Here is a 144,179-nt window from a genome sequence, read left to right as displayed (position 1 = left end):
CGTCGCTGGGTCCCCTCACCATGGACGTGGGCTGCAGGACACCTCCATCAAGGTCCTCCCTTATGCTAGGATGCGGAGCGAGTCCTTCCAGGTCACTTAGGGGATAAAAACAATTGGAGGTACTGATATTATAGTCAGGATAGCCTCTTCCATTGTTTAAAGGTCTAGGAATTTGGGAACCCCGCCCATGTCTTTCGTAGTGATCCTGCCTAAAGTCTTGATTAGGCTCATAATTACGATCAGGATATGACCCAAAATCAAAGGCCCGGGGGGTGGATGGGTAATCCGCATAGGCATTATATTGGTCGTGTGGTCTGTCCCCAAACTGTGGGGCCAACCAAGAACCACCATTGGTCTGACCACCCCCTCTGCCACGTCCCCCCTGATAGGGAACATTCATCCCTCGAGGCCGTCGTGAGAGGGCATGCGGATGATTAGATGTAGCCCTTTTCCCTCCACCACCCCGTCTCGCGGGAGATTGTTGGAAACCCTGTCTGGATCTCCCCTGGGGGCCAATATGGCCGCCAGGGTAATGTCTAACATTACCAGGTTGTGGTGGGGGAGGGGCAACATATGGCCCAGAGGGAGGTAATCCCCCTATGTGTGCCGGAACTGTCTCCATATTGATAGGATTGGTGGGGGCCTGCTCTGCTAGCAGCTTCTTCTGCCATTCAAACACCACAGCCCCTTGATAGTCCAACAAATCTCTATTGAACTTCTTTCTCTTTTTAACTCTCTGGTCCCTCTCTTCCTTCTCCAAAAGAGTCAGGAGAGAGAGGGATCTTTCCTTATATTCATTACTTTCCCTGAGTGGACTCATTTTATCCTTGATACTCTTAATCTCTTCATCCAATCTGGTAAGTTTAGCTTTCTTACGATCGATGAGAAATTTCAAAAAATCGATCCCCGCTTTATTAAAATAGCTGAACCAATCTTCAAGTTGGACATCACCCTTCTGTGGGCTAACCTCCCACCTGAGACTTCTTGGAACCATACCTCCCTTCATACCTCCATACCTCCCTTCACTAAAAAAAAATATATTGCCCAAATGTTTGATGAAATAAAAAAGATGATCGTAGGCCGAGTACATGGATACCAAACATGACATGCTTTAAAATTGCACACAAACGTGCAGTGGCGACAAACTAAATACATTTTTAAAAGCCTTTAAAAGCCTTTACAGGTTACCACTTTAGATTTACAGAGGAGGTCTACTGCTAAAATTACTGCCCTCGATCTGACCTTCGCGGTGATACCTCACATGCATGGGGCAATTGCTGTTTACATTTGACGCCAGACCGACGCTTGCGTTCGCCTTTGCGCGAGAGCAGGGGGGGACAGGGGTGCTTTTTTTTTTTTTTTTTTTTTTTTTTTTTTTTTTTTTTTTTTTTTTTTTCTTTATTAATTTTTTAATTTTTTTTCTTATTTTTAAACTGTTCCTTTCATTTTTTATTTTTTTTTAATCATTTTTATTGTTACCTCAGGGAATGTAAATATCCCCTATGATAGCAATAGGTAGTGACAGGTACTCTTTTTTTGAAAAAATTGGGGTCTATTAGACCCTAGATCTCTCCTCTGCCCTCAAAGCATCTGACCACACCAAGATCGGTGTGATAAAATGCTTTCCCAATTTCCCAATGGCGCTGTTTACATCCGGCGAAATCTAAGTCATGAAATGCTCGTAGCTTCCGGTTTCTTAGGCCATAGAGATGATTGGAGCCATTCTGGTCTCTGATCAGCTCTATGGTCAGCTGGCCGAATCACCGGCTGCATTCTCAGGTTCCCTGTTGGGCCAGGAGAGCCAGAGAAAAACATGGAAGACGGTGGGGGGGGGGAATCCCTCCCACTGTTTGTAAAAGCAGTCTAGAGGCTAATTAGCCGCTAGGATTGCTTTTACATGAAAGCCGACTGCTGGCTGAAAAGAATGATACCAAGATGATACCTAAACCTGCAGGCATCATTCTGGTATAACCACTCAAAGTCCAGCAACATACCAGTACGTCGCTGGTCCTTGTATTGTAAACTTTTTTTTCATGCAGCCTGTGGGCTGAACGAAAAAAAGATATTGATCGGTGGGTATGCCCACCATTAGAATACCTCCATTCATCCGCCCACTTCTAATGATGGGCATACATGCACCATTTATATATGCCGAAGCATGGTGGCATCCTCCCGCAAAAGGCAGGAGCAAATTGCTCCTCCACCCACTGCTGCCCCCACGCTTCGGCATATATGCTGAAGTATGTAACTGTGGTGGTGAAATCACCTCCGACAGCGCTGGAGTCACGGCTTTATATATCGTGGGAGCAAACGCTGTTGCTGTCAAGATAAATAAATCCGCTCTGCAGCTGAATGGCGTACCTGAAAACAAAGTGGTTAACAATAAAAAAACAAAGTATAAAACAATTGCATACTACCTATAAAGCAAACATGATAAAAACATAACAATAAAACATTGCAGTATAGAATGCAGAACAATAGAGAGAGAATAGAGAGAGAGAACAATAAAACGACAACTATTTTTGGTTTTTTATTTTATATTTTTTTTGTATTTTTATTTTTGTATTTTTTTTTTTATTATTTTTTTTTTTTTTTTTTAACACTTTTTTTAGTAACTTTTCTGTAACAGGTTTGGGTCTCTCAAAATGCGATGGCATCTTGGGAGACCCTGTGTTAGTGTGCCTAGTCTGTGCCGTGCTGAACCCTACGCTAATACTCCACTAGTGAATGGTAGCGTTCAAAACATTCACCAATGCATAGACCAGGATTGTCAGGACAGGAGGGACAACAATACCGGGTGTCACGCCTAAATCCGCGCTTGCTACAGACACGACATCTTTTTTGGGGGGCTCGTTGGGTAGGGGTACTCAGGATGGCATAAGGAAAATGCCTCCCATGCAGCCGGCTTACTGCATTTGGATTGGGAAGGTGAGGTGAAGCACCGTCTGGAAACAGAAGGGCTCTGACGATCTCTTCCTGGAATTTAAGGAAGGATCCAGTCCGTCCTGAAGCTCTGTATAGCACATGAGCATTCAGCAAAGCCAATTGAAATAAATAAACAGACACTTTTTTGTACCAGCGTCTGGCCTTACGGGCAACTAGGTACGGCGCCAACAACTGGTCGTTGAGGTCCACCCCTCCCATATTAAGGTTGTATTCGTGGACACAGAGGGGTTTCTCCACAACACCAGTCGCCGTAGTAATTTGGGTCGTCGTGTCTGCATGAAGGGAGGTAAGAACGAAAACATTCTTATTGTCCCTCCACTTCATAGCGTGCAAATTATTATACTGCAAGCAGGCTCTCTCCCCCAGCCTAAGACGGGACTCTACAAGCCGCTGGGGAAAGCCCCAGCGATTAGGTCGCACGGTGCCACATGCTCCAATCTGATGATCAAACAAGTGACTAAAAAGTGGCACGCTCGTATAATAATTGTCCACGTACAAGTGGTACCCCTTTCCGAATAAGGGTGACACCAAGTCCCACACTATCTTGCCAGCGCTTCCTATGTAGTCAGGGCAGTTGATCGGCTCTACGTGACTATCTTTGCCCTCGTAAACCATAAATCTACATGTATAGCCTGTGGCCCTGTCACAGAGCTTATACATCTTGACCCCGTATCTGGCAAGCTTGCTGGGAAGGTACTGTTTGAAGGACAAGCGGCCAGAAAACTTAATCAGGGACTCATCAATGCAGACAACTTGATGGGGGGTAAACAAGTCTGCAAAACGTTGGTTGAAGTGGTTTACGAGGGGCCGAATTTTGTAGAGCCGATCTTATGCAGGGTCTCCACGAGGACGACAGAGTTCATTGTCGTTGAAGTGCATGAACCGCAAAATCTGCTCGTATCGTGCCCTGGCCATGGAGGCAGAGAACACGGGCATATGGTGAATTGGGTCAGTGGACCAATATGACCGCAACTCACTCTTTTTGGTTATGCCCATGAGGAGGGAAAGGCCCAGAAAGATCTTAAATTCGGAGACCGTAATTGGTCTCCAATCTCTGGCAAGGGAGGACTGGGGAATAGTGGCGATGTGTTGACCAGCGTACAAATTGCTTTGGTCCACAATAGATCTATAGAGATCTTCGGTGAAAAACAGCGAATAAAAATCCAGTGGCGTAAAGTCAACTGTTTCCACCTGAATTCCGGGTTGGCCAGTGAAAGGGGGAAGTACGGGTGCTGCAGAAGTGGTGGGTTCCCAATTCAGATTGGCGAATGCAGCAGGAAGGGCACTATGGGCATGACGGGCCTGTGTTCGTCTTCTTCTTGGTGGCAGCGGGACACTACTTGTGCTTGCCACCTCGCCAGCTTGAACTGCACTTATGGGACTCGCCACGTCACCACGTGATACTGCAGTGCTGGATGTATGACCAGGGTGTACTAGGCCGCTGGTGCTTGCCAGTTCACCAGAAGGAGTAGCGGCACTAGTACTTCTCTGCTCCATACGAGAGCCCTGCGGTTCTTGCACTTCAAGGACAGAAGAAGAAGATTGGGGTCTGGTACGCCTGACCCTAGCAGGGACCACAACTCCGTCGTCAGAGCTATCTGTCATGGAGCCGCTGTCCTCTACAGGTTCGTATTCTGAGCCTGAACTTGACAGATGAGTGACTTCCTCTTCACTATCTGTCATACTCAGAAACGTGTAGGCCTCTTCACTAGTGTACCTTCGATTTGCCATTTTGGCCTCTAAATTTAGGGGTACACTAGTGAGACTCACAGGCAAAAAAGCTCCTGACTGCTAGCGATTGATTCAAAACGCTACCAAAAAACTGTTAGCGATCGCAGGGATCAGGCCTGACTCTGCGAACGCTGCAGTTATGTGTGCTTAGTGTTTTGTAAGTGTCAGTTATCGATCGATACTGCACTTGGGTGGGCTGGGCTGGGCCGAGGGGCAAAACGCAGGTGCTAGCAGGTATCTGGGCTGATCCCGCTAACACTGTGTTTCAGGGAACCCTAAACTGCTGGGGCGTATAGATCTGATCGGATCAGATATCGATCCGTTCAGATACTATAGCACTAAGGGAGGTGTATGCTGCGTGTGTGGGTTTTAGCGGTACTGGCGCTAACCTGACGCTGCCTGGGGCGACGCAGACCTTATCTGACCCTAAAAACTTAACTTATATCACCGCCGGGCAATTAGGGGGTTAAACCTTTATAAGGTAATAAACGGCGGGTGCCCTAAAACTATAATAAACTATAATAAACTGTAATAAACTACAAAAAACAAACTAGCTAACCAGCGTCACCCGTAACACTTATGCGGTGATCGCTGGTGAAAGGGTTAACTAGGGGGCAATCAAGGGGTTAAAACCTTTAGCAGGTAGTATATGGGGGTCCCTGTCGCTATAAAACACTGACAGCGAACCTATATACTTACCTCCCTAACTAGCGTCACCTGTGTCACTAATACAGCGATCAGAAAAACGATCGCTTAGCGACACTGGCGATGGGGGGTAATCAAGGGGTTAACTTTTATTAGGGGGGGTTAGGAGGGTACCCTAGACCTAAAGGGGGCTAACCTAACTGCCCTAACACTTGTAACTGACACAAACTGACACCAATGCAAAAAAAAAAAAACTGCTATTGGTGTCAGAGTGACAGGGGGTACAGGGGGGTGATTGGGGGGTGAAAAGTGTGCCTGCGTGTTCTACTGTAAGTGTAGTGTTGGTGCACTTACTTGGATGTCTTCTCTCCTCTGCGCCGGGACGAAAAGACCGGCTCGAGGAGGGATGACATCACTTCCTTTCCCTCTGTTTACATTACAGAGGGAAAGGAAGCGTTTTCATTCGCCGGGAGCGATCGGGAGGGGGTGGCCATCAATGGATGGCCTCCCCCTGACCTTTCATCGCCCGCGAACGAGAGCCGACCGCCTATGGCACCGGGGGGGGGGTCCGATCGGACCCCCCCACCCGCGGGAGGCAGATCACGTATGGGTACGTGATTTTGCCTGCCCGTGCCATTCTGCCGCCGTATATGTGCGTTAAGCGGTCGGCAAGTGGTTAAAGAGGCCACCGAGTAAACAGGAGATTCTCCTGTATTTAATCTGTTGGCGCTCGTCCCACCCCCCCCCTCCCTGTCCCCTTCGAGGCTGCAGATGGGCATGGGACAGGCTGCACTGATGGCACTGGTGAGGCTGCATTCATTGGCACTGACCCTTTTTTTGCTTCAGTTCATTAAAAAAAGTTTTTCCAGAAACCTCCCTCTTAAAGTGAAGGTGCGTGTTTATACGCCGATAAATACGGTATATCCAAATAACACGCCCGAGATCATCCTTGGACTCTTCACCACACAAAGCCACAGAGGCAAGAGAATTCTTGTTAGGCAGTGTATTTAGTTTTATATTTGCATTTATTTTTAATGGTTCAAAGAATGTCAGGCAAAATGGTCGGCCCTCGCGCATGTTCACTTCATCAAATCTGACCCTCTTTGAAAAAAGTTTGGACACCCCCGTCTTAGATTCTGGAGATCTGTCCCCGCTGTGAGTGTTCCAGGAATCTGTTCAATCCGGGAACCACTAAGGGCAAAGCTGCCCCTTGTAAACACAGAAGGCTTCTGTATTTACAAGTGACAGCGGGGAGTGGGAGCGGATGGTGAGAGCCGGAGGTGGCAGAATGGAGTTCCGGCTCCAAAACTGGATGTGAGGGCCACATGACGAGGCCTGGAGGGCTGCATCCGGCCCGCGGGCCTTGTGTTTGACATACGTGACATATCCAGCACCCAAAAATGGAACTTCCGCTTTAAGGGAGGTGACCCCCTGACATGCCACATTTGGCATGTCATTTTTTGGGGGGGCGGGAGCCGGTACCCTTTTTTTTCAGAGGGTCCCAGCTCCCACTTTCTCCTGGCGCACTGCGGCACCGGAAGGGAGATCACCTCTCCCCTCTCCCTCTCAGCAATCGTCTGGGACACGTTACAGGTGATGATTGCCTGGCCATTCATGGCGCGCGCATGTGCAGTGGGTGCCCGGCTGTGAAGGCACAGCCGGGCGCCCACAGTTACAATGCTGGCGCCGCAGAGAGGAGGTGGGGGCGAGCGGGGTTTTTGTGCGCCCTCATCGCTGGACCCTGGGACAGGTGTGTATATATATATATATATATATAAATTTTTTTTAACAGAACAAAATAGTCAGGCTGAGAGCTGTTCAGTCATTCACAGGAAACTTTGTAGCCTATGAATGAATACAGAGCTTCCCCTGATTGACTGGGGCAGGCCGATTTTATCACAAACCCCGCCTCTCAGAGGAAGCTTTTGTATTTATTCATAGAATACGAAGCTTTCCGTGATTGGCTGGGCAGAGCTTCGCCTATCTCTATTTTGAGTGACATGGGAAGTTGCTATATACAGTTAATACAGAGCAAGTGCACCTGTTAGTGCAGTAAATAGTTTGTTTTAGCCTAAAGGAACTATTTAAAGGGACATTAAATGTGGGGTTGGTGTTGATGCACATGTGCACTGACATATGTTGTGCTGTGGAAACCCATTTATTTTGAATAGACTTTTAATAAACCACAAAACATGAGAGCTTGCACTACTTTTAGGCAATGAAGCAGGAATACTTGTGTGTTGTAGTACAGGTGCGTTTGTTTTTTGCTATATATGCGCATTGAGGCTCCCTTTAGCATGAATAGCAAAGCACCAGTTTATTCATGAATCGCATGTTGCAGGATCAGGTGTTTGGATATGACTCTAGCCCAGGTATCTTTTATAAGATATACACACATGCAGATACTATGTAATATATGTGACCAAATGCAAAGGCATTTCTCTGCCAATCAGGGTTAGCCTGTTCTCTGTGCTAATGTGGTTTTTCTCCGGGTACTCCCATTGCCACCCGCATTCCAAAGACTTGCTGGCAGGTTAATGAACTCCAGTCTAGATTGGCCCCTAGTATGTATCTGAGATGGGGACTTGATTGAGGGCAGGGGCTGATGTGACTGTACAGTATACTCATAGTTGTCATCTCCTATAGCAGCCTTTTTCTATCAGGATGCCCAGACACCCGGGGGGGGGGGGGGGGGGGCTTGAGGTTTGCCCAAAATTGTATACAAGCCAGTGAGTGGAACAAGCCACATATTTTTATTGTGCGCCATTACAACCTTCTATCTGCTGGCGTCCTAATGATCAATGACCTCAGTTAATAAGGAGAATGACAGTTGCCTGTACAGTACTGGGGTCATGTTAGCTGAGTGATGGAGAGAAACTGAGGGAGAAGAGAAACATTGGAATACTAGTCAGTTTCAGTGTTCTAAAGTGTATTTGCTTTGATAGAATAAATCGCCTCTAACGCTGGGCATCCTACATGTGTGGTTGTTGCTGCGTTTATGTAAAACTATTAGCATAGTTTTTTACGTGTTAGAATGGGGTGCCTAGAGACTGTCCCCATAATTTTAAAGGGTGCTTTGACTGGAAAAAGGTTGAGTAACACTGATCTGTAGGAAGGGTGTTTAACCAGTTCTAGATCGCCCCCCGTGGATATATGTTGGTGCTTTGACGTTAAATACCATTGTTATGGCAGCAGATGGCTGCCATAACCCCGGTATTTTTCTCCACAGCGGGCAGTCCGCTGTAAGATAAAAGTGGTCTCCGCTGCAAATTCACCAGGAGATCACTTTTATGGGCAGCGGGAGAGGTGACTTTATTGTGCTCCTTTATTATTTTTTATTTTCCCCAAAAATTGCGTTTGTAAGACAATGGGACAAAGTATCGCAACAACCGCCATTTTATTCTCTAAGGTGTCTGAAAGAAAAAAAATGTGTTTGGGGGTTCTAAGTAATTTTCTAGCCAAAAAAAAAACTGATTTTAACTTGTAAACATCAAGTGTAAAAAATAGGCTTAGTCCTTAAAGCGGAGTTCCACCCAAAAATGGAACTTCCACTTTAAGGGAAGGTTCCCTCCTGACATGCCACATTTGGCAAAAAATTGGCTATTTGTGTGCAATAAAATTAAAGTGTATTTTTTGAAAATACAAATTGGGCTTTTCATATTTTTTTTTTTTTTTTTTGTTCTGTAGGGCCTCTGCTTAAAAAAATATCTATGTTTGGGGGTTCTAAAGTAATTTTATAGCAAAAAATTTTAGATTTTTATGTGCCAGTATTGGCCCGGTTAGCAAGTGGTTAATAGTCTATGAAAATTATCACCAATACCAAATAGTGACTGTCTTTAAAAAAAAAAAGAAAAAAAAAAAAACAACCTTGCCTCAGATGAAGCTGGCATGATGCAATGTGTAAGATCGGAGCTATATACTGTATATTTTGATTTGGGTAGGGGGTGGAGATATTACATATTTTATTTCTTGGTTTCGATGTGTGTTAATCACACCGGGACGGACACGACACCCAGTTCTGGTTTTGAATTGAGTTGGAATTTCTGCACAGGAATACAGGTGGCTTTTTACAACTGAAACTTAACAGTACTGATAGGTTTACTTTCAGATTTTATTCATTTCAGAAGTGAACTTGAAGAATGTGGTGATCAGTCTGTGGGGAAATTTAGGCTTTTTTTTTTTTTTAAACCTTTGTTTATTTAAAAGCTGGTTAAATAAAAAAAAAAATGGTAGTATGACATCTGAACGAGTGATGCTTGTCAACATTTATGGTTGAATTGAATAAAGAATTGCAGTTTGTGTGAACTGCATCGGCTCATCCATTTACTTGAATGTTATATAAAGCAGCAGTTTTGTAATGCGGGTAATAGAGCGTAGCGGCTGTGTGCGATGTGCTGATGACAGCATTTCATCATGAATAGCAGCAGGTGTGTCCCTGAGGATGTCTGGGCCTGCCATATCCCAGGCTGTGCTAATGTATCACCACCTTGTAACATTCCATAGATAAAACCTGCTAATACATTGTTGACGATCTCTGTAGTATACTCGTACATCTTCAGTTACCTATTAAGGTGAGCTCTCGAGGAATATAAAAAAAATGAATGCAGCTCTAAGTTTATTAATATAAATATATATATATAATATTGTTAAAGGGGTTGTAAACCTTCATGTTTTTTCACCGTAATGCATCCTATGCATTAAGGTAAAAACACCTGTCAGTGACTGAACCCTAACCTCCCCCACCTCTTTTACTTGCCTGAACCCTCGAACGGCGGGGACGTACTGTCTCTCTGCCTGGGGGTTCTCGGCTCTTGATTGGATAGATTGATAGCAGTGCAGCCATTGGCTCCAGTGATGCGAGCGCCGGGGGGGGGGGGGGGTGTGTGAGTCCTGTATTCGGCCTCGGGAGCGCTGCCGCAAGATAACCATCTGGGCAAGGTAGGCGCGTGTAAACGGACACAAATCTGTTTGTCTGCCGCTCCATAGAGGTGAATGGGGGGTACGATTGTCTGTTTTTCAGGGGGACCTGATCAAACTGATCATGTGAAAGGAGCATAAGCCCAACAGTGCTTGTGGTTTTCCTGCGGGTTAGCTGCACTTTGCTATAGTATTCTATTATATCATGCAGGTGTGGTGCACTTTCTGAAAGCTCACCAAACCGGCAGGTATTAACAGAAGTCTGTGACTCGGTGCAGGCAGATACCTGCAGATTAGTTTGAAAGCAACCCAGTGTAGCTAGTGTACCAGTGCAGAGATACAATCTGCCCATTACTGTTTGATTTTTAATAAAAAAAACTGACCTCAGTCTTTCTCAGGATTCCTGCAGGTATTGCTGGCGGCTGCTGCTGTCCCCTAGGCGGGTATGGCTGGTGGCGGCTGCTGCTGTCCCCTAGGCGGGTATGGCTGGTGGCGGCTGCTGCTGTCCCCTAGGCGGGTATGGCTGGTGGCGGCTGCTGCTGTCCCCTAGGCGGGTATGGCTGGTGGCGGCTGCTGCTGTCCCCTAGGCGGGTATGGCTGGTGGCGGCTGCTGCTGTCCCCTAGGCGGGTATGGCTGGTGGCGGCTGCTGCTGTCCCCTAGGCGGGTATGGCTGGTGGCGGCTGCTGCTGTCCCCTAGGCGGGTATGGCTGGTGGCGGCTGCTGCTGTCCCCTAGGCGGGTATGGCTGGCGGCTGCTGCTGTCCCCTAGGCGGGTATGGCTGGCGGCTGCTGCTGTCCCCTAGGCGGGTATGGCTGGCGGCTGCTGCTGTCCCCTAGGCGGGTATGGCTGGCGGCTGCTGCTGTCCCCTAGGCGGGTATGGCTGGCGGCTGCTGCTGTCCCCTAGGCGGGTATGGCGGCTGGCGGCTGCTGCTGTCCCCTAGGCGGGTATGGCGGCTGCTGCTGTCCCCTAGGCGGGTATGGCGGCTGGCGGCTGCTGCTGTCCCCTAGGCGGGTATGGCGGCTGCTGCTGTCCCCTAGGCGGGTATGGCGGCTGCTGCTGTCCCCTAGGCGGGTATGGCTGGCGGCTGCTGCTGTCCCCTAGGCGGGTATGGCTGGCGGCTGCTGCTGTCCCCTAGGCGGGTATGGCTGGCGGCTGCTGCTGTCCCCTAGGCGGGTATGGCTGGCGGCTGCTGCTGTCCCCTAGGCGGGTATGGCTGGCGGCTGCTGCTGTCCCCTAGGCGGGTATGGCTGGCGGCTGCTGCTGTCCCCTAGGCGGGTATGGCTGGCGGCTGCTGCTGTCCCCTAGGCGGGTATGGCTGGCGGCTGCTGCTGTCCCCTAGGCGGGTATGGCTGGCGGCTGCTGCTGTCCCCTAGGCGGGTATGGCTGGCGGCTGCTGCTGTCCCCTAGGCGGGTATGGCTGGCGGCTGCTGCTGTCCCCTAGGCGGGTATGGCTGGCGGCTGCTGCTGTCCCCTAGGCGGGTATGGCTGGCGGCTGCTGCTGTCCCCTAGGCGGGTATGGCTGGCGGCTGCTGCTGTCCCCTAGGCGGGTATGGCTGGCGGCTGCTGCTGTCCCCTAGGCGGGTATGGCTGGCGGCTGCTGCTGTCCCCTAGGCGGGTATGGCTGGCGGCTGCTGCTGTCCCCTAGGCGGGTATGGCTGGCGGCTGCTGCTGTCCCCTAGGCGGGTATGGCTGGCGGCTGCTGCTGTCCCCTAGGCGGGTATGGCTGGCGGCTGCTGCTGTCCCCTAGGCGGGTATGGCTGGCGGCTGCTGCTGTCCCCTAGGCGGGTATGGCTGGCGGCTGCTGCTGTCCCCTAGGCGGGTATGGCTGGCGGCTGCTGCTGTCCCCTAGGCGGGTATGGCTGGCGGCTGCTGCTGTCCCCTAGGCGGGTATGGCTGGCGGCTGCTGCTGTCCCCTAGGCGGGTATGGCCGGCGGCTGCTGCTGTCCCCTAGGCGGGTATGGCCGGCGGCTGCTGCTGTCCCCTAGGCGGGTATGGCCGGCGGCTGCTGCTGTCCCCTAGGCGGGTATGGCCGGCGGCTGCTGCTGTCCCCTAGGCGGGTATGGCCGGCGGCTGCTGCTGTCCCCTAGGCGGGTATGGCCGGCGGCTGTCAATTTTTACTGCTGTCTTGTGTCCCTGTTTGGTAACTTTACTCTCTCTCTATTTTGTTTGCCATTTTCATTGAAAGAGAAAAAGAAAATCCCATATTTTGGGTTGTCCCAAAAAAAGTAATGGAGGATAAATCTTTCAATGGGGTCACTAGTTCTGGTGACCTGGAGATCGCAAAGAAGTTCCCTTAAATTGCAGGGATTTCCTTTCACTTCCTGTTTGGCTATGGGACAGGAAGTGAAGGGAAATCTCTGCAGTGGGATACAGATAGTATAAAAAAAAAAAAAATCTGACTGGTTATAACCCTTCCTTGCTCTATCCAAAATGGGGAGTTTTGTCTGTAGTTCTACTTTGTCCAACAAGGTGACCCCTCTTGGATGTCTGACCCCTCCTCTCCTCCTGCACAATCGCAAAACTTTGTATTAACCACTTCAAGACCGCAATACACACACACACACACACACACACACACACTCATACTATGTTGCGGCTTTGAAGTGGTTTACCAGGATTATGGTTGAAGATATCAGCCATAACTCCAGTATCCTCCTCCTCCTTCTTTTTTTTTTTTTTTTTTTTTTCAGCCAGCGGCCGGCTTACTCATGAAAACGGTCTGAGCAGCTTTATGAATGCTTTTCGAATCACTGGTGTTTCTCGGGCTTGCCGGTTCGCCTGAGAAACAATCCGACGGTGCGGTGCGTAGATCCTCTTTGATCACCTCCATGGCCTTGGACCAAAGCAACATCACTTCCTGTCTAGACTGCAAGTTATTTATTTATTTTTTGATATTTTGCTTTCAAAGTTAAATAAGAGATTTGGGGTCTTTTTGCCCCCAGATATCTCCATAAAGAGGACCTCTCATCCTTATTTCTATTACAAGGGATGTTTACCGTACATTCCTTCTAATAGGAATAAAACTGATTAAAAAAATTTAAAGGGACAGTGTAAAAATGTAAAAAACAAAGGGAAAAAAAAAAAAAAGTAAAACGCCCTCTGTGCTTGTGCGTGGAACCGAACACATACATGCGATATGTAAACGGTGTTCGCACCACATATATGAGATATCGATGCAAACTTTAGAGCGAGAACAATATTTCTAGCACCAGACCTCCTCTAACTCTAAACAGGTAACCTGTAAAGGCGTTTAAAGCCTTGTCTATGGAGATTTTTAAATACCGTACTCTGTCACCATTCCACAAGTGTGTGCCATTTTAAAGCACGACATGTTGGGTATATTTACGCGGCGTAACATCTTCTTTCACATTTTACAAAATTGGGGTATATATTGTATTTTTTTGTTTCAATAAAGTGCGTATTTTTTCCAAAACAATTGCCTTTGCATAACTGCTGTGTGTATACTGTGCAACAATAACATTTGCAATGATCGCCATTTTATTCCCTAGGGTCTCTGCTAAAAAAAAAAAAAAAAAAAGTTTGTTTTTTTTTCTAGCAAAAAGTACTGTTTTAAACGTGTAACCAAAAAGTGCCAGAAAAGCCTGGTCAGCAAGTGGTTAAGTAAACTCATTCACAGAATACAGAGGAGGGGGTGGGGCTGGCAGAGCTGCATACAGATTCAAGAGATAAGGTGGGGTGCACCTTGTAGGGTTTACCTATGCCAGCAAAAGTGGCTGAATTTCTAGAGCTCAGCTTTAAAATGTACATTTCGCATGAATCGCATGTCGGTATGACTAAATCAGAATATTTGTGTTAAAGCCTTGTGGTGTGTTTTTTTTTTTTTTTCCCCCCAACTGCTTCCGGACCGCCCACCGCATATATACTGCAGCAGGGTGACCCGGCTGAGCAAAATCACGTACCTGTATGCTGTGACTGGACAGCGCAGGAGCCAATCGGCTGGTCCAGCGGCTGCGATGGCCGCCGATCGTGTGGAGGAAAGGCAGAACGGCGGTCTGGCTCCTCCCTGGTGCCCAAGCAGGCACACTCCCGACCCGCAGCTCTGTGTGTCCATTCACGCATGGAGCCGCAGCTTGGCCCCACCCCCTCTGTCTCCTGATTTGCTTACTCTGGTTGCTGCCAAATGCCAATCAGGAATGTGAGTCCCCGAGGGAGGCAAGGCTTTCGTGGACATCGCTTGATCGAGAGGGGGCTCAGGTAAGTATTGGGGGGTGGGGTGCTTTTTACCTTCATGTATAGAATGCATGGAGGTAAATAACCTTGTGCCTTTACAACCACTAAGTGACAAAAGTACATTCTTGCCATTAACTAGAAAACTGCTTCTGATATCCCACTTGTTAAAGTGATTGTAAAGTCTGTAAATGTTACACTTACCTGCACTGTGTAATGGTTTTGCACAGAGCAGCCAGGACCCTCCTACTTCTTGGGTTCATCTTCGGCTCTCCTGGCTGCTCCCTCCTCTCAAGTACCCCCACAGCAAGCAGCTTGCTATGGGGGCACCCGAGCCAAGTCACAGCACCTTGTGTCCATTCGGGCACGTAGCCCTGGTTCGGACCCGCCCCTCTCCTGATTGGCTAACTGACTTTGACAGCAGCAGGAGCCAATGGTGTCCCTGCTGTGTCCCAGCCAATCAGGAGGACAGTCCGGGATGGCCGAGGCACTCGTGGACATCGCTGGAGAGCGATGGGGCTCAGGTAAGTATTGGGGGGTGCTGGGGGGCCTGCTACACACAGAAGGCATTTTTATCTTCATGCATAGAATGCGTGAAGATTAAAAAAAACCTTCTGACTTTACAACTCCTTTAAGTTTGCACAGAGATCATTTGCTAATTTTGCTTAATTGTACTGATTGTCTTTTACAGAAGCGGTACAGCTTGGCTGTGGGCCCACCGAAGAAAGACCCAAAGGTGAAAGGGGTGCAGTCTGCTGCAGTCCGGGCGTTTCTGAGGCGGAAGGAAGAGGAGATACTCCAGAAAGGTACATGTGATTAGTCTGCCTACAAGGAAAATATTTATTCCCTTCTACTGTTGCTGGAGATCCAACTCTCTGCTTTGCGCCAAATAGAGACAGCTTTTAATATCATTTAAACTAAGTGTTCAAGCTAAAGGATTTCTAATCCATTGCATATTGCAGATATCATACACATACAAGGGCAGGGGAACTTTAGATGCAGAACATCCTTGTTTGTTTGGGTATGTGGGATTTGTGTTTTTTTTATTTATTTTTTGTTAAAGTGGTTGTAAACCCTTCATATCCCCAGTGACTGGCCTCAGGTGATGCACAGAGATGGAAAAAAAATCCTCCTACTTTAGTTTTACCTATTTATCTGCAGTCTTCTCTTCCCTACACCCCCTTCAAAAGGGCATAATCATGTTAAAATCTTTCTGCATCCTGTGAGGAGCAGAGAGGAGGGAGAGCTGCAGTTACACTGTGAAAGCTGATTGGAGGAAAGGCACACAGCAAACAGGAGCGACAGAAGGATTCAGAGCTGTGTTATGAATAGACCAGCTCCGTGCTGAGCTCTCCTCCCCTGTCACCAATTTATTTTGTGTCAAACCTTGTTAATGGGGGCTTCCAGATTCCGATAAGCCCGCAGACCCCACAACCACAGCCCAGGGTTGTGAGGAAGAGGCCCTTTTTCCCCATCAACATGGGGGACTAGGTGCTATGGGGTAGACCCTCCCCCGTGTTGAGGGCATGTGGTCTGGAATAGTTCGGGGGGGGGGCACTCACTCGTGTCATTGTCATTCCCCCCTTCCTGGCCTGCCGGGCTGCATGCTTGGGTAAGGATCTGGTGTGGATTTCGGGGGTGTCCCCCCTTAAAATCCATACCAGACCCAAAGGACCTGGTATGGATGGGGGGGGGGGAGAGGAGGAGGACCCCACGCAGTGTATTACGTTTTATTTGTCATCGCTGGCTTTTTTTTTTTTTGCGTTCAGTTGTCCGTGGGGAAGCCAGCTATTCTTCACACAGAATTTTAATCGGTCAATCATTTTTCGACCGATTCAAATGGGATTTGACTCGTTGGGCGTTCTTGAGCTTAACAGCTGAGCGATTTTTCAAGCTGAAAATTGCTCAGATGTTAACAGGGCCTTAGAGTTACAGAGGAGGTCGGGAGCTAGAATTATTGCTTTCACTCTGACGTTTGTGGCAATACCCCACTTGTGGTTTGATCGCTGTTTACATATGCATGCGGAGCGGGGGGTGCCTTACATTTTTTTTTTTTTTTTTGTTACACTGCCCCTTTTTAATACATATATATTTTTCCTAATCCACATTATTTCTATCGCAAGGGAATCGCTTGGGATAGTATGGGCTGTGACAGGCCCTCTTTATGGAGAGGTCTGGGGTCTATCAAAAAAAATATATGACCAAGATATCTCCCTACAGTACATCGCTTGACGGAAAGTGGATAATGATCTTGGCAGTTAATTAGTGTATTTATCTGAGTAGAACACGCACTTTTTTTTCCCCTTAAAATAGGGGGAAAATCGCAGGTGCGTGTTATACGCCGACAGCGTACCTTGGAGGGGAAGGAGGGGGACGAGTGCCGCTGGAAATCACTGAGCCGTCATCTCCTCTCCACTCGGCTCACACGTCACACACAGTCCCGTCTCTGCCCCTGGCATTGGACCAGTGTTCTGTCTATCACAGGAGCTGGTCCAATGCCAACGGTGGAGGCGGGACTGTGTATGTGACTGCCGACTGAGAGCCAAGTAAACAGATGTTGGCTCAGTGATTTCCTGCGAGGAGAGATGATGAGCTGTATTGATGGGCGCAGCTCAGGCTGCACTGACCCTGCAGATGGGCACTAATCAGGCTGCATTGTTGCTTACTGACCATTATTTTGCTTCAAAGTGGTTTATTTAAAAAAAAAAAAAAATTTTTCCTGAAACTTCCCTCTTAAATTGGGGTGCGTGTTATACGCCATTAAATACAGTACTTGAATTTTTGTTGGCTGTAATTGAAAACTTTTTTTTTTTTTTTCAGAACTGGAAGAACAGAGAAAGAAAGAGGAGCTTTTGGCTAAACGGAAAGAAATGAAACATGACAAGAAAGCCAGGGCCATGGCATCAAGGACAAAAGACAACTTTCATGGGTATAATGGCATTCCGATAGAAGACAAACCCAAAAAAAGCAAAAAGGACCTCGAGATGGACAACGATACAAACGACACCAACGTACAGGGTGAAAACGAGGAGTACCTGACAGAGGAAGAAATGTATGAATATTCTCAAAGTGAGTCCGAGCAAGAAGAGATTGAGGAGCCAGCGCCACCACCACCAAAAAAACAGAAACCCAACAACATCAAGAAACCTCCGTCAGCAGCCTTGAACTTTGCCGAATTGTTGAAACTTGCTGAGAAAAAACAGTTTGAGCCGGTGGAGCTGAAACCTGTGAAAAAAGATGAGGAAAGACCAAGGACGGCAGAAGAAATACGAGAACTTGAGTTTTTGCAACGGAAGAATCAAAAAGCCGAGAAGTCCATTGACAAACACTCAAAAACCCACGGACAGGTGGTGAAAGTTCATAAAAGCTCTTCAGATAAACATTCCTCTTCTAATGAACGTCATTCCGAGGACAAAAAATCAAAAAGCTCATCTCTTTCCAAAAGTGTTCCCCCTGAGAGAGTCAAAAGTGTGTCTAGTGAAGCAATTAAAAGGCATTTGGATGGGAGCCACAAATCTGAAAAGCCAATCTCCTCCAGTTCTCACAGTAAAATCTCTAAAGTTTCTTCCAATGGAAATGCCAAATCATCTTCTGGCAGGGATCATGCTGCTAGGCAGACTTCATCCTCATCCTCTTCATCCTCCTCTAAACGAGATGTAAGCATCAATGGAAAACTTCAGGGTAGCGTTCGACCAGATGGGTCAAATGTAAGTTCTGGGAAACCAACAGGGAATTCTAGTTCTAGCTCTGTAAGGCCTTCTAGTGCACCCAAGCCTTCTGGAAGTACTGTTTCTAGCACTGCTAGGCCATCTGGGTCTTCTGGCTCCACCAGGCCGTCTGGGACTTCTGGCTCCACCAGGCCGTCTGGGACTTCTGGCTCCACCAGGCCGTCTGGGACTTCTGGCTCCACCAGGCCGTCTGGGACTTCTGGCTCCACCAGGCCGTCTGGGACTTCTGGCTCCACCAGGCCGTCTGGGTCTTCTGGCTCCACCAGGCCGTCTGGGTCTTCTGGCTCCACCAGGCCGTCTGGGTCTTCTGGCTCCACCAGGCCGTCTGGGTCTTCTGGCTCCACCAGGCCGTCTGGGTCTTCTGGCTCCACCAGGCCGTCTGGGTCTTCTGGCTCCACCAGGCCGTCTGGGTCTTCTGGCTCCACCAGGCCGTCTGGGTCTTCTGGCTCCACCAGGCCGTCTGGGTCTTCTGGCTCCACCAGGCCCACTGGAGGATCAATTTCTTCATCAAACCAGCCACCGTCAAGTTCTAGTTCCTCCAAGTCTCACAGCAGCTCCGGTTCTGTTCGTCCTTCCAGTAGCTCAAGTTCAGTCAAGCCCACCAGCAATTCTGGGTCAGTTAAAAATCCTCTTAGCAGCTCTGGTGGATCACGCCCTAGCAGCGGAGGGCATTCAAGCAGCAGTTCGGGTCCAGCTCGTCCTTCTAGTGTTTCCGGATCTAGTAGACCAATCACTGGACCTCCCTCATCGAGTGCTAAACCTAAAGGTGTTCCTTCAGGAAAAGAACTGGTGCGCCCCAACGGTGGCCTACCTTTGAGTTCTCGACCTCCTGCTATTTCTGGCCCTGGAAGGCCAATGAATAATTCAGCAACAGGACTCGGGTCAAAGCCCAAATGCACTGTGGTGGCCGAAACCATTTCGTCCAAAAATTTTGTTCCTAAATCGAGCAATGGACCAGTAAATGGAATGAGACCTGGACCTCAAAATGGAATGAGACCTGGACCTCAAAATGGAATGAGACCTGGACCTCAAAATGCAATGAGACCTGGACCTCAAAATGGAATGAGACCCGGACTGCCACCTGGACAGAGACCTATGGCACGCCCTCCAGGTATTTAATGGTCGAATTTTAATGAGCTCTCATTTCTTAAGTACGTTTTTTAATGCAAGGTATAACATTTCTAAATGTAATTTAATAACCACCCGCATTGTACTGCAGACAAAGCACCGTACTGGTACATCGCTGCCTACTGGCTCCCGCCAATGATTCCCCGGCTGGGAAATGCTGATCGACCTGTGTGCATTCACTGCTAAAAGCTGTGTCGACATTCATTATTAGCACTGATTATTAGTGTCACTGGTGATGTCAGTGTCATATAGTCAGTCCCCCCCCCAGCGTCATTTAGTATGCGATTAACCACCGCACTATCGCAGTCCTATTATAAGTAATTGGTCACTGCCATTAGTAGTATAAAAGAATTCCAGTATATATACCATAGTTTTGTAGGCGCTATAACTTTCGCGCAAGCCAATCAAATACAATTGTTTGGGATTTTTTTTTTTTTAATCAAAAGCGTGTAGTAGAATACATTATGGGCAAAACATATGGAGACTTTTTTTTTATTTTTTTCTGGATATAATTTATAGCAAAAAGTAAAAAACAAATTTTTTAATTTTTTTCCAACATTTTCAGTCTTTTTTTTTTTTTTTTTTTTTGTTTGTTTGTATCGCAAAAAAAAAAAAAGTGGTGATCAAATACTATCAAAAGATAGCTCTATTTGTGTGAAATTATATAAATTTCATTTGGGTACAACGTTGCATGGCCGTGCAATTGCCAGTTAACCACTTAACATCCGCCCCATAGCAGTTTTACTGCTACAGAGCGGCTCTCCTGCGCAGGATCACATATATGTACGTGATTCTGCGTTTCCGTCTGTAGGGGGCACAGAAGCCAATCTGCGGGTGCCGGTTCCAGCTCCCACGTCCTCCTGGTGCATCTGCGGCGCCGGAAGGAAAATCACGTGTCTCCCCTCACTCTCGGCAATCATCTGGGACAAGTCACAGGTCCCAAATGATTGCCCGGCCAGCGACCACAGTGACCATGCCAGTGCCGCAGAGAGGAGGGGGAGACGAGCGGGGCTTCGCTCCCCTGCGTCGCTTGGCCCTGGGACAGGTAAGTGTCCGATTATTAAGTCAGCAGCTGCAGTCAGAATACAATAGAAGGGGAGCTCCCCACACTAACATTGCTTATGTTAGTACAACGATCTGTCCTGTTTTTTTTTTTTTTTTTTTTTATTTTTTTTTCATTTTACAGCCTGCTGGGTTGTACCATGTATGAGGCTAGGTTCACACTGCTGTAATCTGATTTTCAGTGCAATTATGTAGTGCACCTTGGATGTGGTTTGCATATTCTGTGGGGCTGGAATCGCACCAAAGTAGTACAAGATCCTTTTCCAATATCGCGTCATGATGAGTTACATTGATGTGAACGGATGCCATTGAAAACAATGTGACTTCCATTGTCATGCAATTCTGTGTGACTCATGTTGCATCTGAAATTACAGTAGTGTCAACAGATCCGAAGTCTATACAATAAACTTCAGTGGAGAGCCTACAGACCAGATCTCCATGGGATTACTACTGGAGAAGAGAGCAGGCATATTCTGCAGTAAAAAGCCTGTCTGTATTGATCGATATTGTATTGATTGATCTGACGCACAGCAGACCGCTTCAGCTCTATCAATAAACGCTAATTATGGCTTTCTACTCATGATTTGAAGTCCTGAATAAGCTTTAGTAGGGCAAACCCCATTGCCTGTGTTTCCTTTCTCCCACGGTGTCTACTGTTGCTGTGTATGGCTTTTTAATGATTTACCAATAAAGTGGATGCAGTTTTCCAGTGTGCAACCCTTTTGGATCGTTTTGCATTTGTTCCACATGGCCAGATGAGCAGTGCTTGCACCTGAATACACTGGGGGTTTAACCACTTGCCTACCGGGCACTTTTACCCCCTTCCTGCCCAGGCCAGCTTTCAGCGCTGTCACACTTTGAATGACAATTGCGAGGTCATGCAACGCTGTACCAATATGACATTTTTATCTTTTTTTTTCACACAAATAGAGCTTTCTTTTGGTGGTGTTTAATCACCACTGGGGTTTTTTTTTTATTTTTTGCTAAATAAAAAAAAAAAGACCGAAAACTTTGAAGGGCTCCTCCGATGGGCGGCCCCGGAGGGCTCCTCCGATGGGCGGCCCAGGAGGGCTCCTCCGATGGGCGGCCCCGGAGGGCTCCTCCGATGGGCGGCCCCGGAGGGCTCCTCCGATGGGCGGCCCCGGAGGGCTCCCCCGATGGGCGGCCCCGAAGATCTGTGCCCTGATTATCAGTGCAGATGTCCCCTTCCACACTAGCCGGTTACTGGCTCTTTTCTCTCGTGTGAGGTAAGGAATGCTGATAACCGGCAAGTGTGTTTACATTGTGATTGGACACAGCTGATCATGTGGTAAAGAACTACTGTGATTGGCTCTTTATCCCAATCTGTGATCAGCTGTGTCCAAAAGACACTGATCACAGAGCGCTGTGAGTGCGTGCCGCAGCGGGAGCGCGATCACGGGAGGACGTCATATTATTCTCTCCCAAAACTGGCCGACCACGCTATAGCCGTCATTTTGCTATATTGCGGTTTCTAATTGGTTAAGGGACTGTGTGCCGGACCCCCACGGAGCGGCAGCATACACATCGAGTCTCTGTATCTTTCGTTATGTAAAAGAATTGTTTCACCCTTAGCAATCGGCCTACAAGTTTCATTTTTCAGGGCAGGTCTAAAAATTATAGCAGAATCTGGTTGCTATGTGTAATATATGCAATTTATACCTACAAACACTCCTACCTAATATGTATAAAGTCTGGGGGAATGGAAGCTCTAATGAGGACCAATTATCTAATATGGCCACAAGGACCACCCTTCCCCCATCACAGTCCATCTGTGACTTGCAGAGGAAACTTTGTAAAGGAAAGGACGCACCTATTGAGGATTTGTTTGTCATTTGCTGCTTTTTCTTTGCAGGACAAAGACTGCCACCAATAACCAGTTCCTACAAGAGAAGAATCGATGATGATGATGACGAGGAGTACGACTCAGAAATGGAAGACTTTATAGATGATGGAGGAGAATCCCAAGACGAGATTTCTAAGCACATTCGGGAAATATTTGGCTATGACAGGTCAAAGTAAGTGTATCATTAGTGTCAGACAGGAATCCTGTGCTTCCTGATTGGGCACCTAAATTAAGAGACGTCTGGGAATGCAATCAAATTAACAGTCATACTCTCCTAGATGGCGCAGCACAGAACCCAGCTGCAGCTGTTCCCCGCCGGCTCTACACTGATAGCTGAGAGCGATCAAAACTGCTGATCGCTCGGTTCTCTGTCTTCACTGAGCATAGCCTGTGACTTTCACTCCTCGTCTCTCTGCTCTCCCCTCCAGCACTCACTGGAGCGCTGGGCTGTGAAGGGGGCGGGAGGGGCTGAATCCGTCTCCCAGCAGATCGCTGAGAGGCTAAGCCAGCTGCCAGCCCAGGCATTTGGGTGAATCCCGACTCTAAAGTCGGGATCTTTTCAGAGCCTGGACTGGAGTGACGTCGGCCCCCGCTGTCTGCAGAAAACAGGTCACAGGAGCGCAGCACGAAGTGCACTCATGTGAACCATAGGAGTAGGTCTGAAAGAGCTTTGGCCCTACTTCTCCTATAAATTAACTACAGTGGTGAAGTGACTGCTTGATAGTATCTGATATTGGGCGATCCTGGAATAAATTTAAACATTATCAATTTGAGATTAGTGTAAATTTTTAAAGCATAAAGTTAGCCACAAAGACAGCAATAAAACAGACATGGACAGCAACTCTAACCTTTCCTCGCTGTCTCCAAAACAAAATGACTTTTTTTGTTTTAACCACTTCAAGTTCACTACATGTACATTGCGGCTTTGAAGTGGTTTACCAGGATTATGGCTATCAGCCATAACCCCGATTTTTTGTTGTTGTTTTGTTTTTTGCAGCCAGCAGCTGGCTTTCTCATCAGTGTTCCAAGTGGCTCATGAGCCGCTTTCAGGAGCGGCGGGAGGGGACATCCCCCTCCACTCACCGGTGTTTCTCGAGCTTACCATTTCCACAGTTTTTCCCTAGAAAACATCCGACGTTGCCTCCGGCTGGCCACACAGGCGATCCAAGAGTAGATCCGCTTTGATTTCCTCTATGGCCTTGGAGGACCAGAGCAACATCATGACGTCACTTCCAGTCCAGGATGGAAGTTAAAATATATATATATATATATGTATGTGTGTGTGTGTATATGTATATATGTGTGTATGTATGTATGTGTGTGTGTGTATATATATATATATATATATATATATATATATATATATATATATATATATATATATATATATATATATATATATACACACACACGCACATATATATATATATATATATATATATATATATATATATATATATATATATATATATATATATATATATATATATATATATATATATATATATATATATATATATATATATAAATTTTGCTTTTAAAGGTAAAGACATTTGAGGTCTTTTTGACCCCCACCCCCCCCAGATATCTCCATAAAGAATAGAGAGGACCTGTCATCCTTATTTCTATTACAAGGGTTGTTTACATTCCTTCTAATAGGAATAGAATTAAAAAAAAATGAAAGGGACAGTGTAAAAAAAAAAAAGAGGGCTTATTACTTTATTAACAAAAAAAAAGTAACTAAAAAAATCTTGTACATGGTATCCTAATCTCTAATGAGCTGTAACCATGCAGAGAGTGTTGTGCTGTAGAAGCAGCGATGGGCAGAATTGGTGGACTAACACCTCATGTGTCTTTTTTTCAGATATAGGGATGAGAGTGACTATGCACTGAAATACATGGAATCTTCTTTCCGGGAACAGCAGAAGGAGGAAGCCAGGAGGTAAGTCAGCAAAGAAGCTTGGGCTTCATATGCAGCAGACTCTTTCCAGGTTTTCACCGATCTTCATAGTTACGTTTGGGGTCTTCCGGGGGCGAGGGGGGGCACCCAGCTCCTACTTCCTCCCCTGGCTCCGCAGCGCCGAAGGAAATTCGCCTCTCCCCTCTCCCTGCAATCTTCTGAAACATGTCACAGGTCCCAGAAGATTGCCCGGCCTATCACAGCATGCATGCGCAGTCCGTGCCTGGCTGGGAAACCACACAGTCAGAATGCCAGGGCTGCGGAGGGGAGGCAGAGAAGAGCGGTGCTTCGTTCGCCCGTGTCGCTGGACCGTGGGACAGGTGAGTGTCCGATTTATTAAGTCAGCAGCTACATTGCTGGGAGAGAGAACTTATATCTTGTAAGTGTGTTTAATTTTGTACAATAAATTATACTGTTTTAATACTACACTTAGAGGTGCCCCCCCCCGTTTCTTTTATATGTTTTGTAGAATTGCTGGACACTCTGAGGATGGCTGCCTCTTTTTAAATCGCCCCTTTACCGTGGTTCCACATCGCCCCTTTACCGTGGTTCCACTTTGTTTTTACTTAAAGACTGACTAATCAAATGTCCATTAATACAAACTAAGGGCATTGCCTCCTGGAGCGCCAGATACCCAATTTACCTATTCCTATTACAAGGGATGTTTACATTTCTTGTAATAAGAATAAAAGTGATTAAAAAAATAGATATAGATAGAGAAAATCTATCTATTATGTCTTGTAATGTGTTCTTTTTCTAAAGTAAAATAATCAAAAAAAGAAAAAAAAAAAAAAAAAAAAGGTTTTAAAGTGCCCTCACACTCATACATAGAAGTGAATGCATACGTAGGTTGCACCTGCATATGTAAGCGGTATTCGCACCACACATGTGAGGTATCACCGTAAACGTTCTAACAAAAGCAATAATTCCAGCACTAGATCTCCTCTGTAACTCTAAACAGGTAACCTGTAAAAAAAAAAAACAAAAAAAAAAACAAACCTTAAAGCGTTGATTATTTTTAGGTACCCAAGTTATGCACCATTCCACAAGTGTGTGCAATTTTCGGTGTAACCTCATCTTTTATATTTTACAAATAAACTGGGCTATTTAGTGTGTTTTTTATTCATTAAAATGTATTTTTTCAAAAAATATTGCATTTGAAAAATTGCTGTGCAAATACCGTGTGACATAACTAATTGCAGCGGCTGCCAGTTTATTCTATAGGGTCTCTTCCAAATAAAAAAATATATTAATAAATATATATATATTTATTATTTTTACATGTAGGAGAGAAATGCTGGAAAGGGTTAAGTGGCAGAGTGTTAACGGGCAATATAGCAGTTGGACTATTTATTGCTTATTGACTTTGCTTTTCTTAGTTCTTACAATTTTTTTTTTTTTTTTTTTTTTTTTTTATTTATTATTGTGCAATGTATAATATGTTCATTATTTTCCCAGCCTGCGGTTAGGAATCCAGGAAGATCTTGAGGAATTAAGACGAGAAGAGGAGGAATTAAAGAGAAAAGAAAAACTTGCCAAGAAGATGAAAAAGCGATAGCATCCGCTTCAACAGTCTGAACTTTACCGGGCCTCCAGGGGGAGACTGGAACCCAGACATGACATTTTCAGAAAGTTTGTTTTGAAAAAAGGAAAAAAAAAAAAAAAAAAAAAGGAGAATCCTTTATAAATGTGAGTGGTGACAAATGAAATTCTGGCTGGTTTTCAGGTGTCAGAGTTTTTCAAGTTTTTTTTTTGCTACAATGTGACAGGTGAAAACTTGGATGTGTCACCTCCCAGGAAATAGTCCGATCTCCTTTTATATTTTCTTTTTATAAATTATATATGAATTTTGTGTTCTGAGAACAGATTGGTTAATAAATTATTTATCCCAGGAATGGAAGTATAATGAACGAAGCCCCCCCCCCCCCCTTTTCCAGATGAGGAATTTTCTGTATAGATATCAGTATATTATTATATAGTGCTATCAGTCTCCAGAGTTTCATGGATTGTGTATCTGTGCAGTAAATGTAGAATATTTTATTATCGGGGATTGTGTGCAATCCTTGAAAAGTGCACTTACCACGTTATAGTTTGTTTGGTACCATCGCTTCTTAAAGGATATGTGCACTGCAAATACGAAGTGCATTTTTTATATTTGCTACCTTCCCCTGACCTAACCTATTCAGATACTAAATACTTTATTAATCCCAAAGGGAAAATGGGAAATTCCACTACCCCCTAGCCACTTACCTCCACAGAGGCAAACGTACCTCAGTCTGGTAGCTGCAACTTCCGATGGAGTTCTTCTTTAGGCTGGATTCACACCTATGGCATTTTTAGTGGTTAATGCATTTTGCAGATTTGCACTACAGAACGTGTTCCATAGGAAACCATGTTAAATTTACTGTAGTGGAAATCTGCAAAAAGCACTAAAACTGCATAGATGTGAATCCGGCCTTAAACAACATCTTTCCACACACTTTACATAGGAAAGCTGACCCAAAACGAACTATGTCCCTCACTAACCGGTGAGGCCGCTGGATGTGCGGTATAAACTGTAGCTGCGGCCACCTACCGCACTATGTTCTGGGTTCGAGCCGAGACCCGTCTCATACCTGGAACACAGAAGAGTCTACAATGTATTCTATCTATGACTACAAACCTTCCTCTGGCTGAATCAGAGGTTGTGACATCATCAGTCCGCCTCTCTGCCTCAGCCAACCAGAGAAAGCTTTGTATTCATTGATAGAACACATTGCTTGCTCTGAGCAGCTATCAATGAATACAAAGCTTCCTCTGGCTGAGTCAGAGGTTCTGACATCATCAGCCCACTTCTCTGACTCAGCCAATCAGAGGAAGTTTTGTATTCATTGATTCATTGATAGAATACATCGCTTGCTCTGAGTGCTGCTGCGGTAGACTGATCTGTGTTCCGGGTTTGAGACGGGAAGTCTCAGCTCTCACCCAGAACACAATGCGCTATGCTGTAGGTGGCCGCATCCACCTACAGTTTATACCGCACATCCAGCGGCCTCACAGGTTAGTGAGGAACATAGTTTGTTTGGGCCAGAACTATGTAAAGTGTGTGGAAAGATGGAGTTCCTTAAGTCTTCATTCTCCTGGCCATTCTGTGCATTACATCTCCATAGACTACTATGGGACCATCTCCGGCCTCAGGAGTCTGTAATGCACAGGCGCCCCTTCTAGACTTGCAGTGCTGAACCGCAGTCATCAGATGGAGGTAAGTTGTCTGTGGAGGGGGAGGAAGGGAGAAATGCATTTTTTTTTTTTTTTAAGTGCACATATCCTTTAAAAAGGCCATGAAATGTCAAACTGATTTATACTTCATATTATCTATACAAGATCTAAACATTTTTTTGAGCTCAACATTCACAACAGAACTTTGTATGTTTGTGAATGTTTAAAACTGAACCCCCCAGCCAAACCACTAAATACAGAGAAATGCATCTATGAGAGCTGCTTTACCTTCAAAAGGATTTGCATTCCTTTCCATCCAGACCCGAGACTTACACCTCTCTGCACAGCCCTACCTGGCAACAGAGGGGACCTGTGTGGTGTGTGTCACTTAAAGGTCTCTTCCCTCCCTCCCCCACACTGTCTGGCCAGCAAAAGGAGAAGCAGCAGATTGTTGAGCTCCTCCTCTGTCACTCTCTCCTCTCCTCCTGTCAGAAGCACATAATGCGAAAATAAATTTAATAATTACAGAGCTACATTCATTTGTGTCTTTTATGTCTGTACAAGTACAGCTTTAAGGGATCAAAAAAAACCCAAATTTCTGTTTTTCAATCTTTTTATTAAGCTTTCAAATGGTAATAAAACATGATAAATAAGCAAATCGAGTGCAAAAGTTGAACTGTCGGCATAATAAGAACCCGAAATGTCAAATAACCTCCATAATAATGTGAATTGCATTAATAGATCTATTCACAAATGATCCCATAAGCAGCTCTTAAAAGCTGAAATCCAGCTTTTGATATACTTGACATAGTTTTGTCCCTTGTCAAACCAAGACTTCCTGTCTCATACCCGAAACGTACTAGAGACTATCTGATCGGCACTCAGCCATTCAGAGAAAGCTATGTATCCTAGCAATGATTACAAAGCTTCCTCTGGCTGATTCAGAGGTTGTAACATCATCAAGCCCATCCCTGTCTCAGCCAATCACGAGGAAGCTTTTCATTCACTGATAGAACACATTGCTTGCGCTGAATGGCTATCGGTGAATAAAAAGCTTCCTTGTGATTGGCTGAGACAGAGACGGGCTTGATGATGTTACAACCTCTGACTCAGAATCAGAGGAAGCTTTGTATTGATTGACTGAATACATTGCTTGCTCTGAGAGGCTATCAAGGAATACAAAGCTTCCTCTGATTGGCTGGGTCAGAGAGGCTGGCTGATGTCACAACCTCTGAATCAGAGGAAGCTTTGCAATCATTGCTAGGATACATAGCTTTCTCTGAATGGCTGAGGGCCGATCAGATAGTCTCTAGTATGTTTCGGATATGAGACAGGAAGTCTTGGTTTGAACCCGGAGCACAGTGCGATATGCCAATCGGCGGAAGCTTTGTATTCATTGCCTGCCCATAAATGGATCGAATCTCGGCCAGTTCCTGCTGAACCGGCTGAGATTCAATCCATCTATGACCAGCCTAAGATGAGTATCTTTCAATTTAAGCGTTTTCCATTCTGATAAACTAATATCTGAATGTTATTAAAGCTCTTTCCTATATAATAATTGTTCTTTAAAGTCATCCCGAAAATGCAATTAGCCCCCACCCAACTTTGACATCTGTTAGCCCCCCCCACACCCCAAAACTACACTATTCCCTGAAAGTGGGACAAGCGGTCATGCGACCGATCACCAAGGTGTTTTGGCACATAATCGCTGCTGTTATGGAGGGGCAGAGCTCCTGGTGTGCTAACCCCTCCCCCTCCAACAGTGATCATGTGACCAAATCTAGAAGATCTGATCACATGACCAGCCACCACAGCACAGCAGCTCTATCTGTAGCCAGGCTTGTTACTTCGGGGGTTGCTGTTAACTTAATCTGACTTTAACCCTAGGTTCACATCTTTGCATGTGGCTGCAGGTGCGGAATCGCAGCGATACCTGCAACCACCTGCAGTGAAAAATCTCTGCTCTGCATAAACGCACGGGGCTGCCATTCATTCTAAAATTGTGGTGTGGGAACCACAGGGAAATTAGAAGGTTAAAAAAAATGCGATTTTCCCTGCGGCTGCATTCTTTGAAAAGATGCATGCACCTCCTTTTTTGCAGGTACAGCAGCCCATTTATTTGAATGGTTTTCCGTGCCCGCGCAAATGCAGCCCACACATAACGCAGATATGTGAGCCTAGGTGAAGGGAGAGGTGTTGGCTGCAGAGCGCAGGTCTTGTCGAACTTCAGGTCTGCTTCAAATTAACAAACCGACCACCTACATAAGTTCTCAATTCTTAAAGGGCTCACAACAAACACATTGGATACGTTTGAATTGCACAATTATTTCTGCCGAATGAAGACCGTACCGTTGTCCGTGATTTTACAAAATTTACCAGCAAATTCATCAATTATTTGTACAATATTTTCTATGCTGTATTTGCACAGAGCTGGGTAACGATGAAAACCCTCTGCAGGCAATTTTTTGCAAAAGCACCCCTTGCTGGCTAAAAGTTGGTACTGCACTAAATATAAAATGCAAATCGTAAATGAATTGACAAATCGGAGACACTGTATTGATGAGCTGCATTAGCAATCAGGCTTTAGTTGAATCGCCCTTTTAGGATAGTAGTCAGTGTTGGGATTATTTTATGTTTATTAGTCCCTTTTGTGAAGGGTAATTCCACCCAAAATTAATATGTTGTTCAGTGTTAATCAGTTGTTCAGTAGGATGCTCTCCTCTTTCATCACTTCATTGATTTTTCTGGTGATAAGATCCCTGTTCTTCAGGTTCCAGCTTCCTCCCTGCCAAGCTTCAGAAGTTTGATTAGGTCTCATCTTGCCTGTCTGTTAGGAAGTCCCCCCCAAAAGCCAGACAGTGGGATTGATTTACTAAAACTGGAGAGTACAAAATCTGGTGCAGCTCTGCATGGTAGCCAATCAGCTTCTAACGTCAGTTTGTTCAATTAAGCTTCGACAAAAAAAAAAAAAGCTGGCAGCTGATTGGTTTCTATGCAGAGCTGCACCAGATTTTATACTCTCCAGTTTTAGTAAATCAACCCCATTGGGACTTTGAGACACATCCACTCTAGAGTCTCACTCCTCCCAGTTGCATTCTTCTTATTAAGAAAAAACAAAACAAAAAAGCTGTTAGACCCCTTCACACTGAGGTGCTTTTTTGCTTTAAAAAAAAAAAAAAACATCTGAAACTATGTAACTAAAAGCCTCACAAAAACCTATTTCCATTAAGATCAATGAGTGCTTTCACACTGGGGCATTGCGCTTGCGGGCGGTAAAAAAAGTCCTGCAAGCAGCATGTTTGGAGTGCTTAAAGCGCCTCAAAAACGACCGTCCATTGAAATGAATGGGAAGCGCTTCAAAAGCTCATGAAAAGTGCCACAAAATGGTTCTTTTGAGTCACATGACCTTAAACAAAAACGCGCCGCAAAGGCGTTTGAAAAGCCCCGCAAAAACACCCAATGTTTTTTGGGCAGTTTTCACATGTCCCAGTGTGAAAGGGGTCTTTAAAGGGAGTTTCCTGTGTAGTTGCCTCCAGAACTTTAAAAGCATTTGTAAAGGCAATTTTATTTAATCAAAATAATAAACCTGTTATACTTGCCTGTTCTATGCAACGGTATTGCACAGAGCAGCCCTGACCCTCCTCTTCTGGGGTTCTCTGGCGATCTTAGCTCCTCTTCTTCTGTATCTACCCCCATAGCAAACGCTTGCTATGGAGGGGTGCATGTGTGGGCTTGATCCCGACTCAGGCTTTGTGTGTGTCCATTGACGCACACAGTTCCGCTCAGCCCTTACCCCTGCTCATAGGATTTATTTGACTGACAGCAGCAGGAGCCAATGGTGTTGCACAGAGCAGTCCATTCTTCCTGTCTCTTTTGGAGTTCCAAGCCATTGTTCTCCACTCCTCCTTCATCCAAGTGCCCCCTTTTGGCAAGCTGGCTGCTGATGGGCCACCAGTGAGGGCATGGTCTGAAGCCAGGATGTGTGCATCCATATGAGCATAGGCCATGCCCTCCCCCGGGTCCTTACAGAATTTGACTGACAGCAGCAGGAACCAATGGCTCCCACTGCTCTTAGCCAAGCCCACGAGACCGGAGAGAAGTCCAACAGACAGGCACAGTGCTGGATCCATACATGACTTGGGAAAGTATTGGGGGGAGGGGGGGTCATAGCAAATGGCAATTTTTATTTTATTTTTTTTTTAACCTTGCTGCAGAGTCACCCTACACATTATAATCTGACAGCACAATCTCTGTGCAATCAACTTCAGATTTACCCGATACATGCAATATGAGGACCTACCTAAACAATCCAATCAACTTCTATCCAATAGGGTAGACATATGCACTGCATGGTTGTTGGTAGATCTAAAGGAGATTGTACAATCAGTAACATGCAGCGAGCCTAAGAATCTATTGGTTGATGCTCATTGGCATCGGAGCTCTCAATTTGGGGTCATCCCACCCTGTACTTGGGTAGAATTCTATGAATTTAACATACAGAAAGATCCCAGCGGCCTGACCTTTATGTCCACTGTGTGGTCACCCTCACGCCAAGTCTTTCAGATGCCAAAAGGCCAAGCAGGATGGCAAAGAAATAGAACTCGCCCAACTGCCATATTAAGAATGTGAAGGCAATAGACCAGTGCTCAGGCTAGGGCATTAACTTTCCACATCATAAGTCCATTAAGATGTTGGCCGGCAACTCTGATGCTTCATCAAAATTAATTTTTTTTTTTTATTGGTTACAAAAATGTTGACGCAGAATCCCAAAGTGCTAACCCGTTTTGGCTTAAGAACTCCATAGCCGAAACGCGTTGGCTCTTTTGGATTCCGTATTAACACTTTTGTAACCAAGAGAGTTTAAGAATCATCTGAGTTGCTGGCTAACATCTTTTTAAGGACTTAAGCAGGATGGCGGGCCAGGCTGGCAACTAAGGATTATAAATGGTCCCTTGTCAGTCAATCCAAACCATGCTCGGGTCTCTCTCTCATTGTACTGTTACATTCTGCTGCGGCACTTTTCCAACTTTTCTCCCTGCTGAGGCCCGACAATGGTCATTGCACATGGCAATAGGCATCATAAGAGAAAATAGAATTTAATTTATGACCTTCGCTAGAAGGTATGTCATTAAACCTAATTTTGAGATTAATTTTGCGTTAAATTGTATCAGTAGAGGTCCTAAAATGTGGCAATTCTGGCGTACTACCTTCAGTTTTACCTGGAGCGGCTCACCTCTCCCGCCTCCTGAACATCACCATTGGTCGGTGATGGTGTACATCACATTGAGGGGGGCGGTAGGTAAGAGGTGAAAACCAGAGTTCTGATTTTTGGTGTTCCATATTGGAGGTTTTTGGTTTTGGGGCAAAAATCCTGAAGGTACGTTTTGGGGGGTCCCTGTAGATGCCAGCAAAGCGAGTCTACTGTGCTTTAACAGTAAGAAAAAAAAAAAAAAGTTGATGGTAAAAATCTTGCAGGCCTCGATTTGAGAATTGCCGCCATTCTGCTGCCCTACATTACACTACAAACTGCGACTCTTTCCATTCTCCGTATCGCCAGTGATGAGTTATAATGTATTTTTTATTTCTTTTCCTGTGAACTGCATTATCTTCTGCATTCAAGTGGTGCCATACATACATGTTTATGTAGCAAAGACCTTTTCTGTACAAAGCATCTAATTGCACTAACCATTGTCTTCTTCAATAAACAGAGCATTTACTTACATGGTTTTCAGGTTTAATTTATATAAAGTGGGTTTTGCATCATTTGTGTCTTTTGTTTTGTGTAAGGCTTGGAGGGCAGAGTGATTCTAGTCCCCGTCCCTCCCCATTGGAATTTTATAGGACCCAGGGAAACAGCTGGGAGACCTGTTCTCTGGGGTAGAAGGTATTTTGTCTGTGCTGAACTTGGCACAAACATCGCATTTATTTATTACAGATACTTACACCGATCAACCATAACGTTATGACCACTGACAGGTAACGGGAATATCTCATTACAATGGCATCTGGAAATTGGTGGGATATATTAGGCAGCAAGTGAACAGGTTGTCCATAATGGGCAGCACAATGGTGTAGTGGTTAGCACTTTCACCTACCTGCAAAAATTCTTAGTAATAAGACACTTAAATCTGTCGAAACAAGAGTCTAGTAGACATCCCGGGTATGATATAGTTTGAAACACGAAATCATAAATTATAATAAATAACTAGAATGGGTGGCACAGTGGTGTAGTGGATAGCACTTTCGCCTAGCAGTAAGAAGAGTTGCTGGTTCGAATCCCGACCACGACACCATCTGCCTGGAGTTTGCATGTTCTTCCCTGTGCCTGTGTGGGTTTCCTCCGGGTACTCCGGTTTCCTCTCACACTCGAACACTTTCCTCTCACACGCTTGCAGACCAGCCACCGCAATTTTACTGCTGCAGAATGGCACGGGCAGGCAAATCGACGTTATGTTACTTCGCTTCCTTAGGCGGTCACTAGGGGTGCATGTCCGCTGCTTGCTCCCTGAGCCTACACAAGTGCCCAGCGGTCTCGATGACCGCCGGGCTCCCACGATCGCTTGTGACAGGGCAAGAACCGGGATCTCTGTGTGTATACAAAGTATGAACACCGATCTGTCATCTCCCCTAGTCAGTCCCATCTTCCTTCAGTTAGAACACACATAGGGAACACAGTTAATCCCTTGATCGCCCCCTAGTGTTAACCCCTTCCCTGCCAGTGACAATTTTACAGTAATCCATTTTTATAGCACTGATTGCTGTATTAATGCCCAAAAATGTGTCAAAATTGTCCGATGTCAAATGCTGGAGGAGGTGCGGAGCTGTGGGGACGATGGCGCATGTTTGGTGGGAGTGTGCTGCCATCAAAACCTTCTGGGAAAAGATAAGACTAAGGTCATTACGGGCCAAAAAGTGGTAGAAGATCCATGGGTTTGTCTGTTTTATGGTACAGAAGAGCCCATAAAGCAATGTCAAAATTCTACAGTTCCTATACTTCTGGACTCGGCCAAGAGGCAGATCGCGAAGAACTCGTTAGAGCCAAACAGTCCAAATATCCGAGACTGGCTCTTCTGTATAAATGAAATATATGACATGGAGTGTGTAGATGGAGAGGGAACATGTATGGAATAGGGGGAGGACCGAGTGGATAAATGGACAGGCTGGCGGGAGTACAAAAGGTCAAGGAGTTACCTGGAAGAGGTAACAAGGAGTGACTGACTGGGAGGGAATTATGGATAGTCTAGGCATAAAAGCAGTACCCTAATCTGCAGAGGGGGGGTGGGGGAGGGAGTGTAGAGGGTTTGTAATGGAATGTTATTGGTAAGATGATGTTGTAGACTCTCTGTTGGAGGAGAGTTATATACCCTCCTTTTCTTTTTGTATTGGAAAATTTATATAAATAATTAAAAAAAAAAAAATGGCTATGAAAATTGTCCGATGTGTCCGCCATAATGTCGCAGTCACGATAAAAATTGCAGATCGCCGCCATTACGAGTAAAAAAAAAAAATATAGTAAAAATCTATCCCCTATTTTGTAGACACTATAACTTTTGCGCAAACCAATCAATATACGCTTATTGTGATTTCTATTACCAAAAATATGTAGAAGAATACATATCAGCCTAAACAGAAAAAATTTGCTTTTAAAATAAAAAAAAAAATGGGAATATTTGATATAGCAAAAAGTACAAAACATTGGGGTTTTTTTTTCAAAATTGTCGGTCTTTTTGTTGTTTATAGCGCAAAAAATAAAAACCCCAGAGGCGATCAAATACCACCAAAAGAAAGCTCTATTTGTGGGAAAAAAAGGACGTCAATTTTGTTTGGGTACAACGTCGCACGAGCGCAATTGTCAGTTAAAGCGACGCAGTGCCGAATTGCAAAAAGTGCACTGGTCAGGAAGGGGGTAAAATCTTCCAGGGCTGAAGTGGTTAATCAGATCCTGTCTAAGTTGGCCCTAGTATGTATGAATGTGTGTTTAGGGACCTTAGGTTGTAAGCTCCTTGAGAGCAGGGACTGATGTGAATGTACAATAAATATATATGTAAAGCACAGTGTAAATTGACGGTGCTATTTAACCACTTGCCGCCCGCCCTATTACCAAATGACGGCGGCAAAGTGGTTTGATATTCCTGACCGGATGTCATATGATGTGATCAGGAATATCGAGCCGCTGCGCGCCCCCGGGGGCGCGCATCGCGGCGATCGTTGTTGCGGGGTGTCAGTCTGACACCCTGCAACACCGATCTAGGTAAAGAGTCTCTGACGGAGACTCTTTACCACGTGATCAGCCGTGTCCAATCACGGCTGCTCACGATGTAAATAGAAAGAGCCGGTGATTGGCTTTTCTGACAGACGCGAGTAGAGGAGAGCCGATTGGCTGCTCTCCTGACGGGGGGGGGGGGGTCTGTGCTGATTGTTTATCAGCACAGCCCCCCTCAGATCCCGCCCAAGACCACCAGGGAAGCCATCCACACTGGACCACCAGGTATGCCCCTAGACCCCCAGGGAAATGCCACTATGTGCCCAGGCAGCTGCCAATCAGTGCCCACTCCAATGCCTACCACTGCCAGTGCCACCAGGGATGCCCATCATTCCCTTATATCAGTGTCGCCTATCAGTGCCGCCTCATCGGTGCCCATCGGTGAAAGAGAAAACTTACTTATTTACAAATTTTTTTAACAGAAACAAAAGCAAAACTTTTATTTTTTTCAAAATTTTTGTTTTTTTTTATTTGTTTAGCAAAAAATAAAAACCGCAGAGGTGATCAAATACCACCAAAAGAAAGCTCTATTTGTGGGGAAAAAATGATAAAAATTTAGTTTGGGTACAGTGTTGTATGACCGCGCAATTGTCATTCAAACTGCGACAGCGCTGAAAGCTGGTCTGGGCAGGAAGGTGTCTAAGTGCCCGGTATTGAAGTGGTTAAGTACCTTAAACAAATAAAGTTGATGTGAAAGCAGAAAAAAAATATAGGCATCGCGGTTTGTTGTGTATGGGGCCGTGAAGCCCATGGGTGACCCATGTCCACAGCCCAAAACCTCTACAATGGTCACATGAACATCAGAACTGGATTACGGAACAATGGAAGAACGTGGCCTGGTCTGATGAATCACGTTTTCTTTCACATCAGGTGGATGGCCGGGTGCGTCACTTACCTGGGGAAGAGATGGCACCAGGATGCGGTATAAAAAGGCGAGTTGGCAGAGGCAGTGTGATGCTTTTGGGCAATGTTCTGCTGGGAAACCCGCGGGTCCTGCCATTCATGTGGATGTTACTTTGGTGTCTATGCCTCAACTGGTCAGGGCTGTTTTAGCAAAAAGGGGACCATACTCAATATTAGGCGGGTGGTCATAATGTTATGGCTGATCGGTGTATATAGTGCTGTCAATTTATGCAGCTTTACACATACTGTATATAGAAAATCTTTTCATGCAGGAAGTTTGAACAAACACATAATCCACCTGCAACAGGTGGGTCGCAACATGAGCAAGCAGCTCACAGACAGTGTTGCACTCTGAATTCATGGTCATGCTGATTCCTTCAAAACACAGCTCTCTAAAAAGAGCCCTTCAAGGGGGTACCTACAGGGGTTGCAATTGCCCCATGTTGCAGGGGGCCCATGCAGGCCCCCTCTACGTCTGGACAGGAGGAACAGCGGGGGCGACTTCATATAGAGGAACCGATCTCTCCGTTTTCCTCCTGCAGGCACTGAATGCCTGCGAGAGGAAGAGAAGCAGGCTTTCCCACCCCTCGTCCCCTGCAGCTCTTCCGGATTCCCCCCCTCCTCTCTCTTGCCGGCTGCTGCTGAGGATGTGTCAGGCTGGAGAGCGGGGAAGGGGCCGGTAAATCATTTACCTGCCCCGTCCTTTTCTGAATGGAGAGTCGGTGATCCAAACTGGTCACTGACTCTGTCCATTCATAACTGAAACATAGTAAACTGAGTTTACTATGCTTCAGTTTATGAATGAAGGGGAAGCCTCCTGTACAGAGCTCTTCTTGAATATTCATTCTGTGCAGCTGAGGCTACAGAGATGGCGATTGAGGGCTGTGTCCTCAGTCTCCTTTCACTTTCTCAAAGGTGAAACATCAGAGGTCTGTTTAGACCAGGGGTCTCAAACTGGCAACCCTCCAGCTGTTGCAGAACTACAAGTCCCATGAGGCATTGCAAGGCTGACAGTTACAAGCATGACTCCCACAGGCAGAGGCATGATGGGACTTGTAGTTCCGCAACAGCTGTAAGGCCGCCAGCTTGAGACCCCTGGTTTAGACCCTTGATATTTCACCCCCCAATAGGGCTCCAAAAAATAAAAATTGTAAAAAAAAAAAAAAAAAAAAAAAAAACTACTGACACCATGGGCTGAACTACCAGGGTCACAACAGGGCCCTGGCATTCCGCTAATGGGCTCGGTGGAAAGGGCCCTGGCATTCCGCTACTGGGCTCGGTGGGAAGGGCCATGGCACTCCACTACAGGGCTCCGTGGGAAGGGCCCTGGTCGGGGGGGGGGGTGGTTCTTCATGATTTCTTGCACCAGGGCCCCTGTGGGTTCTAGTTATGCCACTGAGTCATTCTAAACATTCTGGACACAGCCATTGCTAAAATTAAAATTAGGTTTTCAAAGCGGTACCCTCCGCATATGCATGCAGACTCCAAATGTGCTGACCCTGGCAGCTTTAAAAACGGAATTCTTGCAAAACCAGTCGCTTAAGAAATTTACCATAGAGGTGGACTCTTTACCATAGAGCTGTTTGCACGCTGGTCAAAGGCTACAAGGAAGCGTTCCCAGAGCTGCATGCACCGTATATAACTGGTCTGGTGATTTGAGGTATCCACATCGTCCCGCGTCCCAACACCATATCGCCGCACAATGATGCATGACAGAAAAAAAGAATTTGGTGATTTTTTGGCTCATGAGAAGGCAATAGCCAATAATCTAGACACGGATGAGTTTGTCCGTTTTTGCCCAAAAAAAAACAGAAGACTGTTGTGGTAATAATGTGAAATGGTGGCAAGTTTATTGTGGGAGGAAAGGTGGGCATAGAAAAAATTTTAAAAAATTACAATTAAATATGATAAAAAAAAACACATAATAATTTAATCCCCTGCAGATTTTTGTAAGTCTGCTATAAAATTTTTTGAGATCCAGTCCAAAAATTGTCATTTCTCCAAGGTTGTAACACACAAGGAGAAAATAAAGAAGACTTTGTTTTTTAACCTCCCTGGCGGTATTCCCGAGTGTGGCTCGGGGTTAAATTTCAGTATCATTAGCGGTAACCCCGAGCCACACTCGGGATTGCATCTCAGGATCCGCGACCCCCCCCCCCCCCCGGCTGTGTGTGCGGGCTCTGTCCTCCATCCGATGCCTCTGTGTGCCAGGCTCCGTTCCCTGCAAGTGACGCAACGCATGGGGGCGGAGCCTGTCAGCAAATTCAAAAAGTACAAAATTCATAACACATACAGTACACTGTAATCATATAGATTGCATTACTGTATGAAATCATTTGACTTCCCTTTTGTCCCCAGTGCTTTGTGCAGTGCCCTGCAAGCAGTTCTTTCTGCCTGGACACTTGAGATTGTCCATAGCAACCAAAAAGTGTCCCTTTACGTCAAAAGTGGATTTGGACCAGCTAGAAAATAGCGATAGTAAATTAGAATCACTTGCAGAATTGAGCGATAGTGATTCGTGGGGAAATACATTTTATAATTATTATATTATTATTTTTTTATAATTATAGTTATTTATTATAATTTATGATTTTGTGTTTCAAACTTTATCATACCCGGGATGTCTACTAGACTCTTGTTTGGACAGATTTAAGTGTGTTATTCCTAAGAATTACAGGCCTACAATATAAAACACCAAATTTCTATGCAAAACAATTGTACCGATTTGAGACGCAAAAATCTGACATAATCATACCGCCAGGGAGGTTAAAATAAGAACTACTCAAACATAAAAAAAAAACGAAGAAAGAAAGTATGTTGACAGTATGCCCTCCTGATATTTTTTACTTCACCCCCATATCAGGCAGGCTAGATCCAGCCCTACAGGTAAGTGCAATTTATTTGCAGGTGAGACGTTGCAATTTTTTTTTTTTTTTTTACTTTAGTGAACTGGTCATGAGACTTTATATAGCCAAAACAATCACTCCTTTAAAGCGGAGTTCCCCCGGAATTTTTTATTCTTTGTAAAAGTCGGCAGCTACAAATACTGCAGCTGCTGACTTTTAAAATAAGGACACTTACCTGTCCAGGGCACCCCCGATGTCCTCACCCGAAGCTGATCTGTCTCTCGGCTCCCGGGTGGAGGCGCCACCATCTTCAGTAAGGGAATCAGGAAGTGAAGGTATGCGGCTTCACAGCCTGGTTCCCTACTGCGCGAGTTGCGCTGTGCGTCCTTACTGGTCCCTGCTGTCTTCTTGGACCTGTGTGTCTCCCAGAAGACAGCGGGGGGAACGGAGGAGGGGCCGGACATGGAGTAGATCGCTGCGGAGCCTGCGCCGATCTATGCCCGGAAGTGGGAGCAAATACCTGGATTAGACAGGTATCTGCTCCCCCCTCCCCCTGAAAGGTGCCAAATGTGACACCGGAGGGGGGGGGGGGGATCCGATCAGCGGAAGTTCCATTTTTGGGTGGAACTCCACTTTAACTATCTGAACTAAAGGATGTGGACATCTTTCAAAATTATTAACTGCTTGCCGACCGCCCAACATATATGTAACGTGGGGCGGCGGCTCCTACAAGCAAAATCACGTACCTGTACTTTTACTCCACTTCCGCGTTTGTGGCACAGCGCCGGCGCCCAGCTCCAATACACGCAGGTGAGTCCTAGTCATTACTGCTCACCTCCACCATCACAGGAGCAAGCTTGTTCTCTGATTTATACCCCCTTACATGAATCCTTTTAGTTCTTTCTCTTCCCCCATGCAGTAGCTCTGAGTTGGACAGCTCACTCCTGTGATGGAGGTGGTGAGCAGTAATGAGTAGGCTTTACTTAGCAACGTCCTGGGAGTATTCCAGTCAGGCTTCGGGAGGTATGTAAATGTCCTACGCCTATACCAAGGGCAATATTCAACTTTAGTCAGAGCTGCACAGTTTGCGTTCTATCTACAGACGCCCCTTATCTGCATAGGTAGTTTTCTGGTAAATGTGAACTAATCATTTAAAGTGATACTAAAGTCTCTTTTTTTTTTTTGGTAAAATACCAAACCTGTTATACTTCCCTGCTCTGTGTAATGGTTTTTGCACAGAACAGCCCCGATCCTCCTCTTCTCGGGTCCCTCGCCGGCTCTCCTGGCCACAATGTCCTGTCGAGTGCCCCCACAGCAAGCAGCTTGCTATGGGGGCACCCGAGCCAAGCCGCAGCTCTGTGTGTCCATTCAGACACGAGCCGTGGCATGGCCCCGCCCTCTCTCTCCTCATTGGCTCTTGTGCAACATCAGTGGATAGAGATGGGGCTCAGGTAAGCATGGGGGGGGGGGGCTGCTACATACAGAAAGCTTTTTATCTTAACCACATCTGCACTGCCCACCGTTGTTATACGGCCTTATTTTGAAGAGGAATATCATTATGGCAGCAGCTAGCTGCCATAACCCCGGTATCCTCTTCTTCAGTGGGCGGTCGCCGCGAGATCACTTTTATCGGTGGCGGGAGAGGCCCCCCCCCCTCCCGCCGCGCTCTGGTGTCAAAACGTCACTTCCGCCCATGGCTCTTAAGAGCCGGTTCACTCTGAGGCAGCGCGACTTGCAGCGCGACCGCCTCAGGCGACCTGCACATGACTTCTACATAGAAGTCAATGCAAGCCGCCTCAAGCCGCCCCCAAAGTAGTACAGGAACCTTTTTCTAAGTCGGAGCGACTTGAGTCGCTCCTATTAAAACGGTTCCATTGTACAGAATGGAGCGCGACTTGTCAGGCGGCTAAGTCGTCTGACAAGTCGTCCCAATGTGAACCGGCTCTGAAGGGCCATTGTTTTTTTGGGGGTTTTTTTTGGTTTTTTTTACATTTTTTTTTTTTTTTTTTTTTGCATCTTAGTGTAAATATGAGATGTGAGTCTTTTTGACCACCAGATCTCATATTTAAGAGGACCTGTCATGCTTTTTTTCTATAACAGGGGATGTTTACATTTCTTGTAATAGGAATAAAAGCGACAATTTTTTTTTTTTTTTAAAGAACAGTGTAAAAATAAAAGGTAAAGTAAATAAGAAAAAAAACATTTTTTTAAACGTGCCCAATCCCGCCAAGCTCGCGTGCAGAAGCGAGCGCATACGTGAGTAGCGCCCGCATATGAAAATGGTGTTCAAACCACACATGTGAGGTATCGCCGCGATCGGTAGAGTGAGAGCAATAATTCTAGCCCTAGACCTCCTCTGTAACTCAAAACATGCAACCTGTAGAACTTTTTTAAATGTCGCCTATGGAGATTTTTAAGGGTAAAAGTTTGTCGCCATTCCACGAGCGGGCGCAATTTTGAAGCGTGACATGTTGGGTACCAATTTACTCGGCGTAACATTATCTTTCACAATATGAAAACAAAATTTGTGCTAACTTTACTATTGTCTTATTCAAAAAAGTGTATTTTTTCCAAAAAAGTGCGCTTGCAAGACCACTGCGCAAAACAGTGTGACAGAAAGTATTGCAACGACCACCATTTTATTCTCTAGGGTGTTAGGAAAAAAAATGTATAATGGACGTCCTCCCAGAACCCCGCCTCTCGCGCACTCTGTGACTGCTGTGTCCAGCTGATCACCGATTGCGATAAAGAGCCAATCACAGCGGCCCTTTACCATGTGATCAGCTGTATCCAATCACAGCTGATCACGTGTGAACTGTGAACAGACTTGCCGGTGTCTTGCCGAGAATGTTCCCTCGGCGGATAAGTTTCCCCCCTGTACTGCGCAGGCGCAGCGCCTGCGCAGTACATACTACTCTCAGCCGCCGGAGATAGCCGAAGCTCAAATGCTTCAATCAGCTGTACACGGCGCCTGCGCTCTGGGTCCAGGTTCCTTCCCCACCATCCAAGTGGACCTAGAGGGGGAAACTAAAAGTGCCGAGCGCAGCGAGGCCGTGCCCGAAGCGTGGCGAGCGAAGCGAGCCCGCGAGGGGCCCTCTTACAGGCGCCGTGTACAGCTGATTTTCAGCTGTCCTGCTTCGGCTATTTCCGCCGATACCTACTGCGCATGCGCAGTAGAGGGGGGAACTTATACGCTGAGCGGAACTTTCTCGGCAGAACACCGGTTATCTGCATTCCTTTCCTCCCATACTGTGTCTGCAGGGGGAACGGAGAGCTGTTAACTGGCAAGCCTCCCAGTGCAGCCCCATCACCGCACATCAGTGAAGGATAAAAAATTACTTATTTGCAAAATTTTATAACTGAAACTAAGAAAAATGTTTGGGTATTTTTTTTTTCAAAATATTTAGGAAAATCACGTTTTTTTTTTCTTCTTTGCGGTTCTCGCACACACAAACACGCTACGGGCTAAGATGTGTGTGTGTGTGTGTGTGTGTGTGTGTGTGGGGGGGGGGGGGGGGGGTGTGCTAATCAGAGTGAATGGCAGCTCTGCGTGTCTCCTGAGAACAGCGGCACTGCGGGTGTGGAAATCGCTGCAATTTCCGCAGCCACACGCAAAGATGTGAAGCGAGCGCCAAAGTGCAACGACACTGAAAGCTGAAAAATTGGCCTGGGCAGGAAGGGAGAGAAAGGGCCCAGTATTGAAGTAGTTAACATAAAACATGTTTTTTTTTTTTTTTTCTTTTTTTGTGCAGTGTTTAAAATTAAATTGTGTTACTGCACATAAAAAAAGTGCACATTTTATTTTGTTATAATTTGCCCTGTTTAAAATAACCCTAAAATTATCAAACTGGTACAAAGCATTGCAAAGTTGTTTACAAATAAAGTGGGGGTTTTTTTGTTTTGTTTTGTTTTTCATTTTGAGCTTTTTTTTAAATGGGAAATGTGTACATATATGCTAAAGGTGTAAAAATATAAACAAACAAAACTAGCAAAAACAAAAATGTTTAAATAATAATAGTTAATAAAAAAGAATTTGAAAAGAAAATTAGCAGAAAAATAATAATTGAATGGAGAAGGAGAGCGAGGGGTTAAATAGGGCTGATTAAACTAAGGGTTAATAAGGGGTTAAAGAGAGGAACATTTGATAGAAAAACAAAAACAAAAAAAACAACTTTTTTTTTAATTGTCAGGTTTAACTGACATCATCTGCAGATCAAAGTTAATCTCTGATCTGCAGATGAATGAACAGAATGATACAAAAGTAACATTATGTTACTTCGTATCTTTGTATAGTGTCTGAACAAGTTTTACTCCTTTCACATGGGGAAGATACCGTTCCGATCAACTCACATATCCCCTGCTGATTGGAGCAGAGAGGGGCAGATGACAGGTCTGTGCCTGCTCCGTTTCTCCGGGACTCCGCTGTTTATTTTCACCAGACTACCTCTCCTGTTATTTTTTGCGGATCCTGATCAGACCCGCCTGTCCATGGAAATGATTTGACCTTTCCATCAGACCCGTCTGTACATAAGAATGAATGGACCTTTCAATCAGACCCGCCTGCCCATAGGAATGAATAGACCTTTAAATCAGACCCGCCTGCCCATAGGAATGAATAGACCTTTCAATCAGACCCACCTGTCCATAGGAATGAATGGACCTTTCGATCAGACCCACCTGTCCATAGGAATGAATGGACCTTTCGATCAGACCCGCCTGTCCATAGGAATGAATGGACCTTTCGACCAGACCCACCTGTCCATAGGAATGAATGGACCTTTTGATCAGACCCACCTGTCCATAGGAATGAATGGACCTTTCAATCAGACCCACCTGTCCTTAGGAATGAATGGACCTTTCGATCAGACCCGCCTGTCCATAGGAATGAATGGACCATTCGACCAGACCCACCTGTCCATAGGAATGAATGGACCTTTTGATCAGGTCCACCTGTCCATGGGAATGAATGGACCTTTCAGTCAGCCCTGCCTGTCCATAGGAATGAATGGACCTTTTCGATCAGCCCTGCCTGTGCATAGGAATGAATGGACCTTTCGATCAGCCCTGCCGATCCATAGGAATGAATGGACCTTTCGATCAGCCCTGCCTGTCTATAGGAATTAATGGACCTTTTAATCAGGGCCACCTGTCCATAGGAATGAATGGACCTTTCGATCAGACCCACCTGTCCATAGGAATGAATGGACCTTTTGATCATGGCCGAGGGAAGGGAAAAGCCTTCCTGGCTGATGAAGGAAGCGTGGCTTGCTTCCGAAACGCGTTCCCGTTGACTCCCACGGCGGACGGACTGACAGCTCCTCTCTACACTCCTGCTGATTGCTGAAGATACATATTTTGGACGGCTATCCGAATATCGGAGGGACCATCCTGGCTATACAGGGCAGCTTGACGCCGGCTCCCTCTGGACGGATCCCAGGCTGATCTCGCTCCCTCTATACAGCTTGCCTTCTTCCTATAATGGCTGAAGACCCTAGCTAGCTTCCCATCCACCATCATCATCCCCCACCACACCCGCTTGTGAGTGCCATTGCTGTGTATATCGTTTTTTTATCTTTTAATAAATTGTGCTACACAATGCCCTCTTGGCGCTTTTTTTCCCTTCCTTCTTGCATTGCAGATTGTGGATTCCCAACCCACTTCTAAAGGCAGCCTTGTAATCACCTATGGTGTTAGCCAGTCTTTTTATTATTGCCATCTACTCCTATCCCTCCGGGAATAAGACCTATGTAAACAAAGCAGATCCCTGTTCTGACAAGAGACAACTCAAATGCCGCGTACACACGGTCGGACTTTTCGTCTACAAAAGTCCAACGGACGCCGACGGACTAAAGCTGGCTGGTAATCCGATCGTGTGTGGGCTTCTCCGGACTTTCAACTGACTTTTTTAGCCTCAAATCCGACGGACTTTAGATTTGAAACATGCTTCAAATCTTTACGTCGTAACTACGACGGACCCCGAAATCCGCTCGTCTGTGTGCTAGTCCGACGGACAAAAACCCACGCTAGGGCAGCTATTGGCTACTGGCTATGAACTTCCTTATTTTAGTCCGGTGTACGTCATCACGTACGAATCCGTCGGACTTTTGTGTGGTCGTGTGTAGGCAAGTCCGTTCGTAAGAAAGTCTGCCGCAAGTCCGCCGAAGGTACGTCGGAAGTATGTCGGACAGGCTGTCGGACTTTTGTAGACGAAAAGTCCGACCGTGTGTACGCGGCAAAAGATCTGCTGTTCCTAGTGATCAGGAACAGCAGTCTCAGTGTTGTCCCAGCAAGCCCATCCCCCACACAGTTAGAACACACCCAGTGAACACAGTTAACCCCTCGATCGCCCCCTAGTGTTAACCCCTTCTCTGCCAGTGACATTTATACAGTGATCAGTGTATTTTTTTTGGCACTAATCACTGTAATAATGTCACTGGTCCTCAAAAAGTGTCATTTGGGGTCAGATCTGTCCACCGCAATGTCGCAGTCCCGCTAAAAATCTCAGATCCACGCCATTTCTAGTAAAAACTATTATAAAAATTAAAAGTCCCTAAATCTATCCCTTATTTTGTAGGCGCTATAACTTTTGTGCAAACCAATCAATATACGCTTATTGCGATTTTTCTTTTAACAAAATTATGTAGCAGAATACATATTGGCCTAAATTGATGAATACATTTGTTTTTTTGGGATATGTATTATAGCAGAAAGTAAAAAATATTGTTTTCCTTTTTCAAAATTGTCGGTCTTATTTTGTTTATAGCACAAAAAATAAAAACCGGAGAGGCGATCAAATACCACCAAAAGAAAGCTCTATTTGTAAGAAAGGAAGTACATCACTTTTGTTTGGGTACAACGCCGCACGACCACGCAATTGTCAGTTAAAACAACGCAGTGCCGTATTGCAAAAAATGGCCTTGTCATTAAGGGGGTAAATCCTTTCCGGGGCTGAAGTGGTTAATCAGTAGGGGTTGTAAACCCTCAAGGTTTTTGCGTCCGCCGACACCAGTGCTGGGGGTTAATATTGCGTCCACCGCTACCGGTGCTGGGGGTTAATATTGCGTCCACCGCTACCGGTGCTGGGGGTTAATATTGCGTCCACCGCTACCGGTGCTGGGGGTTAATATTGCGTCCACCGCTACCGGTGCTGGGGGATAATATTGCGTCCACCGCTACCGGTGCTGGGGGTTAATATTGCGTCCACTGCTACCGGTGCTGGGGGTTAATATTGCGTCCTCCGCTACCGGTGCTGGGGGTTAATATTGCGTCCACCGCTACCGGTGCTGGGGGTTAATATTGCGTCCACCGCTATCGGTGCTGGGGGTTAATATTGCGTCCACCGCTACCGGTGCTGGGGGTTAATATTGCGTCCACCGCTACCGCTGCTGGGGGTTAATATTGCGTCCACCGCTACCGGTGCTGGGGGTTAATATTGCGTCCACCGCTACCGGTGCTGGGGGTTAATATTGCGTCCCCTGCTACCGGAGCTGGGGGTTAATATTGCGTCCACTGCTACCGGTGCTGGGGGTTAATATTGCGTCCTCTGCTACTGGTGCTGGGGGTTAATATTGAGTCCACCGCTACCGGTGCTGGGGGTTATTATTGCGTCAATTGGCACCAATGTTGGGGGTTATTAATACATCCACCAACACTAGGCTTATTATTGCGTCCACCAACACCCGATATGCCGAGTTCTCTCCTATAGAAATTGAATTTTCTGCTCTGATCTATATCTGGCGCCAATCTTACTTCCGATTTGCTTGCGACACCCCGGATCTCATCTCTCCGCCCCCTCCGGGCGGTCTCTGGGATGGGCTCTGGATCCGCCTTGTGAGTGATGTCGGGCGGTGTCTTGCCGCGGCTCCTCCCCGCTCCTGGTCCCGGTGTTCGGGGGGAGGAAGCCGGAAGAAGGATCCGGAGATGGAGCTGAATGTGGAGCTCATCCGACCGCGGCTGGGGAAGGTGAGTCCTCCCCCTCCCCCCTGTACTGGGCCACAGAGCTGACACTCTACCAACTCCCCCTCCCCATTCTGATCACTGGAACTCAAACTTCCCCCTATAGTCATTGGAAGTATTGATCCTGTGATTGAAGATATTGATTATGTTGTGATTGGAGGTATTGATCCTGTGATTGGAGGTATTGATCATGTGACTCAGTACTGGTTCTGATTGTGGTCCCATCTGATCGATCAACTTTTATACCCATATTGATCGGTTGTAGACATATTGGGTTTGGAGGACCATAGACGTTAGCGCTCATCCATGGGGCATTGGAAACAAACTCCTGGGAAAAGGTCGGGAAAGTTTTGAGTGAAAGCTCTTGGGGCGAGGTGGACCGGCGGTTTGCACCAACCATTATCCCAAGTTGCGGCAGATTGCATTTTTTTTTCCTAGACGCAGCCCGGACTATTTTATGACATCATCTAATTATTTTCTTTACAGCCCAAATACATCTCGGTAGGCCCAGCGTTGCCCCTGCGTTGCGTTAAGGCGGCCGATCCACAATGTCCAGTCTGCCGGCGTACCCGAAGAAACCGTACACTGCTTCTGGTTCTTCATACAACTTCCATAAATGATCGATTTTTTTTTTTTTTTTTTTTTTTTTCTTTTGTGATCCATCTCTCCCAATAAGAATAATTTAATTCAAAGTCCACAACCCATTCGATCGATATGCCACATGCGGAGAGGAGGATTGTGATCGATAATTAACCTCTTCAATACTGGGTACTCTTACCCCCCTTCCTGCCCAGGCCAATTTTCAGCGCTGTCACACTTTGAATGACAATTGCGCGGTCATACAACACTACACATATGAGGTTTTTTTTATTATTTTGTTCACCCAAATAGAGATTTCTTTTGGTGGTATTTAATCACTGCTGGGTTTTTTTATTGTATTTTTACTAAATAAACAAAAAAAAAAAAACCTTTTTATTTTTTTTAAAGAGTTTTTCTTTGTTTCTTTTATAAAATTTCGCAAATAATCTTTCTTCATAATTTTAAATGTATTTTGTTAAATTTCTTTGGTGAAAATGACCCAAATCAGTGTATATTATTTTGTCTGTAGGAAAGTTTTATACAGTCCACGAACTATGGGATATATTTCTGAAAATCGATCAATCCTGATCTACTGACAGCCAATCTCATATCTTGAGGCCCCCCGAAAACGCCAGGACAGTACAAGTGCCCCCCAAATGACCCCTTTTTGGAAAGTAGACCATCCCGGGTATTTAGTAATAGGCATGGCGAGTTTTTTGTAGTTGTCATTTTTTGTCATAATTTTTTGGAAAATAAAGAATTTAGAAAAAACAATTGTTGTTTTTTTTTTTTTTTCACTTTTTTTTATTCTTACATACTGTCACCAGTGCAGTACAGCTTTATCATGTGTGGCGGTGATCAGGAACACTGACTAGTGACAATATGTTAAAAAAAATAAACAGTTTTGTTTTATTATTATTATAATAATATTTTTATTAATTACATTTTATTTTTTATTTTTTTAACACACTGTGACCAGAGCAATACATTGTTACCATAGCTATGCCTCGTACACACGTTCCGAATATCGTACGACCGATCGTACGACCGTTCTCGCTTAATAGTCGCAAGCAGAAATTGAATAGCTCAATAAAGTCATGAAAATTCTCGTACGACAGACAAAAAAAAATTGGAAGTGATGTCATGTGTTGTAATGTATTTGTATTGAATTTTCGGACGACAGCTATACTGACTAAACGAAAATCGTACGATCTGGAATCGTACGAGGAAAGTTTTTGGTGTATGTCCGATCGAATAATGTCAGATGAATGGTCGTGATCGGCTGTCAAAAGTAGTGTACACACGATCCGAATATTGAACGATCCTTCCTCGGGCGACCGTTTTCGTACGATATTCGGATCGTGTGTACGGGCCATAACACTATACTACTCTGGGGAGGTGATCAGGATTTTTTTTTTTTTTTTTAATTTACACATTGCTTATACCAATTAATTTTATTGTTCTAAGCAACTATTTTTACTGAATGCAACTGATTCATTCAGTGAGTGTTGTTGTGATTAGCTGTGATTGGTCACAGCTAATCTCATGATACAGATGGGCTGTGATTGGCCCTGTACCATGTGATCACTGTGACCAATCACGGCTAGCAACACAAATGCACACAATGGATGGCGTGGAAGGAAGCCATCCATTGTTAACAATTGTCATGTGGTCTGCTGTGATTGGTCACAGTGATCACATGGTACTGGCAGCGGGCAGGTACACTGATCAGTCATTGGCTGTGACTGACCGCGCCGCAGGATCTGGAAGGACGTCACATGACTTCCACCTGGAACGTTAAAAAATCCTGCCCGACCTATAGTCAAATGATTAGGGACTTTCATGGTTCTGGGTGGACGTCACTGGTTAAGATAAGATTGTAAGTTATCGATCTCTGTTTCCAACATGGGATCTCATAATCTGATCAGTGAAACTACGATCATATTCATGAACGAAGTATCTCAGTGCTGTCCATCGATGCAAAACGATTGATCATTTTCCCACTCTGGTCGATCGGATCAGTCTGATCACATCTGATTATAAAATTTGAGTCTAAATCGATCAGAAGGGAAGTTGTGGCTCGTCGTTTGTTTGTGGATTCGACCGTTTTGATCAAATTGCTCATCGATCGGATAAAATCGAAGTGTGTGTGTGTGTGGTGTTACCGTAAGATATTCAAAGTGGTTTATGTATCAAAGCTAAATATGTAACCTATAAAGGCGGAGCTAATTGTAGTAATAATAATATATAATAATTAATAACTAAAGCTGACTTTGTATGATGACAGTACAAGTTTCGGGATCTGACGGTTGAAGAGCTGAGAGATGTCTACAGGACCTTTCCAGGATTCATCTACTCCATGGATACATACAGTAAGTGGATGAAGACTTCTGGAGCCAGTGACCTGCCACATCACTCAGGCACTCAGAAAGTCCTGCTTAATGTTTTTAATTAAAGTGTATCAAATCCCGGGACCAGAAATGTAATGTAATTACAGCTCACCAGTCCTTAGATGTGATGGCTGCATTCGTTTTCCCTTTATTTTCACCTGATGATCCTGCCAGAAACACACTTCCTGTCCTAGGGTGACAACACTCACCCAGGTCCTTCTAGGAAGGACTGAAGTGGAGCAACTAGCAGATCGCAGACATGATGTGCAACTTAGGAACACGATATTGGAAGGTGAGCGAGGACCGGAGAGAGAGGACTGAGCAGGAGAGGATCAGCAGAGCTGGGGGACCAGAGAAGGAGAAATTAGCAATGTCACACGTGGTGCTCAGCGTGGGAGCAATATAGCGGGAGGAGAGCGGGGATCAGAGAAAGAGGAGCAGCAAACCAGAGGATCAGCAGAGCTGGGGGTTACTACTGAGCGGGGGGGATTAGCAGACCTGGTGGTTACCACTGAGTGGGGGGGGGGGATCAGCAGAGCTGGAGGTTTTTACTGAGCGGGGGATCAGCAGAGCTGGAGGTTGCTACTGAGTGGGGGATCAGCAGATGGAGGGGTTACTACCAAGCGGAGAGGATTAGCAGAGCTGAGGGTTACTACTGAGCAGTGGGATCAGCAGAGTTGGAGGTTTCTACTGAGTGGAGGTTTAGCAGAGCTGGAAGTTGCTACTGAGCGAGGGATCAGCAGAGCTGGGGGTTACTACTAAGTGGGGGGGATTAGCAGAACAGGGGGGGATCAGCAGAGCTGGTGGTTACTACTAAGTGGAGGTTTAGCAAAGCTGGAGGTTTTTACTGAGCCCCTTTAAAACAAACAGAAAATCAACACGTATGGTATTTTGCCGAGCTTCATTAAAGCTGCAAAAAAAGCATCAGAGAATCATCAAAAACACATCAAAAAAGTATGTTGAAGCTGTAGGTATTTAATGTGTGTTGAAGTCGAAGCGAATGTAAATGAACCCTAAAAGGATTGCTACAATGTGACGAGCTTCAATTTTTAGTCTGGATCCTGCTGATTGATCGATTGTTGCGGTGGGCGTGTCTAATGATCGTGTTTTTATTTTCAGCGTTTAAAGACGGTTCACAGAAAGACCTGCTGAACCTCTCGGGGACGGTTCCCATGAAGTTTCAGGGTAAGTTTACTATGAAGTTTTTCTTTTTTTTTTATCTCACTCTGCAGTCATTTGGTTTGTAAAGTGTTTTGTTTTTTTTTTTTTTGTTTGTTTTTTTTCTTATTTTATATATTTTTTAATTTTTTTTATTAGTATTAATTGTGATGTAAATTTATACAAAAAGTACCCAAATATTCTGATATGATATAATATTAAAGTCATGGGACAATATTTCCCTTTAGCCTCATGCATTTATTGATGTCATCTGACATCGTGGGCTGGAAGGAGGCCGACAACCGTCCCCATCACTCATTACTCATCACCCGCCTGTGTGTGTGGGGGAGGGTTTATCATTTCCACATTAACCACATTTTTATCTTTTTTTTTTTTTTTTTTTTTAATGTAACCTCTTGAGCTCTGGAAGATTTACCCCCCCCCCCCCTTCATGACCAGGACATTTTTTGCGACACAGCACTGCGTTACTTTAACTGACTATTGCACAGTCGTGCGATGCTGCACCCAAACAAAATTGGTGGGGTTTTTTCCCCTACAAATAGAGCTTTCTTTTGATGGTATTTGATCACCTCCTGAGATTATATATATATATATATTTATTAATAATTAAAAAAATAAATATGCAGTAAAACTGCTGTAGAGCAGTCAGCAAGTGGATAATAAATGTTTGCTTTTGGGTTGGGTTGAATATCGCTTTAACGTTTTTTTTTTTTTTTTTTTGCAGGGAATTCTTACAACATCCCGATCTGTCTCTGGCTCCTGGACTCGCACCCCTTCGCTCCCCCGCTCTGCTTCCTGAAACCCACCGACGCCATGGGCATCCGGGTCGGCAAGCACATAGATGCCCAGGGGAGGATCTATCTGCCGTACCTCCAGGACTGGAGCCACGTAAGAGCGCTGCGTCCTAGACTTGTGGAATAAATGGCTAGAGGGCAGAGCAACCAATCAGAAGTCAGGTGATGGTAGGCTGGATAGTGAAACAGGATTTCTGATTGGTTGCAGATTTTTTAAAATTTTTTTTTGCATGCTGCTGCATTGTGCACTTTGGCCTATGGGACACATAGGGGGGAGAGTTGCTAAAACTGAAGCACTCAGAATCTGGTGCAGCTGTGCATGGGAGCCAATCAGCTTCTACCTTCAGCTTGTTCAATTAAGCTTTGACAATAAAACCTGGAAGCTGATTGGTTTTTATGTGGAGCTGCACCAGATTTTGCACTCTCCAGTTTTAGTAAATCTCCCCCATAATGTACACCCATTAGAAACTGCTGAAACTTTTTTTTGCCTAATCAGGAGATCTTCTTTATAATCCTCAGTATTGATGGCTGCCAGCCATTAACATACCATCCACTGCCTGTGTGTCACCCTACACAGTACAGCCTGTCACATGACCAGGGAGTGTCACATGACCAGACCTGTCATTGGTTTTACTGAGTCACTGGCTGGACAGGTATTGCAGGGTTGGACGTGGCTTGATAAGGAAGTATATTAAAAAAAAACAAAAAAAAAAAAACTATGAATAACTTTGTCACATTCCTAAAATACTGTACATAAATATAATTATACATTATTCAAATACCAAACTGTATGTCCAGCCATGACCCAGATTTACTCTCCCCTCCCACTCTGGATCATATCCCCACATTTTTTTGGGGTTCTTTTACTTTGTTCCCAAAGGAGAAACCGCTTTTAATTCTTTCTTTACACCCAGGCCCACCGTCCCTTTAACAGGGTCCCTAAGCCTGATTGGCTGTCGCAGTGGTCACATGGCTGGATCATTAGTACGGACCAGGAGCTGTATTTGACAGCTCGGTCACTGTGCTGGGAGCTCCTCCTCCCACCCATGCATTCCAATGCTCGAAATGTGGGCGTTCAAGCTCGCCCTCCTTGCCGCTGCACATATGCGTTACGTGGACAGCTAGAGGTTAAAACCAGCACCGGGTTTGTAAAATCTTTGCAGGTGCTGGGAGCTCGGTTCCCGTTGATTTGGAATTCCACATGAACTACGTCTCCCAAGAGCCTTTCCCAGTGCACTCCGTGTGTAGATCAGGGGTCTCAAACTGGCCGCCCTCCAGCTGTTGCAAAACTACAAGTCCCAGGAGGCATTGCAAGACTGACAGTTACAAGCATGACTCCCACAGGCAGAGGCATGATGGGACTTGTAGTTTCGCAGCAGCTGGAGGGCGGCCAGTTTGAGACCCCCTGGTGTAGATAGACTCAAAGCTGCTGCATTCGTTTTCTGAGAAATAAATCATCAAATGCATGTGAGGAAGGAAAGAGACGGACGGGAGAGGGGGGAGTTCTGTAGTCCAGCAGGCAGGGCTGACCGCGCCGGCTGGGAATCTTTGTATTGCAGGGGATCCAGAATGGGGATTTTTTTTTTTTTTTTTTTTGATAAGGAATGATGCTGATTGATTGCCTTTTGTAGATCAGGGATGATGCTGATTGTGGAGGACACAGAATGGGGACCAGTGGCGTCGCTAGGGGGTGGCTTTTGGGGCTATAGCCCCAAATCTCTGGCCCATAGCCCCGAGTCTCTGCAGGGGTCCCCAAGGGGAGGGGAGGCTCTCTGGGGACCCTTATGTAAGTGGGGGGCTCTCCGGGGACCCTGATGCAGGGGGTAGGCTCTCCGGGGACCCTGATGCAGGGGGTAGGCTCTCCGGGGACCCTGATGCAGGGGGTAGGCTCTCCGGGGACCCTGATTTAAGGGGGAGGCTCTCTGGGAACCCTGATACAAGGGGGAGGCTCTCTGGAGATCCTAATGTAAGGGCTCTGGGGACCCTGATGTGAGGGGGGGGCTCTCTGGGGATATATACACACACACGTATATTACTGTATATACATGTGTATGCCCGCCCAAGCGTATGACTTTCTTTACTACGCTGCTATGGGCTCTAGCCCCAGATCTTTTGTAGACCTAGCAACGCCTCTGATGGGGACCTTTCCTGATGAGGGATAAAGTTGAATTCAGTGCATCCAGAATGGGGATCTTTGTCAATAAGGAATGATGCTGATTGCAGTGGATCCAGAATGGGGACCTTTGTCGATGAGGGATGATGCTTATTGCAGTAGATCGAGAATGGAGACTTTTTGTAGATAAGGGGGGGGGGAGTCATAGCAGGTGATTCTGAATGGTGACTTTGTAAGTAAAAGATAATGCTGATTGCAGGGGATCCAGAATGGTGATCTTTTTTAATGAGGGCTGATTGCAATAGATACAGAATGGGGACCTTGTGTAGATGGGGGGGGGGGGGGGGTGAAACTGATTGCAATGGATCCTGAATGGCGACCTTGTAAGTAAAAGATGTTGCTGATTGCAGGGGATCCAGAATAGGGATCTTTGTTGATAAGGGATGATGCTGATTGCAGTGGAGGATGAGATTTCTGCCTCCACTTAGGACGGCCATATACAGTTCGAATCTCGGGCCGGTTCAGCAGGAATCGGCCAAGATTCGAACCGTCAATGGACAGGCTGAATGTACCAAGTTGATCGATCGACCAACGTGGGTACAACCAGCCTGCTGGATTTGCATACGATTATCGTAAGCGTCTGCTATAGCAGCTAGCGACAATCGCTGTCTTCTCCCGGTGGGGACAGCTGCCCCCCACAACCGCCCCCACAGTGTATGGCTTAGTCTCTCTCTGAGGTCATTATCCCCTAGTACTGGCCATATGGCCACCTGCACAGTCATGTTGACAGATCGGTATGTGACCAGAACTTTTTTTTGTCTTTTTAGCCCAAATCCACAATCCTCGGACTGATCAAAGAGATGGTGAAGAAGTTTGAGGAGGAACTCCCGCTCTACTCCCTCACGGTGGCCGACGCCGACAGACAGAGGGAGCTGCTGTCCTACATCTCTCAGGTCACCGATGGTAAGTGGGAAATATTCCACCGAGGTACGGGAAACCTCGCTGCAGGGTTTTTTAGTTGAAGCCGAACTCCACCCAAAACCTTGCATTGTGTATTAACCACTCGACGCCCGTACTGTAGCCGTCTTTCAGCTGTAGCGCGGACGTCAAGTGGTTAATACAAAATCAAATGCCGGGAGGGCGTCCATGTACATCCTCACGTTCTCGCGCCGCCCGCACGGTGCGCTCTGTGATCGCCGAGTTCTTTGGAATCGGCTGATCACAGAGCAGGGTAAAGAGCCAATCACAGCGGGCCCTTTACCATGTGATCAGCTGTCAGCCAATAGCCCCGTACACACTATCAGATTTTCTGCAGATTTTTGTCTTCAGATTTACCAAAACCATATAATATGAGGTCAAACCTTAGGAGTTTCAATTTGTATGCAATCAGGCAGGCCCCTTGTACTTCATGGTTTTAGTAAATCTGAAGACAAAAATCAGCAGAAAATCTGATCGTGTGTATGGGGGCTTTAGACAGCTAATCACGGAAATAAACAGAAATCGGTTACCTTTTTTTTTTTTTTTTTTTCTTTACGCTGTCAATGGGAAGAAAAGAATATAGCCGGTAAACGGCTTCTGTTAGAGGGACATCAGTGCCCTCCAGTGCTGGAAATCAGTGCTGCAAATCAGTGCTGGAAATTGGGGGCCCTCCAGTGCTGGAAATTGGGAGCCCTGCAGTGCTGGATATCGGGGGTGGGGGCCCTCCAGTGCTGGAAATTGGGGGCCCTCCAGTGCTGGAAATTGGGAGCCCTCCAGTGCTGGATATTGGGGGTCCTCCAGTGCTGCAAATTGGTGCCCTTCAGTGTCTCCTGATCAGTGCCCATCAGTGAAGGAGAAAAATTACCTGTTTGCAAAATTTTATTATAAACTATGGAAAATGTTTTGTTTGTTTTATATTTTTCTTTATTTATTTTCTCAAAATTTTCGTTTTTTTTTGTTTAGTAAAAAATAAAAACCCCAGTAGTAATTAAATACCACCAAAAGAAAGCTCTATTTGTGTGAAAACAATGATAGCAATTTCACATGGTTACAGTGTAGCATGACCGCACAATTTTCATTCAAAGTGTGACGGCGCTGAAAATTGGCCTGGGCAGGAAGGGGGAGAAAGTGCCCTGTAAGCAAGTGGTTGAAGAAAGTAGGGAAGGGTTGGAGCTCTGGTCAGGTTTTTATTGCCATCTGTGATTCTGTTGGAAGCGCGTTGCTATGTTTTAGGAGGAATTCAAGAACAAAAAGGCGGGCACCAATAACATGTCTAGATGTTCCATATAAAGTAGCACATTTTTACTTTTTGAGTTTAGGTCAACTTTTTTTTTTTTTTTTTTTTCATTTAACGGTTTTTGTTGCCGTTCCGGCCCACTTTTAGGATGACCCGTGCCTTCCCTTCAGTCTTCCACAGTTGTACCGGCTCCTCTCCTGGACTGGAATGGCTTCCTCTGCTTTCACAGCACACTGTGAGCTTCTCACAATGTGAATTAGAAGCTGCAGCAAGTCACATAGCTTTAGGTCCAGTAAAGGTAATATTGGGAGACAGACAGTCGCATGTTTGTGCGTTACCCCTCAACCTCCTTAGACACCCAACGACAACCTTTTGGGTTGATTGTATTGGGGCAGTAATTGATTGTCTTATGTGGAGTTTCCTGGTTGATCGCTGTTGTACTCCTTTGGGGTTAAATAAGGGTACGTGTTCGCTCTGTTCAGATAAGTTTGTGTTTCTGTAGAACAGCCATGCAAGGGTTAAATCATTGCATTACCTTATGTGTGAGTGCTATTACTGAAACCTAATAAAGCGCAAAAAAAAAAAAAAAAAATCTAACTGGCCTAAGACTTTTATTTGCATCTGATGCTTTTTTTTTTTTTTTTTCATATATTTATTATTATTATTATTATTACATATATTTTTTATTATATATATATATTAATTAAAAAAAATAAATATGCAGTAAAACTGCTGTAGAGCGGTCGGCAAGTGGATAATAAATGTTTGCTTTTGGGTTTATTATCGCTTTAAAAAAAAAAAAAATCTAACTGGCCTAAGACTTTATTATTTGCATCTGATGCTTTTTTTTTTTTTTTCCCCGTTTCAGGCGTATCGAACATAGATGTGAGTTTACCAAGCAGGGGGAAGGTTACAGTAATCGGAGGTGGGGATGTGGCTCTGGCCTGTTTATTGGCCATCTCTGCAAAGGTAAATATAAATACCGTCCAAACCATCTAAGGTCGGTGTCACATGACTTGCTATAGGGGGAGGAGCCAGGAGTGCCGACGGAGGGGACCCGAGAAGGGGAGGATCTGGGAACATTGAACAGCGAAGGTAAGTATGACAAGTTTGTTTTTAGTATTAAAAAAAAAAAAATCAAACCTTTACAATCACTGTAAGCAAGTGTGGGGGGAAAAAAGATTTTTAATGAAGAGATTGTTTTATATATTTGTCACATTTTATTGTGTTATATTTTGGGTCTTCTTTGCTTTTCATTACATTCTGCATCCACTTTGTAAAATGAACGCACACCCTGTATAGAGTTCTCTAGTGTTTCTGTTCCTCTGCAGTCTGGAAATTAACATTAACAGTGATGACATCTTGTGTTTTTGTCTAGAGGGCCGCGGACAAGCTGGTACTTCTTGACGTCAGTGATGGTGGACTGAAAGGGGGAGGAGCCATGGACCTGGACATATTCTGCATCCCGAATGTGCAGGTCAGCAAAGGTAAATATGTGAGCTGAAAGTCTGCACAGGTTTGTTTTTTAAAAAAAAAATAATAATATTTTTTGCTTGTCAAGAGATTTTAAGCTTTTTTTTTTTTTTTTTTTTTTTTTTTTTTTATTGCATTTCTTTCAGATTTGTCTACGGCTGCTGGCTCTAAGGTGGTTATCATGACAGTGAATGCATGGAGCAACGCTCAGTCTTATTTGGAGGTTCTTCAGAGTAACGTGGAGCTGTTACGTGGCATAGTGCCAGCTGTGGCCTACCACTGCCCAGACAGTGTGCTGGTCATCGCCTCTCAGCCAGGTAAGGGCTGAATGGGTTAGAGCAGGGGTCCTCAACCCCCGGGACAGGGACCGTGGCCTGTTGATGACTGGGCCGCACAGCAGGAGGTGAGCGATGTCCGCACAGGGCCATTACAGACCGCGGTCGCCGCTCACCTTCCGCTGTGCGGCCATGACTGTTTGTCCTCTCTCCTGGCTCCTCCGCCCACCCGACGATGTTGTCCTATCAGGGCAGGAGGCCGGATATGCTGCAGATTGGAGTGGAGAGGTCTCCTCCCGCCCCCCTGTCCTACTGATAGGATGACATCGTCGGGTGGGCGGGGGGAGTCGGGAGACAACACACGGACTGATCACAGCCTCTGCCCTGCCAAAGCTAGGAGTCCTGTGCAGGGGAGGCAGAGATTAGTGATGTGTGCTGTTGGGGGGGGGGGGGGGGTGCAGGGGCGCTGTGATGGAGGAGGCTGTGATTGCTAGGGGCACTGTAATATAAGGGGGACTGCACTGTAAAGAGGCGCTGTAATTATTACAGTGCATCCCCCTTTAAATCACAGTCCCCTTTACATCACATCCCCCTCTTTACATTACAGTGCCCCCTCTACAGAGCAGTCCCTGTTACATTAATGTCTCAGTAAAGAGGATCTGTAACTGCCTATTGCTATCACAAAGGCCGTTTAAATTCCTTGTGGAAACAATAAAAGTGATTTAAAAAAATTTAAAGGAGCCATGTGTAAAAATATAAAAATTTATAAAATTAATAGTGAAAAAAAAAATGAAAATTATTTTTTTTAATAGCCACAAGAGACATACCTACTCATGTAAATCCATTTTAAACCCAGAGATATTACTTTGAAAAAGTAGCAGTGACATCATCACTGTGCTCTATATAGCTTGAGCAGAGCTGTGGGAGGGACCCAGCAGGCCCCACCCACTACAGGCTGCCTGCAGGAAACTACAGGAGGGGGCGGAGACAAGACCAGTTCCCCTGCACAAGGAGGGAAAGCAGCAATGAGCGGTCTTTATTACAGGAAGGAAAAGTCTCACACAGGATTAATGCACAGATCTGAAAGAAATACACAAATCACACCGAGATTCAAGAAGAATACACATGAGGAATGGATTTAGACAATATTTGCTTATCATGGAGTTCAATTTGAAATCTCAAGGAACGGCTTCAGCCTTTCCCAATTGATTTTGTTAAGCTACTTAAGCACTTTCCTTATCTTCACAACATGGGGTGTAATTGTTCTGTAGTCCAGGATAGGAACTTGAAGCACTCTTTGAGATAACATAGGAATAGGGTACAGGATAGAATCTCTGACCCAACAGATATTTTGGCTTGCTCTGGTTAAACAGATATAAAAAACACTTAATGGTATATTTAAAAGCCAAAAAAAGAGCAAATAATAGAAATTCATCGTTAGGGTTTACATATGATTTTAAACAGCATAGAAATGCTGTTCCAGCCAGATATAAACCCACCCCCATCATCAATAAGAAAAACTTTCCACCAGCAATAAACCCACCCCCCATCACCAATCAGAAATTGGTGATGGGGGATGGGTTTATATCAGGCAGACAATTTTTGATTGGTGATGGGTTTATTGCTGGCCGTTAGTTTCTGGTTGGTGATGGTGGTCGATTTATATCAGACAATCTGAAACTGTCTGCCTGATATAAACCCACGCCCATTATCAATCAGAAACTACCTGCTAGCAATAAACCCACCCCCATCACCAATCAGAAACTGTCTGGTGATGAGGGTGGGTTTATATCTGGCAGACAGTTTCTGATTGGTGATGGGGTGGGTTTATATATGGCAATCAGAAACTCTGCCAGATATACACCCACCCCATCACCATTCAGAAACTGTCTACCAGATATAAACCCACCCCCATCACCATTCAGAAACTGTCTGCCAGATATAAACCCACCCCCATCACCATTCAGAAACTGTCTGCTAGATATAAACCCACCCCCATCACCATTCAGAAACTGTCTACCAGATATAAACCCACCCCCATCACCATTCAGAAACTGTCTGCCAGATATAAACCCACCCCCATCACCATTCAGAAACTGTCTGCCAGATATAAACCCACCCCCATCACCATTCAGAAACTGTCTGCCAGATATAAACCCACCCCCATCACCATTCAGAAACTGTCTGCCAGATATAAACCCACCCCCATCACCATTCAATACTGTCTGCTAGATATAAACCTACCCTCATCACCATTTAGAAACTGTCTGCCAAATATAAACCCACCCCCATCACCAATCAGAAACGTTCCGCCAGCAATAAACCCACCTCCATCACCAATCGGAAACTTTCCATAACTTGTAGGGGGATTTTTTGCAATGTTTTACTTTCCACCTGCATCAGATATTTACTTTTTTTTTTTTACATCTGGTTTGTAGTGGAGATCATGACCTATGTGGCCTGGAAACTGAGCGGTTTGCCTCATCGACAGGTCCTAGGGATCGGATGTAGTTTGGATTCAGCCCGGTTCCAACACATCATCCGCACCGTGACCAATTCCCAGGAGGAGGCGCAGGCTGGTTGGATCATCGGAGAGCAGGGTGAGAACAAAGGTAAGCAAGGAACCTTCATGGTCACAATTGTTCCTCATTGGCTTGTTGTAAGGTTATTGGAGGAAATCTATGTACTTCTGGTGAGTATGCATTTTATGTACTGAGGTCCTCCGTTTGTATCCTGACCATTAAACTATCTGCATGGAGTTTGCATGTTCCTACTCTGCTTGCATGTGTTTCCTCCTTCCATCTGTGTATGTGGAGCATCAAATGTCACGTTGACAGAACGGACCTGAAGTTCAGGAACCATCGCCCAGGGAGAGCAGCAGTGGATGAGAAAAGTTGTTTAAAAAACAGCAAAAGCCCATCGTCTGAATTTATGGCAACATTCTTTTTCAGTGGCTGCATGGAGTGAAGAAGATGCTGCAAACAATCACAAATCGCCTACAAGATTATATCCCAAGATCTTTCAAGAGCAGCTGGCAAACAGGTAAATTGCCTAAGGTGGTCCTGAATTCAAAAATGTAAGGTTTGTTATCTTATAGGGAAAATATAGATTGTTATTGTGGCTAAGCAGTACTAGACATGTGCAATTTGTTTCAGTTCAAATGTAAATTTGGACGAATTTTTGGTGATTCGAATGTACCCAAATGAAATGGTAATGATTTTCGTTGAAAATCGTTTAGTTTTTTTAAGAAATTCCAAATTTTCAGAACAATTCAAATTGGGATCAGTCGAAAAATGATTGTCTGATTCGAGTTTAAAGAATAGCTGGTTGTTAAGGAGCGGGCCAGGAAGCCGGCCGCTGCGTCCTTAACAACCAATGACTCATCGGCTGTCAGCGGGCTTCCCCGCTGAGAGCTGAAATGTAAAAAAAAAAACAAAACAGTGTGGGGTTCCCCCCTCCCCCAATCCGTACCAGGCCCTTTGGGCCCTATTGCGCCCCAAAACCACCAGACCCTTATCTGAGCATGCAGGCCAGGAAAGGGAGACGAGCAAGTCCCCCACCCCCCTCTCCTGAACTATACCAGGCCAAGTGCTCTCAACATGGGGGGGGGGTTGGGGCAAAGAACCTTGTCCCTATGTTGATGAGGACAAGGGCTTCATCCCCACAACCCTGGGCGGGGGTCTCGGGGGGGGGGGGCTTATCGGAATCTGGAAGCTTCTTTTAACAAGGGGGTCCCCAGATTTCACCCCCCTTCCCCATGTGAATGAGCATGGGGTACATAGTAGCCCCTACCCATTCACCGAAAAAGTGAATAAGGCACTACACGGGTTTTTGACAATTCCTTTATTAAAAAATCAAAAACAATGTCTGCTGATGTAGATCCATCGTCAATCACGCCGCCCGTCGCCACCACTGACCTGGGGGGGAAAAAAAAATACCTCTGGCCTTGTAGGCTCCCCGACGAATGTCCAAACAATGGAGTCAGGGAGCTCAGTCTGGAGGAAAGTAGATATTTACGTAAATCTGCATCCCATACCTGTAACGTCATTAAAACCGTAAGAGGTAGTATGGCTTTAGGAGGCCGTTTTTTGGGATCTAACCAAGATAAGAAGGTAATGTATGGGCCGATAAGGTCTTGTTCCAGATAAGTCCACAATTTCGTAGTTTTACCATGATACCTGTCTACGATTCTGAGCAAAGACGCTGTAACATTCGAGGTAAAGCCAACCTGCCCCCCTTCTCTTAGGTAAGAATAGGGTAGTTAATCTAATTCGTTTTTTTTTTTTTTTTTTTATGCTGCCATATAAAGGCTCTTATAGCTTTATTCAGTGGCAGAAAAAATCACGGAGACGGGGGGGTCTAGGATAGCCTAAAAGGCATATAATAATTTCAGCAAGATGTCAATTTTGATATCGCTTATGCGGCCCAACCATGAAATATGTGGTTTATCATATGATTTAAGACAGGCGTGAACTTTTTGAAGAAGATGTGTATAATTAATATCCCCTATAGTGGGCAATGGGGAGGCAATATGAGGTGATTTTTTAATTTTTTTTTTTTTTACAGACTGGAGCTCCTCTTTAAATATTGCTAAATCTAAACCAGTAATACAATGCCACATTTTGTTTTTCATCTTCAGGACCTTGGAGGTCATGAAAGGGAAAGGTCAAAGATCGTGGTCCATCGGCTTGTCTGTAGCCGAACTCACGGACAGCATTGTTCAAAACAAAAGAAAGGCCCATTCGGTATCGTCCTTTGCCAAGGTAATTAGTCCTCCATCTTACTTTTTTCCAATCATCTGTCAAATTATTATTTTTTTTTTTTGGACTGCTAGAGCCTGCAGAGAACCATTTAGTCATTTTAAAACAACTTTTATCTAGCTAGCCACATCTACCCAAGCTAGATGTGAACTAAGCCTTTCTCACTGGCCTAGTGTCCTCTTACCAGATGTAAGCCTACAGTACAAGCCTTTCTCGTTGGCCCGGGTTTTCCTGACTAGATGCAGGTCTACAAGCTTCTCTTACTGGTCTAGTGTCCCCTGGTGTAGATGTGGGCCTTCAAGCTTTTCTCATTGTCCTAGTGTCCCCTGCTCAGATGGAAGCCTAAAAGCCTTTTTCACTGTCCTAGTGTCTTCTGACCTAGATGAGGAATCCAAGCCTTTCTTATTGTCCTAGTGTCCACTGGTCTAAATGCTTACTGACCCAGTGTCCTCTGGCCCTGATAAAGGCCTACAAGCCTTCCTCATTGGCCTAGAAACAGATCTCAACATTGCTTAAGAGGTAGATTGGGTGACACTAATGTATCTGGCACCTCATCCCTGGTAGATTGGAATAGACCGTAGTGGGATGATTGGGAGTATAGTGGTGCCTATATCAAAGGACTATACAAAGTTTATATGAAAATATAAATTTTATTACACAAAGCGACAAAAAAAAATAAAGGGTTCCATAAAAAACACACACACACACACATATATAAAAACTAATGGCAGAGCGTAGTGGAATTAGTACTGTTGATCACTGATTATATATATATATATATATATATATATATATATATATATATATATATATATATATATATATATATATATATATATATATATTATAAATATAATGAGAGAGAGAGGTGCTTGATGTCATAGCCCAACATGTTTCGCCAACATTGGCTTCTTCAGGGAGTTTCCACGGACCACCAGTTTTCATATAGCTCAGGGAGACGTCAAGAGAAGTCACCAGGTGGGTCCACTGGAATTTGGAGGGGAGGCTCTGTGCGATCACAGGGGATATATAGGGACCAGGGAAACTCCGCCATAAACAAGGTTTAATGCAGGGGCGCCAATGTGCAACTGCGATCTCATAGTAAGTAATATAATCACATATTGGCCACTTTCAAAAAAAGTGCACAAAGGGATATACACAGCGACTCTTCAGCCCAGGTGTCCCTCTGAGCTTCAGCCACCAATCCACTAGGAGAGGCAGCTTCAAACCATCAGTCAAAGGTAGAGCAGTTCAGCATACATGTAGCCATACTCTTTTCTTATCAACAAAGAATCGCAGTGCTTGCCCCTGCTTTCCAGATCCCAGCATTGTTTATTGGTCTATTGTCTGCTTGCTTGAGTGAGGACCTACGAGCCTTTCTGAAGGGGGTTATTGTCCCCTGATCAAGCTATAGGCCTTCAAGCCTTTCTTATTCTCATAGTGTTCCTCAACTTACATGCCCTTCGCTTAATGTCCCCTGCCCAGATGCAAGCTTAAAAGCCTTTCTCACTGTCCTAGTGCCCCCTTACCTAGATGAGGCAGTCAACCCTTTCTTATTGTCTTATGCCGCGTACACACGAGCGGACTTTACGGCGGACTTTGCCCGGCGGACTGGATTTCGTCGGACAATTCGATGTGTGTGGGCTCCAGCGGACTTTTTCTCAAAAGTTGGACGGACTTAGATTTTAAACTTGTTTAAAATTTATCCGTTGAAATCGAGTCCGGTCGAAAAGTCCGCTCGTCTGTATGCTAGTTCGACGGACAAAAAGGCACGCTAGGGCAGCTATTGGCTACTGGCTATGAACTTCCTTGTTTTAGTCCGGTCGTACGTCATCACGTACGAATTCGACGGACTTTGGTGGATTGTGTGTAGGCAAGTCCGTTCATTCACAAAGTCCGTCGGAAAGTACGTCGAAAAATCCGCCGGGCAAAGTCCGCCGTAAAGTCCGACCGTGTGTACGCGGCATTAGTGTACAGTGGTCTAAATGCTTACTGGCCCAGTGTCCCCTGGCCTTTGTAAAGGCCCTTTCTCATTGGCCTAGTGCCCCCTGGTCTAGAAACAGATCTCAACATTGCTTATTGGTCTAGTGTCCCCTTGCCTGGATGAGCACCTACAAGCCTTTATGAACGGACTAGTATCCACTGATCCAGATGCAGGTCTACAAACCTTTCTCATTCTCCTGGTGTTCCAGGCCCTTCCCATTAGCCTGGTGACCTCTTGGCTTGGAGGCCTTGGTCATTGGCCCAGTGTCCCCTGGCCTATAAACAGTTCTGTGAGCATTTCTCATTGACCAGGTGTTCACTGGCATAGATGAGGACTTTTTAAGTCTTTCTGAATGGGCTAGTGTTCCCATACCCAGATACAGGACTACGGGCCTAGTGTCCTGTGGCCTACAGGCCTTTCTCATTGGTCTAGTGCACCTGGCCTACATACAACTCTGTGAGCATTTGACTTTGTGGACTTTGCTCCAATGTCCCCTGGCCTAGGTGAGGACCAAACCCTTTTTTTTTTGCCTTGGTGCCCCCCAGGCCTAGATTCAGGTCTCAAAGATTCAGGGAGGGGCATGTCATTTACTACTGTGTATACGCCCACATGTGTGACTCTGTAGTCACATGGGCTGCTCAGATGTGATCAAGGAGCAGCATAGAAACTCACTGATAACTGAGCATGTGCACTAGCTGCCAATGGCTGCTCTGCAGAAGCCACAACTGCAGTGGGGACATGGACAGGAGGGGGAGACAGAACAGCAGGATCAACCAGGTTTTTTTCAGAATAGAAAAAAATAATCACATAGTGACTGAGTGAGTATGAACCGCATTTAATACAGCTTTTTTTTTGTTTGTTTTTGTTTTTTAGTTTTTTAATAATATGGATTTAATGACCCTTTAAAAGTTCTTTAGAGAAGGTCTACCACCTAACAGACTCGAGAGTCCGCTTAAAGTGTTACTAAACCCTGCATTCACTATATCTGGTCTCCCACAGTACACAGAACATGGAAATGCAATTATTTTAGTAAATATAAAAGGCTAAATACCTTTTCTCATCAGCAGTATATAGCAGTCTTGTGACTTCTATCGGTGTCTGGGTAAAGCTTGTAGGAGGAGTTTTTATTTTGCTCTGACTGTCCTATGAGGCTACATGACCCCTGACCCTCTGTTTGGACAGTGCCGATTGGCCCTGTGCTGATCACATGACCCTCTAGCAATGCACACAAAACTGAGCATGTGCAGAGTGCCCCCAAGGCTCTGTGCTATCTGCAGATGGATTGGGGACAGTAAAAGAAGGGGAGGATCAGAGATGACAGGATCAAACAGCCTTTTTACACAATACAGAGGATTAACCCCTTAGGTTCCACAGGGAGTATAACAAGAATGCTTTCCTGCCTATAAAGACTGATTTTACTGTTCAGGTGATTTAACCTAAAGAGGTGTTATAAACGCAAAAACGGCTCTGGCAGCGAAAGCGTTAAGGCTTCGGCATACTAAGACATTTTGGACAATTTCATGCTCCCAACTTTGTGGGAACAGTTTGGGGATGTCCCCTTCCTGTTCCAACATGACTGCAAGTTTGGGGTGGAAGAACTTGACTGGCCTGCGCAGAGTCCTGACCTCAACCCGACAGAACACCTTTGGGATGAATTAGAGTGGAGACTGTGAGCCAGGCCTTCTCCTCCAACATCAGTGCCTGACCTCACAAACGCACTTCTGGAAGAATGGTCAAACATTCCCATAGACACACTCCTAAACCTTGTGGACAGCCTTCCCAGAAGAGTTGAAGCTGTTATAGCTGCAAAGGGTGGGCCAACTCAATATTGAACCCTACGGACTAAAGCCTTGTACACACGATCAGATTATTGGACGAATTTTCGTCATTTTTTGGTTGGATGCTAGTCTCAAATCGAAAGTGAAGAGGGTACTCGCCATCATAAAATTTTCATACGACAGAATTCAACGTCTGAAGTGACGTAATGTGTTGAATTGTTTTGTATGTGTTCTTTCATTTCTGAGCATGCCCAGTCTTACTCTTCAGATTTTTTTTTTGGCAGAAAAATGTACCAATGAAAAGAAAATCGGACGTTGTGGTCACATCAGACAAAAATTTTGGAGCCTGCGCATCCAGTTTTTGTCTGCCGAAACTTCGTAATTGGCTGTCAAAAGCAGCGTACTAACGATCAGAAAATTGATCGTTCATTGGACGAAATTTAAAGGGGTTGTAAACCTTCGTGGTTTTTTTCACCTTAATGCATCCTATGCATTAAGGTGAAAAAACGCCTGGCGATGAACGCACACCCCCCCCCTCCCCAGCCCCCCGTTTTACTTACCTGAGCCCCGTATTTCTGTAGGCAGAAACAAGCTCTCCCTCTCTCCACGGGGTCCCTGCTCTTGATTGGATAGATTGGTAGCAGCGCAGCAATTGGCTCCCGCTGCTGTCAATCAAATCCAATGACGCAAGCGCCGGGGGCGGGGCCAAGTCCGGCATTCCTGTGTGTGGACGCAAATGCTGGACTCAGGAGCGCGCCTGCAAGGTAACCCCCCCCCACGGGAGAGCACTTCTTTCTCCTGGGGGGGTTATTTGTGTGGGGAGGAGCCGCGAGAGCCGCCGGGGGACCCCAGAAGAGGATGTTAATTCTGTGTTAATGGACACAAATGCTGGACTCGGGAGCGTGACCGCAATGTAAGAGCGCTTCTCCTGGGGGGCGGGTTATACGATGCGAGGAGGAGCTACCAGCGCCACCGGGGGACCCCAGAAGAGGAGGTCCGGGGCCACTCTGTGCAAAACGAGCTGCACAGTGGAGGTGAGTATGATATGTTTGTTATTTAAAAAAAAAACAAAAAACTAACCCTTACAATCACTTTAAAGCGGAGTTCTGCCCAAATTAATTTTTTTTTTTTAACCACTTCAGCCGCGAAAGATTTTTACCCCCTTCCTCACCAGAGCACTTTTTGCGATTCGGCACTGCGCCGCTTTAACTGACAATTGCGCGGTCGTGCAAAGTTGCACCCAAACAAAATTGACGTCTTTTTTTTCCCACAAATAGAGCTTTCTTTTGGTGGTATTTGATCACCTCTGCGGTTTTTATTTTTTGCGCTATAAACAAAAAAATAAGAGCGACAATTTTGAAAAAAACGCATTATTTTTTACTTTTTGCTATAATAAATATCCCCCAAAAATATATAAAAAAAAATTTTTTTTCCCCAGTTTAGGCCGATATGTATTCTACATATTTTTGGTTTGCGAAAAAGCTATAGCGTCTACAAAATAGAGGATAGATTTATAGCATTTTTATTATTATTTTTTTTACTAGTAATGGCGGCGATCTGCGTATATATATATTTTTTTTTTATCGTGACTGCGACATTATGGCGGACACATCGGACACTTTGGACACATTTTTGGAACCAATGGCATTAATACAGCGATCAGTGCGATTAAAAATGCATTGATTACTGTAAAAATGTCACTGGCAGGGAAGGGGTTAACACTAGTGGGGCGATCAAGGGGTTAACTGTTCCCTGGGAGGTGATTCTAACTGAAGGGGGAGGGGACTAACTAGAGGAAGTGACGGATCGTGGTTCCTAGCTAATAGGAACACATGATCTGTCACTCACGTCAGAACAGGGAAGTGTGTGTTTACACACACTCATCCCTGTTCTGTGTCTCCTGGTCACGATCGCTCGTGGCCGGGGGTCATCGTGACCATCGGCCACGAGCATCGGCACCCCCGCTGTGCAGCAGGCACACGCGCGCCTGCTATCTGGAACCCCGCGAGCCAATGTACAGCTATGTGGTTTCGTGCAGGGGAGCCGACCTGCCGCAGTAAAACTGCGGCAGCTGGTCCGGAAACGGGTAAAGTCAGCAGCTACAAATACTGCAGCTGCTTGCTTTTAAAATAAGGACACTTACCTGTCCAGGGCGCCTGCGATGTCCTCACCCGAAGTTGATCTGTCCCTCGGCTCTCGGGTGGAGGCGCCGCCATCTTCGGTAAGGGAATCAGGAAGTGAAGCCTTGCGGCTTCACAGCCTGGTTCCCTAATGCGCATGTGCGATCCCACTGGTCCCTGCTGTCTTCTGGGACCTGTGTGTCTCCCAGAAGACAGCGGAGGTGCCGGACATGGCGTAGATATCCGCGGATACTGCAGCTATCTGTGGCCTGGAAGTGGGAGCAAATACCTGGATTAGACAGGTATCTGCTCCCTCCGCGAAAGGTGCCAAATGTGACACCGGAGTGGGGGGGATTCCGAAAAGTGGAAGTTCCATTTTTCGGTGGGACTCCGCTTTGCCTTCAGATTTTCTGATCGTGTGTACAGGGCCTTTAGACTGGGATGCCATTTAAGTTCATGTGCGTGTAAAGGCAGGTGTCCCAATACTTTTGGTAATATAGTGTAGATCTGTCCGTATTATTTTATTGTGCTGGTTCTAATTGTTTTTGTTTCTCTTTTGCGACCAATCCCAGGGTTTCTACAACATCCAGGAGGAAGTATTTTTAAGCCTGCCGTGTGTACTGGGAAGCACTGGGGTGTACGGGAACCCCCAGATCCTTCAACAGAACGATACGATGAACGCGGCCCTCCGGAAAAGTGCCTCCTCCATTCACAATCTTCAGCAGCAGCTGAAACTCTAACTTTATGGAGCCGGACTCCGACTATCTTCTCTACTATACAATGAAGTTTGTATGGGGGACCAGTTCTGCAGTGCAGAGCATCGATCTCCTACAATGAAAAGATGAGATGAAGCGTTTGTATAATAAAAAGCTCTTCTACAAATGGTCAAGATGGCGTTTTTAGATTTTGATCATTTGTGGTCTGTTTTTGTCCATAGCAACCAATTTAATTTCTCCCTCATCTTCCCACACTGAATGGAAGCAACTGATTGGCTGCAACAAGCAATGAAAAGTGAGATCGTTCGTCCCTCAGCCACGTTGGTAAACGAGGCCCCAATATATCTCCATACACTCCATTTTATTTGACAGCTGCTTGTCTCTCTTCTATTTTCTATACACTAATAAAGTTCTGTCAGTTGTTCTACTTGCACTTTCTAAAATGAAAATTCCTAATGTCCCGTACACACGATCCGAAAATCGGACGAAAAATACCGCTTTCGACGCGATCGTGCGATAATCAGATTGTTAGTACAGGGCTTTCGATAGCCAATCACGGCGGTTAATCCGATATTATTCGATCAGACAAGCACAAAAATTTTCCTCGTACGAAACCAGATCTTACGATTTTCGTTTAGTCGGTACAGTTGTTGTCCGAAAATACAATACAAATACATTACAACACATGACATCACTTCCGATTTTTTTTTTTTTTTTTTTTCTGTCGTACGAGAATTTTTGTGACTTTAGTAACCTATTCAATCTCTACTTGCGACTAGTAAGCGAAAAAAGTCGGTCGATCTGTCATCCGATTTTTTTTTTTTTTTTGGATCGTGTGTACAGGCCATAAGGCCCGTTTGCGTCATCGTAATAATGCACATTAAATGCGTTGGTGTTTTTATGTAGTGCCAATTACTCTGAACTGCACCCCAATGCACCTTGTGATGGACTTGTGTCGAAAGAGATGCATGCACCATTCTTTGCCAGCACAACGCACATTAATGCATCTCCACACACTGAGCAGCAATGCATGTTCTGTCACAATGTGTGTTGGGGTGCCATTTAGAATGAATGGCACTGGGGGAGGGGGGGGGGATTTACCAATACTGGAATACTTCGAATTTCCAAATTTTTAAATTTTTGGACATTTCAGAAATTGCAAAATTTCGGAAATTCGAAATTTCAGAAAATTCGAAATTGGGAAATTCGAAATTTCATAAATTTGAAAATTCAAAAATAAGAATGAAAATCTGAAAATTAAAAAAATCTGAAATAAATAACTAACAATAAATATTAAATTATAGGTATTGGAATTTCCTTTCAAATTTGGCTGTTAGTGAATGTAACGGGTACGAATTTGTTCCGAAGTTACGAATTATCCGAAATAACGAATGCTGCATCTAAACGAATGGAATGTAACAATCCTAATAATAATAAATATCAAAAATATTAATAAAACCTTTTTATTATTATTATTATTATTATTAATTTGTTCCATTCCATTTGTTTAGATGCGGCATTCGTTATTTCGGATCATTCGTAACTTCAGATAAATTTGTATTCGTTACATTCAACAGCCAAATTTGAAAGGAAATTCTAATGCCTATAATTTAATAGTTAGTTATTATTAGTCCGTTTTATTTCGAATTTTACTGGTTGTTTTTTTTTTTTGTTTTTTTTTTTTTTGTTTTTTTTTTTGGGATTTGCGAATTACGAATTTTCGTATTTTCGAATTTCCAAAAAAAGCAATAAAACGAATGAAACTAAAACAAATTTTTTGTCAGTGCACATGTCTACTTACCACGGTGCATTTATTGATGCGTTCTTGCTGCGCTTTCAATGCATTTCAACAGGGAGGTGCGTTTTTTTTTTTTTTTTTTTTTTTTTTTTCTGCCCAAAAATGCAGCAAGCAAGATTTTTAACACCACAATGGAAGCGCAGCGGACGAGTGTGAAGACGTACATAGAATTTAAAGGGATGCATTTTTCTTGAGCTTTTCTTGTGCTAAAGGTGCCGATAATGACTGACAATAAATTCATAGTCATTTAAATTCATTATATTAATTAATGAGTCCAATAAAATACAAAAAAATAAAATATATATATTATTTTTTTTTTTTTTTTGGATTTTATTAGACTCCATAATTACTATAATGAATTTAAAGGAATATGAATTTGTCAGTCATTATCGGCACCTTTTAGCTCAAGAAAAATGCATCCCTTTAAATTCTATGTATGTCTTCACACTCGTCCGCTGCGCTTCCATTGCGGTGTTAAAAATCTGGCTTGTTGCATTTTTGGTCAGTAAAAAAAAAATTTTTTTTAAATTATAATCTGTCATCTTCGGTTTCGGCCAAGAGCATCCTGAATTTTCTGTTTCAGCACCAAAATTTTAATTTGGTGCACCTCCTAAATAGTAACCAATCGGCTAGGTCCAGGTTTTATTGTCAAATTTGAATTAAGCAAACTGAAGTCAGAAGCTGATCTGCCACCAGATTCTGAGTGCTCCAGTTTTAGTAAATCTCTCCCAGTGGGGTTGATTTACTAAAACTGGAGAGTGCAAAACATGGTGCATGGTAGCCAATCGGCTTCTAACTTCAGCTTGTTTTAATTAAGCTTTGACAAAAAAAAAAAAAAAAAAACTGGAAGCTGATTGGCTACCATGCAGAGCTGCTCCAGATTTTGCACTCTCCAGTTTTAGTAAATCAACTACAATGTGTCACACCAACGCATTTCATTTACATTGCTGTGCCTTACCGCAACTTCGTAGAGTGAACGTGCCTTCAGAGTCTTCAGAAATGTATATATGATAATTACCATACAGGTAATGGTGGGAGGGGACTAAAAGAATCAAAAAGCCCTTCAACCAAACCATTGTACTTCTACTCCATGTACTTCTATATTATTGTTACAAATGCAGATTCATATTTGGGATTTGTGGTGCAAGATATTTTCTACATAAAAAACATTTGTGAGTGGGATAATCATGGACGAGGTGAAAAATGCCTTCATTCAATGAATGACGTAATACAACCAATAAATCTAAACTAAAACCAATTGAATTTGTGTTTTTCATTTATTCTATTATGTGTTCATCATTAAGACTATGCAATAATATTTTATCTAAAGGGGGTTATGGACCTACCATGGACCGGGTGTTAGATCTTGGGGTTACTTTAAGGGGAAGGAGGGTGATAGGGTTGGATGGTAGGGGGTGGCAGACAATGGAAGGTATTGGGGTAATGTGATGGGGAAAGTGGGGTGACTGGGTTGGGGTTATTAGGATTACATGGAGGGGACAATGGGGTGACAGGGTTGTGAGGTTGGGGTATGGCAGGCATTGGAGGGAGGGGAGACTTGGGAGATGGCAAGCAATGAGAGGTATTTGGGTTGCATATAAGGAAAGGAGGGTGATAGGGTTGGGTGGTAGGGGGTTGGCAGAAAATGGAAGGTATTGGGGTAATATGAAGGGGGCAGTGGGGTCACACAGTTGGGGGTATTAGGATTACACGCAGGGGAAGGAGGGGACAATGGGGTGAAAGGGTTTTGAGGCTGGAGCATGGCAGGCATTGGAGGGAGGGGGGCACTGGTGACCGGATAGGGAGATGGCAAGCAATAAGAGGTATTGGGGTTTAATATAGGGGAAGGAGGGTGATAGGGTTGGATGGTGGGGGATTGGCAGACAATGGAAGGTATTGGGGTAATATGAAGGGGGCAGTGGGGTGACACAGTTGGGGATATTAGGATTACATGCAGGGGAGGGAGGGAGATAGGAGGGGGCAGTTGGGTGAAAGGGTTGGGAGATGGCAAGCAATAAGAGGTGTTGGGGTTACATTTAGGGGAAGGAGGGTGATGAGGTTGGGTGGTTGGCAGGCAATGAAAGGTATTGGTGTAATATAAAGGGGGCAGTGGGGTGACACAGTTGGGGGTATTAGGATTACACGCAGGGGAAGGAGGGGACAATGGGTTGACAGGGTTGTGAGGTTGGGGCATGGCAGGCATTGGAGGTAGGGGAGAGTTGGGTGACAGGATAGGGAGATGGCAAGCAATAAGAGTTATTGGGGTTATATATAGGTGTAGGGGGGTGATAGGGTTGGATGGTAGAATAAGGCAAGCAATGGGAGATATTGGGGTTCTATATAGGGGAAGGAGGGTGATAGGGTTGGATGGTAGAATAAGGCAGGCAATGGGAGGTATTGGGGTAATATGAAAGGGACAGTGGGGGGGACTGGGTTGGGAGGTAGAGGGATGGCAGACAGGGTACAGTTAAAGTTACGTACAGGGAAAGAAGAAGACATTGGGGTGATTGGTTGTGGGTACTGGGATTACATACAGGGGAAGGAGGGAGTGACAGGTTTGTGAGGTAGGGGTATGCCCCAATTTACATGAATGAGAAAACAGAGAGGGCTCCCTGGGATTCTGATGAAGAGAGAACTCCCCTTGAAACACGTCAGCAATAAGAGACTTAAGTGGATTATTTCCATGTATGAGAGTACTTGCTGTGGATCAGATGTCTGATTTTGGGATCCATCGATGAGTTTACATACACTAGCATTTGTGAGTATAACATTTTTTTCTTTTTCTTTAATATAAATGGTTTGCAAAGATAATGCACTAGGCTGATGTGCCCTCTCTTTGTTATTTTCTAGGAGACACGGGGGTGACAGGGTTGGTGGGTGGCGGGCAATTCAAGTAAATGGGGCTACATACAGGGAAAGTAGGGAGCAGTGGGGTGGCTGGTTGGGTGTACTGGGATGACATGTAGGGGGCAATTGGTTGACAGTGTTGTGAGGTAGTGATATGCCAGGCATTGGAAGGAGGGGACAGGTGGATGGCAGGGTTGGGAAGTACGGGGATAGCAAGTAATTAAAGATATTGGGGTGACAGGATTGGGACGTGGCAAGCAATGAGAGGTACAGTATTGGGGTTACATATGGAGAAAGAAAGGGACAGTGGGGTGACTGGTTGGAAGTATTGGGAGGTAGAGGGCTGGAAGGAAAGGACAGTGGGGTGGGAGGCAATGGAAGGTAAGGTGGTTACATACAGTGCCTTGAAAAAGTATTCATACCCCTTGAAATTCTCCACATTTTGTCAGGTTACAACCAAAAACGTAAATGTATTTTATTGAGATTTTATGGAATGGACCAACACAAAGTGGCACATAATTGTGAGGTGGGAGGAAAATGATAAATGGTTTTCAATTTTTTTTTAAATATGTGAAAAGTGTGGTGTACATTTTGTATTCAGCCCCCTTTACTCTGATACCCCTAACTAAAATCTAGTGGAACCAATTGCCTTCAGAAGTCACCTAATTAGTAAATTGAGTCCACCTGTGTGTAATTTATTCTCAGTATAAATACAGCTGTTCTGTGAAGCCCTCAGAGGTTTGTTAGAGAACCTTAGTGAACAAACAGCATCATGAAGGCCAAGGAACACACCGGACAGGTCAGGGATAAAGTTGTGGAGAATATAAAGCAGGGTTAGGTTATAAAAAAAAATATCCCAAGCTTTGAACATCTCACGGAGCTCTGTTCAATCCATCATCTGAAAATGGAAAGAGTATGGCACAACTGCAAACCTACCAAGACATGGCCGTCCACCTAAACTGACAGGCCGGGCAAGGAGAACATTCATCAGAGAAGCAGCCAAGAGGTCCATGGTAACTCTGGAGGAGCTGCAGAGATCCACAGCTCAGGTGGGAGAATCTGTCCACAGGACAACTATTAGTCGTGTTCTCCACAAATCTGACCTTTATGGAAGAGTGACAAGAAGAAAGACATTGTGGAAAGAAAGTCATAAGAAGTCCCGTTTGCAGTTTTGTGAGAAGCCATGTGGGGGACACAGCAAACAAGTGGAAGAAGGTGATCTGGTCAGATCAGATCAAAATTGAACTTTTTGGCCTAAAAGCAAAACGCTGTGTGTGGTGGAAAACTAACACTGCACACCACCATGAGCACACAATCCCCACCGTGAAACATGGTGGTGGCAGCATCATGTGGTGAGGATGGTTTTCTTCAGCAGGGACAGGGAAGCTGGTCAGAGTTGATGGGAAGATGGATGAAGCCAAATACAGGGCAATCTTAGAAGAAAACCTGTTAGAGTCTGCAAACTTGACTTGAGACTGGGGCGGAGGTTCACCTTCCAGCAGCACAACGACCCGAAACATACAGCCAGAGCTACAATGGAATGGTTTAGATCAAAGCATATTCATGTGTTAGAATGACCCAGTCACAGTCCAGACCTAAGTCCAATTGAGAATCTGTGGCAAGATATGAAAATTGCTGTCCAGACACTCTCCATCCAATCTGACAGAGCTTCAGATATTTTGCAAAGAAGAATGGGCAAAAATGTCCCTCTCTAGATGTGCAAAGCTGGTAGAGACATCCCCAAAAAGACTTGCAGCTGTAATTGCAGTGAAAGGAGGTTATACAAAGTATTGACTCCGGGGGGCGCCATACAAATGTACCCCCCACACTTTTTACATATTTATTTGTAAAACACGTTGAAAACTATTTATCATTTTCCTTCCACTTCACAATTATGAGCCACTTTGTGTTGGTCTATCACATAAAATCCCAATAAAATACATTTACGTTTTTGGTTGTAACATGACAAAATGTGGGAAATTTCAAGGGGTGTGAATACTTTTTCAAGGTACTGTACAGGGATGGGGGTTGGGAGTTGGCAAGTAATGAGGTGCATTGAAGTTCCATACATGGGAAGAGGGGACAATGGGGTGACAGGGATGGAGGGATGGGGGTTGGCAAGTAATGGAAGGGATAAGAGTTGTATGACAAGGTTGGGAGGGATGGGGGGTGGCAGACAATGGAAGGTATTGGGGTTACAGACAAGGGATGAGGGGCTGTAATATTGTACATAGGAGTATCAGAGGAAGAGGAAGAGGAGGAGGAGGGAGGGAAGGAGGTCTCTTCCTGCCCTTCTCCAAGATGGCGGCGGCGGTCCCGGCTGCGGTCACCACGGTGACAGAGGCCTGTATCCAGGGAAGTGACGTAGACGCCAGAAGCGGAAGTGGCGGTGCGGACAGCTGGGTTTCCGGCTCTGTTGGGTTTGGTCTGGGGAGTGAGAGGAGAGGACGGAGGGACCCCCCATCACCATGGCGGTGTCCGAGGCCCAGCTCAAGAAGATGCTGACCAAGGTGAGAGAGACACGCCCACCGCCGGGTCACCTGACAGCCCGCTGTCACCCCAAATCTCCCCTCCCCCTCACTGGACTCCAGTCTATGATACCCGTCCCCTTCCCCCATCACATGTCACCCCACTGCCCCCTCCTTATATCTTCCTACATTCCCCTCCCCCACCTATTACCCCATTATATCATCTGTCACCCCATCTACTGCCCCCTCCCCCATCACTGCTCTCTTCTATCACCCCACTGCCCCCTCCTTATATCTTCCTACATTCCCCTCCCCCACCTATCACCCCATTATATCATCTGTCACCCCATCTACTGCCCCCTCCCCCATCACTGCTCTCTTCTATCACCCCACTGTCCCCTCCCCCCTCCGATCACCCCCATTACACCCCATGACTGTTACCCCAATATATCATCTGTCACCCCCTGACTATCATTCTAGTCAACACCCCGTCATCTTTCACCCAATGTATGTCCTATCATCTGTCACCCTTCATCCCCCTATTATATGTCCTATCATCTGTCACCCTTCATCCCCCTATTATATGTCCTATCATCTGTCACCCTTCATCCCCCTATTATATGTCCTATCATCCGTCACCCTTCATCCCCCTATTATATGTCCTATCATCCGTCACCCTTCATCCCCCTATTATATGTCCTATCATCTGTCACCCTTCATCCCCCTATTATATGTCCTATCATCCGTCACCCTTCATCCCCCTATTATATGTCCTATCATCCGTCACCCTTCTATCCCCCTATTATATGTCCTATCATCCGTCACCCTTCATCCCCCTATTATATGTCCTATCATCTGTCACCCTTCATCCCCCTATTATATGTCCTATCATCTGTCACCCTTCATCCCCCTATTATATGTCCTATCATCCGTCACCCTTCATCCCCCTATTATATGTCCTATCATCCGTCACCCTTCATCCCCCTATTATATGTCCTATCATCCGTCACCCTTCATCCCCCTATTATATGTCCTATCATCCGTCACCCTTCATCCCCCTATTATATGTCCTATCATCTGTCACCCTTCATCCCCCTATTATATGTCCTATCATCCGTCACCCTTCATCCCCCTATTATATGTCCTATCATCCGTCACCCTTCTATCCCCCTATTATATGTCCTATCATCCGTCACCCTTCTATCCCCCTATTATATGTCCTATCATCCGTCACCCTTCTATCCCCCTATTATATGTCCTATCATCCGTCACCCTTCATCCCCCTATTATATGTCCTATCATCTGTCACCCTTCATCCCCCTATTATATGTCCTATCATCCGTCACCCTTCATCCCCCTATTATATGTCCTATCATCTGTCACCCTTCATCCCCCTATTATATGTCCTATCATCCGTCACCCTTCATCCCCCTATTATATGTCCTATCATCCGTCACCCTTCTATCCCCCTATTATATGTCCTATCATCTGTCACCCTTCTATCCCCCTATTATATGTCCTATCATCCGTCACCCTTCATCCCCCTATTATATGTCCTATCATCCGTCACCCTTCATCCCCCTATTATATGTCCTATCATCCGTCACCCTTCTATCCCCCTATTATATGTCCTATCATCTGTCACCCTTCTATCCCCCTATTATATGTCCTATCATCCGTCACCCTTCTATCCCCCTATTATATGTCCTATCATCCGTCACCCTACTATCCCTCCGTCACTCCATTATATGTCCTATCATCTGTCACCCTACTACCCACCAGTCTGTCATTCCATAATAATCCCATCACCCTCCTATCCCCCTGTCATCTGTCACCCTCCTATCCCCCTGTCATCCCAGGATAGGCCTGTCACCTCTCACCGTCCTATCCCCGTCATCTGTCACCCTCCTATCCCCCTGTCATCTGTCTCCCTCCTATCCACCTGTCATCTGTCTCCCTCCTATCCCCCTGTCATCTGTCACCCTCCTATCCACCTGTCATCTGTCTCCCTCCTATCCACCTGTCATCTGTCACCCTCCTATCCCCCTGTTATACAGTAAGGAAAAAAGTATTTGACCCCCTGCTGATTTTGTATATTTGCCCCACTGACAGAAATGATCAGTCTATAATTTTATTGGTCGGTTTATTTTAACAGTGAGAGACAAAATAACAACAAAAATATCCAGAAAAATACATTTCAAAAAAAGTTATAAATTGATTTGCATTTTAATGAATGAAATAAGTATTTTCCCTTCACAAAACATGATTTAGTACTTGGTGGAGAAACCCTTGTTGGTAATCACAGAGGTCAGACGTTTCTTGTAGTTGGCCTCCAGGTTTGCACACAGGAGGGATTTTGTCCTCTTTGCAGATCCTCTCCAAGTCATTAAGGTTTTGAGGCTGACGTTTGGTAACTCGAACCTTCGGCTCCCTCCACATATTTTCTATGGGATTGAGGTCTGGAGACTGACTAGGCCACTCCAGGACCTTAATGTACTTTTTCTTGAGCCACTCCTTTGTTGCCTTGGCCGTGTGTTTTGGGTCATTGACATGCTGGAATACCCATCCATGACCCATCTTCAGTGCCCTGGCTGAGGGAAGGAGGTTCTCACCCAACATTTGATGGTACATGGCCCCGTCCATCGTCCATTTGATGCGGTGAAGTTGTGCTGTCCCCTTAGCAGAAAAAGACCCCCAAAGCATAATGTTTCTCCCTCCATGTTTGATGGTGGGGATGGTGTTCTTGGGGTCATAGGCAGCATTCCTCCTCCTCCAAACACAGAGAGTTGAGTTGATGCCAAAGAGCTCAATTTTGGTCTCATCTGATCACAACACTTTCACCCAGTTCTCCTCTGAATCATTCAGATGTTCATTAGAAAACTTCAGACGGTCCTGTACATGTGCTTTACTGAGCAGGGGGACCTTGCAGGCACTGCAGGATTTCAGTCCTTCACAGTGTAGTGTGTTACCAATTGTTTTCTTGGTGACTTTGGTCCCAGCTGACTTGAGATCATTGACAAGTATCTCCCGTGTAGTTCTGGGCTGATTCCTCACCGTTCTCATGATCATTGAAACTCCACGAGGTGAGATCTCACATGGAGCCCCAGACCGAGGGAGACTGACAGTTATTTTGTGTTTCTTCCATTTGTGAATAATCGCACCAACTGTTGTCACCCTCTCACCAAGCTGCTTGGCGATGGTCTTGTAGCCCATTCCAGCCTTGTGTAGGTCTACAATCTTGTCCCCGACATCCTTGGACAGCTCTTTGGTCTTGGCCATGGTGGAGAGATTGGAATCCGATTGATTGCTTCTGTGGACAGGTGTCTTTTATACAGGTAACAAGCTGAGATTAGGAGCACTCCCTTTAAGAGAGTGCTCCTAATCTCAGCTTGTTACCTGTATAGAAGACACCTGGGAGCCAGAAATCGTGCTTATTTGATAGGAGATCAAATACTTATTTCACTCATTAAAATGCAAATCAACTTATAACTTTTGTGAAATGCGTTTTTCTGGATATTTTTGTTGTTATTCTGTCCCTCGCTGTATGTCCCATCATCTGTCTATCCACTGTCTGCCTGACTATCACCCCAGTATATGCCCCATCATCTGTCACCCCAGTCTCCTCCTGTCCTCTCCTGCTTCTTTCAGTCTCTCCTCCACTAATGCCCTTTCCCTCTTCTATTATCACCCCCCCCCCTCCCCCCAGTACTGATCCCTCCACCTTCTGTCACCCCTCTTACTGTTATTACACTATTATTATTACACTATATGGTCCATCATCTGTCACTTTCTCACCAACCGCCCTCTACTGGTCTGTCCTCATCTGTCACCCATCACCCCATCCATCTACTATTCCTATCCTCATTTCATTGTTCTACTCAGTTTTTTTTCTCTCTGCTGCCCCATCGTACCCATCTCCTTCTGCCTGCCATCTTGGAACGGGATTCCACCTATGTGCAGACAAGCTTTGGGTCTCTTCCAGTCTATGGGATGGGCAGAGACATGCAGTGTGGCTGTGCATTGGCATGACCCCCCCCCCACACACCCCTCACCTGCACACAGAGATATATCACACGTCTCTATCAGGCCCTGTAGACAGACAAAGACCTGTGGTGGGGAGAAAGCCACAGATCCCTGCCTGGTCCCATGAATCCGTGTCGTGTCTTCACAAGCCCCGGGATCTCATACTGAATACAGGACCTACCTCGTACTCCCCATACAGGACCTACCTCGTACTCCCCATACAGGACCTACCTCGTACTCCCCATACAGGACCTACCTCGTACTCCCCATACAGGACCTACCTCGTACTCCCCATACAGGACCTACCTCGTACTCCCCATACAGGACCTACCTCATACTCACCATACAGGACCTACCTCATACTCACCATACAGGACCTACCTCATACTCACCATACAGGACCTACCTCATACTCACCATACAGGACCTACCTCATACTCACCATACAGGACCTACCTCATACTCACCATACAGGACCTACCTCATACTCACCATACAGGACCTACCTCATACTCACCATACAGGACCTACCTCATACTCACCATACAGGACCTACCTCATACTCACCATACAGGACCTACCTCATACTCACCATACAGGACCTACCTCATACTCGCCATACAGGACCTACCTCATACTCGCCATACAGGACCTACCTCATACTCGCCATACAGGACCTACCTCATACTCGCCATACAGGACCTACCTCATACTCGCCATACAGGACCTACCTCATACTCACCAAGGTGAAGAGTCAGTAAGTGAAACCATACAAAACTAAAAAAAAGAAAGAAAAGGTATTTATTTAAAGTTAGGGATGCACAGATACCGGTATCGACGCCAATACCGAGTTCACGAGTACTCGAGAAAAGGCTCCCAGTACCCGAAACCGATACTTTGTGGTGTGATTTGTGTCCATACAAAATGAATTAACTTTAATGACATCCCAGTCTTAGTCTGTAGGGTGTGAGTTGTCCCGCCCTTTACAGCTATAACAGCTTTAACTCTTCTAGGAAGGCCATCCACAAGGTTTAGGAGTGTGTCTATGGGAATGTTTGACCATTCTTCCAGAAGTGCATTTGTGAGGAGGTCAGGCTCCGATGTTGGACGAGAAGGCCTGGCTCGCAGTCTCCGCTCTAATTCATCCCAAAGGTGCTCTATGGGGTTGAGGTCAGGACTCTGTGCAGGCCAGTCAAGTTCCTCCACCCCAAACTCGCTCATCCATGTCTTTATGGACCTTGCTTTGTGTACTGGTCCAAATCATTTAGTGGAGGGGGGATTATGGTGAGGGGTTGTTTTTCAGGGGTTGGGTTTGGCCCCTTAGTTCCAGTGAAGGGAACACATAAAGAGGAAGTAAACCCTGTTTGTTTAAACCTTTAACTTTTTTGCGGTGACAGAACGCAAATATGTGACCTTTCAGAGGATGGGCCTTGGTACCGAGCAGCCGCATATCTGCGTACTAAACTGTATACAAACTTGTGCCGAGAGCGCCCATCCTGCACGTTCCAAACTCTACTTGGGATTGGGAGCTTTCCGATCATGTGACACCCAGTCACGGCGGTCACATGACCGTAAACCCCGCCCCGCGTCCCAGCATCAGAAACCCCTTAAAGGGCCAGAAGGCGCTGGCGTTAAGGGGTTAATGCCACTTTAAATTAAAAACCAAAAATGACAGCTTACCAATCATTACATGTGGTGGCTGCATTTGTTTTCTTTTTTAGGCTTTCCTCCATCTGTTGTCACCTGGTGATCTGGCCAGTAGCACTCCTTCTATATTAGAGTCCCCCCCCCCGCCCCCACTCTGGAGGATTGAGCACAGGAGGCACAGCAGTATTATCAGTCGGGGTAGGGTTAGTGTTAAATGTATTAGCAGATTTAAATACACTAACAAACTGAAGCCAAACTCCAGCTCACACTTTATAACCAGGTACAGCAAACTTTTTTTTTTTTCTTCTTTTGGGATAAAGGTTTTATATGAGTGAGTAAATAAAAGCTGATCATTGTAAGCGCCCCTGCCAGTGGTAAATGGGTTTTGTCCTTGTAACTGCAAGCAAGCTTTTCTATTGAAAAGCAACAGACTTACTGGTTGGATCACCAGATGAAAATAGAAGAAGAAAAAAAAAAAAAAAACGAATGCAGCCATCACATCTAAGAAATTGGTAAGAAATGTTTTGCTTTTGGGTTTAATAGTTAGAATTCCATGTAGAAGTCACCAGCAGTGGTGATTCCGGAGAGTGGCGTGTGCTCGGAGGAGGGGCGAGGTGCTGTCATCGTCATGTGTTGCAGAGAAGTCTCGGGCTGGAATCCGGATCGCTCACCTCCTGAGTCATGGTGAGGTCATCATAAGCCGAGTACACGGGAGGAGCCGAGGAGTCTGCTTAGGGAAGTGATAATACCGGCACACACATCAATGATTGATTTATTCCAGAGGACATTTGTCAGGATGTGTGTTATCCAGCACTGGGCACCTAAGACTCAGCAGCCTTTGGAGAACTACAAAGCACAGCATGCTCTGACTGCCATTGCCCCCCGGGGGGGTACTGAGCACAATGGTGTCCCTAGGGGGGGAGCCAGAGGGGGCCCTGACCCTCCCAACATTATGCTGTGCCCCCCCAATTAAAAAAAAAATTGCCTATTTGTAAAAAAAAAAAAAAAAAAAATTGTCTAAGAGGGAGAGCGTCCCCAGTCAGCTCCTGCGGGGGTTTCCTCCCCCCTCCCTCTGCTCGCTGACACTGCATAATGCGAGCGCTCACACAACCACAGCCGCCCGATCTGCTCCTTCCCCTGCATCCTCATTGGCTGGGAGAAGAGCGAGTTGCAGGAAGGACTCCACCAGGACTCTCAGTTACTGAAAAAACAGACTGATTTCTCCCATCCTTAGGACAGGAGAACAAGCCTGTGTATTCCAAGAGATGCCAGACCAGCGCAGTCAATAGCAGGGGCAGGACAGCAAGAGGAGGCTGGGAACACCAGGGCCCAGTGGCAAGACAACCTTTGCACCCCTGATAGTTCTCCCACTGCTTTGGACCCTTATATTTTCTTGGTATGCTGGTGACATATATCTCTTGTTTTTTTTGCCACCCTGGGGGGCCCCAATACAGTAGGAATGGAGCTCACTGCAGAACATGTGAAAGGGCCGTTGTGGGGTCTTAGTAAAGGGCCCCAGGATATATATACATATATATATTTGCATTTTATAGTTGCCCCCCTACTTTTGTCCCTGTCCCACCATGTGCCCCCCCTAAATATGAAAGCTGGAGAGGCCACTGACTGAGCAGCCAGGTGTCTGTTGTCATCTTATAGAAGATGTGTCACTGGTTAGTAACCACTTCCCTCCGGCATGGCGTCATGACGTCCTGGACTTGGAGTGAAGATAACTGGGTGATGGGTGCAGCTACAGTCATCATCCAGACATCTTTCTTTTTTTTTTTTTCCAGCCAGCGATTCCCCGCAGTGTAAAAGCCATCCTAGTAGCTGATTAGCTGCTGGATTGCTTTTACAGGCAGAAATGGTATTTTGCCTATCATCTAGAAAATATAGCACCACATCCCTCCCTTACAAAATATTTAAGAAGTTTAAACAAGGTTTATGGGATTTTTAAGGTGCCAAATTAGAACAAAATAATTTTATAAAAAAATAGAAATTTATTCAAACACTAAAAGCAGACATACAAAGAGTAAATCTTGATATTACAGTACTAATACATGTGCTGACTGACTTCATCTCTCTACATGTTTCGCCTTGATAATTGGCTTCTTCAGGAGATGTAATTGGTATCGGGCACAATAAGCACTAGAAGTAAACAGAATTTTTGAAAAAACAGACAACAATTACAACAATATATGAATATATGCAAATTGAACAAATAGAAAAACCTTCATCGACTGAAAAAATGCATAGCACCATAGCCATCACTGGTCATAATATTTACCTGTGTATTCAAAAACTATTTGCATATGAATTAAGGCTCCAAAATCATGGAGATATGAACGATCGGATCATCTGGTAAAGCCATGGGGGGGGGGGGTGTATCTACTGGTAATGTAGTGGCTGTACTCTACATACATATGGTGCTATGCATTTTTTCAGTCGATGAAGGTTTTTCAATTTGTCTCCCACCTTTGCTGTCTCCTTCTTCTCTGTTCTGTTTCTCTCGCATTCCTTATTTTCTGTTCTCTTCCCCACTTTGCCTTTTCATTTGTCACTCTTCCTTCTTTTTTTTTTTTCTTCTCATCCCCCCCCCCGTCCTGGATGGTGATGTATAGTTACCCAATAAAGTCCAATGAATGTTTTTATTGGGCATAATGATTGTGTAATGTTCTTAATATAAAGAATCCATTCAGAAATTTTATAGTTGCAAGGTTTTTTTTTTTTGTGTAGCAATAATGTTAATTATTGATTTTTTTTATTTTTTTTTGTGTGTGTGTTTTCAGTACAAATACAGAGACTTATCGGTACGAGAAATCCTAAACGTCACCGGACTGTACAGAGATCTCAAACCAACGCTTGACTCTTATGGTAGGTGCATTTGCCCTGATGGCCTTTTAAAGCATCCTTAACCATGTTGCCTTTTATATGTGCGGTGTAGAAATAAAAGCGGTAGTTAGCCTCGGTTCACACCAGAGGCGGCACGACTTGCAAGTCGCCTCACCGAGGCGACCTGCACACGACTGCCGGGGCGACTTGCAAGACGACTTCTGTATAGAAGTCTATGCAAGTCGCCCCCAAAGTAGTACAGGAACCTTTCTTCTAAGTCGGAGCGACTTGCGTCGCTCCGATTAGAACGGTTCCATTGTACAGAACGGGAGGCGACTTGTCAGGCGGCTAGGTCGCCTGACAAGTCGCCCCCGTGTGAACCGGCCCTAAAGCTAAACAAAAAAAAAAGTCTTCCTACAAGGTAAAGGCATAATGTGCTAGTATGCATTGCATACTAGCACATTATGAAACGAAGCCCTCCAGCTGCGCGCTACCACAGCTGCAGAGGCTTCCATCTTCACCCTGGTCTTCCTTCCGGGTTCGTGAGTTGCGGTCGCTTGACTGGCCAAGCCACGACGCCGCCGTGGCATGGAGCTCTGAAGGAACGATACTGGTATGCCCTTCCTTCAGAGCACATGTGCCGGTGACACCACAGGCTCACTAGAATATCTCCTAAGCCAGGGATAGGCAATTAGCGGACCTCCAGCTGTTGCAAAACTACAAGTCCCATCATGCCTCTGCCTCTGGGTGTCATGCCTGTGGCTGTCAGAGTCTTGCTATGCCTCATGGGATTTGTAGTTCTGCATCAGCTGGAGGTCCGCTAATTGCATATCCCTGTCCTAAGCGGTGCACATTTAGGTGATATTCATTTTACCTACAGATAAGTTTTATTATAAGCTTACCTGTAGGTAAAAAAAAAAAAGTTATGTTTACTAATGTTTTATAGTGATACTAAACACACACTATTTAATGTACATTGCCCCTTTTATTTCTGTATATGATGACAAAAAGAGAGGGTTTCTGTATATGGATAATGGCACTGTAATTTTAACTTAAAGTAGAACTATAGGCAACATTCTTTTCTTTCTCGAACATCACGGGACACAGAGCCACAGTAATTACTGATGGGTTATATAGGTATCACTGGTGATTGGACACTGGCACACCCTATCAGGAAGTTCAACCCCCTATATAATCCCTCCCCCTTGCAGGGATACCTCAGTTTTTACGCCAGTGTCTTAGGTGTTGGACGTGTAAAGATGTCCTGTGCTGAGCTCCAAAGGGAATATCCTAAGATCCTATACTGGGGCAAGCCAGGCGAACCGGATCCATTCGAAGTGTCTTTTCATGGCCGAATTGAATGGTACCCGGGCCTCGTGTCCGAAGAAACGAGGTTTTACCCGTAATGCTTCTCTTTTTAGAGAGCTGGACCCCGCAGATCAGAAAATGGCTTTAAACTTCCTAATTTCTGGCGAGGTGCTTTACGGTCCCAGAACTGTTGGATCCCCCTACTGATGGGGGCCCCAGTCTCTGACGGTTTTTTCAAACGGAGCCCACCGTGAGAGGTGAAGATTGGGTCTGTGTAAACAGCACCCTGCGGCTGGATAAGGTAAGAGGAGATTCCACAGAATTTTTGAGTTCTAGTGGCTTTTCTCCTTTAAGGTAAATGCATGCTATGCCTATTGTGACCACCGGGGGCTGCCAAGAGCACAAACCTACACATGCTGACTTTGTCTCAGGTGTTCAGTGCTGATTATTCCCAGCATCTCAAAGCAGGCTGCAAGCAGGTAAGGTGGAAAGGGGGGATTTCTCATGTTTGAATGTTCCCCCCAGGCTAGAGAGGGGCCACAGGGGTCTAGAAAGTGGTTATACCACCCGGGCTCTGTGGCCTAAAGGCCACCATCTCTGAAGATAGCCGTTCAGGCAAATCTTGTTACCAGTCTCCCTCCTTCTCCCCCCCCATCCCCAGCCTTTTCTCCAGAAGCATGACAGGAGAGTCGGCAGTGCGGGAAGCGCTCGTTTTTTTCAAAACTCGAGGGGGGGGGGCGGTAGAGGAGGGGGCGGGATGTCAGCACAGAGTGTTTAGACTCCCACTCAGGCCAGCTGCAGGCTATTAGAGGCACTCTGTACAGGTGCACTCAGCCTTCTGAGAGACACAGAGCTGACGGTCGCATGTAAGGTGGGACACAGGCATTCTCCTAGGCAGCATTTACTGAAGTAACACCAGACTGAGCATTGGGTAGCAAGGCTTTTAGCCAGACTACATCGCTCAGCGGGCAGTGTTCATTTGTATACCTCACACCTTGTTGCTTTGCACTATGGGTAGAAGAGGTTCAAGCACCCCAGGAACCAGAGACACTAGGGGATCTTCTTCAGGTTCTGAGGGCCCCCTGTCGGCAGCATCCTCCCCCCCTAAAGATGGGCCAGGGACGGCTAGCCAGGGAGAGCCATCGGGGTCAGGGGCTACACCTGCTTCTGGCACTTCAGCCCCTGTATATATTACACAAGAGGTTTTTTCCTCAACCATTAATGGTCTAGAGGAAAGATTAATGGCCGTGATTACGTCTTCACTCAGTGGAAGAAAACGCACTAGGCCTTCCTCTGTTCCCCAAGACCCTCAGACAGAGGAGCTCTGGGATAAAGGAGATGAGTCCCTTTCAGAGGATTGGGATGGGATGGATGATTCCTCTTCGGGGGAATCAGGTGGAGAGGGACCCTCTGCGACTTCCCAAGAGGAGAAAGTCTTAGTGCAGATCCTCACTGGATTGGTCCGATCCACATTTAAGTTGCCCATACCTGAAACTGCTAAAGAATCCTCTTCTGCTTTGGGGTCACTGAAACCTTTCTAAGCAGCACATGCTTTTCCTGTTCATACTTTACTTGAAGAGCTTATTTATTCTGAGTGGGATCACCCAGACAAACGTTTTTTTCCACCGAGAAAGTTTTCAACACTTTATCCGATGGAAGAAAAGTTTATTAAAATGTGGGGAATACCGGCTATTGATGCCGCCATTTCCTCCGTAAATAATAGCCTGACTTGTCCTGTAGACAATGCTCAGATGCTCAGGGATCCTGTAGATAAAAGGATGGAATCCCTATTGAAGGATGTTTTCTCCTTAGCAGGATCAGTGGCCCAACCTGCAGTAGCAGCGATTGGAGTCTGTCAATACTTAAGAGACCATGTTAAGCAGGTCATCAAAGTATTACCTGAACAGCAGGCCCAGGGGTTTGCTAACCTTCCAGCGGCCTTATGCTTTGTGGTTGACGCCATTAGAGATTCTATCGTGCAAACCTCCCGTCTTTCACTGGGGTTGGTGCATATACGTAGAATCCTATGGTTGAAAAATTGGTCAGCCGAAGCACCATGTAAGAAGCTACTGGCTGGGTTTCCATTTCGTGGTGCAAGGTTGTTTGGAGAGGACTTGGATAACTATATCAAGAGAATCTCTTGTGGGAAAAGCACTCTCTTACCTGTCAAGAAGAAGAGTAAGCGTCCCTTTTTCAAACGGACTCTTTCCCCAGCGCCGGGGGCTTCAGCCTCCAGGCAGTCTCGAAGGCCGCCTCCATCGGGGTCCAGAGACAAGAGTCAACCCCAGGGACAAAAGAAGTCCTGGGGAAAGAAGCCTACTAGGCAAAACACTAAGACCTCTGCATGAGGGGGCGCCCCCGCTCACTCGAGTGGGGGGAAGACTGCGACAGTTCTCAGAGCTCTGGCACGAGGACTTCCAGGACAGATGGGTAGTCTCCACGGTAACCTTAGGGTACAAGCTGGAGTTTCAGGAATTCCCTTCTCCTCGGTTCCTCAGATCAAATGTTCCCAGAGACCCAGAGAAGAAGCAGTCGCTCCTTCTAGCGTTAGAGCGACTTTTGTCGCAGGAGGTCATTATGATAGTTCCCGCAAAGGACCAGGGATTGGGCTTCTATTCCAACCTTTTTACGGTCCAAAAGCCAAATGGGGATGTCAGGCCCATTTTGGACTTAAGGGATCTGAACCGATTCCTAAGGATTCAATCCTTCCGCATGGAATCAATTCGAACAGTAGTTCCCACCCTGCAGGGAGGAGAATTTCTGGCATCAATAGACATCAGAGATGCATATCTGCATGTGCCCATTTTTCCTGCTCATCAGAAGTTTCTGCGCTTCGAGGTAGGAGGGCGCCGTTTCCAGTTTGTGGCTCTGCCTTTTGGGATAGCCACTGCACCTCGAGTGTTCACAAAGATCTTGGCTCCTCCTCTGGCCAGATTAAGGGCTCAGGGTATAGCTGTCATAGCATACCTAGACGACCTGCTCTTGATAGACCGGTCGGTAGCCTCTTTGAATGGAAACTTGAGGACCACGGTCAGGTATCTAGAACACCTAGGTTGGATCCTCAACTTAGAAAAGTCTTTCCTAAAACCAGTAAGAAGACTGGAGTATTTAGGTCTGATTATAGATACAAGCCAGGAGAAAATATTTCTACCCCAGGCAAAGATCACTGCTTTGAGAGAGCTGATTCTGACAGTAAGGACCAAGAAGGGTCCCTCAGTCCGCCTTTGTATGAGGCTAATAGGGAAGATGGTGTCTTCATTCGAAACAGTTCCCTATGCTCAGTTTCACTCAAGAATGCTGCAACACAGTATTCTGTCGACCTGGAACAAGAAGGTTCAGGCATTAGACTTTCCGATGCACCTGTCGCATGCGGTGCGTCAGAGCCCTAATTGGTGGCTCATACCCGAAAACCTGCAGAAGGGGAAATCCTTTCTACCGGTTACCTGGACGGTGGTAACAACAGACGCCAGTCTGTCAGGTTGAGGAGCAGTTCTGGAACAGGCTGCGGTCCAAGGGGTATGGTCCAAGACAGAGAGGACCTTACCCATCAACATTCTGGAGATCCGGGCGATACATCTAGCTCTAAAGGCCTGGACTATCAGGCTACAGGGTTGTCCGGTCAGGATCCAGTCCGACAATGCCACAGCAGTGGCTTATGTCAATCATCAGGGAGGCACCCGGAGCCGAGTTGCTCAAAAAGAGGTGAACCAGATCTTAGTCTGGGCAGAGAAGCATGTGCCATGCATATCGGCAGTTTCATCCCGGGAATAGAGAATTGGCAGGCGGACTATCTAAGTCGCCAGCAGTTACTTCCAGGGGAATGTTCTCTGCATCCTGACGTCTTTTGGGCCATATGCCAAAGATGGGGGGTTCCAGATGTAGATCTCTTTGCATCCCGATTCAACAAAAAGATAGACAGATTTGTGGCAAGGACAAAAGATCCTCTTGCATGCGGGACGGATGCGTTGGTGATTCCGTGGCATCGGTTCTCACTGATTTACGCATTCCCGCCTATTCTGCTACTACCACGACTCCTTCGCAGGATCAGGTAGGAAAGGAAGTCGGTACTTCTGGTGGCCCCCGCTTGGCCCAGAAGGACTTGGTATGCAGAAATAGTAAGGATGACGGTGGGTTCCCCGTGGATACTACCGGTACGCCCAGACCTGTTATCTCAAGGTCCAGTAGTCCATCCTGCCTTACAAACGCTAAATTTGATGGTTTGGCTATTGAGACCCACGTTCTGAAGAGTTGTGGGCTCTCAGGTCCTGTCATATCTACCTTGATTAATGCAAGGAAGCCAGCTTCCAGGATGATTTATCATAGAGTCTGGAAGGCTTATATAACCTGGTGTGAATCCAGAGGTGGCATCCCAGGAAATATGTCATAGGTAGAATCCTTGATTTTCTACAGATGGGATTAGAGATGAAGCTGGCCTTGAGTACCATCAAGGGCCAGGTCTCTGCTTTATCAGTATTATTTCAGCGGCCACTTGCTTCGCATTCTTTGGTCCGAAACTTTATGCAGGGGGTGATGCGTCTTAATCCTCCGGTTAAAGCGCCCCTAAACCCCTGGGACTTGAATTTGGTCCTGGCTGTGTTACAGAAACAGCCTTTTGAACCAATATGTCAGATTCCTTTGGTCTTGTTGACAAGGAAATTAATTTTTCTGGTGGCCATCTCTTCTGCTAGAAGAGTATCAGAATTAGCAGCTCTTTCCTGTAAGGAGCCTTATTTGATTATACACAAGGATAGAGTGGTACTACGCCCTCATCTTAGTTTTTTCCAGATCCCTGTTCTCCGGAAGAGAGATCTCTACATTCGTTGGATGTAGTAAGAGCAGTTAAGGCCTATCTAGGGGCAACTACTCAGATCCGCAAGACGGATGTTTTGTTTGTGCTGCCAGAGGGTCCCAATAGAGGACAGGCAGCGTCAAAAGCTACCATTTCTAAATGGATTCGACAATTGATCATTCAAGCTTACGGTCTGAAGCAGAAGATTCCTCCGTTTCAGATCAGGGCACATTCCACAAGGGCTATTGGTGCTTCTTGGGCAGTGCATCACCGGGCCTCTATGGCTCAAATCTGCAAGGCCGCAACCTGGTCTTCAGTCCATACATTCACCAGATTCTATCAGGTGGATGTGAGAAGGCATGAGGATATCGCCTTTGGGCGTAGTGTGCTGCAGGCAGCGGTACAGGGTCCTCAGGTCTGATTGCACCCTACTTGGTCGTGGTTCCCCCCCCTCAGGTAGCATTGCTCTGGGACATCCCATCAGTAATTACTGTGGCTCTGTGTCCCGTGATGTTCGAGAAAGAAAATAGGATTTTTTAAAACAGCTTACCTGTAAAATCCTTTTCTTTCGAAGGACATCACGGGACACAGAGGTCCCGCCCCTCTTCTAATACACTATATTGCTTGGCTACAAAACTGAGGTATCCCTGCAAGGGGGAGGGATTATATAGGGGGTTGAACTTCCTGATAGGGTGTGCCAGTGTCCAATCACCAGTGATACCTATATAACCCATCAGTAATTACTCTGGCTCTGTGTCCCGTGATGTCCTTCGAAAGAAAAGGATTTTACAGGTAAGCTGTTTTAAAAAATCCTATTTTTTTGGGATAGAGTAAGGGAAGGTTAATCCCTGTTAGATTTTTTTTTTTTTTTTTTACCATCTGTGTCCCATTGCTGAGATTTGCCTTCACTTCCTGTCCCATAACCAAACAGGAAGTGAGGGGAAATCCCTGCAAATAAAGGGAATTCCTTAGGGAACCCCCACATCACCAAAACTAGTGTCCTCCATTGAAAGATTTCCCCCTCTATTACTTTTCTTGAGACAACCCAAAATGTGGGATTTTCTTTTCACTTTCAATGATAATGGTAAACAAGTAATAATAAATAGAGAGGATGACTCTTCCTAATGGGGGCAACAGGCAGCAATAAAAATTGCCAGGGGGGTTCTAATCCTTCTCTTAAAAAAAAGTTTTGACTTTTTTATACTTTTAAAAAAAATAAATAAACAAACATCTAAGTCCCTTTTTTCCCCATCAATATATCAATATATCGATATATCGATATACAGCTGTCACATGACCCAGCTCTCTCCCAGCCTGTCTGCAGGGAAACAAAAGCAGGAGGAGCTTCTAGTCCTCTGCTGCTGGTCACATTTTTTTTTTTTAACAGAAAAGTTTTTATTTATCTCCAACAGGAGATGTGTTTCCATATACTATATAGTTACAAACATAAAAAATGTTCTATAACTGGTCACATGTTTAACATAAAGAAAAACAGCCTTTGAGATACATAGTAAAAATAAATAATATAAATAAACTGTTTTAAATTGTCATACAAAATTATATTTGAAATTAAATCTCTATTATTTTTTTTTTGACAATAACATGGTGTGGGCAAATTTCTGCCAGTCATAGGCTGTGTCACGCCACCCCGGCCTGTGTCTTAGAATAACAGGGAGGTGAAGTCTCCGTCAATCTACATGTAATATCCCACCCCTGTTGTGTATAGCTGGTTAGTGGGCATGGAGGAGGAGGCAGAAGGGAGTGGGCTGTTCTTTACCACTGTGTATACGCCCACATGTGTGACTCTATAGCCACATGGGCTGCTCAGATGTGATAGGAAGGAAATGCTCAGCATAGAATCTCACTGAAAACTGAGCATGTGCAGAGCTGCCAATACTGCTCTGCAAAACCCCTAGCTGAATTGGGGACATGGGCAGAAGGGGGCGATAGAGAGCAGCAGGATCAACCAGGTTTTTTGCAGAATACAGAAAACGACTCTCATAGTGACTGAGTGAGTATGTACAGCATTTGATAGTTTTTATTATGTGGGTTTAGTGCCTACTCCCCCCAAAAAATTAGGTTCTAAAAGAGGGAGGGGGGGGGAGTTGGGAAAAGGGTAGTTTTGGGGGCGGGGTTTTGGGTGAAGTTCCGCTTTAAAAAGTGATTTAACTGGCCCTAAAATTTTGACCGAAAAAATCCTAAGAAAAGAATCGTTTTTGAAAAGTTCGTTCTTCTAATCATTAGTTGGGTCAAATCGAGGTTTGTTTTCTGCCGCAATGACCGGGAAAGTCGAAGGAACAGGTTGGAAATTTTTTTTCTCAAACACACGAATTTCTAACAATGTATGTGGTTTCCATTCATTCCAAAATCCAAATGTTAAAAGCAAATGGAATCTTTCTGACATCATTCGAATGTTCTGAGAATTTTCGTACAAATTTAAGAATTTTTCTTTGAAATTCTTCCCATCTATGGCCAGCTTAGAACTACCCATACACTATACAGTCTGATTGTACAATCTCTGTGTCTGTGAAACAACAAAAACATTTTTTAATTTTATGATTTTTTTGGCATCGGAACCCGTTAAAGATTGCAACCATGGTTAGTGCAAAGCGGGTGCCGTGTACGGACTTCTGCATGGGGGGGCAAAGGGCACGACTGTGGAAGGGGGGTGGGTGATGTAAATGGGGTAGAGGACACTGCTGGGGGGGGACAACAGAGGACAATAGTGTGACGGGGGGGGGCAGAGGACACTACTGGGGGGGTGAAGGGGGGCAGAGGACACTACTGGGGGGGGGAGGGGGGCAGAGGACACTACTGGGGGGGGTGAAGGGGGGCAGAGGACACACTGGGGGGGTGAAGGGGGGGCAGAGGACACTACTGGGGGGGTAAAGGGGGGCAGAGGACACTACTGGGGGGGTGAAGGGGGGCAGAGGACACTACTGGGGGGGTGAAGGGGGGGCAGAGGACACTACTGGGGGGGTGAAGGGGGGCAGAGGACACTACTGGGGGGTGAAGGGGGGGCAGAGGACACTACTTGGGGGGGTGAGGGGGGCAGAGGACACTACTTGGGGGGGTGAAGGGGGGCAGAGGACACTACTTGGGGGAGTGAAGGGGGGCAGAGGACACTACTTGGGGGGGTGAAGGGGGGCAGAGGACACTACTTGGGGGGGTGAAGGGGGGCAGAGGACACTACTGGTGGGGTGAAGGGGGGCAGAGGACACTATTGGATGGTGAAGGGGGGCAGAGGACACTATTGGGGGGTGAAGGGGGGCAGAGGACACTATTGGGGGGTGAAGGGGGGCAGAGGACACTACTGGGGGGGGTGAAGGGGGGCAGAGGACACTACTGGGGGGGGGTGAAGGGGGGCAGAGGACACTACTGGGGGGGGGTGAAGGGGGGCAGAGGACACTACTGGGGGGGTGAAGGGGGCAGAGGACACTACTTGGGGGGGTGAAGGGGGGCAGAGGACACTACTGGGGGGGTGAAGGGGGGCAGAGGACACTATTGGGGGGTGAAGGGGGGCAGAGGACACTATTGGGGGGTGAAGGGGGGCAGATGACACTACTGGGGGGGTGAAGGGGGGCAGAGGACACTACTGGGGGGGGTGAAGGGGGGCAGAGGACACTATTGGGGGGATGAAGGGGGGCAGATGACACTACTGGGGGGGTGAAGGGGGGCAGAGGACACTACTGGGGGGGTGAAGGGGGGCAGAGGACACTATTGGGGGGATGAAGGGGGGCAGAGGACACTACTGGGGGGGTGAAGGGGGGCAGAGGACACCATTGGGGGGTGAAGGGGGCAAAGGACACTACTGGGGGGGTGAAGGGGGGCAGAGGACACTACTGGGGGGGTGAAGGGGGCAGAGGACACTATTGGGGGGGTGAAGGGGGGCAGAGGACACTATTGGAGGGGTGAAGGGGGGCAGAGGACACTACTGGGGGGGTGAAGGGGGGCAGAGGACACTATTGGGGGGGTGAAGGGGGGCAAAGGACACTACTAGGGGGGTGAAGGGGGGCAAAGGACACTACTAGGGGGGTGAAGGGGGGCAGAGGACACTATTGGGGGGGGTGAAGGGGGGCAGAGGACACTACTGGGGGGGTGAAGGGGGGCAGAGGACACTACTGGGGGGGTGAAGGGGGGCAGAGGACACTACTGGGGGGGGTGAAGGGGGGCAGAGGACACTACTGGGGGGGTGAAGGGGGGCAGAGGACACTATTGGGGGGATGAAGGGGGGCAGAGGACACTATTGGGGGGGTGAAGGGGGGCAGAGGACACTATTGGGGGGGTGAAGGGGGGCAGAGGACACTATTGGGGGGGGTGAAGGGGGGCAGAGGACACTACTGGGGAGGTGAAGAGGGGTAGAGGATACTACTGTGACACACTATGTGTTCTTCGTGCCATCTTTTTGTTGGGGGCTTGATAGTTAATTCATTAACCACTTAACGTCCACCTCATAGCAGTTTTACTGCTACAGGGTGGCTTTCCTGGTGGTCGTGGACTAGGCCGAAGCCGCGGCCTCGCCTAAAAACTCATGCCTGCAGCTCCTCAGGACCGGCACGGTGTCCAAAAAAAACCAAAACTCGATTCGAATCGTGAATTGAGTTTTTTTTTTTAAGAAAATCTCCCAGCCCTATATTAAACTTTTATTCACCATTTATGATCAGGGGTGCTTTATATGTCACTTCCATTGTGGTACCTGAAAGTCGGCCTAAAATGTAAGACTTTCTTTTTTAAACAGGAACATCCCATCAAAAGCAAATCTGATGGGAACGGTATAAAATGACATTGGTGTGTAAGGTGATCTCTCCTGCCATAGTAGCAGATGTCGGCACAATGACCGAGGAGGAGGAGGAGGAGGAGGGGGACAAGCTGGGAAAACCTGTTCTATGAGAGAACAGAGCAGTCACTGTATCCTATTCACTGACGTCGATCATTTAGCATACACTTGGCTACCTTGTGACTTCTCATTCGTTTAGTTGTGTAATAATTGACGTATTGCTCCAGCACACGGGGAGGTTTGTCCTGTCCTATGATATGTACAGTGTATGGAGCTTTCATCATTTCATGGCCCTGTCTACACATTGGCGCATAGGAAGAAATGATCACAATTTAGTGAGAGAAGACTCTAGAATACGGCTCTCCAAACTCTTTGGTATGAGGGCCACATCAAATATTCGCCGGCCGAAAAAAAAAAAAAAAAAAAAACAGTTTTATAAATGAACAAATCAAGTTTTTAAATTTATTGAAAAAGTTTTACTTGGCTTTTTTTTTTTTTTTGTTTTACAATCCGAATGATATGATTTATAGCCCGTACACAACGATCCAAAAATCGGACGACAGATCGACCAGTTTTCGTTCGCATGCTAGTCGCATATCGAAAATGGAGAGGTTACGAAAATTCTCGTACGACAGAATAAAAAATCGGAAGTGATGTCATGTGTTGTGGTGTATTTGTATTGTGTTTTCTAGGGTTGCACCGATAGTATCGGTATCGGTGCCGACACCAAGTATTTGCACAAGTATCAGTACTCCTGCAAATGCACCGATACCTGAAACCGATACTTTCAGGCTCGGTTCTTTGAGCTTTTCAGTGGGGTCTCCCCTGTTGACAGCTAAAATGTTAAAGGGGGGTTCCGGCCGTTTTTTTTTTTTTTTTTTTTTTTTTTTTTTATGTCAGCAGCTACAAACACTGTAGCTGCTGACTTTTAATAAGGACACTTACCTGTCCAGCGAGCCCCCCCCCCAAGGCCGATCCGTCCATCGGATCTGCCGGCGGCGCCTCAATCCTAACTAAGGGGAACAGGCAGTGGAGCCTACTGCCCATTGTTTCCTGGGACACACACAGTTCTCAGAAGGCAACGGGGCCACTCACCTTAGGAGGAGGAAGCGCCGCGGAATAGGAAGAGGCAGATTAGGAAGACTGCCTAGCAACAGGGGTTTCAGGTAAGTTAAAAAAAATTTTTTTTTTTCAAATGTTGTTTTTTTTTTTTTTTTAATGAATTTTAATGCCATTTCCTTTTTTAGGGTGGACCTCCACTTTAAAGAAGTCCGGTAATTGGAGCTATCAAAAAAAAAAAAAAAAAAAAAAGCAACTGGCAATGTTTATTAACAGCATTGCTCAACACTAAAATAAAAAGAAACATTGTTTCATTTTGTATCTTTCTGTTTCTTCATCTGCAGATCAAAGGGATGAACAAATTTTACTCTGTTTAACCCTTCATTTACTCTAATCAGCCTTAATTAAAGCAGAGGTTCACACAAAAATTGAGCCTCCGCTTTTCGAAACCCTCCCCCCCCCTCCGGTGTCACATTTGGCACCTTTCAGGGGCAGGGGGGTGCAGATACCTGTATAATACAGGTATTTGCGCCCACTTCCGGGCATAGACTCCCGCGGGAGTCTACGCCTCTTCCCCCACCCCACCCGCTGTCTACTGGGACACACACGGGTCCAAGAGACAGCAGGGACAATCCGGATTGCACAGCGTGACTCGCGCATGCGCAGTAGGGAACCGGGAAGTGAAGCCGCGAGGCTTCATTTCCTGATTCCCTTACAATAGATGGCGACGGCAGCACCCAACAGCCGAGCGACAGATCGGCTTCGGGGTGCCGACATCGCGGGCGCCCTGGACAGGTAAGTGTCCTTATTTTAAAAGTCAGCAGCTACAGTATTTGTAGCTGCTGACTTTAAAAAAAAAAAAAAAAAAAAAGATATCGGCGGACCTCCGGTTTAACTCCTTATTCTCCTCCATTTAATTATTATTTTCCTGCTTTTTTTCTTTTGTTCACGTCTATTTTGTAATCAATTAAAACTTTGTTTTTGTTAGTGAATATTTTACACATATATATTAACATATATTTACACATTTCACATTGAAAAAGGCCAAAATTAAAAAAAAAAAATCTATTTATTTAATTTGTAAATAACTTTTCAATGCTTTGTACCATTGCTGACAGCTGAAGTTAAAACAAAACCGTTGCGGTAGGTATCGGTAATTGGTATCGGCGAGTACTAAAAAAAAAAGTATCGGTACTCATTGTAAAAAAAAATGGTATGGGTGCATCCCCAGTATTTTCAGACGACAACTGTACCGATTAAACGAAAATCGTACGATCTGGTATCGCATTTTTCATGTTTGTCCGATCAGATAAAATCGGATGAACTGTTGTGATCGGCTCTCGAAAAGCTCAGTACTAATGATCCGATTATCATACGATCGCTTTTGAAATCGGCATTTTTCATCCAAATAAACTCAACAAACTGATACAATCACACTGTATTACCAAAAGTATTGGGACACCTGCCTTTACACACACACACAGATTGATTTATTTTTTTTTTTTTCAAAAAAATTTTTATTGAAAACTTTTTTGTTTTTATTAAACATGCAACCAAAACAGTTGGCACCGTACAAGAGCAGGGCACACATTCCAAAGATGTTGCATCCGATCTCACATTATGCATAGAATTATTTGCATATTTGTAGTATTATACTAACAAGGAGAATTATTAAAACATGTTAACGCACATGTCATTATCCACCACTTATAATCAATACACACACACATGAACTTTATTGGCATCCTAGTGTTAGTCCGTAGGGTTCAATATTGAGTTGGCCCACCCTTTGCAGCTATAACAGTTTCAACTCTTCTGGGAAGGCCGTCCACAAGGTTTAGGGGTGTGTCTATGGGAATGTTTGATCATTCTTCCAGAAGAGCATTTGTGAGGTCAGGCACTGATGTTGGACGAGAAGGCCTGGCTCGCAGTCTCTCGCTCTAATTCATCCCAAAGGTGTTCTATCGGGTTGAGGTCAGGACTCTGTGCAGGCCAGTCGAGTTCCTCCACCCCAAACTCGCTCATCCATGTCTTTATGGACCTTGCTTTGTGCATTTGGTGGAGGGGGGATTATGGTGTGGGGGTTGATTTTTAGGGGTTGGGCCTGGCCCCTTAGTTCCAGTGAAGGGAATTCTTAAGGCGTCAGCATACCAAGACATTTTGGACAATTTCATGCTCCCAACTTTATGGGAACAGTTTGGGGACGGTCCCTTCCTGTTCCAACATGACTGCGCACCAGTGCACAAAGCAAGGTCCATAAAGACATGGATGAGCGAGTTTGGGGTGGAGGAACTTGACTGGCCTGCACAGAGTCCTGACCTCAATCTGATAGAACACCTTTGGGATGAATTAGAGTGTAGACTGCGAGCCAGGCCTTCTCATCCAACATCAGTGCCTGACCTCACAAATGCTCTTCTGGAAGAATGGTCAAATATTCCCATAGACACACTCCTAAACCTTGTGGACAGCCTTCCCAGAAGAGTTGAAGCTGTTATAACTGCAAAGGGTGGGCCAACTCAATATTGAACCCTACGGACTAAGCCTGGGATGCCATTAAAGTTCATGTGCGTGTAAAGGCAGGCGTCCCAATACTTTTGGTAATATAGTGTATATGTGTACACTCCATGTGCATTGCTTACACAGCGCTCCTCACAGTCTGTAGCGTGTCCTTAGGTCCATGTGTAAACTATCCTGTTTGGGGCTGCTTGACAAAGAGGGCCCCTGAAACACATTGCAGTATGCCGTGGCGAACTGTACCAGAAGTGGGAGTAGGTACCTGTCAAAACCAGGTATCACCAATGTGGAAGTAAATGTTGGGGGATCTTCTTGACACTCATTAGAACTGAAGAAGTAACTTGGAGAAGCTATAAAACATCTTCAACATTACAGAACAAGTCCAGCTGAATGCGATTAACTTCTGCTGGATATACCATGTCCTGGATACATGGGAAGCTGAAAATGTAGAAAACATTTGTATTTTTATCCTTAAGTCCAAAGTAAAGCAGATCTTCATGTAATTTATTTTCTGTTTTTTTTGTCTTGCAGTGTTTAATGATGGCACCTCCAGAGAACTGCTGAGCCTCGCTGGGACCATTCCTGTCCCATACAAAGGTAAGTGCCGTGTATTTTATTTAACCACTTCAGCCCCTGAAGAATTTACCCCCTTCCTGACCCCCCCTTCCTCACTTTTTGCGATTCGGCACTGCGTCGCTTTAACTGACAATTGCGCGGACGTGCAACGTGGCTCCCAAACAAAATTGACGTCCTTTTTTTCTCCACAAATAGAGCTTTCTTTTGGTGGTATTTGATCACCTCTGCGGTTTTTATTTTTGCGCTATAAACAAAAAAAAGAGCGACAATTTTTAAAAAAATGCATTATTGTTTACTTTTTGCTATAATAAATATCCCCAAAAAATATATTAAACTTTTTTTTTCCTCAGTTTAGGCCGATCCGTATTCTTCTACATATTTTTGGTAAAAAAAATCGCAATAAGCATTTGATTGGTTTGCGCAAAAGTTATAGCGTCTACAAAATAGGGGATAGTTTTATGGCATTTTTATTAATAATTTTTTTTTACTAGTAATGGTGGCGATCAGCGTTTTTTTTTTTTTTTTTTATCGTGACTGCGACATTATGGCAGACAGATCGGACACTTTTGGTGCTATTTTGGGACCATTCACATTTATACAGCGATCAGTGCGATTAAAAATGCTTTGACTACTGTGTAAATGTGACTGGCAGTGAAGGGGTTAACCACTAGGGGGCGCTGTAGGGGTTAAGTGTGTCCTAGGGAGTGATTCTAACTGTGAGGGGGGAGGGGTTATGTGTGACACGTCACTGATCACCGCTCCCGATTACAGGGAGCTGTGATCAGTGTCCTGTCACTAGGCAGAACGGGGAGATGCTTGTTTACATCAGCATTTTCCCATTCTTCCTCTCCGTGATCACGGGTATCCCCGCGTACATTGGATCCGTGGGACCCGCGATCACACTCTCTGAGCTCGCGGCAGACACGCGTCGCCGGCAGCACGCACGCGCCCACAAGCCGCTTCTTAAAGGGCAACGTACAGGTACGTTAATATGCCTGTATGTGCCCTTCTGTTGACGTATATCGGTGTGAGCCGGTCGGCAAGCAGTTAAAGATCATAACTTTTTTTTTTTTTTGTATAACAAACATGTTATACTTACCTCCTCAGTGCAAGGGTTTTGCACAGAGTGACCCCGATTCTCCTCTTCTGTGGTCCCCCCCGCGGCGCTCCCTCCACGCATCCAGTGCCCCTAGGGAGAGCCGCTTTCCATTGGGGTACTCGTACGGGCACGCTCCTAAGTCCTGCTGCATAAATTGACACAGACAGCAGGACTCGGCCCCACCCCCCCGGCTCCTGTGTCACTGGATTTGAATGACAGCAGCGGGAGCCAATGGCTCCTGCTGCTATCAATCTATCCAATAAAGGCCAGAGACAATGGCTGGAGCTGGTGGGCTCGTTCTCGTCGCTGGAAAGATTGGGTTCAGGTAAGTAAAAGGGGGGGCTCTGGGGGGGAGCTGCACCACAAAAGGTTTTTCTATGCATTAAGGTGCAAAACCTCAAGACTTTACAACCCCTTTAAAGTGTGCTGCCAGCCCAAATTATAGGCTGCCTTAAAGTATAATCGAAAACAAATATTAATTTTAGCTTTAAAGGGTTTAAATGCTTACACAAATATGTTACCTCTGTTAAATTCCACTATATTTAGGCCTAAATACTGTTTGTGCTTCATTTTCTGTATAGTCAGGTGACTCTTTGCAGAACTGTTGGCATTCCAGCAGCCACAAGAGCTCACACCCGGAACTCACTTCCTCTTCTAAGTCTAAGGAACTGACAACACGGTGCCTCTGCTGTACTGAAATCCCAATGAAACCACATGTACAGCCGGGGCCAAAGGTTTTGAGAATGACACAAATATTAATTTGTCACAAAGTCTGCTGCCTCAGTTGTTATGATGGAAATTTGCATATACTCCAGAATGTTATGAAGAGTGATCAGATGAATTGCAATTAATTGTAAGTCCCTCTTTGCCATGAAAATGAACTTAATTCCCCCAAAAAATCTTTCCACGGCATTTGTGAAGAAGGCTTCAGGGAGCCCAAGAAAGTTCAGCAAGTGCCAGGACCGTCTCCTACAGTGGATTCAGCTGCGGATCGGGGCACCACCAGTGCAGAGCTTGTTCAGGAATGGCAGCAGGCAGGTGTGAGGACATCTACACACACGGTGAGGAGAAGACTTTTGGAGGAAGGCCTGTTGTCAAGAAGGGCAGTAAAGAAGCCACTTCTCTCCAGGAAAAACATCAGGGACAGACTGATATTCTGCCAAAGTTAAGGGGATTGGTCTGCTGAGGACTGGGGGAAAGTAATTTTCTCGGATGAACCCCCTTTCCGATTGTTTGAGACATCCAGAGAAGAAAAGGTGAGCGTTCCAATCAGTCCTGTGTCATGCCAACATTAAAGCCTCCTGAGATCATTCATGTGTGGGGTTCCTTCTCATCCAAGGGAGTGGCTCACTCACAATTCTGCCTAAGAACACAGCCATGAATAAAGAATGAAACAAAAACATCCTCCGAGAGCAACTTCTCCCAACCATCCAAGAAGAGTTCGGTGAGGAACAATGCCTTTTCCAGCATGATGGAGCACCTTGCCATAAGAAAAAAGTGATAACTAAGTGGCTTGGGGAGCAAAACATGGAAATTTTGGGTCCAACGGCCAGGAAACTCCCCAAACCTTAATTGTGGTCAATCCTCAAGAGGCGGGTGAACAAAAAAACCCCCACAAATTCTAACAAACTCCAAGCATTGATTATGCAAGAATGAGAGCGACCATCAGTCAGGATGTGGCCCAGAAGTTGATGACAGAATGCCGGGGAGAATTGGAGAGGTCTTCAAAAAGAAAAGAAGGGTGCAACTTCATGTAATTGTCAATAAAAGCCTTTGACACTGATGAAATGCTTGTAATTATACTTCAGTATCCCATAGTAACATCTGACAAAAAGATCTAAAAACACTGAAGCAGCAGACTTTGTGAAAATGAATATTTGTGCCGTTCTCAAAACTTTTGGCCACGGCTGTAGGTAGTACTAAGCCTCTCTATTTTTGTGCCTGTGGCCTCCAGCACCAGGGGTGAGCTGAATGATGCGATCACACAGGGTTTTAAAGTGATTCTAAAGCCTGAAAAACTTCAGTGTGGAGCCCCCCCCCCCCAATACTTGAGCTAAACTCAATCCAGTGATGTGCAGGAGAGCTGCGGCTCTTCCGAGTCTCTCCCTCATTGGCTGAGACATAGCAGCAGGCGCTATTGATTGCTGTCAATCGCAGGCAGTGAGGAGGAAGTGGGCGACAGGGCTGTGTCTTAGGCTCGATTCACACTTCTGCAACTTAGGATCCGATTTCGAGACCCAAAGTCGCAGAACATGTGAAATGCAATATATCTCTGAGAGCTGTTTCAATTGACACTACTGTAGTCACTGTGACTTCAGAAAAGTTCCCTGCACTACTTTGATCTGACTTTGACACTGCTTCAGGCTGGTGCCATTGCAGACATCGTAGGTGATTTGCGCCGAATTCCTGTGCACATCACATGCGATGTCTGTGCGATGTCAATTCAGCCATACAGTTTGCATAACTAAAATCCCATTCGTGCCAAAATGGTGCAGGAACCTTTTTTTTAATTGTTTGCACTGGAATTGGGTCGCATGGGTGTTCAGATCCATGCGATCTGATTCCACATTTGACATCCGCAGCGGTTCGCAAAACGCAGTGCGAACTGCCTGCGATTCTGATGCAGTGCGGGAACCTGCACAGGAATCGCTGTGGTTCCCGCATCGCATCAGTGTGAACCGAGCCTTAATACCAGAGAGTATAAAAATACTTTTGAGTGCTTTTAGAAGCATATTACAAGCGTTCTACAGCTTCAGGCGTTTTTGTTTAGCCAATAGAAAGCATTAAGGTGGAGATTAAAGGTGGAGACCTGCAGTTTGAGCAGAAAAATCGTGACAAAACGCTCGTATAGCGATCACGTCGCACATTTTCAGGCGTTTCTATTGAAGTATATGTGGCCAAATCTGCCTCCAATCTACCAGTAAGAAGCTTGTGTACTTTTTTGAGCGACATGCGTTTTGCTCCAAGCAACAGACCACTCAGATGTGAACAGGTGCCATTGAAATGAAGACGATTTGGCTTGTCGAGCCTTTTAGTGCTACAAGCAGCAAATCGCTCAGGTGTGAACAAGACCTTATGGACACAAAGAGGCGTCTCAGGAGCGAGTACGCACGAGTGTCCCCAGAGAAAGCCCCTTGCTCTGGGGGACACTCAACAAGGGGGAGGGGCCAGGAGGGCCAACGGGGGACCCGAGAAGAGGCGGATGGGGGCTGCTCTGTGCAGAACCGTTAGGCTCGGTTCACACTGCAGTGACTTGGGATCCGATTTGTAAGACCCCAAGTCACGTGACATGTGAAATCCCATTTTAGTCAATGAGAGTTGTAATTGGCACTAATGAAGTCGCTCCGTCTTTAGGAAAGATTCCTGTACTACTTCAAGGCGACTTCTATCTGACTTGTGCCCATAGACTTTAATGGAAGTCACCTCCAAGACGGATCCTCATCTTAATTGATGTGATTTGGATCTGACATTACAGGAAGACTACCCAGTCAATCCCTGAAGTTGCTCAAAAAGGCACGCCAAAGACACCTGGAAAAGTCGCCCGACTTACAGGTTGCGGCTTTGTAAAGTGAGCCTTACACAGAGCTGTCTTTTGCAGAGGCAATAATTGTTACTGGGTCACATTTAGAGGTGTAAATGTTTAGCTAATAGAGAAGATTTTTTTACACTAGAACTTTTCTTTAATTTACTAACTTTGGCAGACAGTCTGAACAATCGGAAATTCCTTCTCAGGAAACATTTGTAACTAAATTTGTTTTATTTTTAGGTAACACATACAATATTCCAATATGCCTGTGGCTGCTGGACACCTACCCCTACAACCCTCCCATCTGCTTTGTGAAACCCACCAGCACGATGACCATCAAAACCGGGAAGCACGTGGATGCCAATGGCAAGATCTACCTCCCATATCTGCATGAGTGGAAGCATGTAAGTACTGGAGGGGTAAGTCGGTGAGGTCACTGAGGCCCCATTCACACCTTCAAAATGCCGGAGGAGAGAAGAAAATCAATTATTCTCTATGGAGATGGTTCACACCTCCACTATAAGTCGCCTGAAGCTTGAAAAAGTTCTTGAGCTTTTTTTTTGTAGGTCAAATTTGCGCATTTTGGCACGTTTTTATTTCCATAATTAAACGGAAATGCGCGCCTTGCGCGTTTTCATGCTCGTTTGCACAATTTTCTGTTCAAATGCAAAAATTTAAAAGAAAATAGTAATAAAATATGCAGAAAAAAATAAATGTAAAATGAATGCACATATAACTAAAAATCATCATAAATAAAATAAATGAATATTACATAATAATAAATAACCCCTAACCTTTAAAAAAAAATATATTAAATAAATTATTATTTTTATGAATGATATAATAAACACCCAAACCTGAACAAAAAAACATTATTATTATTTATAATAATAAGTATTATTTATTTTGTGTTTAGCTATTTATTATCATTATATATATATATATATATATATATATATATATATATATATATAATTAATATAAAATGATAATAAATAGCTAAACACAAAATAAATAATACTTATTATAAATAATAATAATAATTTTTTGGGGGTTAACAAAACTTGTAAAAAAAAAAATATATATATATATTTATTTTACAAGTTTTGTTAACCCCAAAAAACATTATTATTATTATTATTGTTATTTATAATAATAAGTATTATTATTTTTTATATATATATATATATATATATATATATATATATATATATATATATATTTATTTATTTATTTATTTTGTTAAGTTTTGTTAACCCATATAACACAAACACTGCCAGACCCTCTATTCAAGCCTGGCATAACACACTGCATTAGTCTTTTATAAAAAAACAAGCGTTGTAAATATTGATTTAGAACAATCTTCAGGCTGGTCACATGACTCTCAGCCGCTGTATACGTCCGATATATGGCTTCTATAGGAGGGGCCGAGATCTCCCTCTGACGTCAGCCGGGGAGATCACATGGCCGCTCAGCCTCTCCTGCAGTGGCCCTGGAAACCGACCGAGAGTCACGTGACTGGCCTGAAGACCACGCTAAATCAGTATTTACAACGCTCGTTTTTATAAAAGACTAATGCAGCGTGCAATGCCAGGCTATAAGAGAGGGGCTGACAGGGACCGTTTAGAATTTTTTATTTTACTATTAGCGGCGGGGGGCAGAGACGGAGACACACAGACACAGATGTGACAGGCAGAGAGGAGGGGATGAGGGGGAGAGAGGAGAGCTGAGAGCAGGCTGCGTATGACGGAGGGATGCACTCTGACCACAGCGGTCAGGGCTCAGCAGCCCTGATTTTTGTGGTCAGTATAGAGAAGGGAATACAGGAAGTGGTAGGTTCCCGTATCCCCTTCTCTATACTGACCACAAAAATCTTTTTTTTTTTTTTTTTTATTTCATTTTTTTTACAGTTTAGAGGGGTGCAGATTACACAAGCACTGTGCTGTTAACCTCCCTGGCGGTATTCCCGAGTGTGGCTCGGGGTTAAAATTCAGTACCATTAGCGGTAACCCCGAGCCACACTCGGGATCGCATTGCAGGATCCTGGGGCGGCGTTACTTACCTTGTCCCCGGGATCCTGCGATGTCACCCGCAGTGTCCGAGGGCTCCGTCCTCCTCCGAAGCCTCTCCGTGCCAGGCTCCGCTCCCTGCGAGCGGCGCGACGCACAGGGGCGGAGCCTGGCGGCAAATTCAAAAAATAGTAAAAATCATAACACATACAGTACTGTAATCTTACAGATTACAGTACTGTATGAAATGCTTTCACATCCCTTTTGTCCCCAGTGCTTTGTCCAGTGCCCTGCGTGCAGTTTTATATGATATATACTGTTCTTTCTGCCTGGAAACTGGAGATTGTCCATAGCAACCAAAAAGTGTCCCTTTATGTCAAAAGTGGCTTTAGACCAGCTAGAAAACAGCGATAGTAAATTAGAACACTTGCAGAATTGAGCGATAGTGAATTCTGGGGAAATTTATTTTATTACTATTTTTTTTTTTTTTTTTTTTTAATTATTTATTTTTATTTATTATATTATAATTTATGTTTTTGTGTTTCAAACTTTATCATACCCGGGATATCTACTAGACTCTGGTTTGGACAGATTTAAGTGTGTTATTGTTAAGATTTACAGACCTACAATATAAAACGCCAAATTTCCATGCAAAATAATTGTACCGCTTTCAGCACCTAAAATCCGAAATAATCATACCGCCAGGGAGGTTAAATTTGCTTTAAGGGACCAGAAAATCCTATTTTTTTTTTTTGGAGTTAACAAACACTTTAAGGTTAGGGGTTAATTATTTATTTATCCTTACATAGTATTTATTTATGAGTGTTTTTTATTTGTGTATTTATTTTACATTTAGTAGTAGTAACACCCTAACAAAAATAATTAAGAAAAAACCCCAACCAAATCCTAACTCTAACCTAACAAAAAAATGATAATAAATTAAGAATAATAATGAAAAATACAATAAAAGCTGAAGATAATTAAGCAGAAAAACCTAGCAACAAATAATGGAACATATGATAGTTTTCTCTATTGGCTAATAAAAAATAAGGAAAAAAAACAGCAAAGCTCAAAAACGCTGTATAAAAATGCGAAAATCGTGCATAAAAGCGCCCCCAAAAAAAACACTCGGACGCTACGCTCAGGTGTGAATGCAGCCTAAATCCAGGTCAGTGTTGTTAGAGTGGTTTGATCCACTGATCACTTGGCTGGAAATCAACCCATGTGACCTGACTGAATGAGAATGTGCTGGAGTAATCAGGGAAGCTGCATGAGAATAGTAGAGAGCCTCCGGTATGGTATAGAGTCCTCACTGCCCCTTCCTCTCCACAGCCTCCATCAGACCTCCTCGGCTTAATCCAGATCCTGATTGTTGTGTTCGGTGAGGAGCCTCCAGTGTTCTCTCGATCATCTGCACCAGCTCCATACATGTATCCAGCACAGGGACCCCCTAACAGTGAGTTGTTTTTTTTTTTTTTTTGTAAATACTTTTGTTTCCTAAGTTGTGTCAACGTGTATGGCCAGTTATTTTGTTTAGAGTGGGGAAGAAGCGGAACCCCCCCCCATCTGGATTTTACTGATATCTAGCACTCCATTGACCACCTCAACTCCGGAAGGTTTTACCCCCTTCATGACCAGAGCTTTATTTTGCTATTCAGCACTGCGCTACTTTAACTGGCAATTGCTCAGTTATGCAACACTGTACCCAAATGACATTTTGTTATTTTTTTTTTTTCACACAAATACAGCTTTCTCTTGGTGGCATTTGATCACTGTTAGGGTTTTTTTTTTTTATATATATATATAAATGGAAAAAGCATGAAAATTTGGGGAAAAAATTATATTTTCTACTTTGTTATCCAATAATATCAACTATCTTCATAATTACACAACACAAGCACTGTGCTGTTTCATCTGCTTTAAAGGACCAGAATTTTTTTTTTTTTTGGGGGGGTGGGGGGGGGGTGTTAACAAACACTTTAAGGTTAGGGGTTAATTATTTATTTATCCTTACATAGTATTTATTATTTATTTATGATTGTTTTTATTCGTGTGTGTTTTTTACATTTAGTAGTAGTAACACCCTAACAAAAATAAGTAAGAAAAAACCCCAACCTCTAATCCTAACTCTAACCTAACAAAAAAATTATGATAAATGAATAACAATAATGAAAAAAGCAATACAAGCTGATTTAGAAGCTGAAAAACCTAGCAATAAATGATGTAACAGATGATAGTTTTCTCTATTGGCTAATGAAAAGAAAAAAAAAACAGGCAAAGCTCAAAAACACTGTATAAAAATGCGAAAATCGTGCAAAAAAACATCCTAACAAAAATAAATAAAAAAATAAACCCCACCCAGCCTCATACATGTATCCAGCACAGGGACCCCCTAACAGTGAGTTGTTTTTTTTTTTTTTTTTTTTTTTGTAAATACTTTTGTTTCTTGTTTCGATGTGTATGCCCAGTCATTTTGTATAGAGTGGGGAAGAAGCGGAAGCCCCCCATCTAGATTTTACTGATATCTAGGACTCCATTGACCACCTCAACTCCGGAAGGTTTTACCCCCTTCATGACCAGAGCTTTATTTTGCTATTCAGCACTGCGCTACTTTAACTGGCAATTGCGCGGTTATGCAACACTGTACCCAAATAACATTTTGTTATTTTTTTTTCCACACATACAGCTTTTTCTTGGTGGCATTTGATCACCATTAGGGTTTTATTTTTTGTCTGGAGATGACGTTTTTTTTTGTTTTTTTTTGTTTTTTTGTTTTTTTTTTACCAAAATTGTACTGGCATCATTCAGTAAGTAAAAATACTCATGAATATGTCTATGATGTTCACATTTGTATTCTCCTATTTTGATAGGATTTGAATCCCTTTATTGTGACATGTATATTCTGTCAATTTTTTTTTGGAACGATTTACTTTTTTATAATTTTCAGCTTATGTTTTGTGGTATTGATTTAAAAATAATAAGGATTCTTTCATTCTTTATCTCCTCCAGCCTCATACATACCTGGTTCTATGCCCCCATATCCTGCAGCTGGTCATCCGTCCAACCCCAGGTATAGTAATATGCATAGTATTGCTTTCTGTGTATGCTGAACTCCACAAAACACACCGATGTCTGCTGTAAGACAATTGCTGCTGTCCGTGAGAATTGAAATTTGTATCAACCCCCAAAACAAATCTTGGATTCCTATCGCTTTCTCTCTTGGTGACAACAATCACCAAGACAAATACTGTATGGACAGGTGTAGGTGTGGCCAGTGAGTACTGTATAGACGGGGGTAGGTGTCGCCAGTGAGTACTGTATAGACGGGGGTAGGTGTGGCCAGTGAGTACTGTATAGACGGGGGTAGGTGTGGCCAGTGAGTACTGTATGGACAGGGGTAGGTGTGGCCAAAGAGTACTGTATAGAGGGGGGTAGGTGTGGCCAGTGAGTACTGTATGGACGGGTGTAGGTGTGGCCAGTGAGTACTGTATGGACGGGTGTAGGTGTGGCCAGTGAGTACTGTATGGACGGGTGTAGGTGTGGCCAGTGAGTACTGTATAGACGGGGGTAGGTGTGGCCAGTGAGTACTGTATGGACGGGGGTAGGTGTGGCCAAAGAGTACTGTATAGAGGGGGGTAGGTGTGGCCAGTGAGTACTGTATGGACGGGTGTAGGTGTGGCCAGTGAGTACTGTATGGACGGGTGTAGGTGTGGCCAGTGAGTACTGTATAGCTGGGGGTAGGTGTGGCCAGTGGGTACTGTATAGACAGGGTAGGTGTGGCCAGTGAGTACTGTATGGATGGATGGGTGTAGGTGTGGCCAGTGAGTACTGTATGGATGGATGGGTGTAGGTGTGGCCAGTGAGTACTGTATGGACCGGTGTAGGTGCGGCCAGTGAGTACTGTATAGCTGGGTGTAGGGGTGGCCAGTGAGTACTGTATAGCTGGGGGTAGGTGTGGCCAGTGGGTACTGTATGGACGGGTGTAGGTGTGGCCAGTGAGTACTGTATGGACGGGTGTAGGTGTGGCCAGTGAGTACTGTATAGCTGGGTGTAGGTGTGGCCAGTGAGTACTGTATAGCTGGGTGTAGGTGTGGCCAGTGAGTACTGTATGGACGGGTGTAGGTGTGGCCAGTGAGTACTGTATGGACGGGTGTAGGTGTGGCCAGTGAGTACTGTATGGACGGGTGTAGGTGTGGCCAGTGAGTACTGTATAGACTGGGTAGGTGGGGCCAGTGGGTACTGTATAGACGGGGTAGGTGGGGCCAGTGGGTACTGTATGGATGGATGGGTGTAGGTGTGGCCAGTGAGTACTGTATGAAAGTAGGAGGGGGGAGGTGCCAACTCAATAAATTGGTTTCAGTATATTTTGTGTAAGGTGTAAAACTTGCAGGTCCATGGGGTGGAGATGCCCATCAATGATGAAAACATCCTGGTGTGCTCTGATGCCGCTCTGCAGGCTCCGGTATCGATCCCTCTGCTGTGGGGGTGTTGAATTCCGTCACAGGCTTCTGTGCAGTATCAACTTGACCGGAAGCTCCACGCTGACCAGTCTGGAATGCGGAAGTGACGTCGCCAGGGCATGGCGGGCATCCAGGCTGAGGATTTGCTTTTTTTGCTTTCTGTGTCCTGTTGAGGAAATTTCCCTTCAGTTCCTCCTCCCAGAGATGCAACAAGAAGTGAAAGGAAATCTCCCACAAATGAAGGGAATTCCATTTTAAGACAGCTGTCATTGCATCTAGTGTTCATACTGAATGAGTTACCCTCTTCTCTTGGTGACAACTCTAATATTTTTGGATTCCCATCACTTTTTCTCTTGGTGACCCCAATTAGGGCGAATCTCCCCAGACAGCAATAAAAGCCTGACAGAGGGTCTAAGCCTTCCCTACTCCACTCAATACTAAAAGAGAGAGTTTTACTTTATGTACATTTTAAGTTTCATGCATTTTCACCTCTTATTCCAAATGTTTCTGTTTTGTGCTTGCAGTGGCTATCCTGGTTTTTACCCCGCTGGAGGACAATACCCACCAAATTCTGGCCCTGGGATGTTTCCTCAGCCCCCTGCACCTCACCCTCAGGTCACCAGCTCTGGTGAGTTATGTCTTTTTTCATTGCCGTTTTCATTCTTGAGATGATTTTAGGTCCGGTACGCCAAGCTGCCAAAAAATACATTTTTGGAATCTTTAAATCTTACTGGTCTTGCACTGTTGTACAGGTGCCTCCCCTGTACTGAAATTGCTTTGCCAAATTTAATGCCCCCTGCTGATTGGAAAGCTCTAGCTTGGACTCAGGGCTGTGGTCAGATCTCTCCAGAGACCACTGCTTCTATACAGACTAGGGGGGCAGAGTTAGTAATGTTGTCATCAGTGGGCGGGCGGATTTAGCAGTATCGTCATCACTAGGGGGCAGAGTTAGTAGTGTTGTCATCAGTGGGTGGGCAGAGTTAGTAGTGGCATCATCAAGAGGCGAGTGGAGTTAGTATTGATGTCACCAATAGGGGGGTGGAGTTAGTAGTGGCATCATCCATAGGTGGGCGGAGTTAGTAGTGACATCAATGGGTGGGTGGAGTTAGCAGTGGCATCATCACTACGTGGGCATAGCTGGCAGAGTTCATCAGTTGGTCATATTTCTGCAGAGAGACCACTGCTTCCATACGATAACGTCCTCTGCAGCATGCTTGCATTTCTACTCTACTTCTACTTTGATGCATCTGGAATGCATTAAGCTGTTTAAAACTGAAATTTTAATTAGGCTTTAAATTGATTTTTACTTGGGGGAGAGCTAACATCACTAGGTGGGCGGAGTTAGTAGTGGCATCATCAACAGGTGGGAGGAGTTAGTGGTGTCATGAAGAGGTGGGCGGAGTTTACTATAGTTTTCCTCAAAGGGGAGCGACAGTTTAAATCTTCTCTTGCCCTCCTTTTTTTTTTTTTTTTTTTTTTTTTTTTCTTGCCTTCTCTTCCCTTCTCTTCTCTTGCCTTCTCTTTTCTTGCCCTCTCTTCTCTTTTCTTGCACTCTCTTCTCTCCTCTTGCCCCCTCTTTCCTCGCCTCTCCTCTTGCCCCCTCTTTCCTCTCCTCTCCTCTTGCCCCCTCTTTCCTCTCCTCTCCTCTTGCCCCCTCTCTCCTCTCCTCTCTTCTTGCCCCCTCTTTTCTCTCCTCTCCTCTTGCCTCCTCTTCTCTCGCCCTCTCTTCTCTCGCCTTCTCTTCTCTAGGCCTTCTTATGGTAATCCCTAAATACAATGTGGAGGGCCAGTTTGTGTCTGAATTTCAGTTCATATTTATTCCTACTATTGAGGTGTTCAGTATCACGTGCGGTGCAGCTTTTTAATGCTTAGGAAGCCACTTGACTCAAAAGCAGTGATGATCTGACAGACAGAGATTTCTTCTGTTTGGTTTTCATTGCTTAACGTCATTGGTCTCAAAACTGTGACCCGTGGGTAAGATGCGGCCCCATGCTCCTTTATCTGATATGGGGCACCATTCAATACTCCCACTGACACCAATGATGGGCCACTATTCCTTACACAGACACCAACAATGGGGCACTATTCCTCCCACAGACACCATCAATACTGCAAGATTCCACCCATTTATACTAGCAATGGGACATTTATTCCTTCCCAGTAATACAAATAATGATGGGGCAGCATTCAATCTTCTGACACCAGCAGTGGGGTATTAGTCCTCCCACTGACACCAACGATAGAGCACTATTCTTCCCACTGATACCAGCAACTAAACATTATTCAGCCCACTGACACCAACGATCGGGTACTATTCCTTTTACTGACACCAAATATGGGACACCAGAAGTGAGGCATTATTCCTCCCACTGACACCAACAATGGGGCACTATTCCTCCCACTGACATCAACAATGGGGCACTATTCCTCCCACTGACACCAACAGTGGGGCACTATTCCTCCCACTGACACCAACAATGGGGCACTATTCCTCCCACTGACACCAACGATGGGGCACTATTCCTCCCACTGACACCAACGATGGGGCACTATTCCTCCCACTGACACCAACGATGGGGCATTATTCCCTGCACTGACACCAACGATGGGGCATTATTCCCTGCACTGACACCAACGAGGGGGCACTATTCCTCCCACTGACACCAACGAGGGGGCACTATTCCTCCCACTGACACCAACGATGGGGCACTATTCCTCCCACTGACACCAACGATGGGGCACTATTCCTTCCACTGACACCAATGATGAGCACTATTCCTCCCACTGACACCAAATATGGGTCATTATTCCTCCCACTGACACCATTGATGGGACACTATTTCTCCTCCTAAAAGCCACAGATACATTGTCCACTTCCACTGGGGAGTTTTTTTTTTCCCCACTGGCCACAGTGCAGCCCCCTAAAATCTGAAGGACAGTAAACTGCCCCTTTGTTTTGTGAAGTTTGAAGACCCCTGCTCTAGATGAAGCTAAGTAGTTGTCGATCTTTGTTATGTTAAGCAGTCACATCTGCTGCAATATTACTCCCACTAGAGGGCGCCGCTGAACTGCTCTACACAAAACGGTGACTGCACTGCAGTACAAGGTACAGAGACTGTGGGTGATACTTCTTGCTAAATTGTGTGCAGGAAAATTTTGCAAATCAGTCAAAATAAAGCTTCAAGCACAATGTGATAAAAATGTTCTGCAAAAATATTTATGAATGTGTGCCGAGCATAGCATAAAACAAATTCAAAATCATCAAACATATATAACAAATGCTCAGTGCCCAAGAACATTATACGTGAAAGAAAAACTCCCATGCAAAGTCCTGATCAATCCAAATAGTCCAAAATCTTTTCCATAATAAGTGAATGTGTGGCTGCGGGTGAATAACTTCCACCATCCCCTAAAAGGGGAACCTTCTCACCTGTGATATTGACCCTCATTGGGTCTTATGTTTATGTTGCTTTCTATCAGGACTCGGGTCGGTATTTATAGATAGAACCAGTATTATGACCCTGGAGGCTGATTACTGGATGCATTTCCTCAACGGCTGATCTTGCTAATTAACCTATGAAGTTGACTCCTGGGAGTTAATGGATTCATGCTGATGATCCCTGCGGGCTGAAGGCTCATTAATAATGTCACCAGTGCCTTCCAGGGAGATCTCATCTCTAAGGTCTTGTTAAAGGAGAAGTAGGGCCAAAGCTCTATTGGCCTGGGGGGGGGGTCACAGGAGTTCACTTAGTTCTGCACTCTTATGACCCAGAGGGCTAAAGTCTTAAAGTGTTACTAAACCCAGGACTCTGCATTCACTATATCTGGTCTTCCACAGTACATGGAAATGCAATTATTTTAGTAAATATAGGAACGGGAACAGAGCTGAGGCCGTCAAACAGCTGGAGGTCCCTCCCCTGTCACCATTTTTCTCTTGGTGTCAGGAAAACTTGTTAGAAGTGACTCATGCAAATAACAGAGGAATGAGGCAGCATACAGAAATGACACTTGGTGCTTTTTATTGCAGGGGTCTCCAAACTAAAGCCCTCCAGTTGTTCAGGAACTACAATTCCCACCATGCCTAGTCATATCTGCGAATGTCAGAGTTTTTACAATGCCTCATGGGACGTGTAGTTCCACAATAGCTGGAGGCCCGTAGTTTGGAGATCCCTGCTATAGAGGGATATGCTGTGTTCATATTTCATTTTTAATAATTTTGCAAATATTTCAAACAAACTTCTTTCATGTTGTCATGTCTGAGGTTTCCATCCACTTTTTAAGTACTTTTATGTAACATTATTGCTTGTAATACAAATATTCCATTTACTCCATGTTTATTATGGGGGGGGGGGGGGCAGTGACAGTGTATGGTGGTAACATAGGCGTGCGCACAGGGTGTGCCTGGGCACACCCTAATCACCTTGTGTGCTGTAGATGCCCCCTGTTGAGACCCGTGATATTTCACCAAAGCCCCCCAGTGGGGCTCCTAAAAAAAAATTGGAAAAACTAATTAAAAAAATAAAATTGTAAATAATAAAAAAAAAATAAAGATTCTAAAAAATAATAAAAAATAAAATAGTAAAAATAAAAACCACTGACATTGTCCACTGCCCCACTGACATCAAACTCTGCCCTACTGACATTGTGCACTGCTCTACTGACACCATCAGTACATACTGAATACACACACATATGTGTTTGAGCTTTGGGGTGCACACCCTAATAAAATAGGCTTTGCACACCTATGGGTGGTAATCAGTACTCTGGAGTCTTTTAATGCTCAGCCCCACTCCTCCATTCACAGCTCTGTGTTGTACTCGGGTGTCGCTCTGAGACGTCTTCCCGTAACAGGACTCTGGGGATGGGAAGGTTAGGATTTTGTTCAGTAGAGATCCCAGGACTGAGCTAAAAATACAAGAGGCAAATGTTAGGGGTCACCGAGACCCACAGCTGCCCTGTAACATAGACGATCGCTAGTTCTACTTTACTACTTTAACCCATTTATATGTTCAGTAGTAAAGTAACATTACACTTTTTTGGGCACTGGCCAAAACATTGAAGTAGGGATCGCCCGATATCGTTTTTTCGAATACGATACTGATATTTCAGCCACCTCTCCTGCCGATATTTTGTACATTTAAAAAAAAAAATTTTTTTACACTGTCATTTTACTTTTTTTTTTTTTTTTATCAGTTATTGCTGTCACAAGGAATGTAAACACCCCTTGTGACAGTAATGGGCAGTGACAGGTACTCTTTATGGAGGGATCTGGGGGTATATAAGACCACAAACTCCTCCTCTGCACTTCAAAGTATTCAAAGCGTCAAGCTATGTGTCTTTGAATACTTTTATTTTTTTAAAACAGCACCTTGAGGGTAGGGACTGATGTGAATGTACAATGTATATGTAAAGCGCTGCGTAAATTGATGGCGCTATACAAGTACCTGAAATAAATAATATAAATAAATAAAACTGGCACCTTTAAGATGCCAGTAACCTGGGAAGTGATGTCATGACCTCGCTTCCGGACTACTAGATCCGAGGCCGATCGAAGCATCGGCTTTGTTTGGGTCTTCAGCCGGATGTGCCAGCTGGTTGCTCAGGCCTCCCGATGGGACGGGAGAGCCCGGGCGAGCGGCGGAAGGCGGTGGGGGGGAGGGAAATGTGTCCCCTCCCACTGCTTGTAATAGCAGAGTGGCTGCTGAGCCTCATCAGTTGTTATTACAATAAAGCCGACCGCCCGCTCTAAAGAACGCTACCGGGGTGCTGCACGCATCACCCCGGTACAACCCCTTGAAGCAATATCGGTAATATCGGTCTGTTTCTTGACGATACTTAAAAAGTGAATATCTGCCGCACCGATAATCGGTCGATCCCTACATTGAAGTATCAACCAGACTCTGCTTTATTATAAAAGCCAAAAACACCTAATAAACTATAATAAGAAAAATTAAATGCACCACTGTATCAGCGATTGCATGCTAAAATAAATGTCCAAAAAAGAACGGGAGCCTCCAGATGTGTAAAATCGGACGTCTGAGTTTGTAGATTTTTAGAGCTCATTGAGAAGGGCGCTGAGACCCGTCCTCTGTGCTGACCCGCCGTCTGCTGCGTCTGCCTCCACCTCGGAAATGCACGCAGGCAGCAAATCGCAGAAGCTGCAGCTGCACGGACACAGTCAAAATTTGACATGCAGGCAGGATTGGATGCACCGATCCAAACGCAGACAGTGTGTGTTCAGATCCTTTCCTCCAGTCCCGCCTGCATGACGGTATCCGTGCAACCGCAGCGTCTGCATCCACTTCTATTGGCTTCCTGTGTGCAGCTCCGAGGTGGATGCAGAAGCAGGAAAAAGTGGGGCTGAGCACGGAGGACGGGTCTCTTCATCCGTCTGAATGATCCCTAAAAAAGACGCAAGCGCCGACGGCTGTTCCTACACATTTTTATGTTCAGTTGAATTCTTTGTAGACTTCGATCGTTTCACATTCCAGGGGGTCACAGGTTGAAGTACAGAAGGTATTTGGACACAATGTTCCTTTGCTATGTACAGTATACATAAATAGTGCTACTTTATGTTTGTTAACCCCTTCCCGCCCAGCTCCGGCATCCCTTTAATTGGATCTGGGGGGGTGGGAAGGACTGCCCAAGCATGTGACCACTGTGATTGGCTGTCACGGTGGTAACAGATACCAGTGTTCTGCTTTATTAAAGTGGGGTTCCACCCAAAAAAAAGAAACTACATGAAAAATCCTAAAAAAAATACAAAAAAACATTTGGATATTTTTTTTTACTTACCTCTAAATGCCTGTTGCTAGGCGGTCCCTCATAGTCTGCCTCTTCCTTTGCCTGGGCTGGTGACATCCCTTCCCCCTCAGCACAGGAAGGGCTCAGCTCTGCTCCCCCCCTCCTGTCAATCATCTGGAACCCATTACAGGTCCCAGGTGACTGAGCAGCCAATCACGGCGCACGGCGCCGCTCGCGCATGCGCAGTGGGTGCCAGGCTGTGAAGCCACAGCCCGGCGCCCACAGTTGCAATGCCGGCGCCGCTGAACGGAGGGGGAGACGAGCGGGGCTTCGATCCCCCGAATCGCTGGACCCTGGGACAGGTAAGTGTCCAATTAAAAGTCAGCAGCTGCAGTATTTGTAGCTGCTGACTTTTAATTTTTTTTTTTTTTTACTAGACCCCCTGGGTGGAACTCCTCTTTAAGTACACATTTGTCCAGATTATAGATGTGTTTTTTTTTTTTTTTTTTTTTACATGAGTTGTGTATGGCTAAAGACAATGTTACCATTAATGTACACTTATGCCCTGTACACACCATCGCACATTGATCGCCCATTCCGACAACAAAATCGTGGATTTATTTCCAACAGATGTTGGCTCAAACTTGTCTTGCATACACACGGGTCACACAAATCTTGTCGGAACTTCCGAACGTCAAGATCGCGGTGACGTACAACACGTACGACGAGCCGAGAAAAATGAAGTTCAATAGCCAGTGCGGCTCTTCTGCTTGATTCCGAGCATGCATGGAATCTTGTGCGTCGGAATTGTGTACACACGATCGGAATTTCCAACAAGGGATTTTGTTGTCGGAAAATTTGAGAACCAACTCTCAAATTTTTGTTGTCGGAAACGCCGACAACAAATGTCCGATGGAGCCTACACACGGTTGGAATTTCCGACAACTAGCTCCCATTGAACGTTTGTTGTCAGAAATTCCGACCGTGTGTACGCGGCATTACACTTCAGTCACACCGAATGCGGCTTTGAAATCGTACAACCTCACTTGAAATTGCACAGTTTCTAAGCCACATGTCAATGCGACTTGGAAGACATCTGTGCGACTTCATGCATGGATGTCTATGCAAGTCACACCTGAACTTGCAAAAAGTAGTGCAAGGACTACTTTCAAAATCTGACCGCTTCCATCACGAACAATAGCGTGTGACTTGTCATGCGATTTTCAACTTTCAAATCGCATGACCAGTCACACCAGTGTGAGTGGGGGGCTAAAGCCGGCCATAGATTGAAATTCAGCCAGTTCAGCAGGAACCAATTGAGTTTCAATCAATCTATGGGCAGGTTAGTGGCATTGAAGTCGATCCATCGATTGATTTCATTACAACCAGCTTGTTGTTTTTTTTTGTTGTTCGATTACTGCTGGCGGCTATAGTGATCATTGTATTGTGATGGCTGGGAAACCTCCCGCTTTAATGTACAGCGCATCCAGAAAGTATTCACAGCGCTTCACTTTTTCCACACTTTGTATTCCAAAATGGATTAAATTCATTATTTTCCTCAAAATTCTACAAACAATCCTCCATAATGACAACGTGAAAGAAGTTTGTTTGAAATCTTTGCAAATTTATTAAAAATACAAAATGAAAAAAATCCCATATACAGAAGTATTCACAGCCTTTGCTCAATACTTTGGTGAAGCTCCTTTGGCACCAATTACAGCCTCAAGTCTTTTTGAGTATTATACTACAAGCTTGGCACGGCTATTTTTGGGCAGTTTTTCCCATTCTTCTTTGCAAGACCTCTCAAGCTCCATCAGGTTGGATGGGGAGTGTCGGTGCACAGCCATTTTCAGATCTCTCCAGAGATGTTCAATCGGGTTCAAGTTCTGGGCTCTGGCTGGACCACTCAAGGACATTCACAGAGTTGTCCCGTAGCAACTCCTTTGTTGTCTTGGCTGTGTGCTTAGGGTCGTTGTCTTGTTGGAAGATGAACCTTTGCCCCAGTCTAAGGTCCAGAGCTTTCTGAAACAGGTTTTCATAAAGGATGTCTCTGTAAATTGTTGCATTCTTCTTTCCCTCGATCCTGACTAGTCTCCCAGTTTCTGCTGCTGAAAAACATCCCCACAGCATGATGCTGCCACCACCATGCTTCACTGTAGGGATGATATTGGCCAGGTGATGAGCAGTGCCTGGTTTCCTCCAGACATGACGCTTGCAATTCAGGCCAAAGAGTTCAATCTTTGTTTCATCAGACCATAGAATTTTGTTTCTCATGGTCTGAGAGTCCTTCAGGTGCAAACTCCAGTTGGGCTGTCATGTGCCTTTTACTGAGGGGTGTCTTCCATCTGGCCACTCTACCATACAGACCTGGTTGGTGGAGTGCTGCAGAGATGGTTGTTCTTCTGGAATGTTCTTCTCTCTCCACAGAGAAACGCTGGAGCTCTGTCAGAGTGACCATCAGGTTCTTGGTCACCTCCCTGACTAAGGTCTTTCTCCCCTGAACACTCAGTTTGGCCGGGCGGCCTGCTCTAGGAAGAGTCCTGGTGGTTTCAAACTTCTTCCATTTATGGATGATGGAGGCCACTGTGCTCATTGGGGCCTTCAATGCTGTGGAAATGTTTCTGTACCCTTCCCCAGATCTGTGCCTCCATACAATCCTGTCTCTGAGGTCTACAGACAATTCCTTGGACTTCATGGCTTGGTTTGTGCTCTGACATGCACTGTTAACTGTGGGACCTTATATAGACAGGTGTGTGCCTTTCCAAATCATGTCCAATCAACTGAATTGACCACAGGTGGAGTCCAATCAAGTTGTAGAAACATCTCAAGGAAGATCAGTGGAAACAGGAGGAACCTGAGCTCAATTTTGAGTGTCATGGCAAAGGCTGTGATACTTATATACATGGGATTTTTTTTTTCATTTTTTATTTTTAATAAATTTGCAAATTTCAAACAAATTTCTTTCACGTTGTCATTATGGGGTATTGTTTGTAGAATTTTGAGGAAAATAATGAATTTAGGGCTAGTTCATACCACATGCAGTCCAGTTCATTTTTTTTTTCTGCATCAAAAACGCATGGATAGTAGGTTTTCAATGGCATAGTTCATACCTGTGCTTGCAGTCCCAGTGTGTTCCAAACAAAAAAAGTAGAACATGCTGCATTTTTCCTGCACTGGAACGCTGTAAAACGCACCAAAAACGCACTGTAACACACGTCCTTATTTAAGGTTAAGAAAAAAGAGGGGGAAAAAATGCACTGGGATGCATCAAAAAAGCACCAAAAACGCGAATGCAGAAAAGCATCTGGAACGCATCCCAACTGCGTTTCTATGGTGTGAACTATAACAAAATGTGGAAAAAGTGAAGCGCTGTGAATACTTTCCGGATGCCCTGTATGGCCTTCTTTACTGACATTATATAGTGCGGTCTGACCCTCCTGCCATCCACCCTCCGCATGCTACATGCATGTAGCTGAGCTATCTTCACGTGACTCCGGAGACCTTTGTACATGCACAATTATTGATTAAGTTTCGTAATATTTAGAGAGAGTGATTTGTATGAGAGGTAACGGCTTCTGTGGCTGGTGTAATTATTAATATTTACACCCAGTCATAAAACACCTCTCTTCTATCAGAGATTAGAAAGATTGTGTAACATTAGTCCCGGCTTTCCATTTCTCTCCTCTATGAGATTCTATGTAGCCCTGGTTCACATTGGAGCGATTTGGCATGCGATTGACATGTCAAATCACATGCTAAATTGGTGGCAATTGCCGGTGTTTCGTCACATTCAGCGACCCATCACATTTGGCTACGGAAGTGACGTTCCGCTGAGAAACGTCGCACTGCGCATGCGTAACTATGCGTTCCAAAAGTTTTTATTTGGCGACCTGTCAGAATGTGTAACGGAAGTGACGTTCCATAGCCCGCCATCTTGCTACACCCCGCACTCGTCCATAGTAAGGATACACTGAGAAGGGGGAAAGCGGACATCTTCGTACACCCACCGGAGTTTTGCATTTTACACTTATATTTAACAGTAAACTGAGTTTATATAGTGAAATACAGGACTTAGAACTCCGTTTGGTTAGATGTTGAATTTTAAAATCAGCGAACTTCTGTCTGATTAGCAAACCTATGAGATCAGCAGGCTTGCCGATGCTTTTAAAATTCAACATCTAACCAGTCAGACGGAGTTCTAAGTCCTGTATTTCACTATATAAACTCAGTTTACTGTTAAAAATAAGTGTAAAATGCAAAACTCCGGTGGGTGTACCAAGATGTCCACTTTCCCCCTTAGGGTATCCTTACTATGGAGGAGTGCGGGGTGTAGCAAGATGGCAGCGACGGAACGTCACTTCCATTGCACGTCCTGACGGGTGCTGTTTTGTCATAAAAGTATTGGAATGCATATGGCGGTGTCGCGCATGCGCACTCCAGCGGGTAGCCAAATGTAATAGGTCGCCATATGTGACGAAACACCAGCAATGGCGCCGTCCGAATCGGTGCAGCGCCACATTTGCGGCACCGCACGGATTCCCAAAAGTCGTTTCTGTACTACTTTTGGTGACTTTGAGGTGCAATTTCCATCTGAGCAGCAACCCACACGGATGTCTCTGAAATCGCCCCCGAAGTCGGGACTGACATCATGTGATTTCCTTCCCGCTGTCAGTGTGAACCTGGGCTGAAAGTGGTTGTAAAAGGGAAAATGTCTTGTTTTTAAAATAAAAAACATGTTATACTTACCCGCTCTGTGTAATGGTTTTGCACAGAGCAGCCCCGGTCCTCTTCTCAGGTCCCCCGCCGGCGCTCCTGCCTCTTCCCTCCCTGCTGAGTGCCCCTGTAGTGAGCCACTCGCTGTGGCAGCACTCATGCGGGCTCATTCCGGAGCCACGCCCTGTGTGTCTACTGACACACAGAGGGCGGCTCCTCACTAGCTGTGATTGGCAGCAGAAGGGGGGCGATGAGCCAATGAGGAGGGAGAGAGGAAAGAGCCACTGCTCTCATGCACAGTTCTGGATCGACTTTGGCTCAGGTAAGTCTAAGGGGGTGCTAGGGGGGCTACACTAAGGTTTTTTTACCTTAATGCATATTAGAGTAAAAAACCTTCTACCTTTAGAACCACTTTAAGGATAAATGCACTTTCTTTCTCGAACATCACGGGACACAGAGCCACAGTAATTACTGATGGGTTATATAGGTATCACTGGTGATTGGACACTGGCACACCCTATCAGGAAGTTCAACCCCCTATATAATCCCTCCCCCTTGCGGGGATACCTCAGTTTTTTACGCCAGTGTCTTAGGTGATGGACGTGTAAAGATGTCCTGTGCTGAGCTCCAAAGGGAATATCCTAAGATCCTATACTGGGGCAAGCCAGGCAAACCAGATCCATTCAAAGTGTCTTTTCATGGCCGAATTGAATGGTACCCGGGCCTCGTGTCCGAAGAAACGAGGTTTTACCCGTAATGCTTCTCTTTTTAGAGAGCTGGACCCTGCAGATCAGAAAATGGCTTTAAACTTCCTAATTTCTGGCGAGGTGCTTTACGGTCCCAGAACTGTTGGATCCCCCTACTGATGGGGGCCCCAGTCTCTGACGGTTTTTTCAAACGGAGCCCACCGTGAGAGGTGAAGATTGGGTCTGTGTAAACAGCACCCTGCGGCTGGATAAGGTAAGAGGAGATTCCACAGAATTTTTGAGTTCTAGTGGCTTTTCTCCTTTAAGGTAAATGCATGCTATGCCTATTGTGACCACCGGGGGCTGCCAAGAGCACAAACCTGCACATGCTGACTCTGTCTCAGGTGTTGTAATCGCTGATTATGTCCCAGCGTCTCAAGCAGGCTGCAAACAGGTAAGGTGGAAGGGGGGATTTCTCATGTTTGAATGTTCCCCCCCAGGCTAGAGAGGGGCCACAGGGGTCTAGAAAGTGGTTATACCACCCGGGCTCTGCGGCCTAATGGCCACCATCTCTGAAGATAGCCATTCAGGCAGATCTTGTTACCAGCCTCCCTCGTTCGCCCCCCCCCATCCCCAGCCTTTTCTCCAGAAGCATGACAGGAGAGTCGGCAGTGCGGGAAGCGCTCGTTTTTTTTTCAAAACTCGAGGGGGGGGGGCGGTAGAGGAGGGGGCGGGACGTCAGCACAGAGTGCTTAGACTCCCACTCAGGCCAGCTGCAGGCTATTAAAGGCACTCTGTACAGGTGCACTCACTCAGCCTTCTGAGAGACACAGAGCTGACGGTCGCATTTAAGGTGGGACACAGGCATTCTCCTAGGCAGCATTTACTGAAGTAACACCAGACTGAGCATTGGGTAGTAAGGCTTTTAGCCAGACTACATCGCTCAGCAGGCAGTGTTCATTTGTATACCTCACACCTTGTTGCTTTGCACTATGGGTAGAAGAGGTTCAAGCACCCCAGGAACCAGAGACACTAGAGGATCTCGTTCAGGTTCTGAGGGACCCCTGTCGGCAGCATCCTCCCCCCCCTAAAGATGGGCCAGGGACGGCTAGCCAGGCAGAGCCATCGGGGTCAGGGGCTACACCTGCTTCTGGCACTTCAGCCCCTGTATACATTACACAAGAGGTTTTTTCCTCAACCATTAATGGTCTAGAGGAAAGATTAATGGCCGTGATTACGTCTTCACTCAGTGGAAGAAAACGCACTAGGCTTTCCTCTGTTCCCCAAGACCCTCAGACAGAGGAGCTCTGGGATAAAGGAGATGAATCCCTTTCAGAGGATCGGGATGGGATGGATGATTCCTCTTCGGAGGATTCAGGTGGAGAGGGACCCTCTGCGACTTCCCAAGAGGAGAAAGTCTTAGTGCAGATCCTCACTGGATTGGTCCGCAACCACATTTAAGTTGCCCATACCTGAAACTGCTAAAGAATCCTCTTCTGCTTTGGGGTCACTGAAACCTTTCCAAGCAGCACATGCTTTTCCTGTTCATACTTTACTTGAAAAGCTTATTTATTCTGAGTGGGATCACCCAGACAAACGTTTTTTTCCACCGAGAAAGTTTTCAACACTTTATCCGATGGAAGAAAAGTTTATTAAAATGTGGGGAATACCGGCTATCGATGCCGCCATTTCCTCCGTAAATAATAGCCTGACTTGTCCTGTAGACAATGCTCAGATGCTCAGGGATCCTGTAAATAAAAGGATGGAATCCCTATTGAAGGATGTTTTCTCCTTAGCAGGATCAGTGGCCCAACCTGCAGTAGCAGCGATTGGAGTCTGTCAATACTTAAGAGACCATGTTAAGCAGGTCATCAAAGTATTACCTGAACAGCAGGCCCAGGGGTTTGCTAACCTTCCAGCGGCCTTATGCTTTGTGGTTGACGCCATTAGAGATTCTATCGTGCAAACCTCCCGTCTTTCACTGGGGTTGGTGCATATACGTAGAATCCTATGGTTGAAAAATTGGTCAGCCGAAGCACCATGTAAGAAGCTACTGGCTGGGTTTCCATTTCGTGGTGCAAGGTTGTTTGGAGAGGACTTGGATAACTATATCAAGAGAATCTCTTGTGGGAAAAGCACTCTCTTACCTGTCAAGAAGAAGAGTAAGCGTCCCTTTTTCAAACGGACTCTTTCCCCAGCGCCGGGGGCTTCAGCCTCCAGGCAGTCTCGACGGCCGCCTCCATCGGGGTCCAGAGACAAGAGTCAACCCCAGGGACAAAAGAAGTCCTGGGGAAAGAAGCCTACTAGGCAAAACACTAAGACCTCTGCATGAGGGGGCGCCCCCGCTCACTCGAGTGGGGGGAAGACTGCGACAGTTCTCAGAGCTCTGGCAGGAGGACTTCCAGGACGGATGGGTAATCTCCACGGTAACCTTAGGGTACAAGCTGGAGTTTCAGGAATTCCCCTCTCCTCGGTTCCTCAGATCAAATGTTCCCAGAGAAGAAGCAGTCGCTCCTTCTAGCGTTAGAGCGACTTTTGTCGCAGGAGGTCATTATGATAGTTCCCACAAAGGACCAGGGATTGGGCTTCTATTCCAACCTTTTTACGGTCCAAAAGCCAAATGGGGATGTCAGGCCCATTCTGGACTTAAGGGATCTGAACCGATTCCTAAGGATTCAATCCTTCCGCATGGAATCAATTCGAACAGTAGTTCCCACCCTGCAGGGAGGAGAATTTCTGGCATCAATAGACATCAGAGATGCATATCTGCATGTGCCCATTTTTCCTGCTCATCAGAAGTTTCTGCGCTTCGAGGTAGGAGGGCGTCATTTCCAGTTTGTGGCTCTGCCTTTCGGGATAGCCACTGCACCTCGAGTGTTCACAAAGATCTTGGCTCCTCCTCTGGCCAGATTAAGGGCTCAGGGTATAGCTGTCATAGCATACCTAGACGACCTGCTCTTGATAGACCGGTCGGTAGCCTCTTTGAAGGGAAACTTGAGGACCACGGTCAGGTATCTAGAACACCTGGGTTGGATCCTCAACTTAGAAAAGTCTTTCCTAAAACCAGTAAGAAGACTGGAGTATTTAGGTCTGATTATAGATACAAGCCAGGAGAAAATATTTCTACCCCAGGCAAAGATCACTGCTTTGAGAGAGCTGATTCTGACAGTAAGGACCAAGAAGGGTCCCTCAGTCCGCCTTTGTATGAGGCTACTAGGGAAGATGGTGTCTTCATTCGAAGCAGTTCCCTATGCTCAGTTTCACTCAAGAATGCTGCAACACAGTATTCTGTCGACCTGGAACAAGAAGGTTCAGGCATTAGACTTTCCGATGCACCTGTCGCATGCGGGGGAAATCCTTTCTACCAGTTACCTGGACGGTGGTAACAACAGAGGCCAGTCTGTCAGGTTGGGGAGCAGTTCTGGAACAGGCTGCGGTCCAAGGGGTATGGTCCAAGACAGAGAGGACCTTACCCATCAACATTCTGGAGATCCGGGCGATACATCTAGCTCTAAAAGCCTGGACTATCAGGCTACAGGGTTGTCCGGTCAGGATCCAGTCCGACAATGCCACAGCAGTGGCTTATGTCAATCATCAGGGAGGCACCCAGAGCCGAGCTGCTCAAAAAGAGGTGAACCAGATCTTAGTCTGGGCAGTGATGCATGTGCCATGCATATCGGCAGTTTTCACCCCGGGAATAGAGAATTGGCAGGCGGACTATCTAAGTCGCCAGCAGTTACTTCCAGGGGAATGGTCTCTGCATCCCGACGTCTTTTGGGCCATATGCCAAAGATGGGGGGTTCCAGATGTAGATCTCTTTGCATCCCGATTCAACAAAAAGATAGACAGATTTGTGGCAAGGACAAAAGATCCTCTTGCATGCGGGACGGATGCGTTGGTGATTCCGTGGCATCGGTTCTCACTGATTTACGCATTCCCGCCTATTCTGCTACTACCACGACTCCTTTGCAGGATCAGGCAGGAAAGGAAGTCGGTACTTCTGGTGGCCCCCGCTTGGCCCAGAAGGACTTGGTATGCAGAAATAGTAAGGATGACGGTGGGTTCCCCGTGGACCCTACCGGTACGCCCAGACCTGTTATCTCAAGGTCCAGTGTTCCATCCTGCCTTACAAACGCTAAATTTGACGGTTTGGCTATTTGAGACCCACGTTCTGAAGAGTCGTGGGCTCTCAGGTCCTGTCATATCTACCTTGATTAATGCAAGGAAGCCAGCTTCCAGGATGATTTATCATAGAGTCTGGAAGGCTTATATAACCTGGTGTGAATCCAGAGGTTGGCATCCCAGGAAATATGTCATAGGTAGAATCCTTGATTTTCTACAGATGGGATTAGAGATGAAGCTGGCCATCAAGGGCCAGGTCTCTACTTTATTAGTATTATTTCAGCGGCCACTTGCTTCGCATTCTTTGGTCCGAAACTTTATGCAGGGGGTGATGCGTCTTAATCCTCCGGTTAAAGCGCCCCTAAACCCCTGGGACTTGAATTTGGTCCTGGCTGTGTTACAGAAACAGCCTTTTGAACCAATAAGTCAGATTCCTTTGGTCTTGTTGACAAGGAAATTAATTTTTCTGGTGGCCATCTCTTCTGCTAGAAGAGTATCAGAATTAGCAGCTCTTTCCTGTAAGGAGCCTTATTTGATTATACACAAGGATAGAGTGGTACTACGCCCTCATCCTAGTTTTTTACCGAAGGTGGTTTCTGATTTTCATTTAAACCAAGACATTGTCCTACCTTCCTTTTTTCCAGATCCCTGTTCTCCGGAAGAGAGATCTCTACATTCGTTGGATGTAGTAAGAGCAGTTAAGGCCTATCTAGGGGCAACTACTCAGATCCGCAAGACGGATGTTTTGTTTGTGCTGCCAGAGGGTCCCAATAGAGGACAGGCAGCGTCAAAAGCTACCATTTCTAAATGGATTCGACAGTTGATCATTCAAGCTTACGGTTTGAAACAGAAGATTCCTCCGTTTCAGATCAGGGCACATTCCACAAGGGCTATTGGTGCTTCTTGGGCAGTGCATCACCGGGCCTCTATGGCTCAAATCTGCAAGGCCGCAACCTGGTCTTCAGTTCATACATTCACCAGATTCTATCAGGTGGATGTGAGAAGGCATGAGGATATCGCCTTTGGGCGTAGTGTGCTGCAGGCAGCGGTACAGGGTCCTCAGGTCTGATTGCACCCTACTTGGTCGTGGTTCCCCCCCCTCAGGTAGCATTGCTCTGGGACATCCCATCAGTAATTACTGTGGCTCTGTGTCCCGTGATGTTCGAGAAAGAAAATAGGATTTTTTAAAACAGCTTACCTGTAAAATCCTTTTCTTTCGAAGGACATCACGGGACACAGAGGTCCCGCCCCTCTTCTAATACACTATATTGCTTGGCTACAAAACTGAGGTATCCCTGCAAGGGGGAGGGATTATATAGGGGGTTGAACTTCCTGATAGGGTGTGCCAGTGTCCAATCACCAGTGATACCTATATAACCCATCAGTAATTACTCTGGCTCTGTGTCCCGTGATGTCCTTCGAAAGAAAAGGATTTTACAGGTAAGCTGTTTTAAAAAATCCTATTTTTAGAGAAAAATCCTGAAATTCAGCTTTAACGTGTAAGATCACCTTCAGCAACATTTTCCAGAACCCCCCCATTTGCAATTCTCCATCCCTAAATAGTACGTACCAGCACTCTTTTTTTTTTTTAAATGTTGCACCTGCTCTCATTACATAAGCAGCTGTGGGGGGCCTCGCAGCAAAAAAACGCTGGCCCCTCCATCCTCTTCTGTTTTGCCATTAGCAGGACAAGCAGGACTTTACAATTGTGCAAAGACCCCCCTCCCCCCCCCTCCAGCATCCGCTCCGGGCCTTTCACACCACGCACATGTGCAGTGCGCTCCGTCCTTCTCTAGCTGAACTCACTTTAAGCATATTGCAAGTTTAACCGCTTCAGCCCCGGAAGATTTTACCCCCTTCCTGACCAGAGCACTTTTTTGCGATTTGGCACTGCGTCGCTTTAACTGACAATTGCGCGGTCGAGCGACCTTGCACCCAAACAAATTTGATGCCCTTTTTTTTCCCCACAAATACAGCTTTCTTTTGGTGGAATTTGATCACCTCTGTGGTTTTTATTATTTGCGCTATAAACAAAAAAAAGAGCGACAATTTTGAAAAAAAAAGAAATATTTTTTACTTTTTGCTATAATAAATATCCCCAAAAAGTATATAAAAGAAACACATTTTTTTCCTCAGTTTAGGCCGATATGTATTCTATATATTTTTGGTCACAAAAATTGCAATAAGCGTATATTGATTGGTTTGCACAAAAAGTTATAGCATCTTCAAAATAGGGGATAGTTTTATGGCATTTTTATTATTAATTTTTTTTTTAATCAGTTATGGCGGCGATCTGCGATTTTTATTGGGACTGTGACATTATGGTGGACTCATCGGACACTTTTGACACTATTTTGGGACAATTGTCATTTATACAGCGATCAGTGCTAAAAAAAATGCACTGATTACTGTGTAAATGACACTGGCAGGGAAGGGGTTAAACACTAGGGGGACGATGAAGGGGCTAAGTGTGTCCTAGGGAGTGATTCTAACTGTGGGGGGGATGGGCTTCAACTCACATGACAGAGATCACTGTTCCCGATGACAGGGAGCAGTAGATCTCTGTCATGTCACTAGGCAGAACGGGGAAATGCCTTGTTTACATAGGCATTTCCCCGTTCTGCGGCTCTGTGACACGATCGCCGGGAGACTGTTGGACATCGAGTCCGCCGGTCACGTACGCGGCGGGCACACGCCTGCTAGCCCTGCTTCTTTAAAGGGGACGTACAGGTACGCCCATTTGCCCACTGCTGCCATTGTGCCGACGTATATCGGCGTGCGGCGGTCGGCAAGTGGTTAAAGAAAGACTAACCTGTATCTGAGCTCCGTAAACTGAAAATGCTACTTTATTCATTCCTAATATTCAATATCGTCTCCCCCATCAATCTATGTCTCTGCATGCTTTATTTTGGTGAGAAATCACTTTGAAAAACACCCCCCCTAGCATTTCTGGTCGTGGCCATCTTGAGTAAGGGCTGATGATTCATGTAGAATTTACTTCCTGGAATCCTTTGACCTTAGCTCAGGCATGCAGGTAGGAGGAGGGTGTGCTTAGCTGAGAAAACCTCTCCTCCCGTGATGAATCCTGGGATGTATGACGACATTTTGGCCTAGGCCAGAAACCAGGAAGGCACTGAAAAAAAAAAAAATAAAAATAAACTTTAAAAGCCAGTAATTGTAGTAAAAGTTCTTATCTATTTACTAAGGATTAAAAATAGTTGGTTGAGAGCATTTAGTTCCCCTATAATCCTTCTTTGTACCTTCCTGCAGGTCCAGCCAGGGATGGCACCATTGGCGAGGACACCATTCGAGCCTCCCTCATTTCAGCCGTTAGTGACAAGTTAAGATGGCGGATGAAGGAGGAGATGGATCGCGCACAGGCGGAGCTTAACGCATTGAAACGCACAGAAGAAGATCTGAAGAAAGGACACCAGAAGTTGGAAGAGATGGTCACTCGGCTGGACCAGGAAGTGGTGAGGCAGCTTTTCATGGTGCTATTGAAATAAACATGAGACTGGTGTATAAGGACTCCTGCACACGGATGTATTTGCAAGTACAGCGGGTAAAATAAGTATTGAACACGTCACCGTTTTTCTAGGTAAATATATTTCTAAAGGTGCTATTGACATGAAATGTTCCCCACATGTTGGTGACAACCCGTGCAATCCATACATACAAAGACACCAAAACAAATAAATTCAGAAATTAAGTTCTGTGTAATAAAATGGAAGGACACAGGGAAAAAGTATGGAACACATGAAGAAAAGGAGGTGCAAAAAGGCATAGAAAGCCAAGACACCAGCTGAAATCTATCAGTAATTAGAAAGCAATCCTGCCTCTTGTCAGTGCAAATTAATATCAGCTGGTTCAGTCTCAGCTGATGGCCTATAAAAAGGTGTCTCATTACCAAAGTGTCACACAAGAAAAATCTCATGATTAGTAAAAGCAAAGAGCTCTCTCAAGACCTTCGCAACCTTATTGTTGCAAAACATACCAATGGCATTGGTTACAGAAGGATTTCTAAACTACTGAATGTTCCAGTGAGCACTGTTGGGGCCATAATCTGGAAGTGGAAAGAATATCATTTCACCATAAACCGGCCACGACCAGGTGCTCCTCCCAAGATTGCTAACAGAGGAATAAAAAGAATTATCAGAAGAGTTGTCCAAGGACCACTTGTGGAGAGCTTCAGAAAGACCTGGAATTAGCAGGTAGTTCGAAGAAAACAATAAGTAATGCCCTCACCCGCCATGGCCTGTATGCACACTCACCACAAAAGACTCCTTGGCTGAAGAAAAAGAATGTTGAAGATTGTTTAAAGTTTGCTGCACAACATTTAAACAAGTCTGTGAAATACTGGGAGAATATAGTCTGGTCAGATGAGATCAAAATTGGAACTCTTTGGATGCCATAATACACACCATGTTTGGAGGTCAAATGGCCCATCACCCCAAAAACACCCCCCATACCAACAGTGAGGTTTGGAGGCGGGAACATCATGGTGTGGGCGGGGCTGTTTTTCAGCATACAGTACTGGCAAACTTCATGTCAAGAAGGATGAATGATTGATAAAAATCTGCTGCCATCTACCAGGATGATGAAGATGAAACGAGGGGGACATTTCAATGATCCCAAACACAAAGCCAAGGAAACTCTCAATTGGTTTCAAAGAAAGAAAATAAAGCTGCTAGAATGGCCCAGCCAATCACCTGACTTGAATCCAATAGAAAATCTATGGAAAGAACTAAAGATCAGAGATCATAGAAGAGGCCCACGGAACCTTCAAGATTTGAAGACTGTGTGGAAGAATGGGCCAAAATCACACCTGAGCAACGCATGCGACTCGTTTCTCCATACAGGAGGCGTCTTGAAGCCGTCATCACCAACAAAGGATTTTGTACCAAGTATTAAATACATTTCAGTTAGCGGGTTCAATACTTTTTCCTGTGTCCTTCCATTTTATTACACAGAACTTCATTTCTGAACTTCTTTGTTTTGGTGTCTTTGTATGTATGGATTGAATGGGTTGTTACTGACATGTGGTGAACATTTCATGTCTATAGCACCTTTAGAAATCTATTTACCTAGAAAAATGGTGACGTGCTCAACAGGTATATTCATATAAACACCAGTACTTGCATTTACAGACACATATGTATGGGTTTATTATCCCCATGTGCCTGCAAAAAGGTCTGTGTGCATGAGCCCTACGTAGCCCAAAACAATGAAAATAGTACCACTCGAATGCTCCCAGACCCGTATCAGTCGGATCAGCATGTGTGGATAGACTGGTGCAAGACCGGATTGGCTTGGCAGGCTCTAGTGGACTTCAACAAAATGGCGGCTGTCTGCACACAGACAGCATCTCCCTGATGCATGAATGTGATTAAAATGGGTAAAAGATGGCTTCAGCTCCTGTTCTCCTAATTCCCAGTTCTGTTCCTGTCCACCTGGGAATTTTGGTGTTCCCCCACCTTTTTTTTAAAAGTCCCAGCTGCTCCTTTTACAATCTATAACGCGCCTTCCAGCAGAGGTGGTGGGAACCCCTTATAAAGGACACAGGAGGTGTGCAGACCTAGGAACCTCAGCACAGAGATTTCAACATAAGATTATGCGATTTTCTTCCCTGCAACCAGGACTTTGCAGGAAAGAAAATCGCCCAATTCCCAATTCCCCCATCACCGCAGTCCGGGGGGAGAGCACAGAGAGCCGTCCCTTCAGGGAGAACACAATAATTATTGTTATTATTGTTAGCAGCTATAGCCGTTGGCAAAAATCACATGCTTGAAATCCGACATGCTGGTTGTGCGCAAGTCGATTGATGGATCAACTTGGGTACAATGAGCCTGCCTATAGGTCGATCGAATCCCAGTCGGTTCCCACTGAATCGGCCAAGATTCAAACCATCTATGGCCAGCTATAGTTTTCACCTATAGAAGAAACTGCCGGGGATTAACTCTCCAGCATCCACCAAAAAAATAGAAAAAAATAATACCGTATTTATTGGCGTATAACACGCACCTTTTCCCCCTTAAAATATGGGGAAAATCCTGTGTGTGTGTTATACGCCAATATAGGCTGCCACCGAGATGAAGGAGGGGACGAGCGCCGCCGAAATAGACCGAGCCGGATCTCCTGTGTACTTGGTTCGGCTCACAGTCACGCCCAGTCCCGCCCCCTGAACGGCTCCTAGCATTGACGTCCCGGCATTGGACCGGCGTTATGTCCATCATCAGATCCGGGCCAAGGGGCGGGACTGGGTATGACGCCGAGTACACAGGAGATCCGGCTTTGTCTATTTTGGCAAGTGCAAGGCTGCAGATGGGCACTGATCAGGCTGCATTAACCACTTCAACCCCGGAAGATTTGGCTGCTCAATGACCAGGCCATTTTTTCCGATACGGCACTGCGTCGCTTTAACTGACAATTGCGCGGTCGTGCGACACTGTACCCAAACAAAATTAACGTCCTTTTTTTTCCCCAAATAGAGTTTTCTTTTGGTGGTATTTGATCACCTCTGTGGTTTTTATTTTTTGCGCTATAAACAAAAGAAGACCGACAAATTTGAAAAAAAAAACACCATATCTTTTACTTTTTGCTATAATAAATATCCCAGATTTTTTTTAGAAAAACATTTTTTTTCCTCAGTTTAGGCCGATATGTATTCTACATATTTTTGGTAAAAAAAATTGCAATAAGCCTATATTGATTGGTTTGTGCAAAAGTTATAAGGAATAGATTTTGTACTATTTTTTTTTTTTTTTACTAGTAATGGCGGCGATCTACGATTTTTATCGGGACTGCAACATCGCGGCGGACAAATCTGACACTTTTGACACATTTTTGGGACCAGTGACATTTATACAGCTATCAGTGGTATAAAAATGCACTGATTACTGTGTAAATGTCACTGGCAGGGAAGGGGTCAACACTAAGGGGCGATCAAGGGGTTAAATGTCTTCCCTATGTGTGTGTTCTAACTGTAGGGGGGAGGAACACACGATCTGTCTCTACTCCCCTGAAAGAACCGGGATTTGTGTGTCTACACACACACATCCCCGTTCTCGTTCTGTAACGAGCAATCGCGGGTGCCCGGTGGTCATCGCGCCCGCCGGGGACACGCTTCGGGCGCGCACTGCTGGGGGTGTCTTAAGGAGCAGCTACGACGGCTCGCGCAGGACAGCCAACCTGCTGCAGTAAAATTGCGGTGGCTGGTCCGGAAGCGGTTAATGGGCAATGGCGAGGCTGCAGATGGGCACTGATAAGGCTGCATTGATGGGCATTGGCCCCTATTTTTGCTTCAAAATTCTTTATTTAAAATTTAAGTTTTTTTTTTCCTGAGAACTTCTCTCTTAAAATGAAGGTGCGTGTTATACGCAGATAAATACGGTAAATAAAAAGACAACCAAAAACGTAAAATGATTCTGAGGTTGCATTTGCTTCCTATAGCTCTGCTGTTCAATGCATTTTTCCTCTGCATGAATGCAGCACATAAGATGTGAAGTATTTTCAATATCGAGGTGTGCTGAACGATTAGGCACGCCGTAAAACGCACGCTTGTATAATTAATCTTAACTGTAACTGACGTTTCATTACTTTTTTCTTGCAATACCCACCAGACGGAAGTAGACAAAAACATCGAGACCCTGAGGAAGAAAGATGAGGAACTGGGCGCCGTGGTGGAGAAAATGGAGAGCCAATCAGAATACAGAGACATTGACGAGGTCATTGTGCCAACCGCCCCCCTCTACAAGCAGATCCTCAACCTGTATGCGGAGGAGAACGCCATAGAGGACACCATCTTCTACCTGGGGGAGGCTCTCCGAAGAGGCGTCATTGACTTGGATGTGTTCCTGAAGGTGGGTCACATGGTGTGATGGCATGAGGTTCACCCAAGCCGTGTACACGCCACTTGTAGCACCCAGCCAGCTTTTTATTCAGTGGTTGCAGTGGGTGCGGAGTGTCTGCACTTTTTATATCACTATACCCAAAGCAAGGACTGCTAACAGGATTGAACGCTACATTTGCGGGTGTGCACAGTACAAAGAGCGGAGTTGGTTTCCATTTTTAAAAAGATTTTTATTGTATTTAATTTTATTTAAAGTGATTAAAAAAAATGTGTGTGTATGTATGTATGTATATATATATATATATATAAATTTTTTTTTAATCACTTTAAATAATTAGTATGCTTAGTACTTTAAATAAGATTAAATACAATAAAAATCTTTTTAAAACTTAAAACCAACTCCGCTCTTTATACTGTGCACACCCGCAAATGTAGCGTTCAATCCTGTTAGCAGTCCTTGCTTTGGGTATAGTGATGTAAAAAGAAATTATATATATATATATATATATATATATATATAATACATTTTTTTTTTAAATCATTTTAACTATATTGCTATCACAAGGGGGGCTTTTGACTGCTCTGAACCAGAAGCTCTCAGGGCTGAGCCCCTCTGGTACACGGTGCTTCATAGGGCAATAGGAGGAGCAAGAAGATTTCCTATTAAGTGTTCATGTTTTGGCATTTGAATCAATATACACTCACCGGCCACCTTATTAGGTACACCTGTTCAATTGCTTACTAACACAAATTTCTAATCAGCCAATCACATGGCAGCCACTCAATGCATTTAGGCCTCTGGATGTGTTGAAGACGACTTGCTGAAGTTCAAAGCAAGTTTTAGAATGGGGAAGAAAGAAGATTTAAGTGACTTTGAACGTGGCGTGGTTGTTGGTGCCAGATGGGTTGGTCTGAGTATATCGAAAACTGCTGATCTACTGGGATTTTCACACAAACCATAGCTTGGGTATACAGAGAACGGTCTGGAAAAGAGAAAATATCCAGTGAGCGGCAGTTGTGTGGAGGAATATGCCTTATTAATGTCAGAGGAGAATGGGCAGACTGGTTCCAGTTGATAGAAAGGCAACAGTAACTCAAATAACCACTCGTTACATCCAAGGTATGCAGAATACCATCTCTGAACGTACAACACATTGAACCTTGAAGCAGATGGGCTACAGCAGCAGAAGACCACACCAGGTGCCACTCCTGTCAGATAAGAACAGGAAACTGAGGCTACAATTGGCACAGGATCACTAAAATTGGACAATAGAAGATTGGAAAAATGTTGCCTGGTCTGATGAGTCTGGATTTCAGCTGCGACATTCAGATGGTGGGGTCAGAATTTGGTGTAAACAACATGAAATCATGGATCCATCCTGCCTTGTATCACCGGGTCAGGCTGATGGTGGGGGGGAATATTTTCTTTGGGCCCCAATTGAGCATGGTTTAATCACCACGACCTACCTGAGTATTGTTGCTGACCATGTCCATCCCTTTATGACTACAGTGTCCCCATCTTCTGATGGCTCCTTCCAGCAGGATAATGTCACCATGTCACAAAGCTCCAATCATCTCACCACTGGACAATGAGGTCCCTGTACTCCAATGTCCTCCACACTCACCACATCTCATCCAATAGAACACCTTTGGCATCTTGGATGTGCAGCTGACAAATCTGCAGCAACTGTGTGATGCTATCAGGTCACTATGGAGCAAAATCTCTGAGGAACGTTTCCAACACCTTGTTGTATCTATGCCATAAAGAATGAAGGCAAAAGGGGGTCCAACCCGGTACTAACAAGGTGTACCTAATAAAGTGTCCGGTGGCTGTACGTGGTTTTGCATATGAACCTGTAAGTAGGGCTGGGGGAAAAAAAAGATTTGAATCTTGAATCGAGTTGAAAGGTCAAATTGATTCAAAATTTCAGCAAATTGATTTTTCTAGTTTTTTTTTTTCTTCCACCAGGACCGTCGCTGACACCGCGCTGCTCCTGAGAAGCTGCGGGCAGGATTTTTTAGGCGAGGTCGCCTAAAAACTCCTGTCCGCAGCTCCTCAGGACCGGCGTGGTGTCAAAAAAAAAAAAAAAACTTGATTCAAATCGTGAATCGAGTTTTTTTTTTTTTTTTTTTTTAAATCGCAGATTTTTTTTTTTTTTTTTTTGGAGAAAATCGCCCAGCTCTACCTGTAAGTGAATGTTTTTTTGTTTGTCATTCCAGCACGTCCGACTGTTGTCCCGCAAGCAGTTCCAGCTCCGAGCGTTGATGCAGAAAGCCAGGAAGACAGCGGGGCTTAGCGACCTTTATTAACATTCAGCATCATCGTCCCTCCCCCACTCAGATTTTTTTTTTCATATCATATTTTTATTGTTTTCTCAGTTTTTTCAAATCATTAGACTTTGGTTAAATTATTCTTACTGTAAAAAAAAAAAAAAAAAAAAAAAAAATTCAACATTTTGTTTTCTTGGTATAAGGAGGCGATCTCGGATCGATGCACTTTTGTCTTTGGTTTAGATTGAGCCCTTGGAGAGGGGTGAATGGTAGCAGGCAGTATTGATGTCTATAGTGTGATGGGCCCTATTTTTATGTCATCGGTTCTGTTGCTTTCCTTCTCTATATACAGCACAGCTGCAGCCAGCAATCTACTGTCTCTGGCAATGTAAATAGCTCCCCCTAGTGTTAGAGGCAAACTCCAGCATGCAGCACTTAAATTGCTTGGTTCACACTAGGATCAGCATGTGAAGTGCAGTGTTCTGTGCGATTCACATGCAGGTCCTAGTGTGTCAATTGTGGTAAATCGCATGGATTTCCCCCCTGTGACTGCAATTTGAAAAAGGTGCAGGAACCTTTTTGCCTGCATAAAAACACAGGCACAGCTTCCCATTCAAATAAATGAATGAAAAGGCAGCAAAGATGTAAACTTTGCCTAAAGGGATTACCCATATTAGGCAGAAAGTTCTCATTCTTTTACTTTAGTTTTTATTCACCTAACTTTAATTCTCTTTTAATGCTATTATCCATTTTGTTCCCGCCTATACATTTTTTCAGTTTTTATAATGCTTTTTTGGATTTTTTTTTGTTTTTTGTGATTGAAAATAAAATGAGAACGAATTCCAGCTTTGCGTTTACTACAGTGTTGAGAAAACCACAACTAGGGATCAAAACGGCGGCATACTGGAGTTTGAATATTAAATGCAAAGGATTTAAATTGCAACAGTTTAGTGGTAAAACATGTGCAGATCATCCTTCTGCTTAAAAAAAAAAATAATAATAATATGCAGTAAAATTGATAAAAAGACACAAAAAAAATCAATTTTTCACTTCGACAGTACAATTTAAAGGATAAAGGTTGAGATCTGATTGGCTGCTGTAGTTTCCATAGTCCCTATTTTGCTAAATGTGTTTTGCTGCTGTCTGTTTGGGACGATCGCTTGTACAAAGGGGGGGGAGGGGCTTGCACGCTGTGCTACAATAGTGCCTGCTACTACTACTACTATGTAGATCACTAGCTTTTTTTTTTTTGGTAACATTATAGATCATTGCATAGAGCAGGGATATGCAATTAGCGGACCTCCAGCTGTTACAAAACTACAAGTCCCATCCATGCCTCTGCCTCTGGGTGTCATGCTTGTGGCTGTCAGTCTTGCTATACCTCATGGGACTTGTAGTTCTGCAACATCTGGAGGTCCGCTTATTGCATATCTCTGGCATAGAGGACCTGGTAAAATTTTGGTCCAGTTTGTAAAAATAATATATTTTTCTTTTTTTTTTTTTTTTTCCTTGCGGGCTTAGCAGGGAAGGCTGTACTTTGAGATGTACCTGCTTGTAATTTAAGCGTTTTTCCTCCCCATGTCTATATTTGTATGTGAGACGGCTGTACAGTGTAACCAGAAGCGACTTGCTGAACTGCCACGGCATAACATCCACCTGTATGTGAATAATTTGAATAATATGTATTATTAAATAAATACTAATTCTTTCTCACGTCTTGGCTTTTATTATGAAGACTCGATTTGTGGTCGTTTCCAATTTATTCGTGTCACATTTTACCGCAATGGTCTAGGAAAACGCAAAATTTCAGGTAAAAAAAAAATACACTCAAGTTCATTTTAGGGCACACAAACGCAAATAAATTACCAAACTTTTTGGTAAAGTATAAAAGACGAGGTTGCACCAAATAAATCTCCGCCTGCTACGTAGACTCATCCCCTTCATTCCAGAAGAGGACAAAGCAGCAGTAGTTGGAACCATCATCAACTCCCGACTAGACTACGCTAACTCCCTCTACATAGGTCTACCTAAATACCAGATTGTACGCCTACAAGTCATCCAAAACACGGCAGCAAGACTGGTAATGGGAAAAAAAATCCTGGGAATCCATCTCCCCATCCCTGAGGACCCTACATTGGCTAACCGTAAAGGATCGGATCACATTCAAAACCCTCTGCCTCACCCACAAATGCCTACAAGGAAATGCTCCTCAATACCTATGCGAGAAAATAAAACACTACACACCTAATCGAAGTCTTCAATCGACTAACCAAAACCTCCTCCTCATTCCCAAGTCCCGCTACAAATCAAAGGGGGAACAAAGATTCGCAGTCCAAGGACCACGGCTATGGAACGCTCTACCGACCAACATCCGTATGGAAGAAAACCATCAGGCCTTCAGGAATAAACTCAAGACTCACCTCTTCTAAGAAACAGGATTGATCAAGCGCCTTGAGGCGATTCAGTTACTGCAGCGCTATACAAATCATTAATTCATTCAAATAGATACCCAACATATCAAACCTTAAAAAAAAAATACACTCAAGTTCATTTTAGGGCACACAAACGCAAATAAATTACCGAACTTTTTGGTAAAGTATAAAAGACGAGGTTGCACCAAATAAATCTCCGCCTGCTACGTAGACTCATCCCCTTCATTCCAGAAGAGGACAAAGCAGCAGTAGTTGGAACCATCATCAACTCCCAACTAGACTACGCTAACTCCCTCTACATAGGTCTACCTAAATACCAGATTGTACGCCTACAAGTCATCCAAAACACGGCAGCAAGACTGGTAACGGGGAAAAAAAAAACCCCTGGGAATCCATCTCCCCATCCCTGAGGACCCTACATTAGCTAACCGTAAAGGATCGGATCACATTCAAGACCCTCTGCCTCACCCACAAATGCCTACAAGGAAACGCTCCTCAATACCTATGTGAGAAAATAAAACACTACACACCCAATCGAAGTCTTCGATCAACTAACCAAAACCTCCTCCTCATTCCCAAGTCCCGCTACAAATCAAAGGGGGAACAAAGATTCGCAGTCCAAGGACCACGGCTATGGAACGCTCTACCGACCAACATCCGTATGGAAGAAAACCATCAGGCCTTCAGAAAAAAACTCAAGACCTACCTCTTCTAAGAAACAGGACAACACAGGACGGATCAAGCGCCTTGAGGCGATTCAGTTCGCAATTGTAGCGCTATACAAGTCATTCATTCATTCAAATAGATACCCAACATATCAAACCTTAAAGTGGAGTTCCACCCACTTTTACAACTCTTCAGCATCCCTCACTAAACTGTGCACTGTAAACGAATTGGATATTTTTTCATTTTTTTTCTCAGCACCTACTGTATATCTGCTGTATTCATTTTTCACTTCCTCCTCCCTGGCCGTGGCCCATCGCATCATTTCCTGTTTGCAATGCCTTCTGGGAAGGGGCAGCAACTTCCTCTGACACTGCCGTTGCTATGGAAACCTGACCTGAAACCTATTACACTGCTTGTGATGTACTGAGCATGTGCGAGATCTGCAAGGATGAGATCCAGGAAGAAATACAGTCTGGCTTCAGATGCCCACACTTAAGATGGCTGTAAGTTTATAAAATAACAAACTACTGCTATAAACTAACAAAACAGACCTTAGTTTACAGACTAACTTTACTAGAATACATTAAGCTTGTGTATTATAGGGGTATTTTTATTTAAAAAGTATAATTTCGGCCAGGACACTACTTTAAATTAGCAGACGCCAGTGAAATGGCAACAAACTTCAGTACCCCTATATTTTCCATAGGTGACACTTTAACCACTTAAGGGACCGCCCTACGTACATTTACTGCGGCAGAGCGGTCCTTAAGCACAAAATCACGTACCTGTACAAGATTTTTTTTTTTGTTCGGCTCTGGGGCGCGCGCACGGGCCGCCGAAGCTCCGCTCCCGCTGTAAGATTTGACACGGCGGACGCGAAGTTTGCCGGCCACCCACGATTGTTCTAAAGAGAGGCAGAACGGCATTTCTGCCAGACAGGAAAATGGAGATCTTGTGTTTCTGCTAAGCAGATTATAGACAAATTATAGCGGGTGGGGTGCTCTCTTGTTCTGGGGTGACGTCACCCCAGTCTCGCGGGCACATTGTGGACCCCGATCTCGGTAAAGAGCGGATGAGATGCGGCTTTTTACCCATGTGATCAGCTGTGTCCAATCACAGCTGATCACATTTAAACAAGGAAATGCCGGCATTCCTCGCCTCACACTGACAGCGTGAGAGGAGAAGAGGGGTACCGATTTATCAGTTAAGCTCCAGCAGTGATGCCAATTTGTGCCCATTATTGATGCCAGTCAGTGCTGCCTATCATTGACCATAAGTGCCGTCTCTATCAGTGCTGCATATTAGTGCCCTTCAGTGAAGGAGAAAGAATTTCATATGGGCACAGTGTAGTATGAGCCCGCAAATTGTCATTCACAGTGTGACAAAGCTGAAAATTGGCCTGGGCAGGAAGGGGGTAAAAGTGCCCGGTATTGAAGTGCTTAAAGGGCCCCCCCTATAGGTCATCAGTTTAGCGTTACAAAGAAGGTCCGGTGGTAGAAATTTTTCTTTCACACCGGCGTGCGTGACGATATGTAACGTGTATCACAATCGTCGTTTACATGCGTAGGTGCCTCGGGCACATGTGTTTGGGTGAAACTTTACTTATTTTTTTTACTTAACTGTTTTATATCATCACATAGGAGACAAAAAGTCCCCTATGTGATGATTTTTTTGGTGACAGGTTCTCTTAAATGAGATATCCAATGACCCTGCATGTCTCCACTGAATGTAAGGCAATCACATCGTATTGCATTACATTCCTTCCCAGCCATGCTGGCCGGGGACACCAAGAGGCGGACCTGGAGGTGACGTCGTACACGTCGCTTTCGGGATCAGCAATAAGAAGGGGGAGGAGATTTTTGGAACCTGTTCAGATGATTGGAACAATTGACCGTTGTCCCTAATAAACCAAAAGGCCAAACTCCCCATCCAGTTCTGCAGAGAACTCACTTCAACGTTTTTCTGCCTCGGACTTTTTTTTAGCTATGTAGTCATAGTTTTCTCAGATATATTTACCTTTCTTCCCTGTTTCCACAATTCTTTACTTTGTGGCAGTTTTCTGCCCTGGCCATTTTTTTTTTGTGGGTAATCTGCCAATAAATGGCACTCCTAAGTCAACTGACGTAGCAGCTGAATTTGGATCACCCTAACCCAATTGTTTTTGGCCACCGTACATCCCTCATCATGGAGCTCACAAGAAGAGAAGTACTTCTATCATTTTTGTTTTTACACCCAGCCCATTCCACATAACTGAGTCAAGGAAAACTGAGAACCTGAGCATACAGTGCCTTAAAAAGTATTCATACCCCTAGAAATTTTCCACATTTTGTCATGTTACAACCAAAAACGTAAACGTATTTTATTGGGATTTTATGTGATAGACCAACACAAAGTGGCCCATAAATGTGAAGTGGAAGGAAAATGATAAATGGTTTTCAAAATATTTTTGCAAATAAATATATGAAAAGTGTGGCGTGCATTTGTATTCAGCCCCCCTTTACTCGGATACCCCTAACTAGAATCTAGTGCAGGGGTCCTCAAACTACGGCCCTCCAGCTGTTGCAGAACTACACATCCCATTAAGCATTGTAAAGCTCTGACATTCACAGACATGACTAGGCATGGTGGGAATTGTAGTTCCTGAACAACTGGAGGGCCGTAGTTTGAAGACCCCTGATCTAGTGCAACCAATAACCTTCAGAAGTCACCTAATTAGTAAATAGAGTCCACCTGTGTGTAATTTAATCTCAGTATGAATACAGCTGTTCTGTGAAGCCCTCAGAGGTTTGTTAGAGAACCTTAGTGAACAAACAGCATCATGAAGGCCAAGGAACACACCAGATAGGTCAGGGATAAAGTTGTGGAGAAGTTTAAAGCAGGGTTAGGTTATAAAAAAAAAAATATCCCAAGCTTTGAACATCTCACGGAGTTCTGTTCAATCCATCATCTGAAAATGGAAAGAGTATGGCACAACTGCAAACCTACCAAGACATGGCCGTCCACCTAAACTGACAGGCCGGGCAAGGAGAGCATTCATCAGAGAAGCAGCGAAGAGGTCCATGGTAACTCTGGAGGTGCTGCAGAGATCCACAGCTCAGGTGGGAGAATCTGTCCACAGGTCTTATTAGTCCACAAATTTGGCTTTTTTGGAAGAGTGGTAAGAAGAAAGCCATTGTTGTAAGAAAACCATAAGAAGTCCCGCTTGCAGTTTGTAAGAAGCCATGTGGAGGACACAGCAAACATGTGGAAGAAGG

General features: G+C 45.2%; 3 protein-coding genes across 4 annotated transcripts in view; all 3 read left to right on the top strand.

Moving 5' to 3' along the window:
* Positions 1-27,904, top strand: part of SPTY2D1 (SPT2 chromatin protein domain containing 1) — a 39,727-nt gene extending 11,823 nt beyond the window's left edge. For both annotated transcript variants that reach the window (XM_073604120.1, XM_073604121.1), the window contains 5 exons: positions 15,121-15,235; positions 17,250-19,268; positions 22,221-22,383; positions 24,076-24,153; positions 25,630-27,904. In XM_073604120.1, the coding sequence (XP_073460221.1) occupies positions 15,121-15,235; positions 17,250-19,268; positions 22,221-22,383; positions 24,076-24,153; positions 25,630-25,729 (2,475 nt within the window). In that variant the 3' untranslated portion in view covers positions 25,730-27,904. The remainder of the gene's footprint in view (positions 1-15,120; positions 15,236-17,249; positions 19,269-22,220; positions 22,384-24,075; positions 24,154-25,629) is intronic.
* Positions 27,905-47,193: 19,289 nt separating this feature from the next.
* On the top strand, positions 47,194-72,769 carry UEVLD (UEV and lactate/malate dehyrogenase domains). Its single transcript, XM_073604119.1, has 12 exons — positions 47,194-47,343; positions 50,204-50,288; positions 51,426-51,491; positions 52,210-52,373; positions 55,220-55,355; positions 57,476-57,576; positions 57,986-58,094; positions 58,227-58,397; positions 60,794-60,967; positions 61,307-61,397; positions 62,995-63,118; positions 69,570-72,769. Exons 1-12 carry the CDS (start codon positions 47,302-47,304, stop codon positions 69,735-69,737), a joined length of 1,431 nt encoding a protein of 476 aa, XP_073460220.1. The 5' UTR covers positions 47,194-47,301; the 3' UTR covers positions 69,738-72,769.
* A 3,942-nt stretch (positions 72,770-76,711) lies between these two features.
* TSG101 (tumor susceptibility 101) lies at positions 76,712-139,540 on the top strand. Its single transcript, XM_073604118.1, has 10 exons — positions 76,712-76,868; positions 85,283-85,367; positions 100,304-100,369; positions 105,214-105,377; positions 108,315-108,438; positions 109,992-110,052; positions 111,967-112,070; positions 130,978-131,180; positions 135,327-135,566; positions 137,777-139,540. The coding sequence occupies exons 1-10, from the start codon at positions 76,827-76,829 to the stop codon at positions 137,864-137,866; spliced, it is 1,179 nt and encodes a 392-aa protein (XP_073460219.1). The 5' UTR covers positions 76,712-76,826; the 3' UTR covers positions 137,867-139,540.
* Positions 139,541-144,179: the final 4,639 nt, after the last annotated feature.

The sequence above is a fragment of the Aquarana catesbeiana genome, linkage group LG11 (assembly GCF_042186555.1).
Source record: "Aquarana catesbeiana isolate 2022-GZ linkage group LG11, ASM4218655v1, whole genome shotgun sequence".
In the NCBI taxonomy this organism is placed as follows: Eukaryota; Metazoa; Chordata; class Amphibia; order Anura; family Ranidae; genus Aquarana; species Aquarana catesbeiana.
This window is presented reverse-complemented; position numbering and strand designations above follow the sequence as displayed.

What these genes read in the sequence shown, in the direction of transcription:
- UEVLD (XM_073604119.1), top strand. Translation starts at nt 47,302, where the DNA reads ATGGAGCTGAATGTGGAGCTCATCCGACCGCGGCTGGGGAAG. An exon ending in TATTGGCCATCTCTGCAAAG is followed by an intron (nt 57,577 to 57,985) that starts GTAAATATAAAT and finishes GTTTTTGTCTAG; the next exon opens with AGGGCCGCGGACAAGCTGGT. An exon ending in GGTCATCGCCTCTCAGCCAG is followed by an intron (nt 58,398 to 60,793) that starts GTAAGGGCTGAA and finishes TCTGGTTTGTAG; the next exon opens with TGGAGATCATGACCTATGTG.
- TSG101 (XM_073604118.1), top strand. Translation starts at nt 76,827, where the DNA reads ATGGCGGTGTCCGAGGCCCAGCTCAAGAAGATGCTGACCAAG. An exon ending in ATCTGCATGAGTGGAAGCAT is followed by an intron (nt 105,378 to 108,314) that starts GTAAGTACTGGA and finishes TCCTCTCCACAG; the next exon opens with CCTCCATCAGACCTCCTCGG. An exon ending in CTCGGCTGGACCAGGAAGTG is followed by an intron (nt 131,181 to 135,326) that starts GTGAGGCAGCTT and finishes AATACCCACCAG; the next exon opens with ACGGAAGTAGACAAAAACAT.